The following is a 141475-nucleotide window of genomic DNA, read 5'->3' on the forward strand; positions in this document are numbered from 1 at the left end:
TTATTCTTTTCTTTCCGTGTTTAGAACTCCTTTAAGGATCTCTTCTAAGGCTGGTCTAGTGGCCTTGAATTCCCTTTGCATTTGCTCATCTGTAAAGATTTTATTTCTCCTTCATTTATGAAGCTTTGTTTGGCAGGATATGAAATTATTGGTTGGAATTTCTTCTCTTAAATTTAAAGATGCTGAAAATAGGTCCCTAATCTCATCTGGCTTGTAAGTTTTCTGCTGAAAAGTCTGCTTTTAGCCTAATGGAGTCCCTTTGTAAGTGACCTGACCTCTTTCTCTAGCAGCCTTTAAGATTTTTTTCTTTCACATTGACCTTGGAAAGTCTGATGACTATGTGTCTTGGGGATGGTCCTCTTGCACAGTATCTCACAGGGATTCTCTGAACTTCTTGAATTTGCATGTCAACTTCTTTAGTGAGGTTGGAGAAATTTGGGGGGACTAGGTCCACAAATACATTTTTCAAAGTTGCTTGCTCTTTTTCCTTCTCTCTTAGAAATGCCAGTGGGTCATAGGTTTTATCTTTTTACATAATCCGATATTTTTCAGAGGTTTTATTCATTTTTTAAAAAATTCTTTTTTCTTTTTTTTTTTTCTGACTGGGTTGATTTAAAAGACTGGTCTTTGAGCTCTGAGATTTTTTTCTCATCTTGCTGTAGTCTATTGTTAATGCTTCCAACTGTATTTTGAAATTCTTGTAGTGAATTTTTCAATTTCAGAAGTTCTGTTTCATTCTTTTGTAAAATAGGTATATCATCTTTCAACTCTTGTGTCATTTACTAGTTTCCTTGGATTGGGTTTCACCTCTTTCCTGAAGTTTGTTGAACTTCCTTGCCATCTAGATTGTGAATTCTATTTCTGTCATTCTAGCCACTTCAATCTTGTTAGGATCCATTGCTGGGGAGCTAGTGCAATCATTTGGAGGCAAACACTTTGAATTTTTGAATTCCTAGAGTTCTTGTGCTGCTCTTTCTCATCTGAGAGGGCTGGTGTTTCTTTTTTTTTTTTTTTTTTTGAGACGGAGTCTTGCTCTGTGCCCCAGGCTGGAGTGCAGTGGCGCGATCTCGGCTCACTGCAAGCTCCGCGTGCCCCGGGTTCACGCCATTCTGCGTCAGCTTCCCGAGTAGCTGGGACTACAGGCGCCCGCCACCTCGCCCGGCTAATTTTCTTGTATTTTTAGTAGAGACGGGGTTTCACCGTGTTAGCCAGGATGGTCTCGATCTCCTGACCTCGTGATCCGCCCGTCTCGGCCTCCCAAAGTGCTGGGATTACAGGCTTGAGCCACCGCGCCCGGCCAGGGCTGGTGTTTCTTTAGCTTTTGAAGTTGCTGTTGTTTTGGTGGAGTTTTTTGTTTTTATACATATTTTTTCCCTTGAGAATTTGTGGTGTATGTTTTATGTAGCCAACTGGCTTCATTTATGGGTGATTTCAGAGGTCCAGGGCTTGTATGGGTTATTTTGCTGTTCTATTCTTTTTTTTTTTTTTTTTAATGGAGTCTCGCTCTGTCACCTAGGCTGGAGTGCAGTGGCACAATCTCAGCTCACTGCAGCCTCCACTTCCCAGGTTCAAGAGATTCTCCTGCCTTAGCCTCCCGAGTAACTGGGATTGCAGGCTCATGCCACCACGCCCGACTAATTTCTGTATTTTTAGTAGAGATGTGGTTTCACCATGTTGGCCAGGATGGTCTTGAACTCTTGACCTCTGGTGATCTACCCACCTCGGCCTCCCAAAGTGTTGGGATTACAGGCGTGAGCCACCATGCTCAGCCTAACATGGATTCTTTAGTTGTAGCTAGATTCCTGCATTGGGTTTCACATATGAAGTGTGCTGAAGAAATTTTTGTTTGGTGGTCTAATTCAGACTGAGATCCAGTAAATGGCACTTAAGAGTAAGGGCCAGCAGGTAGGCTCTTCCTCATCTTAGCACCTCTTTTGTATTCTCAGCAATGTTCTGGGGAGCACATTTGGGGAGATAGGAGGTCAAGAGATGACCCTCTTGTCAAGTTCATTCCAACAAGGCCTTGAAGAGCCCCCTCGAATGACTGGTGCCACACCCACATTTCCTTAGCCCCAAGGGTGTGGGGCTCTGGTAGGCTGTGTTGCCTCCTCCATTAGGGGCAACCCAAACCAAAGGTTAGGTCACTAGCAGACCTGCAGTTCCCCAGGGAGCTGGTCCTCTGTGATTGGCATAGGCAGGGTGGGTAGCAGGGTATGTATGGGGGTTGTCTGTTGATGCAGTGCGTCAAGGGCAGAGGATCCCTAGACAAGGCAGTGTTGTCAGGGATATGCAGCTGGTGTGACACCCAAGGCCCTGGGTTTTGTGCTCAGCAGACAGCTATGGGGACAGTACAGCATGTGCTTCCCCAACCAAGTTTCTTCCTGGTGTCTGCCTCCGTAGCAGGCCTGACCAGTTAATTTTGTCCTAAGTCTTCTGTGCCCAGATTGCTGGTATTCTGGGATGTGGGACTTCACTGGGCAGATGCTGCAGCTGGCAAACAGGGTACATCCTTCCTGGACTGCACTTGTGGAAGGAGGCATGCCCAGCTCCCATGCCAGCATATGAACCCATACTTTATTCTTTTCAGTGTTGTGAGAGTGGGGGCTCCTCCCTCACTTGATCTCAGATCTCAGCTCAATACCCTTGAGCTGTGTGCTCAAACTCTGGGGGGTTGGGTCTGGGCCCATGACTTTGTCCTCTGGCCCCACGGGGTGGTGTACTGTCTCCCAGGCTGCAGGCAAAGCACTCGGGCAAGGCAACGAAGGCTGTGCTGTTTGCATGCTCTTGAAGGGGCAGCCAGGCAGGGGCCTTGGGAAGGGCGAATGGACAGACACACCCCCGTCTTGTGGGAAAGACAGCCCTTCTCCATCCCAGCCGCAAAGTCAACAGAAGCTAGAGTCACTCAGAGCAAGATGGAGAGCTCTGGGGGATGGGCACCTAGGGTTGCCTTTTGCTACAGCTGCTTTTTGAAAACAGAATCATACTCTTTGGAGTTTTCTGCACTTCAGTACTGTGTTTCTGGAATTCACCCATGTGTGATTTCTACAGCTGTGATTTATTGGTTTTTGCTGTATGTTACTTATCCAGTGTCCTGTTGATTGGGTTGTACTTATCTCTGTTATTATAAATAACACTCCTACAAACATTTTGCTCGTGATTCCTAGGGCATTATATGCAAAATCTCTGTAGGGTATATACCTAGGAGTGGAATTGCTGGTTCATAGAAGATGTGTATATTCAGCTTTTCAAGATAATATGTAACTCCTCTTTAAATTGGTTGTATCAGTTTATATTCCTGCCAGCAGTGGATGAGTATTCCCATTGTTTCACATTTTTCTTTTCTTTTTTTTTTTTTTTTGAGACAGAGTCTCACTCTGTTGCCCAGGCTGGAGTGCAGTGGCGTGATCTCAGCTCACTGCAACCTCCATCTCAGGTTCAAGCCATTCTTGTGCCTCAGCCTCCCAAATATCTGGGATTACAGGTGAGTGCCACCATGCCTGGCTAATTTCTTTTTGTATTTCTAGTGGAGATAGGGTTTTGCCATGTTGGCCAGGCTGGTCTTGAACTCCTGGCCTCAAGTGATCCTCCTGCCTTGGCCTCCCAAAGTGCTGGGATTACAGGCATGAGCCATGGTGCCCCGCCCACATTTTTCTAATATTTGGTACTATGGTAAGGTGGCTGGCAAGTGGTATTTCATAATGGTTTGAATTTGCATTTATCTTATTACTAACTTAGGAGGTTGAATATCCTTTCAAATGATTGTTGCTATTTATCTTTCCACTTTCTTTTTTTGGCGGGGGCAGAGTCTCGCTATGTCAGCCAGGCTAGAGTGCAATGGTGTGATCTCAGCTCATTGCTACCTCTGCCTCCTGGGTTCAAGCAATTCTCCTGCCTCAGCCTTCCAAGTAGCTGGGATTACAGGCGCCTGCCACCACACCCAGCTAATTTTTGTATTTTTAGTAGAGACAAGGTTTTGCCATGTTGGCCAGGCTGGTCTCGAACTCCCGACCTCGAGGGGGGTGATCCACCCCTCCTCGGCCTCCTGAAGTGCTGGGATTATAGGCGTGAGCCATCGCGCCCGGCCTTCTCTTTCTTTATAAGGAGTAATAACCAGCATTAACACAATCATTTATTGGGTACTACTTTCTGTGTGCCAGTCTCTGCATATCACATGTTATTCCCTTATCAGTCTTATGAAATAGTTACCATGATATTTTGGGGCCCCAGAAAAATTATTATTAGAGTATACGTTATAAACTGTATTTCTCCAAATCATGGCCTTCACATCTTTATGACATGTGACTTGAGAACCCAAGCCTAGCCTGTAATACTGCAATTTGACTGTAGGTATCTAATTTCTAAAGTCTATCTTAAGGCTTTTCAGGGATCCAAAAAAATCCCTAGTGGTTATATGAAAGAAACATTTCTAGACTTCATCTCCAAAGCCTTTTCTTTGTTAACTTAGCAGAAAGGCTAAGACCACTGGCATTTTTGCTTGTTTCTAGAGTGATATAAGAAATCACTTACGTGTGAAAACACCAACCTAGAGCAAGGTATAAGCTTCTTTTCAGAAGGACTGTCTCTTAGAGGAACTATACATTTTTTTTTTCTCAATGAATGATTTTTTTTTTTTTTTTTTTTTTCTGTTTGACTTCCAAAAAGGAGTTGGCTGGTGATATGAGTCTGGAATTTTAGAAAAGAGGAATGTACTTATTGGTTCTTTTGAATGAATCAATCCAATAAGCATTTATTTTGAGTCTACTTTCTACAACACCCTGAGATATAGAGAGAGATGACAGAACAAGGGGACTTCATGCCCATCTCCTCTATGTTTCCTATTTAGTTGAAAAGTTTCAAACTCTCAAAGATGGGGGGGGGGGATTCATTCCTTTTTACTTGTTACAAGTAATTTTTTTCCTCATTTGTGTGTACCCCTGGCATATGGGGGTTACACAAAGTTTAGGATAGGGTTCCTGGTTGATTCTCAAATACACAGAAAGTTATCATTTTTAAGAAACATTTTTGACAATGTTCATAGTATATCAGAGCAAAACAAACATCCCAGAGCTTCCTTTCAGCCTTCCTGAGAGAATACCCATAGGGAATATTGTGGGATGGCTCCAAAGAGATATGGAAAGGCAATATGATTCTGCTATGGGCAGCTGGAGCCTCCCTCACCCAATGGAGGAGACCCAGCAAGCCTGGCTGAGAGCTGCATCTTGGGCAGTGGAGAGGTGTAATGTGTTCTGATGCCACTGTTCTGTGTGATGTGTTGTGTTGGGCCAAGTTAGGCTCAGCGAGTCCACTGGGCCACAGGACCCCTAGGTGTCCAGGCTGCAGGTCAAGGGAGGATGAGCAGAAAGTTAATGAAAGGGATGCACAAAAGGATGACTTGTGAGCCACGGAGGTTGGAGCTAAAACTTACCTTTCTTTGTATACCCCTGGGCAGGTCCTCTCCTCAACTGTGCTTGTCTTCCAGCCCAAAACCATGCTATGTCTGATGATTTGCTTTATTAGTAGAATTGAAAATATAACAAAATTTTAGATTTGACTAAAGCACATACATACACACTGCACACTCGTATCCTCTCTTCAACCTTTGCATCACTCACTTACCCTTAGCATATATGGTCTTAGGCTATCATTCACTTAAAAAAAAACTTTATTGAGATATAATTTGCATACCATGAAAACCTCCCATGTTAGGTATAGATTTCAATGATTTTTAGTAAGTCTGCTGAATGATGAAATCATCACCAAAATCTAATTCTGAAACATTTCCATTATCCCCAGATAGATCCCTGATGCTCATTTGCAGTCATTCCCTGCTCCCTCTGCCTCTCCAGCCCCGGGCAACCACCAATCTACTTTCTGTCTCTATAGATTTGCCTTTTCTGCGCATTTTATAAAAATGGAATCATACAAAGTGTGGTCTTTGTGTCTGACTTCTTTCACTTAGCATGAAATTTATCCACGTTGTAGCATGTATCAGCATCTCATTCCTTTTTATTGCTGAACAGTGTTCCATTCCTTGGATATACCATACTGTGTTCATCCAGTCACCAGCTGATGGATATTTGGGTTGTTTCTACCTTTTGGCTATTATCAATAATGCTGCTATGAACATTCATATGCAAGTCTTTGTGTGTACATATGCCTTGATTTCTCTTGAGTATAAACCTAGGAGTGGAATTGCTGGTTCTTATGGTAAATCTATCTTCTCAAGATCTTATTCACAAATATCCAGTTTCTTAACTTGTTAAGAAGCTGACAAGCTATTTTCCAAAGTGGCTGCATCAGTTTGTATTCCCTGTGATTGACTTAATGGTGTGAGTTCTGTCTCCCTCTGTATGTTGTAGGTTTCTTGAGGACAGCAATGCTACTCAAGTCCTAAATCACCGCATAGGTTTTGGGTCATTGATGATGATGACTGTAGTGGGCTGAATGTGGCTCCAAAGATACATTTGTCCTAATTACTAGGATGTGAGAATATTACATAGCAAAGGATGTAAGTGATTAAAGATCTTGAGAAGAGAGGCTCATCCCAGAATATCCAGGTGGGCCCTAAATGCCTATTGTGTATTTCTTGGACACCATGATATAATGTTTCCTTTATATAAACACAATAGTTGTAAATAACCTCACGTAACAGTAAAATAATTAGGAAGAAGTTCATTTTCAGTATTTTTATTCTTTTTAAAATAAGTAATATAATTTAGTTTTTATTCACTTATTCACAATTTAATTTTTATTCATTTGTAATTTATTGATTTTATAATTTGTATTCACATAATTTAATTTTTAATAATTGCTGAGTTTAACAACTGGCTTATTAGTTTCTTAAAAATTTAACAAGATTCTCTCTCACGAACTGATATAAACTAATTCCAGCTCATTTAGATTTATGCATATAAAGAGCATTCAACAAAACCTTGCATACACAAATGGCATGTATTAGCTAATTACTACTGCTACTACTATTAATTATTTTCACTGGTGAGCTCTACAAAGGCTGAAAGTAGACCTATTCTCTTATTATCCTAGCACTAACACTGAGCTAGGGCCATCCTGTTTTGTGCCCAGGGAAGATTAATTACTGTTTGAAGAGACTCAAATTTAAGGGCATGGTCACCCAAGAACAGCACAGATTTGGTAGCAAAATGAAGGCAATGTTAGTTACTCCATCTCTATCAGAGTGCTTGATGTGTTCAGATCATGTTAAGAGCCAATTGTTAGGAATAAAGAGAGGGCCCAGAGAGGGGACAGGTAAGGCAAATCTTGTTTAAGGTGCATCATTTTGGGGATCTAGAGTAAGAACCATCAGCTTGTGAGAGGAAGTGTTTGTGGTTTGTCTCTTTATTCCCATCTGCTGTTCTTACTGGTATGTGTGCTCCCTGTTGTCTTTAGTTGGTGACCTTTTGTTCTCTGATCACCACGTCCATCCCTGATTTAAAAGTTGAGTAATATTTAAGAGGCAACCGGAGATCAGGAATTGACAAAATCACCATAAAAGCATACCAAAGGCAACTGACTTTTAAAAAGTACTTGCCAGGTAATTCACACATGGGCTCCTTAGATGTTGGATGTTACTTAAATGTCTCAAAAATAAAATCATTATAAGGATCCATTTATTCTTTTGTTTAATTCCATAAATTGTAAACTTATACCTAAGTTTGCAGAAATTGTGGTGTTTTCTAATACTCCTATGTGTAAGTAAAGCTAGAATAAAACAGATCAATTCATTTAGGGGAAAGATAAGCAAATTATGTAAAAACAGCTGATTTACTTTATACCAGAAATTCTTTGTGTTATAAGCGACAAGTTTCACTCATCCTTGAATTAGCTTCAAAGAGACAGTGTAAATTCTGGAGAGAAAAAAAGAGTGCATTAAAGACCCAACTTGAGGGACTTCAAACTACTTATCTAGGAGTGTGCTTCCCAAAGCATGCCGTATGGAATTTTATTTCTGGGAAATGCTTCAGGAATAAAATTTCCTAAATTATTCTTTTTAAAATAATTTATTTGTATTCATATAATTTAATTTTTAATAATTGCTGAGTTTAACAACTGGCTCATTAGTTTCCTGAAAATTTAACAAGATTCTCTCTCATGGGCTGATATAAATGAACTCCAGCTCATTTAAATTCATGCATATAAAGAGCATTCAAATAAATTCAGGGTGAACAGTTTCTTTGATGAAGTAAATTTGAGGGTGCTGCAGACCAGTCCCCTCTGACAGATGATGGCACACAGTCACACAGTAAAGGCTCTAAGAAGTGCTGCTGTAAAGACACCCCTCAACTTAGTGTAATTCCTCATTTTCTAGACATATTTGATCCCAGATTCCTGTTTTCACCTAACTCCTATTAATATTCTGAGCAACTAGTTTTTCCAGGACACAATTTTGGAATCTTCACACGAGGATTGTTACTGCTTCTAAGTGGTTTTGTGATCTTCAGCAAACCCTAGCCCTCAGTTTCTCTGTAGATTTACTGAATCCTTTCACAGAGATGCTGTGAATCGAAATTTCCACAGAGAGTTTCTCTAAAAAGTTTCAAAAACTACTTTTGTGCTGGGCTAACATTCCTTAGCAGAAAGCCAGCTTATGAGTTCTCCTATTACTCCATTCTGCGGAGACTCTCAATAAGGCACATCTGTGGAATGTTGACCTCAGATTGACACACACTTAAAAGCATTGGTGGACACTTGGCAAAGCCAAGGAAGCTACAACTTGCTTCAGTTTTCACCCTGATGGTCTGTTTCAAAGGTCCTTTTCTTTCTCTTCCTCATCCTCTTCTTCTTCTTCTTCTTTTTTTTTTTTTTTTTTGAGATGTAGTCTCTCTGTCACCCAGGCTGGAGTGCAATGGTGTGATCTCAGCTCACTGCAAAATCTGCTTCCTGGGTACAAGCAATTCTCCTGCCTCAGCCTCCTGAGTAGCTGGGGTTACAGGCACACGCCACCACGCCCAGCTAATTTTTGTACTTGTAGTAGAGACAGGGTTTCATCATGTTGGTCAGGTTGGTCTCTAACTCCTGACCTCATAATCTGCCTGCCTTGGCCTCCCAAAGTGCTGGGATTACAGACGTGAGCCACTGCACCCATCCCTTCTTTTTCTTCTAAAGGCACAATTGCTGCAGTAATTTTCTGTAGTACATCCTTAGTTGCATCAGTGTAGGTTGTCATGGCATAACCTATGTTCACGTCCTCATTTCAAGGTTGGCTTAAATGTGGAGCCAGACGACTGCAACCTTAAGGCTCACCTCGGCTCATTAACCTGAAGCACCTCCTCGGCCTGGTTTTGGATTAGAAACAAGGTAGTACAGAATCCAAATAAACAAGCCTGGGTGGAATATCCAACCGACAGAAAAGCAAAAACTTGTTCTTTACAATTCCAGTAGAATACTTAGGTTTAGCTCGTGTGACACAGCCAAGGATTCATTTTTCGACAAGATGCCCAGTAGACTTGGTGCCATGGGTGGCTTTGCTTCTGCAGAGGATGCCTTTGTTCTTTCCTCAAAGCATGTTATGTTTTAGGCTCAAATGCAAACTTTGAGCAAATGGTCATCTTCACAGAGTAAAAAAAACAATCACAGATTTTCTTTTTGGTTTTGGGTGTTTTCTTGAAATGAGGCAAGACTAATTTAGGTCTTTGGGACATTTGTTTTGGGGGTTTTTGGAAAATGTCATATGGCTTCTCATTGAATTAAGCTTCCATGTTTGGGGATGAATTTATTTTTTGTCACAAGGCTTAACATCCCAACTCAGCCAGGTTTCTGTGTGTTTCTTCTAATAAAGAACAGCAACTATGACTTGGAATATCCCCAAATTATCTTTTGGATTAAAATAGCTTGTTCACAGAATTCTGAAAAATATCTTTCCCTTGTGAGCTATAAACTTAAAGCTACTAACTCCTTTCCTAAGCAGGAACTGATGTTCAAACAATTTGGACTAAAACACAAAGCAAATAAATACTTGTCCCCTCAATTTGCCATCTACTCTCTTCCCTAATTTTGTGTTTGCAATATTAATTCAGAAGAAATTCAGTAAATGGTCATTGACATAACCGATTCGTTGGCTAATAATTATTTCTTTCTTAAGGCTTGAGTTCTTACAGTCAGCCATGGGGCTGAAGCCAAGAGAAAGGCAAGGGAGGAGGCCAGTGTCTAAGGAGGGGAGGATGTTTTCTATTTTACCCAAACTTCCTCATGCATGGACCTAAGAACTTGCTCCCTGACAGGGCCAGCTTCATGGTGTGGTAACTGTGCAGCTGCACAGATCACTGCTTTGAGAAGGGCCTCATGCTTGTTGCGTGCTCTGTCACCATCTTGAAAATTTTAATACTTTTTGAACAAGGAGCTCTACATTTTCATTTTTACTCTTGGCCCCTCAAATTATGTAGCCTGTTCTTCTCCTGAGTTTTGACGGCTTGGGCTCTCTGCTTTCTTCTCACTCTTCTCTCCCAGTCTCCATTGCCATGTCGTCTGGAGCAGGAAACTGAGTACTCACCCTACGGGGAGTCAACTTTCAGTGATCCTTCTGTGGATTTTGTGGATTATTTGTCATCTCATTAGTGTTTTTTTTTTTTTTTTTTTTTTTTTTTTTTTGCCATCCCATGGACCTCTAGCTGGTTTGGACTTTCAAGAAAAGTCAGGTAATTTCAAGTCATGCAAACTGAACATGAGGAGAGAGGCAAATATGTTTCCCAGGAAAACTCCTGCAATGCCAAAGCTTGATGAAAATTACATTTCATTTGTAATTTTTATACTCATCAATGATAAACCAGTAAACAGGTGCAAAATCAATTTACATTTGGAGTTTACATTAGAATTCTAAAAAATCTTGCTGAACACCTGAATACTTTGGTTTATGATGTCTGTTTCCTGTATACAGTTTCTATTTTTTATGTTGAACCATATGGAGGCTCATTTATTCAGTGTGCTTATTAAATTTTTATATTTGCACCACTTGTATAAGCTGCCTAAGAATTTTTGCCACAAAACTCCTTTCTTTAAATAGTCATGTGTGTCTTTTTTAAAATTTTATTTCTTTATTTTTATTGCCTTAGGAAATTCTTTTGAAATGGCAATATTTCTTCTTTACCCGATTTAAACATTGCTCACCTTACTATATTCCCTTCTCTTCTGCTACCTTGGTAGAAATGCTTTTGTGAAACCATACTTTATAGTGAAGATTTGTGCCTTCTTGAAGAATACGAAAAGAAATAGTCCTCTCTGTTATTACTCTGTCCATAATACTGAAAGCATTGTGTATTACATGACACTCTGACTTCTTTATGAGAACCATAGAAGACATTTCTCTGTTCTCAGTGAGATCTGGCTTAAGGCCTACGTTATCTGGGGCCATAACAAGCATATAAATCTAAAATTGTGCCAAAGAGAATAAAATGGCAGATGCCAGAGACTGCGAAATGTGGGTGAGGGGAGAGGGGGAGTGAAGAGAGGTTGGTTATGGGTACAAACATACAGTTAGATAGAAGAAATAAATTCCAATGCTTGACAGCAGACTAGGGTGACTGTATTTAGCAACAATATTGTGTATATTTCAAAGCAACTAGAAGAGAAGACTTGAAATGGTACCAACACATAAAAATAATAAATAATCCAATTATCCTGACTTGATCATTACACATTCTTTGCATGTAACAAACACTCACATGTGGCCCATAAATATGTAAATTTTGTGTCTGTCTATCAATCTATCTAGCTATATCTCAATATGGCAATAAGAACAGAAAGAATTTTAGGCCTGGAGACATATAGTCTGGAATAGTGGATGAGAAGCTGAACTCTGTCAGCATTTTCTTCCTCACCTCGTTTTCATGCAGTTCCTCTATAAATAAATTTGAAAGAAATATTTTAAAGATTATCAGCCTGAAGAGATGCCAAAAAAGTAGCATTCCCACAGACCTACACCTCTTGATCTAGCCCGAATAGAAGTACCTCATGCAGTCTAACTTCTCCTGACAACTAGTTTGTTTTCATATTTATGGTCTTTGGGCCTCCTAACCAACCATGGTTTCCTCTTTGAGAAATGAGGTTAGGACAAAAAGTGCATATGAGCTTCTGCACACTTGTGAGAGATAAGCATATGGTCCATCGCTCACAAGTGTGCAGGAACTCATGTATGCCTTTTGTCCAATCCTCCTTCTTCCACCAATTTTATTGTCTACACTATTTCCTTTTGCCTCATTTTTCCTACTTCTTTATCTTGCCAATGGTATACGTCTGACTTAACTCCTTACGACCTTAACTTTTAAATTCTTGTTTAGAGGCGTTTTATGCAGATGCTATCCTCCTTTTCATTCTTTGTCTTCTTCTTCCTTCCCCTCCACGTTCTGTTGTATGGTAACTTCACAACAGAAATGACAATGATTTCATATACCATAAAGTCACAATTATTGGCCTTTCTATTTTTCTATATTTTTCTATATAATATATATTTCTATATATATTTCTATTTTTCTATATTTCTAATTTTTTCTATTCCCTTTAACATTTCTGGCTTTATAATGCATATATTGGTGCAGTTATCCATGTTAATAAATAGTGGTCATATATAGGACAGTGTGCTCAAAAATGTCTAATGAAATGTGCAATTCAAATGGTTCAGAGATGACCAACCAAGATTACTGCAGTTAGCCCCTTTGTTTCAGACTAACTTCCCTACCATTCTATTATTAATCTGTTAGTTAATATAACTAAAGTGCTTAGAACAAAGTAAGTACTATATACCTTAGCTATGATTATTATCCTCTCACCAAACTTGACTTTCTGCCACCATCTTAATCTTCATTATCACAGATTTGGATTTTTACTTACTTAATAGCTTTAGACAAATGATTTGTTCCCATAGTGGGATCCCAATGTTGGTCCCCTGGTTCCTAGCCTGCTTTGCCAAGTCTGTGTGATCACAGGCTGACAGGCCAGGCTCTCCCAGTTAGAGGAGAGGTTGCTGTGGTCCTGCACTGCATCAAAAGATGCATTCCCTCAGCCAAAGCCTTTCCCTTTATCCCTTCTGGTCATCAAGTCACCTCTCTACATCACACAACTGATAATGCCACACCCTAGTGGAAGAGAATCTGTAGACATTAGACTGTCTATGAAGTTAAGTCCACATTCCCTTGGGAGAATCAGAATAACATAGGCTGGAAAGCTGCTCTCTAGGATTTGTGGAGCTTTGTGTTCTATTGTGTCTGCTGAGAAAAAGGAAGGAGGGAGAGCAGCATAGTGTTACACTCTGGAGTCAGATGACACAGATTCAAACCCCGTCCCTGTCACGTGAGATCTTACTGTCTCCAAGCCTCAGTTTCTGGTCTGTAAAAGGGCATAATGATAACTTGCCTCATAGAATTGTAAGATAACCCATGTACTAAACTTGGGAACTAATAGGGCTGTTTGTTTTTTTGCTAGGTTCTCTCAAATCATGGTGCCAATAGGCTTTTTAATACATTGGAGCACTTTTCATTTATAACATTCTGACCCTTGAGAAAGTCTTCCACTCAAGGGATATTTAACACATTCTACTTAGTGAGAATGTGAAATATTCTTGAAAGAAATAACAAGCTGAGACCTGACATAAATAGCGTTGCAGGTGGTGACAACAGAGAGCAGTATGGCGTGGCTGGAGTACAGTTAGAGAGCTGGGAGGGAGGGCTGACACTGAAGAGCTAAGGCAGGGGTAGACAAAGGAATAGCTTTGTTTCTTTATGATACTGGAAATATTAACTACCACTAAATTGCAACCAACTTTATTTTCATAAGACAGCATGTGCAAAGATCACCTCCGTGCAACACTCAGAAAACTAAAGCAGCACCTTTATTTTATACATACAAACAGTATAAAATGTTTATTATGTAAGAGCTGTGTTTTGTTTACAATATATTACATTGCTTCAAGCCAATGCAAAAAGTTCATACATTATATTCCCTATTTCATTGTGTTTAGAATATATTATATTGTTTAAATGCCACTACCACAGTGTAATTTTTTTTTTTTAATACTGAATCTCTGGAATAATGGTAAGGTCAAAATATACTGTATTGAGAGTTTAAAAGTTAAGAGCGATTTTTTAAAAATGTGACAAACATCTAAATATCTGACAATAAAATCTGAAATGCTGTAACTTCAACATTATTAATGGCTCCATCCAAATTCTTGTGACTTACACATTTTTGCCCAATTTAACCTTTCGAATGTTCCCCTGCCCCCAGACACCATAAATGCATTGTGATTTTGAAAATATCTGCCAACTACACACTGAAAATCTTAACCCGATCAAATGACATAATATAAAATCTGTCCCAAAGCACTGAAACAAGAAAATCTATACCATCATGCTACAGACGTACTTAGAAAACTTAAAAGGAAGAGTAAATATCAGCTCAGTGATTTATAATGAAGCTAATAAAATTCAGGCCAGTATTCCTAAGTGTAATGAACATTATTTGAACATTCAACACATGAAAGGTTAACAAAGGCTATGAACTTGGTGTAACTTAAAACGTTTCAGATGTCGGAGTTCACCAGATGTAATTGGATTCAGGTGGATCCCGCCGCTCCTCGGCCTTTTTAAGTGAAGGCGTGTGCTGCCTGAGCTGGGCGCCTGCTGGCCTCAGGGCATGTATGAGGCTGGCTCCATACCCTGCAAAATTATTCACAGCTTAAAAGGAAAGAAACTACAAAACCAGGCTCTTCAGATTCATTACTAACCATTCAAATGAAATCCATTTTTGCCTTTTCAACCCAGAGTGAAAAACCACAATGACCACAAAAAGCTACCTGACTGAAGAGATCTCTGTTAAGAGCAACCCATTTTACTAACTCCATGAAACCAGGTTTCTGTTGGATTTCTCATTCTCTATATATTCTCGCCATGCAGAAACTCTTGATGCAAGATCTGGGTGAATGTGACTGGAAGGATAGTCTCCATCCAAGGGCTGGTAAGGATCTAGCACTGAAATTTTGAATGCGGCTACAGATTTGGTCATTGATCCTTTTCACTGCACTGCAAACCTAACCTAGCTGATATTGATCCAGTTCAATATGACGACCCTACTCTTCATAAAGATCACATGATTGGGTGTGGCTATTGCACTTATAAGACAGGAATTTTGTAAAAATTAAGGACTTCCATTATACGTGTTAAGGAAAAGGTTAAGATTTGAACTGACTCTTCCTTATCAATGGAGATTTGTGTTTTGGTCAAGGTGGTCATCTAACTGTTTCCACCTGGGTTGTAAATGGAATGTACTGAGTTACACAACTTCAGACCTCCCTTCTTCCTACTTGGGGTGATGCTCGGGGGTAGTGACTCATTTCTCATTTCCTAAAACTGATCCAAGGCAGCAAATTACATTGTAAAAATCTGCCTCCATCTTCTTGTGCATCAAAGTTAAATCAGCATTTATTTGTTCCTTGTGTTTTTATATGCAAACATGCCGTTACGCAGCTACCGAGAACAGAATACTTTTTTCCTGAATGTGTTTCTTTGAATTGTCAATATGTAGTCTAGTAGCTCTTGGAGTGGTCAAAACCTGAGCCACCAATGAACTGGAGTAAATCCCTACCATGCTGCTTGGCCTGTGACCCATGAAGCCCAAACTTCCCTGTTGGTGAGGGTGAGCCTATGCAGGGACGTCTGTCTCCAGTATCCTCCTCCTCACCATGATGCCTGGGTCCCTGGACCTCCCAACGTGTCATCCCACTGGAAGTATGTTCTTAGCAGAACTCTATGCCTCAGAGCTTCCTTGTCACCTCCCTCTAATCAAAATAAACCCCCTTCTTTCAGTTCAATTATTTTAGCTAATGTACAAAATGGCTGGGTGACTTCTCCTGGAAAACACATTTGCATTTGAATCAAGCACCAGGTCATCTTCTTGGCATGCAATGCTTGGATTTGAAGGAGGCACACTGATGGCAGAAGCTTTCAGCAGCATAATCTCCAAGTGGGGGTGCTATTTGGAGGCTGGCAGACCTGCCAGGAGGGCTCATCTACTACACGAGGGCCCCTAACTTGCCTTCCCTTTAGAAGAATGACTGGGTACATCAGAAGTAACAGTGCCCTTGTTCTCCCCTCTTCATCACTTGTGGGGATCACTGGGACCTGGAAGTGAGTCTTAGAAGACCTTTGTAACTAAGTCCTGGGATGTGTGGTCTGATCTAGGTGTGAGGATTTTTGAAAGTTATTTTGATTCTGAGACAAGCCTCAGGGTTTGTCTCCAGTTGAGGGTGGCATAAGGGCTTCGGTTTACTCTTTTCCAAAATGGCGCTAGAAATATTGAGTCTCCTACAGGTCTTTTAGTCCAAAGAAGATCTCCTTATCAGTATGTCCTAACAGGGATACCATTCAACCATTCCCACTGTGTGAGAAGCGATTTTCCTGAGGAGCTGCACTGCTTATTAAACTGTGTCCACCTGAAGCCAATTTAATCAACCATCCAGTTAATTCAATGGAGAAAAAGCATCAAATCAATGGCTTAGTGTAGTGATATGGTTCAGCTGTGCCCCCACCCAAATCTCATCTTGAATTGTAATCCCCATAATCCCCATGTGTCAAGGGAGACACCAGGTGGAGGCAATTGAATCATGGGGATGGTTCCCCTATGCTGTTCTCCTGATAGTGAGTGAGTTTTCATGAGATCTGATAGTTTTATAAGTGTTTGGCAAGTTCCTTCTATGGTCATTCTCTCTCCTTCCACCTTATGAAGAAGGTACCTGTCTCCCTTTGCCTTCTGCCATGATTGTAAGTTTCCTGAGGCCTCCCTAGCCATATGGAAGTGTGAGTCAAACCTCTTTCCTTTATAGGTTACTCAGTGTCTGGAAGTTCTTCATAGCAGTGCAAGAACAGACTAATACATGTAACCTAGACCAGATACCAACCTACCTTAAAGTAAACAGATGTACAACTACATCTGTTATAGATACATTATCTATACATTATATTATAGCTACATTAAACTAATACAATATGAACATTGTAAAATATAAGCAAAACTTAGAAAGATGACCATAAGTATATTAAATGTATATTTATATATATAAATCAAATTTAAAATATAAAAAATATTTAAAAACTAGTATATTCTTTTAGCACCCCAGTGGATAATTTCAACACTCACTGGGTTGCATTCACCAACCTTTGGAGACTACTGGTCTAGGAAAACATCTGACATGTGAGTGATTTGTTCAACTTGTATCCATTACTTTGGTGACATAATATGGTAGACACAACCTGGAATTTTGTGAATTTGCTTTTTTTAATTAATTAATTAATTTATTTATTTAATTTTAGAGACAGGGTCTTGCTATGTTGCCCAGGCTGATCTCAAACTCCTGGATTCAAGAAATCCTTTTGCCTCAGTCTCCCAAGTAGCTGGGACTACAGGCATGCGCCACCACTCCCAGCTAGGAATCATGTTTTTGAAGAGTATGGTGTGTGACTGATGTCTTCCTTTTTTCAAACTAAAGTGGACAGTGGGCCCAAGCTTAGGAGACTGAGTTCTAGCTGCCAGAAATGCTGAAACTGTGTTGTTTTGGTAATTTGCTAATTGACTGTCCCTCCACTCCACAAGGCAGGGCCTTTTCTGTCTGTGTACTGGTGTGTCCCCAGTGCTCGGATTCATGCTTAGCACAGGAGAGACCACAATCAATACTGAACGCATTTAGCAAGTTTCATTGTGTGTCTAAAAGAGGCCAGCTGTTTATCTACATAGCTAGCTCATTTTTGGTAGTAAATTTTGAAAAAATGTAACTCCATTATAACATCTCTCCCACAGACAACTTTATAAACCTTTTCTTTCCCTCAAAAGAACTCATTTACTTACTATTACCAATACGATTTAAATATTTTAAGAAGGAAAATGCTTCATGTTTTATAATGATACTTGACAAATCATGAATTATAAAATCAGAGGCAAGGAGATACTGATTCCACATTTGATTTAAAAATCTTAATTTCATATGTCATTTCTTTCATAGTTAACATACTGTATTACCCCAAATCAATCTGTATTACTAATTTAGCCTAGAAAATATTTATGATATTTTACAGATGTGATATTTTACAAAGATGCATTACTCTTTACACACTAAAGCTTAGACTCTAAAGTTTAAAGAGGTGGAGAAGTGTGGAGGAGAAGAGGCAGAGAAGCTGCTTTTAATGAAATGGAAAGCAGGGCTGAGTTATAGGTTGACTGTTAGCCTTTGAAGTCAAGAAACAGAAGTGAAAAGGCTGGCTCTTCTTCTGGTCTCCCACTCACTTTTATTTTTATTTTTTCCTTGTTTACAACTTTTTATTTCTCCCACTCACTTTTATTGCAGTGTCTTCCATGCCAACCTTCTTGACACTGGCATTTGTTGGGTTCATGGCAGGTTCCATGTGCACCACAGCCAGGCTCGCAGACAGCTAGAATCAAAGGAAATAAAAAGAGTATTTCCTGAGCTTTCCTTTTTCAACAGAATTACATAGTTGCTTTCCTTGCAATTCTTTAGAACGTGTTAGTTTTGGCTTCATCCTCTAATTTTTTTTCCTAAGTCAATCTCCAGCCATAAGTTGGTTTTGGACTTTTTGTAAAGTCCTGAGAATGATCTTTAAGCATGATATTTTTCATTTGCAAAAGACGTTCAGTAGGATTTTAAAACTGCTGGATCATGGAAGTTTATTTTCCTTAAGAAAACACCTGGCTGGGCGCTGTGGCTCACGCCTGTAATCCTAACACTTCGGGAGGCCGAGGCAGGTGGATCACGAGGTCAGGAGTTCAGGACCAACCTGGCCAAGATGGTGAAACCCCATCTCTGCTGAAAAAATACAAAGATTGGCTGGGTGTGGTGGCAGGCACCTGTAGTCCCAGCTATTCAGGAGGCTGAGGCAGGAGAATCAATTAAATCTGGGAGGCGGAGGTTGCAATGGTCCTAGATTGCGCCACTGCACTCCAGCCTGGGTGACAGAGTGAGACTCCGTCTCAAAAAACAAAACAAAACAAAACAAAGAAACCACCTTATAGTTAAAACATTCAGTTGCATGTGTGAGTATCCATTTTTTTACACGCACAGATTTCATACAACGCCTCTGGTCTACATAAGGAAGCATATATGTCAGTGAAGAAAGGTTAACTGTGATGCCCGGGCAACATGCAGTAGGCACAGAAGTATGCAGTGAGAGACTCCTGCTAGTTTAATGACCCCGTAGCCCAGATTGGCAATGTGTATGGGGTACTTACGCTTTGAACAGAGGTCTCCCTGGTAACCTTTGGAACACTTACATTTGCTTTTACCAATGCATTTACCTCCATTTCGACAGGGTTGTGGGCATTTGCCTGAAAAAGAGAAGAATGCAACTAAACAAGGAACCTGGTGCTTCATTCAGAGGTAATTACCTTTTTCAGAGGAATTACAAGGCTTTGAGAGGATAAATGCTTTTAAATGGCAATTTTCATTGATTTCAGATCTACTCTGGCTTTTATTTTGTTTGAGTTTTGTTTTTGGAACAGATAGGATAATAGTTTTAACTTACGCTTTGGATTATAAATGTGTTGCCAAAATGCTGTATATATATGTGTGTGTGTGTGTATATATATATTTTTAAGTAAAGACGGGGTTTCATCCTGTTGGTCAGGTTAGTCTCCATCTCCTGACCTCAAGTGATCTGCCCGCCTTGGCCTCCCAAAGTGCTGGGATTATAAGCATAAGCCACCATGCTCAATCCAATTACTTTTTAATAAACAGAATAATCTTTTAACTGACTCATAAATACTTGCTAAGATATACTTTACTAAAAGTTATGACATAAAGGGCCCTTTAAATAATCTTTTCTCTGGGTATTGGTTTTTGTTTTTTGGTTCTTTTTGAGATGGAATCTTGCTATTTTGCCCAGGCTGGAGTATAGTGGCGGGACCTTGGCTCACTGCATCCTCCGCCTCCTAGGTTCAAGTGATTCTCCTGCCTCATCCTCCAGGGTTGCTGGGAACACAGACACGTGGCACCATGCCCGGCTAATTTTTGTATTTTTAATAGAGACGGGGTTTCACCTTGTTGGCCAAGCTGGTCTCGAACTCCTGACCTCAAGTGATCCTCCTACCTCAACCTCCCAAAATGATGGGATTACAGGCATGAGCCACCATGCGTGGCCGAGTTTTGATTTTTGAATGTCACTTTTTTTGAAAGTGACTCTATACCTGTACCTGATGACAGTCTTTGCCTAGGATTCCCCAGAAAGCAGGACCTGCATGCAGCTAGTTTATTTGGGGAAGTGATTGTAGGAAACAGGAATGGGGGAATGGGAGGGGTGAAACGGGAGGAGGGAAAGGCAACACAAAAGTGTGTTTGTGGGTGGAAAGCAGGAGTATGGGGCCGCTAAGTCGAGGTGCAGTGGCAATGGCTGGCGTGCAAGGCTGGCCAAGAGGCTGTGAGATGTGACACAAAAGGTGCCCAATATCACAGCAGTGCATTTTCCTGGAACGTCCTAGGTCCATAATGATACTTCGTAATTTCTTTTTTCTCTTTGCCCAATGAGTATTACGAATGCTTTTCACAGATCTTTGAATCACAGAATTTTAGAGCTGGAGTAAGGCCCTAGGTGTAAAAATCATGTAATAAATTTCTCACTTCTTTCTCCAGAGGCTATTCTCCCTCTGCAATCTATTTTTTTTTATTATTTATTTATTTTATTTATTTATTTTATTATTATTATTATTGAATGCAATCTATTATTTGCTATCCTAAGTCCTAGCTTTTGAAGAAGTGGAAGATAAGGTACTTTTTACCTAGAGCTGAAACCACATCCTATGCCTGGCATAAGATGTTTTGAAGACAGCAAGTAGCCCATAGATTTTGGTAGTGGAGGAGTTTGGATTGCTTTTGTTGTTCTTTTTCTTTTCTTTTTATTCACTTCAGCAGAACACTCATTACAAAGGCTTCTGGGTACATAAGGAGAACTAATGAAAATTGATCCTAAACCAACCCGCCTTTCACTCTCTAAGCCCTTCTTTTTATTGCCAAAGAAAGCTGTGAAGGAAGTCAACCCCTATATATTTTACTGACAAGTACTATTCATGACAAGCAAGAAGTAAATTCTTTATGAAAATCATTCTACTAAAAACATTTTATCTTTTTATTTACCTAAAAGGACTTTCTTCATATATGAGTAGACCAAAGCAGTATTTAGTCATTGTAGAGACAATATAGACATAACAATATTGGGATGTTAGGGTCTCTCACAAACCTGGAATGCTGTTAGACATTGAGGTTTTTCTGCATAGAGGTGTTCCAGAAACAGTTATTAAAACAAACTTAATAACAGAATATCACCTCTTCATTGACTAAAAGAGGATCCTCTTTTTTTTTTGGCCAGGTTTGAATACAAGAATACCATTTACTGTTTAGTTAAGATCTCAACTCTCACCCAGAAGAAGGAATATCTAACTCCAAATTTCCATTTGCATCAAAGAAATACCTGACTCCAACATATACACAAAATTGGGTCATATCACAGTACTCTGCAATGCACCAGGTTTTTTCAAGCGAGCAAGGTATGGGATGATAATTATATGGCAGAAAACACAGAGTACTCATATGTGAACTACTTGGTGGGCCCGAATTTTCTCCTCCTCTATGAGGGGTGAAGTTGGTAACTGGGATAACACAGAAAATGATTGGTGGAGAGAATCCTTTCATTGACTTCAAGAGGTTTTTTGTTTTCATGGCAACAGGGAAGTGAGGACCCTTAGATTCACCGCAGTCAGGAAGGAGGACATTCTCTCCTGGCTATCACACAACAGAAACGTGACTGCAGGAGATGTTAGACATTTGAAAGCCATTACTAGTTCAAAGACTGTAAGAGCCAAAATTCATGAAGATCTGATTGTTTTAAAATTCAGAATACTGGAAACATCTTTAATATGAACTTCTTTTTCCTGAAAATATTTTGCAACCAAATTCTACCCATTAAATAGTGGAAAACTGATTCAGCTTGAGAGATGGCACATTTTTACTTAAGAGACTAAGCCCTAGCTGGGCATGGTGGCTCACGCCTGTAATCTCAGAACTTTGGAAGGCTGAGGTGAGCAGATCACTGGAGGCCAGGAGTTCAAGACCAGCCTGGCCAATATGGTGAAATCCTGTCTCTGCTAAAAACATAAAAAAATTAGTCAGGCGTGGTGGCAGGCACCTGTAATCCCAGCTACTCGGGAGGCTGTGGCAGGAGAATCGCTTGAACCTGGAAGGCGGAGGTTGCAGAGAGCCAAGATGGTGCCACTGCACTCCAGCCTGGGTGACAGAGCTAGACTCCATCGAGAGAAAGAGAGAGAGAGAGAGAGAGAGAGACACAGACTAAGCCCTGCCTGAAGACAAACAGATTTGACTAAGTTTAGGCTGTTGGCATTTTTACTGTAACCAATGGATGAGTCCTTGTAAGAACAATGAAATAAGGTATTGACAAAATAAAGACATTAGATTTCCTCCACCTATGCAATTGTAGGATAACTTAAATTCATGACAGTTTAATGAAGAAAAAAGATAAAAGGGTTTTTAAGTGCCAACAATTGTTAACTCTGGGTTTTAGGATGGTAGGTGATTTTTAACTGTTTCCTCCAATATTCTAAAAATTTTTAACAGAGGACATTTTATATTGAGAACTTTTATAAGAAGAACCCACTCAGTTATTTTTAAAATCCTTTTCTAATCTTTGCATTAGAAAAGGATTATAAATAATTTGGGTACTCTTTTTAACTGAAGGTTCATTAAAGATTCTTGGGAAATCCATGAGTCTTAGATAACAAGATGAATGTACATATCATCCATCCAGATACCTCTAACCATAGTTTTGTTAACCTACAAGCACATCTCACAATCAACTCAGAATGAAGTTTGAGATGGTATCATTCTTCTTCTTTTTTTTTTTTTTAAGATAGAGTTTTGCTCTTGTCTCCTAGGCTAGAGTGCAGTGGCTCAGCCTTGGCTCACTGCAACCTCTGCCTCCACAGTTCAAGCGATTCTTTTGCTTCAGTCTCCTGAGTAGCTAGGACTACAGGCGCCTGTCACCACACCTGGCTAATTGTTGTGTTTTTAGTAGAGATGGGGTTTTGTCATGTTGGCCAGACTGGTCTCTAACTCCTGACCTCAGGTGATCCGCCTGCCTCAGCCTCTCAAAGTGCTGAGATTATAGGCATGAGCAACTGTGCCCAGGTGAGATGGTATCATTCTTGATAGAGGTCAGGAGAAATGAAAATAAAGATGACATCAGAATATACATTTCATTAAAAAACAAAACAAACAAACAAACAAAAAAATACAGCCAGCAATGAGTGCTGGTGAGGATGTGGAGAAACTGGAACCCTCATACACTGCTGGTGGGAATGTAAAATGACGCAACATTTTGGAAATGTTTGGAAAACAGTTTGGTAGTTCCTCAAAAAAGTTGTTACCATGTGACTCAGCAATTCCACCCCCAGGTAAATATTCCGAAGAAATGGAAACGTCCACACAAACATCTCACACACAGATTTTCATAGCAATATTATTCATAATAGCCCCAAAGTGGAAACAACCCAAATGTCCAACAACTGATAAATAAACAAAATGTAGTAAATTCATAAAATGGAATATTATTTGGCAATAAAAAGGAATAATGCACTGATATATGCTACACCATGAATGAGCATTGAAAACATTAGAATGAACCCAGGTGAAAGAAGCCATACAAGAAATGCCACATCTTGTATGATTCCATTTATGTGAAATGTTAAGAATAAGCAAGTCTAGAGACAGAAAGTAGCTTATTGGTTGCCAGGGTCTGGTGGGAGAGGGGAGAGGGAGTGACTGCTAATAGGTACAGACTTTCTTTTGGGGATGATAACATGTTCTGGAATTTGATAGAGGTGATGGCTACATAATCTTGTGAACAACCTGAATGGTACATTTTAAAATGTTGAATTTTATATGATTGTGACTTATATCTTAATTAAAAATAAGAATACAGGGATCGGGCGCGGTGGCTCAAGCCTATAATCCCAGCACTTTGGGAGGCCAAGACGGGCGGATCACGAGGTCAGGAGATGGAGACCATCCTGGCTAACAAGGTGAAACCCCGTCTCTACTAAAAAATACAAAAAACTAGCCGGGCAAGGTGGTGGGTGCCTGTAGTCCCAGCTACTCAGGAGGCTAAGGCAGGAGAATGGTGTAAACCTGGGAGGTGGAGCTTGCAGTGAGCTGAGATCTGGCCACTGCACTCCAGCCTGGGCGACAGAGCGAGACTCCGTCTCAAAAAAAAAAAAAAAAAAGAGAATACGTAATTCAACTATACTTTTTTGTTTCTATACCTTTAGAGGCACTTTTCAACTCAAGACCCATTTCCATATTTTCCTGGTAATGTGGTTGCCATGATAGAAACAGGAAACTTCCGCAGAGGTTTTGGATAAAACTTGCAGTAGGATGAATCAGGAGCTTTCAAAGACCCACATTTTTTGATGCAGTTAGAAAAAAACAAAACCAAAAACCAAGAATACAGAACATTGTCTCTGCCAACAGAAGATTCATAAACCTAAGGACATGAAAGGGCATATTTACATGAAGGAAAATGAGTTTATGAACAAAGATTCATAACCATGAACCAAGTAAGTGTGCAGAGTCTGAAGTAAGTACAGGGGAAAATTGAGGGGAGTTAGTTCAGAGATATTTTTATCTGGGAAGGGTAATTAATAAGAATAGAAACCACACCCAGACAATTAATTGCATGCTCTATGGAAACTTTAGAGGTATTTCATTTGGACCCTATAAAAAATGGTTACTTCATCCACTACTCATTAAAGTACAAAAACCCACAAATAAATTAGAGGTTGAAAGTTCAAACAGGAACTTAGTCTTATTCAACTTTCAATCTACAATACACTACTATATACACTACTGTATACACTGTTTGGCTATACCAAACAGTGGTGTTTTACAGATACAGCTGGAAGTGAAATACAGACCAAGTTTCCCTCAACCAACACATCAAGAAAGGCAGAGACACAGGACCCTTAGTGGACAGGCTGACCTTCCTTTTGCTCTTTCTTGATCATGTGCTTTGGTGCTATCTGTTCTTCTGGATTGTAAGGCAATCTAGGAGGGAGTTATCTCATTTCTGGGTTAAAGCGAAGCTTACATGACTTGCTGAGAGCTACATGGCTGGTCAGTGGCAGAGCCTGGACAAGCAATTGGAATACTGGAATATTGATTCTGAAAACAATGATAAGCTACCACATTTCAACCCTTATGTTTTTAACTTTTGCGTATTGAAGTATGACAAATATATAGTAAAGGCATAATGTGCACCAATCTTAAGTTTACAGTTCAGATATTTTTATTTACATAAACAGATGTGTGACACTTCACCAATCAAGATACTTAGCATTCCATGAAGTTCCTTTTACTCCAGCTGTGATTCTTGTTTCCACCGTCATCCATTAGTTTCACCTATTAGCTTGAACTTCAAAAAGATGGGATCATGCAGGAGGTAATTTTTTGTGTCTGGTTACTTTCACTTAGTATCTGTGTGGTTCATTCATGTTGCCGTGTGTGCTATTATTTCATTCTTTTATTATTGCTATGCGCCTTTTTTCCCTCCTTTTTCTTGAGTCTACCTTTTTCTCTTAGATGGGTTGTTAGGCTCAGTCTAGGACATCTGGCAGTGAGCGGCAGGGGAAACAGGTAGGTAGGTAAACAGATCCCAGCTGTCCCAGAGCTCTGATCTACATTTCCAGTCTGAACCTCTGGGTTCCACATAATGAGGAGAGGACAAAATGACTAGCAGAGAACAATGCAACATGCTGAATAATCCAAACCCAGATATAACCGAGTCAGAGATAATTTCTTCTGAGTCCTGTGAGGTGAGCTGTGTCACTCTGCCCCACCTTCAGCCAAATGCATGGCAGCTGAATCTAGCAAAAAGAAACCACTGGCCTAAGACCTTAGACAATCTATTCATTCTCTCTGGGCTTCCGACTCCTTCTTGATAAAATGAAGGGGTTATAAGCTCTCCCTAAGTCAAAAGAAGGTAGAAAGTTAATACTCACTTATTTCACATTGCTCTCCCTCTAGTCCTGGAGGGCAAATACATTTTCCAGGGTAGAAACAGGTCCCTCCGTTAAAGCAGGTGGTTGAGCAATTTGCTGTTAGAATGAGCAACAGGGGTGTTGCATTAGACGGTAGGTTAAGTCTAACACAAATTTCACTTAAAGTGAGGTACTATTTTTAGGCATCTGCTGCCTGTCCATTTCCTGACTTAAAGAAATAAGCTGCTTTACAAATATAAAAATTGTAACCAATTGCTTGCCTATGTGCAGACTCCAGAACATAATAGGAGACCACACACATCATATACTACCCACCCATAGCAGTTTCCATCTCAGTGAAGAAAGGCACAGTAAAAAATTAGCTTTTTAAATTTTTTTATACACATCTATGCCCTTAAAAGAAGAAAAATGGTATAAACCTAAGGATGTTTTTTTGTAAACATCATATTGGAGGATAAAGGAAGAGTAAAAAGGAGAAGACTTACTTTGGAATAGATAAAAGAGAAGTCATAAATATCAGGACCTGACAAAGAAAAAAAGCTACTTTCTTTCAGGATAAGATGAACAAAGGTTTATCTTAATGGGATTGTTTAAAAAAATAGACTTTTATGACTTTTGGAGAAAAGAGTAACTGTATTCAGAAAAAGAATGTGGGCCCAGGTGAGATGCCATAGGTAGGAGTGTGGCCACAGCATGGACCAGACGACAATGAAGTTGGCTGTATCATAGTGGGAGCCCAATAACCAGATTATCCAGGTAGTAATCACACTTTGTGATTCATCCTAAACCTTCTCTCACAGTGTCAATTTCTGGAATTTCACTGCTCACTAGCACCTAAAATAGAGGGAGGATGGATAAATGGGGAGAGGAGGAGAGGAAATATCTAAAAATAGACAAGTTGGCTCATTCTATAAAGGAAATTAAAATGAGAGCTTGGATTTTTAGCAATTCCAGTTATATGACCTATTTGTTCTTGTCCCATATAAACTTGGCCAAAATTCGCTATAGATGAACAAAAGCTAAAGTAAGCTTCCAGTAGGAAAATCAGAAAAGAAATCCAAAAGTTCTTAGTGTATGTTTTCTTTGTGGAAAAAAAGTCCACAAAGTAAAATGTTCTATGAATATCATGCTTCTTAGATGATAAATTGTGTTTAAAATCACAAAGATCTCCCAGTTGAAGGCAGTGCTGTACTCACTTTGGAAAATCAAAACTCTTTTTTTTTTTTTTTTTCGGTTTGTTTGTTTTTTGAAAGAGACAGGGTCTTGCTCTGTCTCCCAGGCTGGAGTCCAGTGGCACAATCATAGCTCACTGCAGCCTTAAACCCCTGGGCTTAAGGGATCTTCCTGCCTCAGCCTCCCAGATGACTGGGAGTAAAGGTGTACACTACCATGCCTACTTAAGTTTTGAAATTTTTTTGTACAGATGGAGTCTCGCTACATTGCCCACACAGGTCACAAAAAAATCAAGCCTCTTAACGTGGAAGGGAGCTGTAGTATTTTGGTATGGGATTTAGGATTTAGGAGAACCAGCTCTTGGGGCCTCCTCTTTGCTGCAGTATTGCTAAGGCTGGACAGTTGTTTTTGTAAATGTGCCCTGTCTCCTCACTTCTGTTTCTCTTGGAGATAAAAGGGAACGATGAGATCAGTGCCCTGAAAAACTTTGGGATCAGTGCCCACTTGTCCCGTGTCCCATCGGCACTGCCCAATTACTGATGTGTAGAATGCAATGGTAGAATTCGGCAAAGTTGTTATATAACTTGGCCACACTCTTAGTACTTGTATGCTATTGTATTGTCATGAGCAAGTTTCTCTACATTTCTGTTGTTCAATGATTCTTGATTAGAAAAACAAGCAGCTAGAGACATGAAGTATGTTTCTCTGGGGCTCAGGCCCCACTGGCCAATGCTAAACTCCTTAGGTCCTAAAGGTTGTGATGTCCCGAGGGCCAATGAAAGTTATTCTTTAATATTTGTTCAAATAGATAGTACTGAGGTCTAGCTCCACAGTAGTAATTAAATCATTTTTCCAGAGCCTCCACACATTCCTTCCTGGAGAATAAAAGCACCTTTTGTTGAGGCAGAAAAAAATTTTTTTAGTATTCCCAGATCTCCAGTGAGACCAAGTGGAATTTCAACAGACTTTATAAAAGAATAAAGAAGTTACTGGAGTCTGATGAGTAGGAAAATCTTTCATTTGAAAGATAAAATATTATAAAATATAATATGTACTGGAATATAGATAGATATATTACTTTAACAGTGACCATGTGGTGTTTGTGACACCACAGCACTAGAAAAACACTGCAATTGACACTCCATTATGCAAACCACATCAACAATGGCCACACCTACATAAGAAGGTCTCTTGTGAATATATGAGTTTTTCAACTAAATCTCTGGAGGATTTGTGTTATTTATTAATAGTTTTGAGGCCATAAGAGTTTAATTCTGCTCTAGAATGCCCAGTTTTAAAATAGCAGAGATACTGAATGCTAAATTTAGACAAAAAGATTCACGGTAATGAATTTTACTCACTGGCTGTTAATTCTTATTAGAGTAAATAGTGCTTAATCTTTATGAAAACACATTAAAAAAGGTTTTTTAATCCAATACTATAGTTTTAAAAGACCACTTTAAAAAAGGCAGAAATGCTTTCACATATTATCTCAATATAGTTATTATATATAGCTCAGGGGTGAGGGACAGGAGGGTCAGTGGCTTAATTCCAAGTCTAGAGATAGAAAAAGCATGGTCCACACAGAGATCAAGTTGCCTGCCCAGGTTCAGAGTCACTTGTGGAAGAATCGAGGGCTGAATTAGGTAGCCTGGGTGGCAACATGGTACAGTGCAGGATATGAATTTGGGTCAACCGACTCAAGTTCCATAAACCTCACTTTGCTTATCTAGGATGAGATGGATAATACTTTACATATCTCAAAAGATGTTCAGAGTAAAATCACATAACTGTATCATCATAAAAGAGTAAACAACCATAAGTTATTCTGACTCATACTGAAGGCTCTTTCCTTTAAAACAACAACAACAACAACAAAAAACTGCTCATGGCAATCTTATTTGGTACTAACTGAGTGATCACTAAAGAGATACTTTTCAAGAATAAAATTTATTATTCCATCTTAACTTATATGTTTATTGACAAAAAACAATGCTCTATTCATACAATTAGCATTTTTAACACAAAGATAACTTCATTAAATATACAAATTTCACAGCATAGTCTTTATCTTTTTCCACTTAAAAGATGTGAACTGGGCAAAATAAACAAGTATCTTGTAAAGAGTATGAATCATTCAGCAATTTTAGGGCCAAGTTTGAATATACTTACTAAGAGTAAAATCTGGCTGTGTGGCTGCAGTGTTGAGAAGGAAGAGCCCAATCTCTCTGGGATGTGATTTGTGAGTGGAGTATTGAATCAGGAGTCAGTAAACTTCTAGGTTAGGCAATGTATAGCAGGTTGTTTAATTTTAGCCTTGGAAGTTCACCCACAAAACCGATTTAGGACATACCAAAATTCCATGTGGCACAGACCAGCTAATTGTTCACAAAAATTTGCACTCCGCTCACATAATATGAGATGTCAGTGAGAGACAGCTGTCCGGCCAGGGGCAACATTTCTTCTGCCTGAATCCAGGTAGGGCCATGAGGCTAATTCCTACCTATGGAATAGGTGTGGAAGTTTCGTGGGTAACTTCTGGGCCAGGGCTTTAAATTTTTTAATTAATTAATTTATTTTTAGCAGTGCTTACTTCAATCCTTCTCTGCCTATTGGCTGGATCTAGAGAGTTCCAAAGCTCTAGGCAGGACCACAGATAGATGGTGCCTGGGCTCCTGAGTCACTTCATGAAGAAGAGCTGCCCTGCCCACTGACCAGGCAAAATGCACTGGAGCATTCTGTGAATGAAAATAAACTTTTGCTATTACGCTACACTAAAATTGGGATTTCAGTTACTATAGCAGCCATCTTTACCCTAAGCCATACACTCTATTTACAGAGCTGCTATGAAGAGTGAGGACATATAAAGTAACTCATTCTAATCAAACATTTTTAAAGTAAAAATAACTTTGTTCTTACAAAGAAACTGTTACCTTTGTCACAGTTCACTCCATAGAATCCAGGTGGGCAGATGCAGAAACCAGGAGTCACACAAAGTCCACCATTCATACACCGTGGGGTGCAAAGGGCTTATAGGGAGAGAGAACCCTGATTAAAGCCAAATGGTATTTTGGAGCAGGACCATTTTGAAATGTCAATAATACAACAGGTCTACATTTTCAAGCTTTGTGGTTGACTCTAAAATGATTACTCTTCAGAGATACAAGTTTGCTATATTAATATTATTTTTGTGGTATAAATTAGGCTATTTTTCAATTTCTCAGCCAATTTCTTAGAGATGACTTTTGGATTGGTTCCATTTGAATACCTGAATAAATTTTCCCCAGAATCATTTTGACTAAGATGTAGTCTTCTTAAAACTGTTAAATATTTTCAGTCTGCCCCATTTCCTTAATCTTCTAATTCCAAGATAAATGCAAAGAAGAAAAATAAGAAAATATTCTTCTTTCTTACTTATTTTAAAATTATTTTTTAACTGTCTCTCACAGGATATTCTTATTTCTTGAAGATGAAAAATATTTTGCTTACTCTAGTCAGATAAGCTCTTAGTATTTAAACATCTTATGATTAATATTCGTTTCCATGCTTATCTTTTTGCATATATTTTTAAAAATTAATTTCCCTGAAATTGATGTACTTACTACACAAATTCTTTTCCCCCACTTTTTTGCCTTGTAACATCATAAGTCAGATATATTATTCGTTGTGAATCAAGCTACTTTTAATTGGAATAATTTCAGATCAGTGGTGATACTAGCTTTTTAAACCCAACTTAAGTGGAGAAAAAAACCCTCAAAATTATCATAAGATTATGCCAAAGTACAGTGGCTGTATTTGTGAAGTGGTACGAGTTGGGGGAGATGGCCAGGAATGGCCACAAAAAGTGGAGGCATTGTGCCAAAGTTTTCTGCCCCTGTGACCCGAAAAATAATTTCAGGTGTTAAACATCCACATGGGGCTCCTGCATGACATTCATGTTCATTAGGAAGGGAGCAAGGGAAGTCGGCTCTGTGTCTTACCTTTCTCACAATGAGGTCCGTGGAACCCATCAGGACACTCGCAGATACGTCTTTCATTACAAAAGCCTCCATTTCGGCACCCGCCTGGGCACTCAGCTTCACCAGAGAGAAACAAAGCTTATATGGACACCCTTGAAATCATGTTGGGTGAATCACAGCCAGCATGAGACAGTAGTGTTCATTTCTGTTCTAGCCCACCAATTAATCATAATTGATCAAATACCAGTACTTCCAACTCATTCCCTCGATATCACTTGGATTTCACTAAAGCTGCTGCAGAGTAAGATTTTGCCTCTCTTACTTCCAATAGTAGGGGGCTCATGGAAGAAGGTAAAGCAAATTTTATTCTGCCTTCATCTCCTCCTATGGATCTACTGTACCTTGTTAAATTCACACTGCAATTGAATGAATGGTATTGCCTTTCCCCTTTCAGAGGGTAAGATGACTTATAGGCGCATCTTTAGAGCACTGAAAGGCTCCAGAGCTTAAATTCTGAGCTAGAAAAGCTTGTATGCAGATGCGAGAGGAGCCTGGGCCTTTATGTTTAAATGGGCCTCTGGGGTGTGGTGGGGAGGTACTGAGTGAAGCCTTGACCTGGTAGGGATCACTGGCATGAGGTGGCACCCTGTCCTCCATGGATGTGAGCAGCATCAGGCTTTCGTTAAGGGTTATATTACTGTTGCCTTTGACAAGTGGGAAGTGATGGTAATGACAAGCCACCTTGCCGTGAGCAAACAGAGCAAGAAAGGGGGGGGAAATTCATGACAACAGGTAAGATATACTGGGACTCCCAACAACTGTGTTGGAGGAGTGGAGAGGGAGGAAGAAAAGGTGTTTTGAAAAGGTTCCTATTCCTAATATTAAAAGTGGGGTCAAAGTTAGAGAAAGTCTATCTTAGTACTGTTGCTAAATCCTGTGCTTATCATCTCCTCCTTCCGTTGCTGTAGTTACACAGCCATCATCCAAAAAACCATGTGTGTGTGTGTGTGTATAGATATAAATATTTGGCCCAAGTCACACCTAAAGCCCTTACAACATGTCTTCTCTTGAATCACCATCAGTGCTTACCTTGCTGACATGTTTTAAAGAAGATAGCATTTTGAGGTGTCTGGAGAATGGTGTTGCCTTCAGAATTCATAACAATCACATTCACTTCAAATGCTGCCACCCCATCCTGTTTTCCAAGACATGGGAAACCAACTTGAACAACTAAAAGAAAAAAAGAGAAAGTATGGGGAAACAGTTAATCTAGTTGATTCTAGTTATACAGAAATCTTGGGAAGAGAGTCAAAGGACAAAGCAAAAATGTTCACATGTTGTGGATTTCCTTGTATCTCCACTGGAGTAGGAACTGTATTTTGAGCATCTGGGCTCCACAGAAGTTGGGCATCATGTGAGGTGAAGAAAGAGTGAATGACTCTCATTAATTTTTACCTCATTAATATGGAATTGGGGATATTCTGTTCATAGTCTAAACTTGTACTATCTTAAATATTTTCCCTGGAAATTAAAGATGGAAAGAAGAATCATAAAGTGGCTAATTATACATCAGTGTAGCATGGGAAGAACAAGAAGATAAACAAAAATAAATAAAAAGTGGTTGATTGGGGGAAGAAACTTTGTGGCATCTTCGTCAACCTCCATATAATCCAAAAAGGGCTAGAAATAAGCATTTCATAATCTCTTAAATAAAGCCCGATGAGCAATACCCCACTGGTTTATGTTTACTATGTGTATGTGACAGTGACAAAATATCTTCTTTGAAAATATTTTATGACTCAGACTAGAGGCCAATCATTGGACTGAGTTAATGAAGTTAATATTTTATCAGGCTGTTTGTTAATAAGAAGTGTCCATATCTCAGGCATCTAGAAGAGAGTTTGATGTGGTGAAATAATCTCATGAATAGGGTTATATCTAATAGTTTATGTTCCTAAAGAGAAGTTTCTCTTTCTTGTGAGTCTACACTCGGCTTGTGCAAGTGTTGACAATGAAGTCACAAAGCAGGGATTGGGAACTGAAGACATTGCTGTACAAAGAGGGAAGGAGGACACCCATTGTGGGATACCCACAAGTCACTGGGCGAAAATGGGGCAAATCAGACACAACCATTTGCTGAGAAGCTGATTATGTATATTTCCAACATCCACTAGGTTATGATAACATATCCACTGGGTAAGACTGATCTAGGAGATCCACCATACTTGTTCTTCCTTGTGAATATAAAGAAATATTGCTAATGGGTATATTTTTTGCTTCATTTTATTTCTGCATGGCAGGTTATGGTTTCTGCCAAGCTTGTGCAGAAACCATATCAAGCTAAGACGAATCTTTTCCTTTTAGAGTGTCAATAAACTTTCTCCCTAGGTTTATAGGAATAAATGGGCTGGAAACTGGTCTGCCCTTTTCTGTAAAGCATTGCACACAAGCTGGTCATACAGTTTCCTAGTGTGCTTTTGGCAACCCAAAACTCTTCTTACAGCTCTGGCATTGTCAGTGTTCATTGCTATGCCATACTCAAAATTACATGGACTTCCATTTCCAGCTCCCCTGAAACTTGAGATTTTAACATTGCAAATCATTACGATGAAAAAGGAACATGGATATTTTAACAGAAATAAAAAGAAAAAACAAAAAATTTGTGTCTAAAGTTCTAAAGTAAAATTGTCCCTATTGAAAACCTTGGCTTAAGAAAATCCCATATATAAAAATGCCAATTTACAAAACATTTATGAATGGAGATTTCTACTTCAGAAAGTAGCAAAGGAATTGACAGGTAAGTTCCTTAAATTGTTTGTACTTATACTTTGTTCAATTATAAAACTTTACTCTTCTTATGACTCTTTTACATGGACAGGTAGGCCAATAATTGCTTTGAGGCATAAAAAGAGAAAAACCTGAACGGAGACTTAAAGATAGAACTTTTAGAATCTTCCTCACTGCACGCCATCATCCAAACTTTATTCTTTTCCAGGTATATCTTTTATCTGAACCACATTCAGCCTCTCTTTGCAGCCCACCTGATTCTTTTAAAAAGGCCCTTCAGTTGTATTTTGGCTTCCAGAATCTTGGTATGGAAGAGAAGATGCTTACCAGTAAACTCATTTTCATTTCTGCTTGCCAGCATTATCAAATTTCAAAACATACCTTGGATATTAAATATCAAAAACTGTCTTATTAAGTTTGTAGGAAATTTAGTTAAGAACAATTATTAGTTCTTCCACATCTTCAGATGTGCTAAAAGACCGTTTACAAATCTGGTTAAATTATGACTACATGTTCACAAGCTCCCATTGTCAGTTGTCAGGGATGCTTCTAGAGGGTTTGGAGTGCTCATATAAAAGTGTGTGGTTTGCGGCCGGGTGCAGTGGCTCACCCCTGTAATCCCAGCACTTTGGGAGGCCAAGGTGGGGTGCATCACTTGAGATCAGGAGTTGGAGACCAGCCTGGCCAACATGGTGAAACCTGTGTCTACTAAAAATAAAAAAATCGCCGGTATGTTGGTATATATCCATAATCCCAGCTATTGGGAGGCTGAGGCATGAGAATCACTTGAACCCAGGAGACAGAGGTTGCAGCGAGCCAAGATAGAGCCACTGCACTTCAGCCTGGGCAACAGAGCAAGATTCCATAAAAAAAAAAAAAAAAAAAAAAAAAGGAAAGAAAGAACAGTGTGTGGTTTGCTAACATAACCTTTAAGTCAATTAAAGTAAGGACATGTTCACAGAGTTCCCAGGCCTGTGGTGATGCTAGAAGATACGGCTTTCCACTATCGCAGGGAACAAAAACGAAGTTGCAAAAGCTAATGAAAGTTTTAAAATAGAAAAACTGCAAGCAATTTTGGCAGATAACTAAAGATGCAGTATCTTCATTTTCTTAGTAAACTAAAAGAAATGATATCCCTAAAAATTATTTTACTAAAGTTATATTCAATTACTGTTATAACTGATATGAAATATTTTCCTTCTTACATTTTTTTAAAGACCTAGTATACTCTAGGCTTACAATTTTTGCTAATTTTATTTGTGCATAATAATTCCAGCCCTCAAATTCAGCTTCAAGTTAAAAATGAACACATTAAAAATCCCATCAGCCCAGGTAGATAAGTTTTACCTGCACATTTCTACCTCTTTGGAAATAGAAGGCATGTAAGCACAGTTATGATCTGAACCCTACGGCAGAATGATTTGTAAAGAAGTAGGAAATAAAGTTTAGAAATTAGGAGGTGCCTAGCTTATAATTTCAATGAATTACTATTTTTTTCACTGAGGATATCTTGTGCCAGATCAACAATTAACTTTTAATGTAAAAGAATAAATTACAGAAAGATGTGATAAACCAAACCATTACACTTGCCCACTCTTCAATTTTAAAATACAAAGTAAAAATTTTATTTCTTCTTGTGCAAACCCATTTGTCTTCCTTTCTGTTTATATAAACTTTACCTATAAGACCATTTAGGTAATAATATTTATAATTGAACACCTTTTTAAAGTTTTCAAAGAATTTTGCTTTAAAAAACCAAAATCTGACTGTAGTTAGCTGCATCTCCAGTAATTGCCTTTTGTCAACCCTGTGCTCTGCCCAAACTATTTCTCTCAGTTCCCCAAATGTGTGGTACACGTCCACAATTTCCTGACTGCACACCCAGGTGCTTGGAATGTTCTTGTGTTTTCTGTCCTACTGTCCTCCCACTCAACTTTCAAGGCCAAAATTAAATAGTACTTGCTTTCTTTAGCCTTTCCTAACACCCCTTGCCTGTATAATTACATTTATATATTTTACAAACACCTATATATATTATTTCATTGTGGTGTAATGATTTAATTACAGTTTGCATTCTTTGCTAAGGATGAGAATTCTCAAAAACAAGAACTATATCTTGTTATTGTAATCTCGGCATCTAGCATATTATCTGTAACAAACTAGGTACCAACAGATGTGATATATGTTCTGGTAGACACAACCATATATCTCATGTGCACAGGCACACACTTGCACTTCCACACATGCACATACCTGCACAAATACACAGAAACAGAAATTCACCATATACAGTGGGAGTTGTAGAGAATAAAATACTAGCAACAGCACTCAGAAAAACAGATGCACAGAGAAAAAGAGACATCAAAGGCAGAAAAAGCAGAGACTCTTTGCTTCCAAGGAATAACAGGAATGTGAAAGTCATGTACTTTTGCAACAATAGGCATATGAGTAAAGAGCCACTGTTCCCAAACGCTAGATGAAGTTAGGCTGGTTGTGAATTCCAGTGCAGAATAGGTTGTATAATCTAAACGAGGTGAATTAAAACAACTCAGAAAAACTAAAGCAGATTGAATATAACTCACAGCATTGAAGTACAGACTGATATGCCATTGATTGCACATCAACTAACTCTTCCACAGAAGACAGCAGCAAATTTGTTCTGATTGCATACTGCTCCCACATACAGATGGGCATGGTGCTCAGATAGCCTCAGCCTCCAGTCAGTTGAGTCCCTGTCCTTACAACAAGGCAAGAGATGAGAAAGGCAGGCAAGAGCCCATCCTCCACACCATATGATCATGAACCGCTACATCACTAGAAATATACAACGTAAATATTCATCAGTCCTTCAAGCTGCCCTGCCAGCCATTCATTCTCTTACCAAATACTTAGCACAAACTCTGGGCTTCACATTCTGCTAAGAACTGGGGTCACCTATAAGAAGATGGTCTCTCCAGCATGGGCATCTATTTAATACAGCGTAGACATTGGATTCCTAAAAGTCCTAGTTGAGAAACACCACTGCTCTGTTGGTTTCATGGTCAGACAAAGAGAGTGTTCAAAGAGGCAAAGTCTTGGCTTCATGAAACTGTTTTTTGTTATACAACTCAGTAATTTTACTGAACCACCCTGCAGTTTGTATTTCCTGTTTTTGTTCTCTTCTGATGCCAGAAGGCAGGCACTTCATAACTGTTAAAGATCAAGAGTTTTCTTTTTTCATGTAGTGTTTAGGCATATAGGAGTCTGTGGGATAAAAGAACAGTTTAGCAGCTTGGGGGTATAAAATAGCCCTGTAGAATAATGAATGCTACCTGGATGCTTAAGAGCAAAGACACACTGATTTGGTTACTTTTTAATAATGCAAGGTACCTTCACTTCTCCTACTGGAGGGACTGAGCTAATGAGGCTAATGAGTAACTGCCCTGCAATGGTCTAAGGTTCCCATAAACTTCTTGCACCTGCATTTCTACAAACAAATCCTACATCTGCTTCTAAAAGACTGTGTGTGTAAGGGGGTGGTGGGGTGAGGGAGTTGTATATGCAGAGGATGTGTGTGTGTGTGCAAGTCCGTGTGCACACAGGGACACATGTGCACATATCTCCTGGTTCCCAAAGAAGGCTTGTTGTTTTTAGTTTCAGGTTGACCAAAGTGTTACCCACTTTTCCCTCTACGTTTATTATTTATAAAGAACCCAAAGTATTAGAAAATTATGTTCTATCTAAACATGATCTATTAAAATATCCTCACATCATATGTTCAAAATCTTATGTGTCAATTTCCTAAGAAGTAGAATTTCAGTAAGATTTTTTTTTTTTAACTAGACACAAAAAGTGAAAAAAGCACTTAGGATACAAGCATTAAATTAGAAATTCAAAGACGCAAGATTTACCAGAAGCTGAGCAGGTAGGTATAACTGGTAATTAATGTATTTTTAATGGGCCATGATAAGCTTATATTCCTTTATTAATCAGAAAAAATATATAAAATAGAAATTGAGAGATGTTATGTACTTATTTTATTCTGACTGCTTCTAAAACAAAACAAAAGAGCAAGAAGAATTTTATAGAAAATTATCTTTAGCCAGGTGCTGGCTCATGCCTGTAATCCCAACACTTTGGGAGGCCAAGGCAGGCAGATCACTTGAGGTCAGGAGTTCGAGACAGACCCTGGCAACATGGTGAAACCCAGTCTCTACTAAAAATACAAAAATCAGCCAGGCATGGTGGCGTGTTCCTGTAATCCCAGCTACTCAGGAGGCTGAGGCAGAAGAATCACTTGAACTCAGGAGGTGGGGGTTGCGGTGAGCTAAGACCCACACCACTGCACTCAAGCCTGGGTGACAGAGGGGCACTCTGTCTCAAAAAAAAAAAAGAAAAAAGAAAATTATTTTCGACTAAAAAGGAACACCATGTGACATGACATGAGATTGAGTGATGACCGTATGCCAAGAATTTGGTGGCTGGAGTGCCTTTGTTTTCTCCACAAAGTAATAAAGCCCTACCAATGCCATCTGAGTGGAATCAGCGTATCCAGATCTCTGGAATAGATACTCCTGTCCTTGGGGCTACACATCTCAGGTGAATAAATCTTCACCCAGAACCCAAACACATCTAGGTCAGAAACAGATCCTCTAGGGGGGCTGTTGGTCACACCTGCAGCACTGTGATGATCAAAGAGAAACTGAAGTTATACTCCTCCTGTCTACACCCATGATGGCACTTAGATTGGGAAATTAGAGAAACTCTGTTTATTTAGTCTCCCACTCTTATGGCAGTGGAATGCAACAAGGAAGATCCACTGGAAGTGGCAGATAACTGTAATCTGAAAATGCCCTTTGTAAAAGTACCTGATCTTCTGATTACTTTAGAGACTTAAATTAGTTCTGAAGGGGATTTGTATTAGTCATCTGACAAAATTTATTTTCATGTTCCTCTAGAAGAATAAGACTAAATTTTTTTTAAAAAGAGAGAGTATGCCATTGATGATTTTAAAACACTATAAACTACAACTATCACAATAGTAAAATAAAGAGTAATCTCTAAACATACCCTATGTGTAGAAAAACTTAACGTGAAGTAAACAGTATATCTTGAATCAATTCAACTTCTCATGTCAGAAAAGTTAATGACTCAAAAATAATTCAGTTTAGAGCCTTATTTCATAATCCAAAAATAAATTTTTATAAAATGCTAGATGCATATGTAAGTTATCACTTAACTGCTTTCTGAAATAGGAATTAGTACCAAAACATACATGCAGTGCAAAAAATTGCAAGGGAAAAGATAGGTTTGACCACATAGGATTTTAAAGCCTCTGCATATTCTCCTCCAAAATAACATAAAATATAAATGTTAAATTGAAAAATATGCAATAAGTGGTAAATATACCTACTATACAACAAGCTTTGCAGATCAGTAGGAAGAACACTATTATCTCAATATAAAAATGAGCATGGTACACATTTTTCATGCTTTAATAGATACAAGAAAAATTTTTTTTCCTTAATAGGAATAAAAAATACCAAAAGAAGACTGTGATAAATGACTTTTTACTTTTTCTTTCTTTTATCTTTTTTGAGACTGACTTTTTTTTTTTTTTTGCTCTGTTGCCCGGGCTGGAGTGCCTTGGTATGATCATATCTCACTCCCCAGCTCAAACAACCCTCCTGCCTCAGCCTCTTGAGTGTCTGGGACTATGGGCATGTGCCATCATACCTGGCTAATTTTTAAAATTTTTTGTAGAGACAGAGTCTCACTATGTTGCCCAGGCTGGTCTTGAATTCCTGGGCACAAGCAAGCCTCCTCCCTTAGCCCCCGAAAGTGTTGGGATTATAGGTGTGAGTCACCACACCCGGCCCGACTTTTTACTTTATTAGCCACTGAAGTAGTTAATGTGATCAATAACCTATGTTGATGAGATTACAGTAAGCCAAGCATTCTCCCTATTGTTTAACCAAGGTAAAAACGGTTATGATAACCTTTATGGAAAGTAATTTGGCATTTTGGCAATTTGTTTTAAGAATCTTTAAAAAGCTCATAGTTCCTATCCTTTGACACAATAATTCAACTTTTAGGAATCAATTTTAACAAAATAATGAGATAAGCACCAGGATTTTGGTATGCACATTAACCCAACAATTACTTTCTGAATACCTGCTCTGTGCTGGGCCCTGGGGTGGAGCCACAGTGAACAAAAATTAGGGCTCCTATGTGCATGGAAGTTACCATCCATTAGTTTAAAAAAATTGTGATATTTCTATATTCAAACTCTAAAAACAATGTCATTAACAAGTAATAAGGGAATGGGTATACAAATTATGGTATATCCATAAAATAGAATATTGTAAGATCATTAAAAACAACTTTTGAAAAAATCCATAATGACATAGGAAATGGTTATGTTAAAAGGTTAAAAGCAAAAACAAAAAATCATGATGCAAAACCAAATATGTATTACCGCAAGTATGTAAAAATTCAGAGAAAAAAGATTAGAAGGAAATACATTAGGATGTTAACACAAGGTGACTTGTGATCTCTACATATTTCTAAAAGTCAGAAATTCTGGGCTCTAGTCTCAACTCTACTGCTTATTACTATCCTAATATTTGACTTTGGGCAAGCCAGTCAAATCTCCTAAGTCTTAATTTTTTAATTTAGAAAATGGAGCTGCAATTCTGGATTTGACTCACTGCTAGTATTCAAATTAGATAGCGCAAGAGTGGGTCTCCTGTAAGCTGAAAAGTTTGAAACAAATATCACATACTATTATTTTCTTAGCAAAGAAGGATGATTAGACTAGAAATGTTGAACCCCTTTCTCCCATTTTTCCACATCTCCTCTCTCCTTCAAATTCTAATTGAATACAATGCTAACTTTTGGGGAATTTTCTTGACTTACCCCATCTGCCCTCCAATCACTTACTTTGTATCTTTGCCACATTTTTGTGTATCTCATTAATCCATACATTGGCCAAATATATCTCACTAGATGTGTTTATTTCTTCTTTTTTTTTTCTTTAAAAATGTCTTGAATCATTTATGAACTTAGTGTGGGCTGGGCTGGGGCTAGTCTGAATTTTTAGAAAATTATATAACCATAATTTCTTCACTCCCATCTTAATCCTTTGCCCACAGAATAACAACTGAACTGTCCTAAAATCAACAGATCTCTTTAGGAAAACATCTCATAACTTCTCTGATGGTAGGACATTTGCATCTTAAATATTCTCATCATCATTACATTTTAAGTGTAAACCTTGCTTCAGGCAAAGACCACCCACCTGATGCCTTGTGAGGCACTGTTCCCAGCAGAGGGACATTGACGGTTGGATCTGCCATGATGCCTTTATCCAGGGAGCGCAAGGACAGGAATTCATAGAAGTATTCTGCCTACAGAAAAAGGCACTGACAGTTAGTAACATGGAAACCACAGAGAGGGAGAAGGCACCACTGAATTCATTGTCCATCTGATGGGGCAGAGATAATTTTCATTACAGGAACTCTGGAGCACACGGCATCCAAGACACTGGGTAGGCACAACGCACCCTTCTGTGTTAGACTCTGGAGAGAAGTGATCTTTAAAAACATTAAAAATAGTCACAATAGTCAGTCTGTTTTTTGGGGTTTTTGTTTGTTTGTTTGTTTTTTGAGACAGAGTCTTGCTCTGTTGCCCAGGCTGGAGTGCAGTGGTGCAGTCTCAGCTCACTGCAACCTCTGCCTCCCAGGTTCAAGCGAGTCTCCTGCCTCAGCCTCCTGAGTAGCTGGGATTACAGGCATACGCCACCACGCCCGGCTAATTTTTGCATTTTTAGTAGAGATTGGTTTTCACCATGTTGCCAGGGTCTGTCTCGAACTCCTGACCTCAAGTGCTCTGCCTGCCTTGGCCTCCCAAAGTGCTGAGATTACAGGTGTTAGCTACTATGTCCGCCCAGTAAACTTTTAACTTAAATGATATTAATCGCTGTCTTTATAAAAGAATGAGAAAACAAATTCTCTTAGGGAAATAAGTGATGTCAAACCAGTTATTGACTAAAATCCATCTCAGCTATTTTAGCCATTCTTTAATACTCCTAATTCTAAGTTATAAAGTGAGTCTTTTGATCAGAATTTGGAGAGTTGTAATGAAGTCCCAAATTTCATGATCTTGCTGTTAACATTTATTTTTTACTCTCATTCCCTTTGAAAGATTTGTATTTAATGTCTCAATTTATTATGGAGAGAAAAGCCAAAAAATGCAAAAACCACCATCACAATAAGATAACAAGCCATAAACCTTTACATTGTAAACATGTTCATTTACCCACTAAGTCTAGTTGAGAAAATGATTCCTGCTACTCAAATGGCCATGAATATTGAAAGTAATGATGCATAATCTCACTATAGAGCTTTAATGCTTAATGGATTCCCAACTGGATTATTAAAAGGGTTTGTGAAGGCCAGGCTTGGCAGCTCACGCCTATAATCCCAGCACTTTGGGAGGCTGAGGCAGGTGGATCACTTGAGGTCAGGAGTTCGAGATCAGCCTGGTCAACATGGTGAAACCCCATCTCTACTAAAAATACAAAAATTAGCTGGACGTGGTGGTGGGTGCCTGTAGTCCCAGCTACTTGGGAGGCTGAGGCAGGAGAATTGCTTGAACCCAGGAGGTGGAGGCTGCAGTGGGCCAAGATAGCACCACTGCACTCCAGCCTGGGCAACAAAGCAAGACTCTGTCTCAAAAAAAAAAAAAAAAAAAAAAAAAAAAGTGAAAGAGAGGCATCACTAGAGATGCTATAGACATTTAAGCAAGAAAACATATTACTGTCAATGTTACACCAATAAATTCAATGACTTTGATAAAATGAACTCCTTGAGAAACACAAATGAACAAATCTGACAAGAAATAGAAAGTTTGAATAGCCTTATGTCTGTTAAGGAAATTATATTCAAAATTGTAAACCCCTCCAACAAGAAAAATTCCAGGGTCAAATGGCTTCCCTGGTAAATTCTCACAAACATTAAGGAAGAAATAATGCCAACATTACACAAATTTATAAGCATTAGAGATTGTTATTATTATTATCAATATTGTTTTCATAAGTCTCCTCCCTCAGTTATCAGCTTCCAGCTTGAACCTGGGAGGCAGAGGTTGTCACGAGCTGAGAACATGCCACTGCACTCCAGCCTGGGTGACAGAGTAAGACTCTGTCTCAAAAAAAAAGAGGGGGGCGGGTTGTGATGGTAACAATATGTTCTTGCTTGGAAATAAAGAACAATCAATAAATAGCACCAATGCTAACATGAGAGTTAGGTAAGTTGAATGGTTCTGCAGTTACTTGTAGAGACATCCAGAATTACATTAATTTAATGTAATGAATTTAATTAATTAATTAATTTTTTGCATTCTATCCATTCAGTTCCACACCCAGGACTACATTAATGTAATTAATTAAATATATTAATTTTTGCAGTCTATCCATTAATTAAAGAAATTACATTAACATGAACCAGAAGGAGGTTAAAAAAGAATATGACACTATAAGCAATATAAAATTTACTTTACAACATGAAGATATTAAGAGATACATGGTAGACATTCAAACAATTTGCTCTTTTAAATCACAGTATCACATGCAGCAGGCATTAAGGACTTCATATGAGGATAATAATGCCAAGGGGTAGTCTCAGATCCTGTGGGAACTTGCCTATACTTGAAGTGAATTGAGAAATACTTCCTGGTTTCACTAGGCCGAAAGGAGCACCTTCATGGACCAAATTCCCACTGCATCCCCTCCTGTGAGTTGTGGTCAAGGTTCCAGAACACCACTGTGAACAGTTCCCTAGGTGGGTAACAACATTGTGTAAATTAATTTATAAAATTGATTCACTAGGATGGCCCTCAGAATAAAGGGTCATAAGGCAGAAAATTCTTCCCCTGTTTAAGGGAAGGCAGAGGTTTATAAGAAGTCTGATGAAAGGAGTGTTGTCACGAAAGGTGATTCAATTTGGAATGAATTCCTTTGAAAGAGAGAACAGTATGCCTCTCCCTGCAGGAAAAACCAATGACTATTAAAAGTGGATTCGTTTTCATGAATCCAGGTGTTTTAAATGACTTCTACCACCTGCACTTCCCTCTACACTTTACTAGATAATAAGTATCATTTAACACATTGTTCTAAAATGTATTTTATTTGGCACTATGAAAGGATTAGTGATAGATGCCTTTATAATGAATAACATTTGAATTATTTATATTACTAAGTACAGTAACAACAATCACACAATAAACATGGGTGTAACGCACACCATGTGCCAAAACATTCTAAACACTTTATTAACAGTACATATAATGTTGGAAAAGAACTGAATGGATAGAATGCAAAAACTTTGAAATGAAAAGGTCAAATACCATATAAGTTATCATTTACTACCCCATAATTATATCTTTGAGCTTTGTCACATTATAAATTAAATAAACCTTCCTATGTGTGATATATTTTAAAATTACATTTGTAAAACTATAATACTTTTAATAAATATAATTTAACTAAAAATAAACTTTTAATAGAAACTAGACACCCAGATTAAAACAATGATTGTGTAGAATTGATGGTGATTTTTTTCCTTTTCTCTCTTTTTCAGATTTTCTATATGTGAATTTATATCTTTTAGTGAAATAAGTGCATTTATTTTAAAAAACAGCATTAATCATGTACCCTCCTTTCAGTTATGTGGCTGATGATTCTTTTTCCATAATTCTCTGATCATAGATAAAATATTCTTCTTGAACATCTATTTAACATGGCTGTGTTTATACAACAATTTTATTTAAATCTCTTGCACGTCTCCTTGAAAGTGTGCTTCAAGGAAACAGCAATTCGCATAAAATAGCTTCTGAATGTCTCCTTCTTTCAAAAAATGTTGATGATGTTCAAAGAATATGGAACTGAAAAAATTTCATTCGGAGGCCAGAAACATAACTTTACAGAACCTTCAGGTATGGCCACAGAAGGTAGGCTGAGAAGCATGGAATCTGTTATACGTAGCATCAGAGAGTTGATAATGAGCAGTGGCACGACTGCTCCACATGATGCAGCTAGGCTTAATAGATTTCCCTGGACACCCAATACTCTGATCTAATCAATAACAAACTTTACACAAAGGTGTCCCTTTTATTTCTTTGAGAATCAGTAAACATTTGTCTTATTCTAATAAGACTATCATAAGGCAGGAACTGGTTTCTTTCCTGGATCTTATCAGCAAAAGGCAGTTACTAGAGTAAATCGTTTTCTTTCTTGCTGATGATGATAACTAACGGTGCATGAATCTGTGAAACATATAATTTCCTGGATACTTGGTACATTTCTTAAAAAAGATTTTGTCTGTGGTTTTCACTGCCTCTTTAAAAATTCTAACTTTACACTGGAAAGTTTTAAGATCAAAAAAAGAAAAGAAAAAAGAAAAATTTGAACTTGAAAACCATTTAGAAATTAACCTTTTATCTCTGATGTTGACACTAACTTCTTTCAAAGTTTTACTTTGCCATTGTAAAGAAATCTGAAACCATCAATACTGTAAAAATATTTCTACAAATATAGTATTATGAACTACACAGTAAATATATCCTTCATTTAACCTAAGGGCTTAAATTAAAAGCCACAATAAATGGCTGATGAACAATATATTTATGCCGTACTCTAACTTCTAGACAGGACTTTCTGTTTCTACTTTATTTATAATATAAATATTCTTAGACCCAAATCTCTGCATTGGAAAAACCTGAGAGCAAATAAAATCCAAATTCTATGCCAAAGAGAACAGAGAACTAGCTTTAAAGTTCGGGAACAATTTCCACAAATTGTAGATTTATTATTTAGATAAAAGGAACTCAGAGCATGAACAGTAATAGAGAATTGGTATATTGGAGAGTCTAAAACCTCTATTAGGAAAAAATACATTTTGTTCTATTAAATGACACTAGAGTAAACTCAGGTAAAGGCAAACAGAGTGATTATCTGGGAAACACATGAAAAGATTGCTTTGTATTCAAACAAAGAATGGGTCTATTCAGGAGAATAATTCACTGGCCTGGTTTGCCATGCAGTAAATTTTCTTTTCATGGAGAAGCATAAAAGACATCCAAATATTATCAAGAGAGGAGTGCTGGAGGTCATTTAACTTGCTTCCAATTGACTTGGCTGAATATGAGGATTGTTCCTTCCAGATGAGATGAAGACATCATTTAAACAGCAAAATGGGACAACTCATAAGGCCTTTGCTCTGGCACTTCTTTTGGGGTAGACATAGAGAAAGGAAGCAGAGAATTGCATTAACCATTGCGAGGAATGAAGAGAATCCAATATTTCTCTTCTACCTTTGAAGTTCTATGTTTATAGCATGTACTTAATCTAATAAGCACAATAATTGTAGGAGCCTCTGAGTTAAGAATCAAAGATCTTTCATAAAACATAGGTCTTCAAACCTCTTTTAACCCATATATCATGATGCTGGCCTAAGTGCTCATGGAAGAACATTAAAACAATGAAGTTATCATCTTTGTTCTAAAGAAGGCTTCAGGCATTTATAGATACAAAACACACAGAAGCCGTAAGGTTTGAAAATTTTCAAATAATTTTTGTTGAATGTTTATTATACTGCAGTTACTTTATTTAATTATCACAACAGCCTATTATTATTATAGCATACAAGTGAATTCAGATTAGCAGATTCACTGGGTATGAGAGGTACTAAAGAGATACAAAATAGATCCTACACTGTATGTGAAGGGCCAGAAAAAATCTAAAATCAGCATGGAAGGAAAACAGTTCAATGTTAAAGACCCAAACAAAACGAATAAGCATGCCCAATGATTAAAATAATCTGAACATCTAGAGCAAAAATTGCCAGATCTCACATTCTTCCTCAGAATTATTCTTGTTACCTCTGCAAAATTTCATCCTTCAAACTCAAAGTTCACTATCCTTGGACTCTGTGACACTCTTCTGATTCTCAAACCACTTCTTGATTTTCCTGCGTTTCCTCATTGACTCTCCTCTCAGCTCATAAGCATATACAATCACTAAGACTCTTTTTATATTGTTATGAAACTCAGGTATTTTCATAGATTGAACCATTTCCCTATAGACAGTGATGCTCAACATGAACCATTCACATCCTCCTTCCAAAGCGCAGACTCTTCTTGCCATCTGCCTCGTGCCCATGCTCACGTTCTTGGAGCCTGGTTCATTATCTTCCAAAATCAGCTTCCCCACTTGATTTCTCTTTTCTTTTTCCTTTTCCCTTTTCCCTTTCCTCTTTTCCCTTTCCCCTTTTGCTTCTCCTCTCCTCTCCTTTCCTTTTCTTCTTTTTTTTTGCATCTCACTCACTCTGTTGCCCAGGCTGGGATGCAGTAGCACAATCATGGCTCACTGTAGCCTCAACCTCCTGGGCTCAAGCCATCCTCCTACCTCACCCTTCCAAGTAGCTGGGATTACAGGTATGAGTCACTGTGCCCAGCCCCACTTGATTTCTTTCTAGCTGCCAACAGTCTTGTTATTGTTTCAATTAACAGATACTGAATCTCAGGGTTATTGCTGTTTCTTACACTATCTCATGTCCCCATAGAAATACACCAAAATCTTATCTTTTCTTCTTTTATATCTTATGATTCTGTACCTTCCTTTCATCCCCACGACTTCCACCTGAATCCAGCATTTATTTCCTCATATTGGCATTATTATAACATTCTTTGAAATATTCTTTTTGCCTTTCTATTTAAAAGTGGCCAATACATCAAATTAAACCACCACTTTTGCCATGTTACAATCCTTTCCTGTCCCTGCTTATGGCTGGGATAAGGCCTTCAGCCTGTTACATGTCTCCACAGCCTGGTTCCTTTGTCTTTTTATCTCTCACTACTCCCCAACAGGGATCATCTTCTGGAGCTCACTGGCCTGAAGTGATACCATAGCCATGCCTATATTACAGTGATTTAACCTCTACTGACCTTCAACAGGACTTAAACCAGCTTGGCCCTTAAACATCTACCACTATGCATTATTATTAAACTTTTCATATGTTTATATCTTGTATTCTCATCTAAATGTTGGATTCCTTGTGGCTAAGAATGGGACTACATATTTTTTCCAATGGTCTACTGGAGACTCACTCAACATTGCGCACAGCAAGGCATTTGAAAAATATTTGCTGAATAAGTGAATGAATGGCCTACTGAGAAGCATCCAGAAGTGTAAACCCGGTGCGTTCCAGAACACATTGTTGTGGTAAAATGGCATTAGCCTCTGATTCTAGCAACAGGCAGCAGCTTTTCTGTTTTGGCAATTGCTTAGTTACTTTTATGGGCCAAAAACTTCTCTCTTACTTTTCTGTGTGGTCAGTCATTGCAGCCCACAATTGAGAATACAGAACACTTTTGAAAAAAGAATAATCAAACACTGACATTTGTTATCTACCTGATCTGTGTATAGTTTATAACTGTTTTATGCTGGTTCTGGCACAAAGCTTTGGCAATGAGGCTCCCAGAAAGAATGTAAGGAGACAATGTAAATGAGGTCCTGTTCTGACACAAGACTTTGCCCAAGGCTCTTCTGGTTTATATTTCCCTCTTGGGTTTCCAGTCATTTTGCCTTCTATAAATTACAGGATGTAATTGCGCTATCACCGGGAAACTGTGAAATACAGATTGAATATCCCTTTTCCAAAATGCTTGGGACCGGAAGTGTTTTGGATTTTAGATTTTTTTTCAAATTTTGGAATATTTGAATATATATAATAAGATATCTTGGGGATGAGACCCAAGTCTAAACACAGAATTCATCAACTTTCATATACACCTTACAGGCTGAAGGTAGTTGTATATAATACTTTAAATAAATTTGCGATTAGTCACACAAAGTCAGGTGTGGAATTTTCCACTTGTGGTGTCATCATGGCCATCAAAAAGTTTCAGATTTTGGAGAATTTCAGATTTTGGATTAGGAATGCTCAACCTGTATCAACAATGACTATTTTTCCCTGCCTCCTTTTGAAACTAGCGCTTAGAAGAACTTGTTTCAGAAAGGAAAAGGGAAAGCGCCTTCTCATGCAGAGCTGCTATTTATTTTACCGATCGTGGCTTAAACAGGCAATGGAAGAAACATTGCTTAAAGAGAAAATCTCGGTTAGCCAACTTCTTCTGTTCTAGTCATTGTTTTTATATACACTAGACTAGACCCCAGCCAGTCGGCTGGACTGACGGAGTGAAGTTATTGGAATATAATGGTGATATTAAAACTTGAAGTTCAAATAAACATATCCAGGACTATGAGAGTTTTGTAAACTAAAACTGGCAGAAGATCACAGTTTGGCTTCACATGAATCTGAAATTTCTAAGACATTTTCCATTTTTTCCTCCTAGGGTTTGGAATCACCACTGCTCATGAAAACCACAAACAGACCTGGCTATCTGACAAATCGTTGGCTAGTCACTCTCTTTCAAGATGTCTAAAGATAGAGAAGCAACAGAGGGCTATACTGCTATTTTGTATTAAATAAAACCAATAGTTAAGGTTTTTTATTTATATTTTTTGAGGAAGGGATGACAGAAAAGTAGAAAAGCAAAGCACTGGGAAATGGAAAACACTTTTTTCAGCTCATCTAAAAATTGAAAAAAAAAAAAGGTATTAGTATAAATATGAAGTAGAATTTAAACCAAATTTTGCCCTGTTCAGCACACTGCTTTCACTGGTTTGCCAAAATTTATAATGGAAAGGGTTGTGTAGGCAGCAGTGGGGCTTCTGAAAACTTCTGTTCCCCTGAAACTTCCAGGACAAGTGCCTCCTCCTCACAGTAAGCCTGCTCCAACTCAAGCAGTAGCAAAATCCTGGGTCGATGCCAACCTAAAAATTGGGCATGGGGAGGAAGGAAGCATTAGGCAACTAAGGGGGGCAAGATAAGGGACTGAGGAAAGAAAATGTCATTACAAGTGGTGTGGCTGACACAGTGGAGACCAGGGACAGTCTAAACAGGAGGTGTGGAAAAAGAAACAGTGTGGAGAAACTTGAGAACAAAACGACACATTTCTGTTAGATGCTAAGGCAAGATGATGATTCCAGAGCATGGAGGTGCCCAGAAAGCAGCAGTGTGTGTGCAGGTACTTGGAAGAAGAAGGGAGAGGGAGACAGTTCTGGAAAGGGAAAAATAATCTCTTTCCTTGTGGTTTTTTTTTTTTTTTTTTTTTCCCATCTCATCTCAAGGCTTACATTTGAATATTTCTTTTCTTAAAGCTTCAGAAGCAGTCATTGGGTATTCATCTGTATGAAGGGAAAAGAGAACTGTGCTAAGAGCTATTTCTTTACTAATAATTTTTAAAAATCTGAGCAATTGTCTGGGCGTGGTGGCTCACACCTGTAATCCCAGTGCTTTAGGAGGCCAAGGTGGTGGATCATGAGGTCAAGAGTTCAAGACCAGCCTGCCCAACATAATGAAACCTCATCTCTACTAAAAATAATAATTAAAAAAAATTAGCTGGGCATGGTGGTGCACACCTGTAATCGCAGCTACTCTGGAGGCTGAGGCAGGAGAATTGCTTAAACCTGGGAGGCAGAGGTTTCTGTGAGCCAAAATTGTGCCACTGCACCCCAGCCTGGGTGACAGAGCGAGACTCCATCTTGGGGGGATAAAACAAAACAAAACAAAACAAAAAACCCTGAGCAATTACCTTCACACCTCATGCAGTACATTTGTTCTTCATCAATATCTCATTCCCTTGTTCTCTCCTTCATGCATTTCACATGGTGATATATTTCAGCAAATCAAAATTTTTAGGACAGAATGATATTTACAAAGTGTACATAAAAACTTGAGTAGCACATATAAGTAGCTCAAAGAGGCAAAATTAATGTTCCATTTCTTTCACAGTTCTTTAAAATGCATAGTTACCTCAAGGGGTGTATATTTACTTCATTCTGTTGGTAAAAAGTAAAAGTCAAAATTTTAAAACTGAAATATCAGGAGATATATTCAGTAGTGACTTCCAAAATATTTAAAATTAGGTCATATTTTTCTTAGTTTAGCTCTAGGTAGTTTTCTTAAATTCTTTACTATTTTTTCATTGAATCCACATGGACAGTATTAACTTATTTGATTTTAAAAAAAGGAGGAAAAAAAACCACAGACTTTCCCCCTTAGCTTAATGTTTTGAAAAAATGCATTAGATATTTTCATAAAGGTTATGAGAAGTGCCTTAATTTGACATTTTTGTTCAAGTAATTGCAATTGCATATTTCAGAATACTATGTTACAAGATATCCTAATGAGTTCCTACCTAAGAGTCAAACAGAAAAAAAAAGTCTGTAACCTCTTGGTTACTGATTTTCAAGGTCCAAAACTAGTCTTACGAAAGAAGATTTTAAGAACAGTCATGTATTCGATAAATTTTATTTTACACTTTAGAAAAAGTCATTGCCTAGAAGGTAGAACATACTTGGCTCTTTTAATCTTCTTTTAAGCTCTTCTAGTCATTTGCTATTTAAAAGTTGTTACTCATACATGCATTATTCATTCTGTTTAAGAAAAAGAGAAACTAAGGCAGAATTGAAAATTTCCTGAGGAGTACTGATGATGACAAGCCATAATCCAAGGACTAACTAAATCTATGTGGCCAACTTCAATTGTCCTCCTAATCCCCAAGAAATTCTTGTAAACATCACTAGTCTTTCCCTTCTCGTACACACGACAGTTTCATAGTTTCCCCTCAGGTATGCTGTCCCATTCCTGCTATCTTCTCTCAACTGATGTCAATATCCACAAAGAAAACAGAGATTACTATATACGAATCCTCTCAACATTCCCCCCATCTATCTACAAATAGTCTATCCATATCCAATCCTGGTTCCTTTCCATATCCTCTGGCCCCATTATTTATGCCATTTGTGCTCATGTAGGTGATGAAAAGATTAAAAACCCTGTTTCCACCATCATTATCATGCTTTTAAAAGTCAATAACCACGGCCTCAGTTTTCTTGCCCATCAGTCTTTACTACAGTATGGTTTTTGCCCCAGTCACTATTAACATTTCTCATAAAAGGTTACTGATGACCTCCAAGCTGTTGTCCAATGAGCCCTTTCCCATCTTTCTCTCTCCTGTCATCTATGAAAATTTTTAATGACAATTAACTTCTCCTTCTCTTCTTTTTTGATGTATACATAACAACTCTCTCTGAGTTTTCCTTCTTCTCCAGTCACTTTCTCTAGTCACCTTCTCATGCTCTTCTCTCTATAATTGCACCTCAAAAAAAAGAAAGTTCTGAATGTGGGTCTATGCATCCTTAAAGAACCCATAGCTTTGATGTTCATATGCATATGAATATTTTTCTGGGGGGGGCCGACTGTAGCCTTCATCACATTCTCAAAAGAATCTATGACTCAAAAAAGTTAAGAACCATTGTCTTAAATGTTGATGTTCCCAGGAAACAACTACTTGTCTGCTCTTCTGGCTTATGCTCTCTTCTTGGGGGCATCTTATCTCCTTCTATGACTTCAAATTACACCTACATTTCATTAGCCTCCAAGTTTTTATCTCCAGTTTTCACCCTTCTCCTAATCTCTAGATTCATACTGACAACTGTCTACCAGACATCTCCTTTCGGACTTAACATTGGAAAGATAATGGACTAACTCATTATCTTCCCAATGAGGCTGTTCATTAGTATTCCTTAAGAAAGCATAATATACCTATTACCCAAGACATAAACTTGGCGGTTTTTCTAGACTCCAAACTTCTTTCTTACCACCTACCTCCACAAATTTTCATTGATTTCTCAGCTTTATTCCTGTCTTTTCCTTTCCAATGTTACAACCAAAATTCAGACATTTCTCCCTCATGGTCCTGTGCCCTAACCTACCTCCCTGGTAACTCATGCTCTCCAGATTTATTCCCTCAATCCCCTCAATCGGCACCATCATCCAATTTTTCTTCTTAAATGCCAACTGGAATATATCACTGCTCCTACTTAACACCCTTAATGGTTTCTTATTACAATGAAGACTTTGGCTACAACTTTCTCTCCAGCTCTGCCCACCAGCCTCTTCTCCCACATCCTGCCTCACAAGTCTTTGATCTGGCCATAGCAAACTTCAAGTTAACTGAGCCACTAGCCTCTGTCACGAATCTTATTTCATACTCTATGCCTGGAGTGTCCACTCCCTGCACTTGTCCACAAAACAAATTTTGACTTACCTCTCCAAGCTGGAATGAGATGTCATCTCTTTGGTAAAACTTCCCTTGCTACAGATGCTTCTTTCCTGTCCCCTTTTCTTCATCCTTACTATTGTACTTATAGTAAAAATCTATTTTCTTGTCTCTTCTCCTTGGCCCCTATCCCAATTAAACTCTCCTCATTGGAAGGGAATTTTTCTCTTCTTATTTGAATCCACAGTGACTAATCTATTTTTTGTGGCTCAAAAACTGTTTCTAAAAAATGAATGCGAACATTGGGTTAAGTTAGTCACTTTTTACCATGTCCATTCAAGTCACGAAATTTCTGCCAAGGCATTGGGTCCCAGTCAGCAGTCAGCGAGAAATGGGAAAAGGAGTCAACAAGGGAGACTAAGTTGGTCCAGAGCTGACTCTTGAAGGGAGAAAGTCAACAGTCCAAATAACAATGGCCACGAGCCTGCGGAGAATGTGGGTGAAATCTGGGCTAGAGTGAGACCAGCTTGGCTTGAATTCTAACTCTACTATTTACTAGCTGGCCTTGCATACAGGCTTAGCCTCACATTCATTCAACACATATGTATGGCATGTGCCAGGCGTAAGGCATTATGTGTGCCTGAGATGCCAAGCTGAGTCAAAACAGACCTAGTATTTGTCCTTATGGAGCTTGCAGGCTGGAAGGGAGCTGATCATTAATCAAGTAAGTAAAAAATTAAGACTGTGATAAAGGGCTTCAGAGAAGTACACGGGGTTCTTTGAGAATGTGTACTTTGGCTTAACTTGGGGGTCAGGAACAGCTTGCTTGAGAAAGGATGGCAGAACTGAGATCTGCTCAGTGAGCAGATTTTAAACAGGTGAAGGAGGGGCAGCTTTTTAAGCAGAGGAAAGATCAGTTGCATAAGCTCTGGGAGGACTCTGGCAAGCTTGAGGAACCCAAGGAAACCAGTGGCTACTTTGCAGTGCTGTTGTGAGGATCAAATAATGCATGTAAAGTAGGTGCAAATGTTGGCACATTGTAAGCAGTCAACAAATGCTAGTTAGTATACACAGGATCAATATAAAGTCCCTTATTGGTGCAGTGTGGTAGCAGGAGTCCCTAGACAGTGGCAATACCCATAGGAAAAAGCAGCTTGGAGATTCCTGGGTGATGGGAGCTGGAGGGGTGTGATCAAGGGAGGGTCTCTGTAATGCATTGTGGGTATAGGGAGTAAGGTTCAGAATGAAAGAAGGGACGGTAAAAATAGTCCCAAACAACCTTCCTTTTCTAGTTCAAGTTAGCACATACAGGCAAAGTTGGAATTATCTTATTTCTTTAACTTTAAAATAAATTAGAAATGTCTTATCAAATTATTAATTTGCAGGAAATTTAAAGGGTAGAGAAACAAGTTAAACTACACCATAAAGATGTAATCAGTAAAATCCAGACTATGGAAAACTCTATGGGGCAAAAACCTAGTTTCTTTAATACAAATTTGAAGGAATGAAAAAAAGAAATACATGGAGAGGAAATCTCCATGTATTTTCCAGAATTATGCAAGACAAGTATTTTATATATTGTGTATATATTCCATATATAATATATATTATACATTACATATATTATTCCCAGTATTATACAAGGAAATCTCCATGTATTTCCCAGTATTATACAAGGCGAAACTACAGAAGAAGTCTTATTCCCTACCTTTGAGAATCTCTGATAATAATGCTATTTGCCTGAACTTAGCTAATAAGAGTATCTGCTTCTGTTTAAATTAAATTCAATATTGTATCCTATATAACCAATTTCCTGTATTACAGTTTGAATAAGGAGAAATCACAGACTAGGTGAAATGGTATTGTGATTAAATTCTACTGTGTTTATATTTCCAAAAGTAAGTTTGATTTTCATAAGTCTTGCCTTTTACCCTAGGAATCCATTTCAACCAATAGCTCTGATCAAAGGTTTAAAAGTGAATTATTTCCAATCAATTAAGAACAAAATCTTTTCCAAATTGAGATACACACAGAAGAGCAAATCATTATATCTGGCTGATCTTTCCATGTTCATGCCTTCTTTCATTCATTCACCCAGTAAATAGTTACTGAGTTTACACCACGTGCCAGGTTCTGCTCTAGGCACTGGGGATGCAGCAGTCAACAAAAGAAGTAAAAACCCTTGGCCCTCATGGAGCCTACTTCTGATGTGATAAAGAAGAGGAGACACATAATTTTTAAATAAATATTTAAATGAACATATAATATATCAAGTAATGACAGGCACTATGTGGAAGACTTCAGTAGAGAAAGATGATAGAGAATAAAATGTGGCACATATACACCATGGAATACTATACAGCTATAAAAAAGAATGAGTTCATGTCCTTTGCAGGAACATGGATGAAGCTGGAAACCATCATTCTCAGCAAACTAACACAGGAACAGGAAACCAAACACCACATGTTCTCACTTATAAGTGGGAGTTGAACAACGAGAACACAGGGAGGGGAACATCACACACTGGGGCTTGTTGTGGGGTGGGGGGCTAGAGGAGGGATAGCATTAGGAGAAATCTAATGTAGACGACGGGTTGATGGGTGCAGCAAATCACCATGGCACGTGTATACCTATGTAACAAACCTGCAAGTTCTGCACGTGTATCCCAGAACATATATATACATGGTAGGGGATTGCTGTTTCAGAGAGGACAGACTCAGAAGACTGCTGGGCTGGGATGTTTTACTAGAGACTGGAATCAAGTGAGAGGGCAAGCTATGCAGATATCTGGGGGAAGAGCAGAGGGAATGCTTAGTGCCAAGTCCTTCAGGTAGCAGCGTACCTGGCACATTCATGAAAATAGCGAAGAGGCCAGTGTGACTGTACCAGAGCAGATGGGTACCATGGTTACGAGCATGCAGCTCAAGGGGAAGCAACGCCTTAACCCACGCAAAGCTGTCTGGAAATCCCAGAGGAGGAACCCAGGAAAGCGCCCATAATAACAAGATCAGTTTTAAACATCATCTGGGGCCAGAGGAAACTCTGTAGGTGACGTCGACTCCTGTCTGCCTCTTACCTCTGATCTCTCTTGTCTATGATCCCGCTCCTGGAGGAACTAGACCCTACTGAGAAGGGTCTACCATGTTGCAAACAACCACGCTGCAGCTAAGGGAGAGGAGAATCTTAACTTTAAATAAAGGTCAGAATTTTAACTACCACACAGGAGATTTTAATTACTGCCATGAGAATAATCTTAGCACTAAAGTAATCAGAGGACATTTTATTATCTCAGGCTGACTACAGAAATCCCGGGATCTGCCTGAGCATATCCAAAGACCCAGAGAGAAAGTAGCCTAGTGATAGGTTTGCAGGAGCCGCTGTGAGAGAGAGTAAAGATCGCTCTGTCTGATTACACATGATGGCATTTTGCTGCTTTGGTGTAATAATTTATGTAAGGATGTTAAGAGTAAAAGAGGGGCAGCAGATCTGCCATTTGTAACGTTAGCCAAACTCACAGTCTGTTTTTTTTGTTTGTTTTTTGCCTGCTTAACACATGTCAGAATATTAGGACACACCTGAACCCTCCTTCATTGCTTTTTACCTATATTAAGTTACACCTTAGCTTTTCAACTTCTAAGAGTTGTTTTCTGCAAATTTTGAGTACTTGCAATTCCTGTTCCTAGATGCATACCTATTTAATGGTAATCACTCTCTTCTGAAAGCACAGCATATGACAGTATTTTACAGTCAAAATAAATGATTATATGACAAATGAGAGCAGACACTATAGTTAGTCAAGTTGATTCATTAAAAATATACATACACACACATAGACACATTAAAGTTGAATCAACTGTCATCTTTTAGTGATGACTGTTGATCTGATGTGATGAGAGTTCCCACACGTGGATAGGTGGATTCGGCTCCTGGATGGTCTGGAACATCGTTAACTCATACAGACTGATTCTGGCCCCGGTTCAAACTTCTAAGCCTTTGTTCTTGAGGCTCAGAGGATGGCTTTGAAGTTCAGGATAAAGCTCTTCTAACACACCATTACCAAAGAATAACCTTTTGATTATGATCTCATGAAAGTATAATCAATAACTTACATAAGTTAAAACCATGGCAAACAGTGATGGTTCTGTAATTGGACCTTTATGAATTCCATATGTTACAATCTCTGCATTAGCTAACAGTTCTGCATAATATACATATCTCTTTCCCAAACATAGTCGCTAAACTTTCTTAAAAGACTATGAAACTTTTCACAGCTACTGTCAGCCTTGAACTCTTCAAACCCCTAAGCGTGGGTGTAGTACCTAAAGGGCAGGATTTTTGGAAAGTCTGAAAGGACAAATATTTCTCCCAGATCCAATAAACAGTCATTTGCGGAAAGCAATTTAATCAAAGACAGTAACTTTTTAACCTAATCGCAAGGCTTGTGTGCTTTGAAAAATATATCGGGGGAAAAAGAAAGACTTTTCCGACAAATCATTGTTAAAATATAAGTGAAAATATATTCATTTAGCAAAGACATGCTCTCATGTGAAGATCCCAAATGCCTGGGAAGCCATTATGTCATTAATCACATTATCTAGGGTTTATATTTGCTTTCTCTTTCTCATTAAGTGAAATTGCATTATTAGCAAATTAGAAAGGTGGGTGTTTAGCGTAGCTAGATTGCCTTCACTTTGGGAGGAAGGGCAGTAAGCATGAAAAAAACAAAACCAACAGAATTTTCTGATCTATCTAAGGGGGCAACAAAGAAGTGTGAATTGAAGGAGCACTTAATGACAGAATAAAAGATATCCAAGGAAAGATTAGTCCCATCTTTTTGTACTAAACATGAGATCTTTAAAGAGAGATGAATATGTAAAGCCAAATGCAATAAATGAAGAGGGCACACATCAAAGGAGTTATTTTTGTGTCTTGGCTTCTTCCTTCTCAATAACTATTACTAACTTCCCTCCCATTCCCCACTCTATCATCACCTTAGTCAATTTTGTTACCTGTTATCATGGATTCTCCTCCTCCTCCTCCTCCTCCTTCTTCTTCTTCTTCTTCTTTTTTTTTAACAAGGTCTTTCTCTGTCACCTGGGCTAAAATGCAGTGGTGCAATTTTGACTCACTGCAGCCTCCATCTCCTGGGCTCAATCCATCCTCCCACCTCAACCTCTGCAGTAGCTGGGACTACAGGTGCATGCCACCACATCAGGCTAATTTTTGTATTTTTTTTGTTTTGTTTCTTGGTAGAGGCAGGGTCTTACTATGTTGCCTAGGCTGGCCTTGAACTCCTAGGCTAAAGCAATCCTCCTGCCTCGGGTCTCCCAAACTACTAGGATTACAGGTGTGAGCCATAGTGCCCAGCTTGAATTTTTCTTTATTTTGGAGCATATTTGAAAGTTGCCAAAGCCAGGTCTGAGCAAATTTGTAGGTCTCTAGATTCTCTAGTTCAAAATAGCATGCTCAAGCAATCCTTGTGGCTCTACTGCCACTATAGAGAACTTTTCCTCTTGTAACTATGTTAGTAGCTTTCAAATTAGAAATACTGACTCACAATGCATTCGTTGTACTCATTTGTATTAAAAATATGATATTTGGCCCCATATCTCCTCTATTTGATTATAATTCCTAGAGGCAGAGATGATAACGATCTATCAGTCTATTTTCAATAGTCCAGTTTATTTTGTAAAGGTAATTTCAAATGTCTTGCACACAAAAAAAGGATGATCAAAGACCAGTAACAGCAAAGGGGAAAGAGATCAGGTTTTTGAATATCTTCAGTATAACTAAAGAAAATATCAGTGAGCTTATTCGGACTCCAGTTGTAATAGAAGGAAATAGGCTACATAAAGAAGAAAAGAAAAGAAACAGATTTTGCTCACTTCGGCAGCACATATACTAAAATTGAAATGATACAGAGAAGGTTAGCAAGGCCCCTGTGCCAGGATGACACGCAAATTCGTGAAACATTCCATATTTTTCAAAACTTAATTCAAGATGGATTAAATACTTAAATGTAAAACCCAAAATCATAAAAACCCTGGAAGAAAACCTAAGCATACCATTCAGGACATAGGCATGGGCAAAGACTTCATGACTAAAACACCAAAAGCAATTTCAACAAAAGCCAAAATTGACAAATGGGATCTAAATAAACTAAAGAGCTTCTGCACAGCAAAAGAATCTATCATCAGAATGAACAAGCGACCTACAGAATGGGAGAAAATGTTTGCAATCTACCCAACTGACAAAGGTCTAATATCCAGAATCTACAAGGAACTTAAACAAATTTACAAGAAACAAACAATCCCATCAAAAAGTGGGCAAAGGATATGAACAGACACTTCTCAAAAGAAGACATAAGTGCGGCCAACAAATACATAAAAATAAGCTCATTATCACTGATCATTAGAGAAATGCAAATCAAAACCACAAGGAGATACTATCTCATGCCAGTTAGAATGGCAATCATTAAAAAGTCTAGAAACAACAGATGCTGGTGAGGATGTGGAGAAATAGGAATGCTTTTACACTGTTGGTAGGAGTGTAAATTAGTTCAACCATTGTGGAAGACAGTGCGGCAATTTCTCAAGGATCTAGAACCAGAAATACCATTTGACCCAGCAATCCCATTACTGGGTATATATCCAAAGTATAATAAATCATTCTATTATAAAGACACACACACACACGTGTGTTTATTGCAGCACTGTTTACAATAGCAAAGACTTGTAGCCAACTCAAATGCCCATCAATGATAGACTGGATAAAGAAAATGTGGCATGTATACACCATAGAATGCTATGCAGCCATAAAAAAGAATGAGATCATGTCCTTTGCAGGGACATGGATGAAGCTGGAATCCATCATTCTTAGCAAACTAACACAGGAACAGAAACCCAAACAACGCATGTTCTCATTCATAAATGGCAGTTGAACAATGAGAACACAAGGACACAGGGAGGGGAACAACAGACACTGGGGCCTGTCAGTGGTGGAGGGCAAGGGGAGGGAGAACATTAGGAGAAACACCTAATGCATGTGGGACTTAAAACCTAGATGACAGGTTCATAGGTGCAGCAAACCACCATGGCACACATATACCTATGTAACAAACCTGCACATTCTGCACATGTATCCCAGAACTTAAAAAAAAAAAAAAAGAAAGAAAGAAACAGATCAATAGAAAAAAACTCGAGGTATCCAAATCAGCAAGGCTGATGTAATCTGATTCATGATTTGTGTGGATGTATGGACACTAAGAGCTCTGAAAACTGGGCCTCTTTTATTCACCTTAAAAAAAAAAAAAAAAAAAAAAAAAGAACAGCTCTGAGAATTATACACCAGTCAGTATCAATATTTGTTTTCATGGCTTTATTAATGGCTAAATGAACAACCTAGATACCAACATAGAGTCACAAGATGCAAGCCATGCCATATTAAATTGATGTCTTTGCTCAAAAGGGAGGACAGGAAACAACAGAGATATCTACCTCCATAGTTACAAAATGGGAAATCTAGCCTCTACCATTCTAGGGGATGGCTAAACAATAGACTTAAGAGCCACACCCAAAGCAAAAACCTGTATCAGCCTGGTGGACACATTGCGTGGTATTTTATTCAGGTTAGTCTCAGAAACCAATCTATTAGATACTCTTGTTAGTGACTTTGACAAAAGATATGATAGAGACATATCTTTGCCTTTATCAATTCCTGATGTTTTCAAAATGTATAGAAATGTATACAAAATGTATACAAATATGAAGGTGCTCACATTGCCTACTTCTTTTTCCTACTTTTCCCACTCCCAGGTCTTATCATTGATTCATACTAGTCTATGTTACTTTTCCTGATCCCTCCAAAATCACTTTGTTTCAAAAAATCAAGTCCTTCCTCAACATTTATTTCTAAATTATCTCCTGCCCAGAGAGTAAATCTTTCCACAGAACTCTTTCTGTTGCCATTTTTATAATTACCTTAGCATTGTCTTTTATGTACTTCTGTCTTTGGTGTTTTCCCTTAATTTTCTTTGATTGTATCATATCACTTGTGTGATATGATTAGAGGAAATTAAAATTCAAAATGTTATAGTATCATAGAGGAAAAACATGTTTACTAAATGGAAGAAGTGAGGAAGAGAGGAGTTGTAATTCTAGGATTGGCAGATTCTGGTGAAAAGAACTCATCTCCAAGAAGGAGCCAAAGTTATAAAACAAATTAAAAGAAGGACAACAGCACATCAGGGTTAGTACATGTTGTGCTAGCATAATGTCTTTCCTGCTCCAGAGGCAGTGGATAAAGTAAGTCAATTTATGGACACAGACTTTTAGAAATAGGTTAACATAGGGTCAGGCCAATTTTTCAAAGTCATGTAAAAATAGTACTTTTTTAAACATATATATTATCTGACTGTTAAACACTTTTCAACTCTGTTTGAAAAATCTGTATCTGTATTTCCTTTTGATGCTGTTGGAATGTCCATAATAAGGAATCTCAGAGAGCTTTGTAAACAGGCCAGTCTTCACAAAGCCCTTCTAAGGGAAAATAGCAGATCACAACACTTATACTACTTTAGAGCTGGAAAAATTCTAAGAGATCATATGGGGAAGTGGAGGACCAGGTAGGTTAATTTACATTTCCAAAGCCCAACCAGTCAGGACTGGCTCAGCATGCTTTCCATGATACCATATGGCCCCCACACAAACTACTTCCATTTTGCTATTGTTCAATACCTACCATGTCCTGGGCACTGTGCTGGGCAAAATGGATCATGGCCAGAACTGAGTCACCAAGTAAGCCTGCAACTAGCCCTCTCAGCTACTGCCTCAGAATTGAACATTAAAGTCTGTGTGTGTGTGTGTGTGTGTGTGTGTGTGCTGGACAACACAAAAACAGATCAATGGCCTTCCCCATACTCCATTCCAGAGAAAAACTGTAGGCAACTTTTTCTCTGCACATTTTATAGGAGTGTGATATGGTGATATTGTATCCTAAGACTGAAGTACAGTGAAAAACTCTGCCCTGGTTGTCAAAAAACATGTGCCCTTTAGCTAGCTCTGTTGCTAACTCCTTCTGAGAAGTCGGTCATCATTTCTAGTCGTTGGTTTCCTCATCTGAAAAGTGAGGTGGTTGAACTAATCTTTAATATTCCCTCCCTTCTAAAAGTGCAGAATTCTAAGGAAGCCCTTAGCAATTTCTTCTAAGATTATATTAATATAGAGTCCTGAGCATTTGGGAAGAGAATATAGCTCATTCTGCGTACATACCTAGGTAGAGAATTGATGAGCTCAAAATAGACTTAGGTCTTAAAGTCCCAGCATAATTGTTCTGTGCTCTCAGTGACCTAAGATCTAATAAGCAATCTTCTTGGAAACACATGCAAACCTAGAAATTTGGTGCATACATCTCTTTGGAGACATATCTTTGCCTTTATCAATTCCTGATGTTTTCAAAATGTATAGACATCTTTTGATAGCCAATTTATGAGATTACTTAGAGTGAGCCAATGGGAATGGTTCAGAATGATTTCCCTCCATCAGATCTGCCCATTTCCCTCCATCAGATCTGCCCATTTCCCTCCTGTTTGCCGCATGTTCACCGCAGCAGATTTTGCTCAAATAAGCCACGTGATGCTCCTGCCTTTGAAGTGGCTACAGAAGATGCTCTGCAGCAGAGGGGCCAGCAGTCTATAAACAATAATTTGTGTATGACTACCAGGCTCCCCTTCTCCCCTACCCGCCACCTTGAACTGTTTTATTGCATAGAGAGCAAATTTAGCAGAAGTTAACAGACACTTCAAAGCCTGAAACAGAGTATTTACTCAGATATCAAGACTGCTGGTTCAAGTGAAGCCAGCTCTTTGGCTGCCTGGGTACTTTCTCCAAAGACTCTCCTGTATCTACTCTTTCCTCTTCTTCCACTTTGATATACAGCTCTGGGAGCACTGATTAGCAAGTTAATTTGCCTTTTCTTTTACAAGCACCCATAAGAATGTATTTGTTAGCTCAGTTTCCTCATTTTTATACAATGTAGTATACACATTCTTTCTCTTAAAAAGTCCTATTTTCCAGCCAGTAATGACAATAACTCTTTGTTTTGACGTTGATCCACTTGTTAATCCCACTCTATTTTGTCCTTAAGAAAATTGAGGAAATAACACCTCTGAGCATTGGGAGAATAAATTGCTTAATATTAAAAAAGAATTTTAAAGCATTTCTACAAAAATAAATGTTCCAAACTCTGTCATTTTAAAATATTTATGAATAAACGCATGTGTACATGTATATGAAGCATACAAAGAAACTCATAAAAATATTTTACTCCTTCATTTAAAAGTAGTAGAAAATATGCTTCCTTATTATGTTCAAAAGGAATTACTTGGTTTATTTTTTAGGAATTACCTACTAGTTTTGTATTTGTAGGCTAGAAGTACAATTTATAATGTAGTATCCATCTGATGGGTCCTGTGTTCACAATTATAGTCATCCCCATGCAAAGCCTCTAAACTTGAGGGATCTTAACAGCCCTGATGAAAAGGGAGGAGGATCACTCACCTACCACTTACTGATCCCCCACTGCCCCCTACAGTATAAAATTCCCACTAAGAAAAACTCGTCCTAACTGAACAAAAATGTAGGCACAAATCAGCAATTATTATTACTACTTGGAAAGCTTCATTTGGAGGATTTTTAAAAAGCAACAAAAGCATACTGAAAAAGAGATTCTTGAATAATTCTGCTGGAAGTATGGAGTAGTCATTACGAGCCATTCAGCAATAATGTATGTGCCAAGAGCCCATAGAATAATTGGCAATTTGACTCAGAAATTCCACTTCTGGAACTCAGTCTTATGGCAGACATCCTAAAACAGAAAAAGTTTTATGCATCAAGTTGTTCCTCACAGTGTTAATTGTAATAGTAAAATATATATACATATATATATATGTAAAATTTAAATAGAATGTTTAAATAAACCACAGAATAGGGCCAGGCATGGTGGCTCACACCTGTAATGCCAGCGCTTTGGGAGGCTGAGGTGGAAGGATCACTTGAGCCCAGGAGTTCAAGACTAGCTTGGGCAACATAGTGAGATCCCATCTCTACAAAAACGAAATAATAAAATACCACAAAATATTGTGTAGCCACTTAAAAAAACCATGTTTACAGAGTATGTAATAACATGGGAAACCACCCTACTGCCCTTAAGCAAAAAACAAACAAAAAGGACACAAATCTTCTTAGGCGAATTAACGATATATGAATGCTCTTTTCCCATTCTTCTTTCTCCTTTTCGGTATTTTCCAAATATTTTTAAGGGTGTGCTAATTTATGATGGAAAAATGTAATGAACTTAAAACTCAGTCAGGATTCATATAAAGAAATAGTTATATCCAGGAAATTAAGTACTACAAACTTTAATGAAGTCCAGTTTATGTTCTTGATGAGTAAAATGTTTTGCAAGTTATAATTACTACAAAGACAACTAGCAATATAAAAACCTCAATTTGTAATAGAGAGACTAAATCTCAGAGTCAATTTCTCAGTTGTTTGTAAAGAGCCAAGCCAGGAATAAATGTCATGAATATCTAGAAAGAAGCTACCATTTGAGGAGGTCTTACAGTATAAGCACTAGTAATACAGTAGTAGTAATTAGTAATTAATTCTGTCTACCGGCCTCAGAGTATAACTCCTAAAGTCTGTTTATTAGTCAAACTGAAGACACTGAAATCAAGCTAATAGAGAAACCAGACAAAAACTGCCTAAAATGAATTTAAGAAATTTTATTAACATTAATCTGGCAAACAGTATTTTGAAAAGTTAATTCTCTCAAAATTTGCTCTATTTTTGTTACAAGTAATTGTATTGTCTATTTTTCTTACTGTGATTTAAATTCAAATGCAAAACTAAGAACAATGCAGAAATGATAGTGACCAATCATAAATCACAGACATTTTAGAACTGGAAAAAAAAAAAAACCCTATAATTTACCAATGAGGACAAAAGTGAAATACTTGTCTGAGGACTCAGATAGCTGGTGTGGGAGCTGGTCTGGGACAGGTCTCCTGAGGTCAGCTCAGTGTGACACTCTTGAGTCCAGAGAGTGGGACACCATTCACTTAGAGGGGCATTTGGGCATCTTGCCAGCATATCCCCCAGCTTGGGATCAGGCAGACCAGCTTTCTTTGACCAAAGTCATTCATTTGACCGAATGACTTTCACCTAGCACTAACAGCTCATTATTACAAAGGGAAGAAAAGACCCTACTTTTTCATTGTCTACCATGTGTCAAGAATTTTGTACACATTATGCAACTGCATTTTGCTGCCATTGTAACGAGTAATTTAATTATTTCCTTTAGTACTTGAAGAAACTGAGGCCCTTAAGAGTTTAGTTGATCAAGATTTAACCTGTGCTGCCTTTTGCTTCTCTTTGATAGTAACTTCTCTCACTGGTGGGCAGTTAAGACAGAATACATGGTATACTGGTCAAAGTTCTCCAGAGAAACAGAACCAATAGGAGTTATATACAGAGATTTCTTATAAGGAAATAGGCTCACATAATTATGGAGGCTGACAAGTCTCATGATCTTCATTTGGCAAGCTGGAGTCCCAGGAAAGCCCATGGTGTAGTTCCAGTCTGATGGTCCTTAAAAGTCAGTGTTTCAGCTGGAAGGCAGTCAAACAGGAGGAGTTCTCTCCCCACAGGAGGGGCAGCCTTTTAGTTCTACTCAGGCCTTCAACTGATTGTTGGAGGCCCACCCACATTAGGGGAGGGCAATCTACTTTATTCAGTCTATGGATTCAAATGTTAACCTCATCCAGAAACAGAAACTCCCTCAAAGACACACACAGAATAATGTATGTGACCAAATTGGGCATCCCAAGGCCCAGTCAAGTTGACACATAAAATTAACATCACATGTGATGTTTTGCCAGTATGTTCAGTTCAGGGCCTTGGACTAGGCAGGCAAGGTCCCCAGGTGTGAATTTATGGAGGCACTCATTCCTAGGCTCATACAAGCACCCTGAGTGCCTTGCTTGCTGTGCCCTAGTCCTGGCCCTCTGTCCTACCCAAAAGGGTAGTTTCAATCACATCTCTTAGCTTGCAGTGTTTCATATTGGGTGGACAACTATCTACAACCAAGTAAATACCATTTGAGAAAAGCCTTGAATATACAGAGTTTCTGAAAGAATGGATGGCAAAAAATATCTAAAATATCGAGTACAAAAATAGATGATGGGTAAGTATGTCTATGCTTACTATGTAATGAAATGGAAATCCACTTATATTTTCCACTCAAAATGTTTCCTTATAATTCGAATAGTATTTATTGACTGGGCCCTTATATATTTCTATTGAAAGGCAAAAGCCTTTCTCTAAATCACAAACACACAAATCTTTTGTGCATTATAGAAAAATGCACAAATATTAAAGATCAGGTTTCAATTATTTTACTTTTGGCTAAAGGCCACTTACTGTAAATTATCAGTTATTCCTCATATTTAGTTATCTAAAGTTTCAGTAATGTATGATTTTTCCTGTTTTTAGGAGGACTGAATGAACTTAACGAGATAAAATAAATGAAAGCTTTTTTTTTTTTTTTTTTTTTTGAGACGGAGTCTCACTCAGTTGCCCAGGCTGGAGTGCAGTGGTGCCATCTCTGCTTACTGCAAGCTCTGCTTCCTGGGTTCACACCATTCTCCTGCCTCGGCCTCCCGAGTAGCTGGGACTACAGGTGCCTGCCACCCCGCCTGGCTAATTTTTTGCATTTTTAGTAGAGACAGGGTTTCACCATGTTAGCCAGGATGGTCTTGATCTCCTGACCTTGTGATCCGCCTGCCTTGGCCTCCCAAAGTGCTGGGATTACAGGCATGAGCCACCGTGTGTGGCCAAAAGCATGTTTTAAATGATTAAGTACATGAAAGGTATCATTACTGTTAGCAGAATAATAGAACAACGTCTTACTTCAATTCAGGAGAGCTGTACCAATTTACACTTCATCTCTCAGTTTATGAGTGAATGCTTCCTCAAATTCTAGACAATATTGGACATGCAATAAACTCTAAACTCAAGCCTGCAGATAACTGAGAAACCAGATAAATGTTCAAACTTTGGGAATCAAAAATATTCAGCCAGTCTGGATTTTGCTCTATTTGGCTTCTGAACTAGATCTTGGATATGATGATTTGATATATATAGGACTCTATAAATGAAACTACGTTTTTAAAAATTGATTTGAGTGGACAGGTAGGCCTACCCCTGTGTAATACAGAGGTAAAATAATATACACGTATGTACATGTATCTTGGCATTTGAGTGCTAGAGTTCAAACCCAAGCTCTGCAGGTGACTAAGGTGTGACCTTGGGAAAGTTGCTTAATTTCCTTGTGGCTCTAACTTCTCACATGTTTAATGGAAATAAAAATAGTAGCTTCAAGCCCAGGTGACTTGGTGGCACCCTGTCTCTACACAAAAGTTTTTAAAAACTGGGCATGGTGGTGCATACCTGTAGTCCCAGCTACCTGGGAGGCTGAGGTGGAAGGATCGCTTGAGCCCAGGAGGTTGAGGCTGCAGTAAGCCATGTTCATGCCACTGTAATCCAGCCTGGGTGACACAGCAAGACTCCACCCCACCACCAAAAAAATGAGTGCCTTTAGTTCATAGAATTGGTCCCAGTGATAAATGAGATAATCCATGTAAATTACCTTAGAAGAGTAGCTGACAGACAGTAAATGTCCAATATACGCCGGTTCTTATTATTAGGTTAAATCACATAAAATTCAAGCATTTTGACCTATTAAAAAAGACAATTTCAAGCAAGTGCAACCAATACTTACTAAAGTCACTCTATTTTAACTTCCTCTAAAAGTATAAACTCTTCTTGGTCAGGGTCTTTATTTAAACTCACCCTCCACAGCACACAGCAGGATACCCTTCATATGTACACAACAGAATGTCTAAATAATACAGATGAAGATTCAGAAATATTCTGATTTCAAAGAGCTCAAATTGCAATTCATCATGGATTCTGCAGTCAGACTACCTGAGTGTACACCTCGGCTCTACTGCCTACTAGCTGTGTGACCTCAGGCAAGTTATTTAACCTTTTTGTGATCAAGTTGTCATTTTTGTAAAATGAGAATATCAGTAGTGCTTATCTCATAGGGCTGTGAGAATTAAATTAGATAATGATAAAAAGTGATAAGCACAATGACTGGCACATGAGCAATACCTAATAAGCATTAACCATTTTCCTCTATTTTCTTCTGCTACTCCTCCTCCTTCCACCCCACCACCCCTTCTTCTTGTTTGGTTCATAATACAAGGTTTACAGACCAAAATATGATTTTAACATTCTGTAAGTAAGTAAATTTCTCATTCTAGCGATCAACTCTTTTCTCATTAGAGCATAAAGAGTAAAAGACCAGTAAAGTCCATCTGTGACAATTTTATACTTTTGATAAGTATTTAGGAGTCAGGGCGTAAGAAACGCAAAGCTGAATATATGAAGTAGCTGAAGAAATTGGGGGTGTTTATCATAAAGAAAAGATGGTTTGAAGGGGATGGGAGTGGTCTCAAATGCCTATGGTCTGATTTCAAATAAGAAAGGGGTTAAAACATACTCCAGTGACTCCAGAGGACAAGGAGAGGACCAAGACCAGGAATTGCTGATGTGACCAGGATAATAGAGGTAGAGCTCCAATTGGGATTTTGGGTTCAGCTGTGTCTCTGGTAGTCTGTGGCACCCACTGGCATGCATGAGATGCCAAGGACCCACTAATGGGGAGTTTGTTTATGCAGTTGCCTAGGAAATAAGGGGGAAGGAAGTTAGAGGTACACATTTGTACTAAAAGATTCTAAGGCCTAGCCCTAAGGACCAGGCCTGATTTCTACAGGGACATGGGCTGAAGAAAATTAACATTGGTGTATTTCACTGGGATCAGGGTATTAAGCCATGTTGCCTGTATTGGTCTGTTTTGTGTTGCTATAACAGAATAGGCTGGGTAATTTTAAAAGAGTTTATTTAGCTCCTGATTGTGGTAGCTGGAAAGTCCAAGAGCATGGCACTAGCATCTGCTTGACTTCTGGTGAAGGCCTTGTGTTGTGTCACAACATGGCGGAGAAGCAGAAAGCAAGCGGGTACGTGCCGACTAAGGGAAATGAGGGATTTTGTGGGGGCTTGGACTAGTGCACCAGGGTGTAGCTGAGAACGCTTGACCCACTTTCTAAGAACCCACTTTCATGGAAACTAATCCAGTCTCACAAGAGCAAGCACTCACCCACTACTGTGACGCTGGTACCAATAGATTCATGAGGGATCTGCCCCCATGACCCAAACACCTCCCACCGGGCCCCACCTCCCAACACCACCACACTGGCAATTAAACTTCAAGAGGGGTTTTTGCAGGGACAAACTACACCTAAACCATTGCACTGCTTTAGGTAACAAGTGACAAAGTTCAATGCCAAATGAAGGAAAGGGGTAGACTCTTCTCCATTTCTGCACAGGACACCAAGCTGTTCTGAGGCCATAAGTCCTATAGAGAATACAGGCCAGCTTGACCCTTGCGTGTTTACAGCTTAAGAAGGATGGACAGATTGCACTCAGATCTGAGAAGCAGACTTCTCACCAGTGGCACCATGGGTCAGGATATCTCCATTCAGGATGGTGTGTGTGGAACTCTTCCAAGGACTCACAGAATTAGCTGGTCTTTGCAAGGGAAAAAGTATGAGTAAATGAAACAGAACTCCTACACGAGCAATAAGGACAGGTCAGCACTTCAGAGTACAAATGCAAGGTAGGAATCTCCAAAAGTAAGCCCACAGACTGGTAGAGTCCAGGGATATTCAAGTTATACTGGGAAGACAGATTTGGACTCATTACAAAAACAACTTTCTAAGATTAACAGAATCATATATATACACATATATATGATTATATAACTCATGATTAGTTAACTCATGTGATTTAACATATATATTTAACTCATGTGATTTAACACACACACACACACACATACACACACACACACACACACACATATATATATTATTATTATTTTTTTTGAGATGGAGTTTCACTCTTGTTACCCAGGCTGGAATGCAGTGATGTGCCTCGGCTCATTGCAACCTCTGCCCCCTAGTTTCACATGATTATCCTGCCTCAGTCTCCCAAGTAGCTGGGATTACAGGTGCTCGCTACCACGCCTGGCTAATTTTTGTATTTTTAGTAGAGATGGGGTTTCACCATGTTGTCCAGGCTGGTCTTGAACTCTTGACCTCAGGTGATCCACCTGTCTCGGCTTCCCAAAGTGTTGGGATTATAGGCATGAGCCATTGCGCCCATCCCAAAAATATTTTTTAAAGCCCACCTTAATGAGCTCCCTGCCACTGGGCATGTTCAACTAGAGGCTGAGAGACCACAATTCATTGATACTTTGGAGAAAGATTGAGCTCACTGAGTTAGATGAGCTCTGGAATCTCTTCCAATTCTGCTCTTCTATGTCTTCTAAAGATACAGCCAGAGAAGGCAAAGAAGAAATTGGATGAACATGGAGAGATAACTCAAAACTTGATTTCTGCCTAAATTTAAGCAATTACTTAAAAGAAAAAGAATATGTAATCAGTATGTAATGAATCATTCACATTTTTAATGAGGGTAAGTTCTAACTTTTGATGAGTTTTAAGTGTATCAGTGGCAATAAATTTGGGAAACTTTATTTTCCAACCTACTGAATATAGTAATGGTCTATTGAAATGAGTGAGATAAAGATCACAAATGGGCTTCTGTTATACAGAGAGCACCTGCGGGCTTAAAAAAAAATGTTGAGATGAAAAATTCCATAAAGTAACTTTTACATTGCCATCTGCTGGTTACTGCTGTAAGTGACAGCAATATAAATACAACCTCAAATCCTAATTGAGTTCTAACTGCGAATAAAAATATTGATTGCTTCAACGTGCTTCAAACATGCAGGAATCAAAGTAATTCTACATGTCTATTGGGATCCATCTGGTTATTGTCTAAAGTAGGAGATGTCCTGGCCTGGCACAGTGGCTCATGCCTGTAATCCCAGCACTTTGGGAGGCCAAGGTGGACTAATTACTGAGGTCAGGAGTTCAAGACCAGCCTGGTCAACATGCTGAAACCCTGTCTCTACTAAAAATACAAAAATTAGCTGCGCATGGTGGCTCCTGTAAACCCAGCTACTCAGGAGGCTGAAGTGAAAGAATCGCTTGAACCCAGGAGACAGAGGTTGCACTGAGCTGAGACAGCGCCATTGCATCCCAGCTTGGGCAACAGAGCGAGACTCCATCTAAAAAATAAAAAAATAAAAAAATAAAGTAGGAGATTTCCTACCTGGACTTGGCTTCAGATGTGAATTCTCCCAGTGGTGCATCCATTATTGATACTGAAATAGCCCTTGGAAACAAGCATCCTAATAAGCCCTAAAATATACGTTTATTTGGGCCTGTCTTCAGCTCCCACAAACAAGTTTCCTCAAGGGTTGTTCCAGATGTTTCATGTGGAAGAGCTGACTTGCTCTGTCACCTGGTGGTATAGTGACATTTGTCATATTCATCTCCAAAGAATTAATGGCAAGTGGAAGACAGACTATATTAGGCCCAATTATCTCAAATACATAAAAGCCATGAAGTTAAGCAGAGCAAAAGTTGTTCCACTTGTTAGTATCTTAGTTTGACAGTCTCAGGGTATGCTCTGAAGAACACCAGGAAGCCTATGCAGATAATGCACTCCTCCCCCAGCTGAGTTAACGCTCCTTTCTCAGTACTTTCATTGCACCTTGTTCATACTGCAATTATAATACGTTTAATATTGTATTGTTAGATGGGTAATATCTGTTTCCACATTAGATTGTGATCCCTTTGAGGGCAAGCATCATATCCAATTTACATTAGTCTTGTTCGTGTTCAACCTAAGCTTTGGTATTAGATAGGACCTGAATAAATATTTACTGAGTGGAGGTCAGAAGAAGGAAGGGTGATAGGGAGGATGAGAAGGAGAAGGAGGATTCACTCTTCAAAATCAATGTTTCTATTCTCTACTTCATGTCTTAGCTTCAGAGTCAATTTTTTTTCAATTGTCTACTACACTTTGCAATCTGAATGTTCAGTAGGAAATATGTATCCAGGAATTTCCAAATGGATCCCCGGGTGTTTGCAGCCCAAACTGTTCTGCCTTTGCTGTAGTAATTGATTTCTTAGTTACGACATCATTATCCATCCAACAGTCTCAGAGCCATCCTCTATTCCCTCATTTCCATTAACACCTATGCTCAATAAGTCCTGTTGATTGCACTTTCCCTCCCTCTCCACTGCCTGCCTTAGTTCAGGTGCTCCTCACCTTTCGTGGTATCTCAGATAATTTCCTAATTGGCTCCTTGTCCTTAGTCAAGCATCCCATCATCTACCTCCATCTGTCACCAAAGTTACCACTCATAGACAGAACTGTTGAATATCCCTGGACTTTACCAGTCAATAGGCTTACATTTAGAGAGTCCTACCTTACATTTATACTCTGAAGTGCTAACTTGTCCCTTCTATTGCTCCTGTAGTAACTCTGTTTCATTTACTCTTACTTTTTCCCTTGCAAAGACCAGCTAATTCTGTGAATTCAGATACAACATTATTATCTACTTTTAAGCATTCAATGACTCTAATTATCTATAAGACAAAGTCAACTGTGGCATACCTAAGTTGTCATAATCTTTCCCAAACTTATTTCTTAGACCCATATTCCTCAGTTCTGTTCCATAAAACCTACTGTTCTAAATAATTGTCATTTTCCAATTACACCAATGATTCTCAGTTATATGTACTTCCCTATGGGTTATTCATTATACTTAAAGTGCTCACCTCAACCCCACCTGCCTTGGCCACTCTGCCTACTAAACATCTTTCACGACTCAGGTCTGCTGTTACCTCCTTGGTGATGTCTTCTCCAGCAGGTAAGTAATTGCAAATTTACCTAATCAGGAGCAAAATCCTCAGCTTTATATTCCCATAGCATCTTTCTTAGGGCATTATGACCTATATGAAGTCTCTCTACAAATTAGGTGGAAGTTCCCCCTCTGGACAGAGGCAGCTCTGTATCCAAACTTGAGAAGTGAGGTGTGGGCTGGATTTCAGCTCCCACTTGCCCCTTTGGTTGGGTTCCCATATACATACATAATATCACAGTTACTATGATTGCCTTAATGATGCCACAGTCTTCTCTCCAGCTGGTGACTTCCTGAAGCCAGTTAGATCAGTTAAAACTCGTATTCTTAGGACCAAGGACATAGTAAGCACTGAAAAATGTTCTTTGAATTGTTGTTTTTTGGAATGAGAAGATATTCCAAAAGTTGTCAGAGCAGATCTGAGGAAAGTCTCTGAAATATATAAATATGTAGTGTATATAAATAGGTAAGTGTTCTTACCTATGTGATCTTGGGCAAGTAACTTAATTTCCTTCTTCTCTTGTTTCCTGGTCTACAAATTGGGAATAAGAAATGCCTGTCTCAGGTTACTATGAAGATTCACTGAGAGGTGATCTGTAAAGCACTCAGAAGAGTGCCTGGCCCAGAGTATATACCATGTAACTAATGACAGTAATAGGATAGACAAAGGGTATTCGGAGGTGAATCTTTTAAAATTTGGCAACAAATAATACAATTTTGGAGAAGAGAATCTTTATGCTTCGATTTCTGAAAATCTGAAGACAGATCGTGCATTTGTAGAAATATATTACTATTAATGTTAAATGACTGCAGATGTTTTAGTTCAGAGATAGAATCATAACATTTTAGAATTTGAAAGTTTAGAGATAATCCAAATTGCTTTTCTTATACATAAAAGTGTTGGGGCCCAAATGGGTTAAGTGACCTTTCCACAGTGTTTCTCCATCTGGCCCTGACCACATGTCCAGCCTCATGTCATCATCTCTCCCCTACCCCCAGCCCCCAGTGTTCTCCTTTCCACACACCAAGTCCCAGCCTCATTAACATTTCCCAGAGTGCACTTTCACAACTCTGTTGCCCCTGCTTGTGATAGCCTTTCTCCCTGTGCCTTCCTCCCATCTCAGCTCATTAAACAACTTCACGAACATCCTTTGAGCTCCAGTTCCACTGTTACATGTCTCCTCGGTGAAGCCTTCCTCTACTCCCCCAGCCCAAACTAGGTGCATTAAACCCCCAGCCCAAACTAGGTGCATTAAACCTAAAACTAGAAGCTCTGTGTTCATACATTTATTTCGCACTTGTCAGAGCAAGGGCTCTGGATCCTGGCTGCCCAGGTTTAAATCCCAGCTCTGACACTTACTAGTTGTGTGACCCTGGTCCTCTGTGCCTCAGTTGCCTTATCTGTCCAATGGGAATCATAATGAGACCTACCACGCTTATTCATTCAGTCAACAAATAATTATCAGCTGCCTACTATGTGCCAGGAGCTGTTCCAGGACCTGGAGATATATGATGAACAGGACCAAGCCCTTGTCCTTACATTGAATGGATGAGTTAATCAATTAAAACCTATTATAATCAAGTATTACCATTATTCTAAGAGCCATGAAGAAATATACAGTAGAGTAGGAGACTCAGAGTGATGGAAGGAATGGTGGCTGTTTTATTAGAGAGGGGAGTCAGGGGAAGCCTCTCAGAGGAGTGACATTTAATCAGAGACATAGGGGAAGCCAGGGAGCAAGCCCTGCAGAAATCTGAAGGGAGTGCATTCTAGGCAGAGGAAACTTCACGTGCAAAGGCCCTGAGGCAGGAAAGGTGAGCTTGGGGTTGGGAGACAGGATAGCTAACAGGGCTATTGCCAAGTCAGTGAACCAGAGCAGAGGAAATGAGGCACTCCTTATTCCTGGCACCAAGATTTTCAGATTTTTATCTTCTAAATATTTCTCCAACCTGTTTTTTCCTCCTCTTCAACCCTGATCTCCTCTCAATCCCAGATTTCTCTCCTCACAGTTGAGCTACCCTCAAAACTACCCTCCACTCTGTGACGGGATAATCTAAACATGTATCTCCAACCCCATTTTCCACTGCTTTCTAATTTTTCATTATCTGACCTGCCACTGCTTATAGACTAAAGTCCCAGATGCCTTCACATGATGGACAAACCCCTCTAGAAGATAGCCCTGATTACCTCTCCACTTCCTACCTGGTACTGGACACTCCAACCACACCAAAGTACCAGTTCCCCCAGAAAACTCTATTTCTGGTCTTTATGCCTTGCCTCAAGCTGTTTCCTTTCCCTAAAAACCATCCCCTCTTCCACATTTTTGCTTGGCTAACTCAATAGTGAGACTCAGCTCTGGAGTTACTTCTCCTCTATGCCCACATCATCCCCTGGGAGTACTTCAGTACTTCCACAACATCACTTTGCAGGAATCGTTAAGAGGATATGCTTATATATCTGTCTCTCCAGTTAGCTTCTAATTTTCTCAAGAGCAGAGAACTAGTTCTTAATCATGTTTTACCCCCAGGGCATGATTTGTGTTCTGGCCCAGGGCAGCTAAGCAAACTACATTCATCTCCTTTCTCATGCTGCCAGCTTAGGAACTTACCCTCCTGCCACTGTCCCTTTGTCCCAGACCTACAACACACAGCTGCCCTGTGAGATTTTATTCAGGTGAATGGGTTTCAAAAGATGCCTAACAATTTCCAAGATTCTTTCATCACATTCATCTAAAAAATCCAAAAAGAAGAAAAAATGTACAGTTCAGAAGGACAGACATCCATATGTCTAGCTGAGAAAAACAGGGAAGGACAGTAATTGTCCTGTGACTTTAGAGTTTGTGCTAATAGTAAGTTTTAAAAGGAAATCAAATATTTGAAGATGCAGGCTTATTTTAAATAAATCCGTTTCCAGTGTTCAGCTTCTCATTTTGTAAACTTAAGGATCACTTGCCAACTTTAATTTCTATACTTCTCTTGTACTTTTCCTGGTACTTAAAAAGGTAGTGTAGAAGTTGAGAATAGATGCTAAGTCAATTCTTTTTCCAATTAACATATTATTTTCCTTATTTAAGCTCCCTTTTATGTTATGTTCAAAGTTCTAGACTCCATTAAAAAATGAAATTAGTTTTAGTTCTATGTACACACAAAAATAATTTTTTTATAGTTCCAGGCTCTAATCTCACACATGCGCGCACACACACACACACACACACACCCCATCCTGGAGCTGAGAGGTGAGACTAATCATTGCAACTCTTTTGAAAGTTTATTAAGAAAGAAGAGCTAAATGAGGGTTGTGGAAAAACTGTTGCCGACCCAACACACACTCAACAATTTACTCAATACAAATTTGCAAGATGTTGCGTCTACTCTATCCATAGCCAAGAAGAGAGAAACTTCCCTGAGTTGTTTCTATCTTCTACTTCTCTTCCCCGAGACTCTCTCTCCATTATTTGGCCCTGACCTCCCTTCACTGGGCTTCCATTACTTTTCAGATGAGATACAAAGCCCCTTAGGATCACCTAGAATATGTTTTCCCCTCTAAGACCTCTAAGCATTAGGACAGCCTGAGATCTCCCCTGGGAAGGCATTTTCCTCCCTTGTTGATGGGACTCATCCTTTGGGATTAATTCAAACATCACCTGCTCAGTGAGCTCAGCGAAGTGGCCCCGGCTCCCTTCCTTCCCCTGGCAGGAAGAAGAGTGGCTTCCTTTGGCCCTCCAGCCAATCCTGTACTTCCTAACCTCATTTGGATGAGTGAGATTAATATTTGTTTTCTAGAGTACAAGCTCCTAGAGGGCAGGTACTGGGTTTATTTCTCTTTGTATGCTCTGCACCTAGCTCTGTATTTGTTGATTAAGTGCTTGAGTCGGAGAGAAAGGCTGCACGGGAGAACAACTTGCCATCCACCAAGGTTCTATAGGAATGTAAGCAAGTTACTCACATGTAACTTTACGGAATTGGCTAAATTACTGCAGTAAAAGAATCCCTGAACTGACAAGGCCTCCTCCAGAGGTCCGGCAACAGGATAAGGGATATTTTCGCTGAACTAAGTCCTCAAAGTTTTTCCCTAACCACACCCATCTTATTCATCAGGGACAATTAAGTTAAATCAGTTCGATCCAAAACAAAATGCTTTATTGGATATCATACCTTTCTGCTTCACCACAACAATTTCAAAGATTTTATTTGTGCAAGCCATTTAGAATCAGGAATAAATAGGGAGGGTGCCAGCGGAGGGTTTGTTTACATGCTTTTACACCACCGTGAAAGGAAGACATAGCAGAGTTTACATATATGCCATGTAAATTGCCATCGAACCAGATGTGGCTTACAAGGTACCTTGTAACTCATCTCCTCTAAGCAATAAAGGCCTTTTTTCCTTCTGGCAAAAGTTTGAGAAACTTACTGCTGTTTTCTATCAGCAGATACAACAGATGGCTGGCACATGCCTGCTTTGCTAAATGAAATGGGCTTTCTGCAGAATTACTCTTTGATCCCTAGTGGCATGTCTACAACACCACAATGCAAAATACCACAGCATAGCAGAATCTAAACATTAAAGGTTTAAAGTTGTGCTTTTGATATGAGTACCTCCTGAAAAAAATCATGCCCACAGTATGTAAACATATTTACATTCCCACTTTGAAACCATGGAACAGGGGTCAGAAAATGAGGCATTTCCTCCATTTGGTGACATAAAACCACTATTAAGGTATGACGGCAAACCCCTGGAGTGCAAAGGTATGAAACCACTTGGGTCGTAACTACCAAAACAATCATAACTCTATTAGGAAAAAATGTAGACAGTACACATTAAGGGAGTTCCGTAATAATAAGTGTTACCATAACTGCAGGGTTGGAAAGAAGTGTTTAAGGGTGTTTGACAGTTCCTTTGAAGTTGGAGGGGGAATTCTTGAATTAAAATTTACCCTATTTTTTATTTTTTTGGTTTATGTCAAAGGGAGAAAGAAAGAGGAAAAAAATACTTTTAATATAAGTCTCTAACTCCAGTCCAATGGGAAACTTGAGATTGCAAACTGTAGCCAATGTAATGGGACCAGTGTTACATCATATCAAACACTATATTACAGAAACAGATCAGTAGGATGATTCTGTTTTTTATAAAATTAGCAATTATGTGAGTCCATTGTCAGATAAATGGCCTGTTTCTGTTTTCCCTTTTTTCCAATGGTGCTTTTCTCACTTTAAAGCTGAATTTGGATGATACTGACTGGAATCATTCACAAAGATACCAGTATCCAGACAAAGTTCTTAAGCCTTTGTTGTATTTGATTTTTAAATTATTATTGTTGTTACTTCTGACAGTTCTCAATAATTCAAGAAGTTTTTTTAAATTGATAGGGAGCTAGGCTAGTGTCACTAACTCATTTGTAACAAACCTTACCTGTAGGAAAATGTTTCACTTGATACGCTGTCTCTTCAGCATATCTAATATTTTCTATTTTCAGTGGTTATACATAAAAACAAACACATTCCTGCAGTTTAACTCCATAAAGCCAGTTATTATACAATATACACATGACCTCCCACATCCCCAGGGCAGCAGACAAAATTCTCCTGTTCTTCTCCTGTATCCACAGCAACACTTCAGTTTTGTTTTTAAACATCTGTAGATTCAGAAAAATGAAGCTACCCCACTGACTTTTAGTGGTTACAAGAATTCTGCACACTATACACTAGAAAAAGCTCACTTTAAGATCTGGACCTGTTGGTACAGATGTCTAGAGCTTGCCTAGCAATCCAGGTGGTAGGTTTGAAATTAATATTGGTTGATTATCATCACTCAGAGAATTTCTATTCCATAGACACCAATTTCACTCCAACCCTTGCCATCCATCTTAGAAATCCAGGCCCTTGGTCACAAGGAGGTTGGAAAGCTAGTACAGATGGCTCAGCATAAATCCACTGTCACTGCTAAAACAAAATGAAACAAAAGAAAACAAAACAAAAGCAACATCAAAAGGGATGCCCTGTTGTTAACTAAGTACTAGATTCATAGTACCTTAGCATATTTAGGCAGGTGATAGAACATATTATAGTTATCAAGATCAAGTCTATGAGACCCTTGTAAGTAAAGATCTATTTATATAACCTACCTAAATAAAAACATTTTGGTCTTACACCAAATTGGTTCATATGGAAATCAGCAGTGGTATCCTAATGTTTGATTCTGATTTGTCTAACAAAACTTCTCATTAAATTTTTACTTGAAAGTCATTGGGCTTAGAAAGGGTTATTTTCCAAATAAAATGTTTAATTAGTGCCTTACTTAGAAAAACTAAAATTATTGCTCATGGCCCCTGCCTGTCTCAAATTTAGAGAAAAAGAATAAAGCATGCCTCATTGAAAAATATCATCTATTGAAAAGCTTTATACAAGGATAAAGAGTATTTTCCCTTAATTACTAAAAATCCATTAAGGCTAAGCTTTTGCAGTAGAAATTCTTCTCTCATCTAAAAGCCTTGAGAAGAGGCATGTCAGAAAATGAGTATCAGGTTAAATGGAGACAAAGTTGTCCATGAAAAATGGGAATTGCAGGGAGAGGGAGAATTCAGGAAAAATGATTTCAGGCAAGAAAGATTTGGGCAGACCTCAAAAGAAATTGATGAGAATCTGATGAGCATTAATAAATTCTTTGGTCTCCATAGTTACGATGACCCATGACAGTCATTGGTGTTATCATTTTGTTGAGTGATAAGCAGTGTAAAAATGATACCAGATAATAAATTATTTATAATACAAAATATCATACAATTTTAAACTCACACACTTTTTATACACATTTGATGTAAAATAGTTTTTAAAATTATAAATGAATTCATTGTAGAAAAACCAAAACATAATAGATGAAGATGTAACTGGTATTTACATCTTGGAAGATCAGATGTTGAGCGAATGATTTTTTCTATGTCTGCCAACTTATTTTGTAATGGAATCAAACAGAATACACTATATTATAGACCAGGGGTCCCCAACCCTTGGGCCACATATCAGTGCTGGTCCATGGCCTGTTAGGAACCAGGCCGCAAAGCAGGAGGTGAGCAGTGGGTGACTATTCCCCATCGCTTGCATTACCTCCTGAGCTCTGCCTCCTGTTAGATCGGCAGTGGCATTAGGTTCCCATAGAACTGTGAACCCTGTTGTGAACTGCACATGTAAGGGATCTAGGTTATGCACCTTTTATGAGAATCTAATGCCTGATCATCTGTCACTGTTTCTCATCACCCTCAGATGGAACCATCTAGTTGCAGGAAAACAACTCAGGGCTCCCACTGATCCCACATTATGGTGAGTTGTATAATTATTTCATTATATATTACAATGTAGTAATAAAAGAAATAAAGTGCACTATCAATGTGATGCACTTGAATCATCCTGAAACCATCACCCTTCCCTGGTTCATAGAAAAATTGTCTTCTACCAGGCGTGGTGGCTCACGCCTGTAATTCCAGCACTTTGGGAAGCCGAGGTGGGTGGATCACAAGGTCAGGAGTTCGAGACCAGCCTGGCCAACATGGTGAAACCCCGTTTCTACTAAAAATACAAAAATCAGCTGGGCGTGGTGGCACGTACCTGTAATCCCAGCTACTCAGGAGGCTGAGGCAGGAGAATCGCTTGAACCTGGGAGGCAGAGGTTGCAGTGAGCCAAGATCACCCCACTGCACTCCAGCCTGGGCGACACAGCGAGACTCTGTCTCAAAAAAAGAAATAAAAAAATAAAAAAATAAAATTGTCTTCCGTGAAACCAGACTTTGGTGCCAAAACGGTTGGGGACCACTTTTATAAACTACTTATTTTGCATGAGAATCTTCCCATGGCCCCAAATGGATGTCTAGAATATCCTTATAACTGCTTCATTTTATTCTTCTGCCACTATTGCTGGACCCTAAGTTGTATCTATTTTTTAATTTTTATAAACATCATGATGAGGAACACTCTTGGACCTAAATTTTTATTTATGTCTGTGCTTATTTCCTTGGCATGAATCTCTGGATGTAAAATTGTCCAGTCAAAAAGTCTATATCCTGCCTTTTGCCATCAGAGTCTAACAGCCCTGCAAAAAAGTTTACATGCACATCAGCAGCATATGATAATGCACTGTTATCCACATACTAAAACCACTTCTAAAAGATCTGACCAAGTTGATGTGGGGAAATGAATTTCACTGTAATTTTTATTTGCATTTGTTGGAAGTGGAACATGAGATGCATTTTAAGTGGCCCAAGAACACTTTGGGTTACTGTAATGGTCCCCCATCTTTTGGGCCCCAGGGGCTGGTTTTGCGGAAGACATTTTTTCCATGGACCAGGAGGTGGAGGAATAATTTCTGGATGCTTCAAGCACGTCATATTTATCATGCACTTTATTTCTTTTATTATTACATTGTAATATGTAATAAAATAAGCATACAACTCACCATCATGTATAATCAGTGGGAGCCCTAAGCTTGTTTTCCTGCAACTAGACGGTCCCATCTGGAGGTGATGGGAGACAGTGACAGATCATCAGGCATGAGATTCTTACAAGGAGTGTGCAGCCTAGATCCCTCGCATGTGCAGTTCACAATGGGGTTCACAATCCTTTGAGAATCTTATGCTGCTGCGGATCTGACAGGAGGCGGAGCTTAGTCAGTAAGGCGAGTGATGGGGATCATCTGTCAATACAGACAAAGCTTCAGTCACTTGCCTGCCACTCACCTCCTGCTGTGTAGCCCAGTTCCCAACAGGCCATGGACCAGCACTGGTCTGTGGCCCAGAGGTTGGAGACCCTTCGTTACTGGACCAATAATTTATTGGAAGTAAGTAACACCTTACTGCTTCTGTAAGGTCTTCAATCCTGAGGTTATTTTAATGTTGTCCACATGTTGCTAAAACACTTAAATATAAAATTTAAAACTTCATTAATCAGCTATGTGTTTTGTTTATGTATTGCTGAAATGCCTAAACATTTGATATCATTTGGATGAAATAATCAGATAATGAAATGAAATTTTCATTTTCCATGTAAATGTTTTGATGTGGTTTGGCTTTAGCCATAGATGTTTCAAAATACTTAATTGGTATTGAAGTCATTTTTCCCATCTTCAGAATTTCTGTGCATTTCAAAAATGATGGTGCTGGGATCACATAACTTTAGTGAGCAAAATTAGCCATACTTAAATGATATTAAAAATAAAAAAATAATATTTTAAAGCATCTTGCTGCTTGGTATTGTGTAGATTATTCCCCCTTCCCACATTTTCCTCAGAAAGCAGATTTTATGTAGTAAGTTGTGGTAACCTATTCAAAGCCGAATGAGTAGAGAGAGAAAGGTAGTAATTGAGGTGCTAACATTGTCCTGCATCATAAGATCATCCACATAGGTGAGCAACACTCAAGCAGGAGAAAAAAATATTACAAACTTCATCTTCATGCCAGTTCCACTCTCCTCCCTAATCCCCTACAGGACATATTCCCAAGATTGTATGACATGTCAGTCCATTTTGTACTCACCAATATGCCAATATTTGCACACAAGCATTATACTATTAAGCAATAGGGGAGGCAACATGGAATTTAAGCCTTTGCTTCAAATTCTATTCCTCAGCAAACATAAGTGAGAAAGAGATAGAGAGAGGAGGGAGGGAGGGAGAGAGGGACAGGGGAGGAGAGAGAGAGAGAGAGCGCGCGAGAGAGAGCTATTGGCACTTTCTGCTTCTCCTACAGTTAACCAGTTACCAAATCCTTTCAGCTGGAGGGGTGCAGTTCAAGCTACCTTTTAGTAGTTCTTATGAACCCATAAAGGTATAGGTTAAAAAATGTCTTTTCAGAAATATAGAATTAATTGGCCATTTAGTTAATGACCATCTGATGAGTGGTCGGCCACAAGTAAACAGATTCAGCTGAAAAGGAGATAATGAAAGGCCATTCATTGGTTTATTACTGATTTCACAATATTCCCCACTTAATTGTTTATAAAGTATCTATGAAGAGGGACTTGTAGGGAGAAAAGGAATAATTTCCCTACAGAGCAATAAAAACCTCAATGACCCTATCTGCAAAATGGGGGTATTAACAGCAGATGACTTTCCTGTTATAAACCTCAATGAATCCAAAACCTCAATTTTTTTTTTTTAACCACATAGCAATGGAAGTGTTGAAGGGCCTAGATTTGATCTATTTCAGAAGAAGAAGAAAAAGAGAACAGACTCGAGGGGAAAAAGACAGCTAAAATGGTCATGTCTATACCATAACAGGTAATTAGAGGGAAACACAGTGGTTTCTCAATTCAAAATAGTTATTTTTTTATAAAGTGTTTTCTGTATCACATTCTTCTTGAAAATAATCATTTAAGGAACTTTAGAATAAAAAGACCTCAAAATGTGGTTTTAATTATAATTATAATGATTTTCATAGTAGACACATTTTACCAACTAATAAGCTAAAGAATTTATTACTTACCATTTGTCCTCTAAAGTAAATTCTCCAATTGTACAAAAGAAATTAAATTCACATAAGCATTTTATTCTTTCTTTCTAAAATTAGAAGCCATAAAATGAACAAAAGGTAACATATAAAAGATGCTAATGTGCTAAGGAATAAAAGGAATGCTTCTTCATAAAAAATAGATTGCAGTTTTCTTTTCCATATGAAAGCATTTAAAATGGTAACTTGAAAACATAGGCTGCAACATTTTATAACTTTCTTACATGACACCTTATGGATCTAACTTCTACCAGAAATATGCAACATTCATATTCCAGTGAATAACATTCAACATACTGGCTTTTTAAAAGTGCACAGTGTCAGAAATACTTATAGACTTTAAAATTTGTTGTAAAGTATAAAGAATGTCACAAATGATTAGAAACTACTATGGGAAAAGAGTCTTTTAAGTATGTTAAATTTTAATGTCAATGATTACAGAAACACAGTGATGTTGGTATTGGAGATCTTTATATTTCCAGCAGCCTCAGGACACTGAGTCTTATCAGAATAGTGGGCTTAGGCACATGGCTTACTCTTTTTTTTTGAAAATCATTAATTTATATGGCAACTTGAAATAAATGGAAATTAATTCTTTATTTGCTTTGGCAATCAGATGAGAAATTTCTCTTAATAACTGTAAAATGTGCCAGGCTACATACTGTACAGTACTATTTCCACCTGCCATAAGGCAGTGGAAATATTAAAGGGTAATTTTCTCAGAACTTACCTGCCCTGCAGCTTGCCAGGTAAAATTCATGGAATGGATATTGACAGGAATAGCTGGCATTCTCTGTTGCGCTTTTCTGAAATCATGTGTAAAAGGTGCCATTTTCCCCTCTGAAACAATCAGGATATCTTCTTCAAATCCTGGTTTTTAAAATAATACAACGATCAAACCAGGTAGACTTGAAATCATCTAAATCAGAAGTTTCAAGCAAAAAGAAAACTAAATAATTAGTATGGGTCATTTCTGTTCACAAGGCATCTGCCTTCGGTACCATCAGCGCTACTAAGATTAATTGTCCTCCGTGGACGATGAGAATGATGTCAACAGACCCATGCTTTCAGGGAAAAGGGATGGACATGGAGTTAACCGATGCAAACAAATGCTGGGTGCATCTAAAAACGCAGGGCTATAAAAATTAACAACAGCACGATCAGAACACTAGATCAGCTTTGGTTTCTTAAAAGAGAAGTTTATAAGCTTTCAAATGGAAAATCTCTAATTAAAAGGTGGGAACACTCTTTTATGGAAATTAAGTTTTAAAATACACGAAATGCAGGTATCCCTCCTTCTTGAAGAGTGGAGAGAGGAGGACACAGGCAGGGGAAGGCGCTGGACGCGGGGGCCTTACCTATGAGTACTCTCGCCTGGTGAGCATCGATCCACAGGTACAGGCTCTCCTCCCGCGGCTGCCCGGCCTCCGCCCGCAGTGCCAGCAGGCACAGGAGGATGCTCCAGAGCCAGAGAGCGGCGGCAGCGAAGGCGCTCCTCCGAGCCATGCTGCTCAGGACCTCCTTGCTGCGGGGGAAACTCCTTGTGCCGCACCTACGCAACCTGGGGCCGTCAGATCCTCAGCTGCGCTGCAGCTCCCTCAGCCAGAGCTGTTCCCGCTTAGACGGCTGGGAGCGTCGCTTCCCAGCCTGGGTGCCAAGGAGCCTGCGAGAGCAGGAGGAGGAGGGGGCAGGCAGGACGGGGGAGGCGGGGGGGAACCAGCGGGCGTGAGCCGTGCAAGAAGATGGGGCGCGGGCGGGAGTGGGGGTGGCAGAGACGTAAGACTGGCAAAGCTGGCGAGGCCAGCAGTCAGCGGGGCAAATAGAGCGAGAACAGAAGAGCGGGAAGGGCTGGCGCAAGCGAGGTGCGAGCGAGTGGTGCCTGCAAAGCCCGGGCAGCCGCCACTTGGGGGCGCTGTGGGGTCCCCCGGGGGCGGGGCCGCGCGGGACCCCCGAGTTAGCGTTCACAGCGCGGTGAGCCCAGTGGAGCGCACGCGAAGTGGGCGTGTAGGGCTGGCGAACCCGGAGAAGGGCACTCAGAGACCCCTGGGACGTCACTCGCCTCGGGCCAAGGGAGGCTTCGGGGGAGGGAAATGGGGAGAGCAGACAATGCTGGGCTTGACTGAGCGCTGATGATGGTGATGGTGAACAGGGTGATGACTCCTGTTCCTCCTCCGGCGCTGACTGAAGGCGCAAATTGCCCATCGTCTCCCTTTCAGCCGGCAGGATTCCTCTCTCCGCCAACCCTGTGCGCTCTGTTCTGCGATTGGCTGACACTTTGCGCGTTCCCAAGCAGCTAAAACTCGAGGCTCCACTGTCCCGTGGTCTGATCGCAGGCGCTGGCCTTGGCTCGAGGGGCAGGGCGTTCAGCTGCTACTTGCCCAGCAGTTGGGGAGGCCCGTCTGTCTCCCTGATAACGCGGCAGTGCCCGGAAGAGTGCCCTGGGCCCTGGATGATAGCTGTACCCGACCCTCCGGGGTAGGGCTCCACTAACGTCGTGGATATCTTCACGTTTGCTGATATTTTTTAGAAGTTGCTGAATTCGGCCCGGCTCACGCCTGTAATCCCAGCACTTTGGGAGGCCAAGGCGGGCGGATCACCGGAGGTCAGGAGTTCGAGACCAGCCTGGCCAAAGTGGTGAAACCCCGTCTCTACTAAAAATGCAAAAATTAGGTGGGCGTGGTGGCGGTGACCTGTAATCCCAGCTACTCGGGAGGCTGAGGCAGGAGAATCGCTTGAACCAGGAGGTGGAGGTTGCAGTGAGCCAAGATCGTGCCCTGCACTCCAGCCTGGGCGACAGAGCTAGACTCCGTCTCAAAAAAAAATCAATCAATCAATAAAATAATATATTTTTTAAAAATTGCCGAATTCACAGGTGCATGGGGGCAAAACCAAGGCTCTGGCCTCGTCTGTGAGAAGCATGCTTGGCCGGCAGTGGTCTGCAGCATAACCTATCCACCTGGCCCAACAGAAAGAACTTATTTTTGCCTCCTGCCTAATTCCTTGGATGTGCAAAGAAAACGGAAGCAAAAGGGTTTTTGTTTGTTTGTTTGTTTTGTTTTTAATTAAAAAAAACTTAGAAAGTCTTCGGACTCAGAAAAGGTTCATTTACTCGTCTTTGTTCTTTAGTACCCGATGCTGTGACAAATGCCTCAAGGATCAAATGTCTGGGGCTGGGCGTGGTGTTTCAATCAGTCCTTTGTAGAGTAGCAGATGCCTCAAGAGGGAAAAACAAACAGAAACAACAGAAGAGAAGCCGGACATGTGCAGGCATCAAGTTAAATCAGTGTTAGGTTCTAAGAATATAGATTTCCAATAAGGAAATATTTACAGCTATACAACCAACTAATAGAAAAAAAAGGAAAAAGGAATTAGATAAGAAGTCTATGACTGATTTGAACTTGCAGTGTATTAATTTTTAAAGTACTTTTATTTTAAGTGCTTGCTTACTCCTCACAACTCTTAAGTAGGTACTACTATTATTCTCATTTTACTGATGAGGAAAGAGGGCTCAAAAAGTCCAGTAAGTTGACTGTGGATATCCAGCTGGTAAATGAGAGTAAGGGTTCAAATCCCAGACACTCTGACTTCAAAGCCCATTCTCTTAGTAACTTATACTTCATAATGATAAATAAATCATAATTAAGTCTGTTTGCATTCAAAGCTTTGCAGTCATTCTTCCTTTAAAATAAAAATATTTACCTGTTTTCCAACATTTCATTATTTTTTATTTCTGTGAACATTCATGTATATAATGTATGAACATTAGGCTACTTTTAAAACACTTTAACGTTGTAATGCCAGTGTCACCCAGGTAAAGATAATAATTTCACAGCACAATAGGCATTTTCTTTGACTTGGAGCGTGTGGTTTTAATTTAACATTTTTTTCCTAGTTCTGCGCAAACCTCTATGGCTCTTGGTGCAAGGACGCCCTCTACAGGTTTTCCTAATCAAATACTAATTGAGAAGTACTCATACAATTTATTTTTTGGTGCAAGAAAAAGAGGAACTCAATTCTCTCCTAATTTGGTTTCCTCTAAGTGAAATTCTTCTGCAGCAGTTGAATTTGGTGTTGATAACAATGGCAATCTATCTTGCTATAAGCACATTTTTTTCCTTCCAGAATGGTTATTTTCTGTTTACTTCCCTCCAGCAGAGGACACTTAGAAAAACAATATTCTATTAGAGATAGATAAAGAAAAATGTTATTTAAAAATTTTTTGATATAAGCTCATTTGGTTATTAAAGGAGAGGAAGGAACATATGTTGTGTTATACAACAGCAATTTTTAAGAGTAGCAGCATGGATCTTTTTGTCGGGAGGTCCATCTCTAAGAGATGAATCAGGCTTGACTCTCCTTTCTGTTGTTAAGGAGCAGTTAATATAGCTATTTCATTAAGAATTAAGTTTTTAAATTTCTTTAAACAAACACGTGACAATATTTACTAGCATATGATAAAAACTTGGAAATAATGTGCTTGGCAAGTCAACTTCATTTCATTTGAAAATTGTGCCATTTATTTTCCAGTTCATTATGCTTCCTTTCCTTGTGCGATTCCCTCTCACCAATTATGTGTGCAGGCAGCTTCATTTATTTGTTCGTTAACTCATTTGCTTATTCAACAAAGATTTATTAAACACCTATTATGTGTAAGACATTGACCTGGAAATTATAGTACAAATAAAACATGATCATAGCCTTCAAAGTGCAATAGAGCTACTAAAATAAGTAAGACAAGCACCTAAACAGATGCAATACAAAGCAGAATGTGGTGATTGTTGATAAGGCAGAAAGACTGGAAATTCATAGAAGAAATCTTGTATCTAGAATTCTGTACATTTGTTCATTCATTCATTCATTCAAAATATATTTACCCAGTGTCTGATGTATGCCCTATATAAGCACAGGGGATAGAAAGGTAAGTGAGAAGACAGTCCTGCTCTCAAAGAACTCTCAATCTAACAAGAGAGTGTGTTGAGAATAAACAATAGGGAGGAATGAATGTCATGGTGGGAAAATGCACAGGGTATTTTGGGACTGAGGAAAATCCCTCGAGGCAGACTGAGTTCTGGGAACACTTTCTAGAGTAGAGCATACTTGAGCAGTCTTGAAGGTCAAAGGGTCAAAGGGGAGTTGATCATGCAAGGGGGAAAGATAAGGAACACCCATGCATAGACAATGGCAATAGTGAGAGCAAGAGACATGAGAAAGAATGGCACCATGCAGGATCTGCAGGTGCTGACCCTGTAGTATGATGAGCCTGGAATGGGAGGGGGAGGGAGCACCTGGGGATAAAGCCCAAAATGTAGGTAGGACCTGGTTATGGAAGATTGTGCTGAGGACAATTCTAAATAATTTGTTTAGGGTTGCTGTCCTCAAAGAGGCGAGGCGTAACTCCTCACTCCTGAAGTGTGGGATGTGCAGAGTGACTTCCTTTTATAGCGTGCAGTGTGGAAAGTGGGGAAAGTAACAAAGCTGACAAACACTACTTCAACTAGGTGATCAAGAGCATCAACAGTGATGAGTCATGTGGATAGTATGTGCCCTTGATACAATGTGATGAGAATGGTACTTTATCTCTGTGATCTTGCTCCTGAAAACCCATAACCCCAGTCTAGTCACAACAAAAATATCAGAAAAACCCAACTGAGGGACATTCTACAAAATTCTGATCAGTATGCCTCAAAACTGTCAGTGAATAAAAAAGGGAAGTATGAGAAACTCGTAGCTAAGAGGAACCTAAAGACACATGACTACCAAATGTAATGTGCTATCCTGTACAGGATCCAGGAATAGAAAAAGGACATTAGGTAAAGCTAAGGAAATGTCAGTCAACTACTACTAACACTGTATCAATATTGGCTCATTAATTGTGACAAATGTACCATTCTAATGTAGAATGTTAGTAACAGGGAAAGTTGGGTGTGGGGTATATGGAAACTCTCTGTACTATCTTTGCCATTTTTGCTGTAAATCTAAAACTGTTCTAAAATATAAAGCTTATTTTAAAAATTAAAAATCAAGACTTGAGTATGTTTAAAAAATCTTAGCTGCTGACATTTGAAAAGCAGATTTTTTAATTAAAAATTTGATTTCTGGCTTCTCTTGAAAATGTAGAGATCTGACAATATTCCCTTCTGACAAAGAATCAGATGGTGTGAGTAGTGGCTGCCCTTCAAACAGGGCTAGTGCACCCAGTCCTTACAGTTGCACTACTTTTCCACCTAGCATGCTTTGCTCTTTTACCTGACCATCTAGGCTTCTATAGGCTCCTGAGTTTGCCATGTGTGTCCTGGAGACCTGGAGGAACAGGGAAGACGATGGTATCTGAGGGGGCTGAAGCCAGTGCTCATCTTGGAAGTGCAGTTGTGTGGGAACCAGGGCAAACACTGCTCTAGGGGTAGGTCTTGTCAGTGTCCAGCCATTCACTCACCCAGGCAAGTTGCCAGAACTATCTTGGTGATTGCAGGCATTGGGACTGAGACTGGGGCATATCAGCTGCACCCTGAGCTGTGTCTTGGAGAAGGAAGGAGCAGATACCCCTCTACTACACTGCTGTGGAGAGGGAGACACAAGATAGTAAATGAAAAGGGCAAGTTGGCGAGGATTATGCTTTAAAAACTCTCTTCTTATACAACTATATATAATAGCTATACATAACTATGGATAGACTATAACTGTCTGTCTATTCTATAATGTCTGAAAGTTTATATAACAAAATATTTCCAGTGGTTACCTATAGGAAGTAGGAACACGGATAGGGAATTATTTTCCATTTATGCACAAATATTTTTCTGATTCATAATAAAATGAGCCGATGCTTTTGTAATTGAAAACCATTTTTAAGAAGAGAAAAAGGTTGTTTTATGCCTGTTTCAGTCGGTTTCTCCTGAAGTAGGCAACTGTCAACACCTAGGTTAGCACCTCTTGCTATGCAGCTTGCACACTTTACCACTTAAGAACTGCACATCACAACACATGACAGCTCATTACTGAAGCACAGCATGACTGGAGCATTCCTCATCATCCTATGTGACATTCTTGCCCTTCTTTCTTCACATGATGGCATTGCCAAGCAACCTAGTATATCTTGTCTTCCAAAAACCATATCCGTTCTTTTTTGTTCATCCATGCTGTTTTATCCTTATGACATTTAATGAAGGTTTTTTTTTATATATGATAAGGAAGAAAGGGAAAACAATTTCATTGCCCAATAGTGGAGGAATGAGAAAGTAAATTAGAGTATCTCCATAGGAAGAAGTATTATTGAACTATTAAAATTGATGTTCTGACAGATATTCAACCATGAATCTATCACCACAATAAAGATAATAGATACTACCTATCACTCCCAAAAGTTTAACAAAATATACACTTTAAATATGTGCAGTTTATTGGATGTCCACTATATTTAATTAAACCCGTTTCAAAGAAATTTTTTAAAATAGTGTTTCATCAGGAAGAAAAAATGGTAAATTGAACTGTATTAAAATTAAGAACCTGTTATCAAAAGACAGTATTGAGAGTGAAAAGACAAGCCATAGAATGGGAGAAGATATGTGGATGTATGAGACTCTTATCCAGATCATATAAAGAATTTCCACAAATCTACAAGAGAAAAGAGAGTCCAGTAGAAAAATGGTCAAAGGCTTGAACAAAGAACATACCTAAATACGAATTAATACATTAAAAATGGCAACTTCATTAGCCATCAGAGAAATGTGAATTAAAACTACAGTGAGAAACCTCTTCAGACCCATCAGAATGGTTAAAATGAAATAGAAAGAATATATGAGGTTAATGAGGATATGAAGGTTAGTGAGCGTATGAAGCAAACAAAACTTATATACTGCTGGTAGTAATGTAAATTGGTACAACCATTTTGGAAAACTGAAAAGAAGTACTAAAACTGAACCCAGCAATTATACTCTCAGGTATAAGCCCAACAAAAAAAGATGTCTCTCTCTCTCTCTCTCTATATATATATATATATATAGTCATCCAAAGTCATGCATAAATATGTGTGTGTGTGTGTGTATATATATATATATATATATATATATAGTCATCCAAACACATGTTTATAAAATCCCTGTTTATAATGGCACTAAAATGGACACAATCCAAATATCTATTGACAGTGGAATGGATAAAGAAATTATTACATACTTATAAATGAAATATTACATAGCAATAAGAATAACAAATTGTATTAGTTTTTGTGATTAAAAGCAATGGTAAAAAGTCGCAATTACTTTTGCCCCATCCTAATAATTACAACATTAATGACTCTTGAAAACATCATGTTGAGTTAAAAAAGCCAAAATGTACATACTTTGGTTTTAAATATGATTCCATATTTTAAAAATTCAAAAATATGAGAAACTAACTTATGATATTAGAAATCAAGATAGTAATAACCTTTGAAGAGTGGTAATGATTGGAAAGGACATAAAGGAGGCTTCAGTGGTACTAATAATGTTTTGTTTCTTGATTTGAATCTTGGCTACATCAGAATGTTTCCTTTGTGAAAATTCAGTAAGTTGTCCACTTACGATTGATGTACTTTTCTATATGCATGTTATACTTTAATAAAACATTTATTAAAATTAGAAAAAATCATGAATGGGCTAGAAGAAAACATGGGCAAATGTACTTGTAAGTTTAGAATGTGGAAGGCCATTCTAAGGAAGACAAAAACTATTTTTTAAAGATATATAAATTTGGCCAGGCGCAGGGGCTCATGCCTGTAATCCCAGCACTTTAGGAGGCTGAAGTGGGAGTATTGCTTGAGCTCAGGAGTTTGGGACCAGCCTGGGCAACATAGTGAGACCCCCATCTCCACAAAAAAGTTTTAAAAATAGCCAGCTGCGGTGGCATGGGCATGTAGTTCTAGCTCTTGGGAGGCTGGGGTGGGAGGATCTCTTGAGCCCAGAAATTTAAGGCTGCAGTGAGCTATGATCACTTGCTACACTCCAGCCTGGGCAACAGAGCAAGATTATGTCTAAAAAAAAAAAAAAAAAAAGATGTATAAATTTGACCTGAAAAAGTTTTAAAAAGCTATGTAGGAAAACCCACCATAAACAAAATACTAGGGAAAATATCTGCAAAAACATGACAAAGGGAAAAGTATGCCATCCAGTAGAACAATGGACAAGGATATAGATGATTAACAGAAACAGAAAGACAAAAAGATACTTCATTCATAATGAAAGAGAAATGTTGTTTTGTTTTACTGATTGCCCAAATATAAAATACTGATAAATATAAAATTAAACAAATTAAAAAGTAAATACACATAAATATTATCAAGAATATAGGAATCAGATAATCTAATATATTATTGGTGAGAGTGTAAATTGATTCATCGTTTTTGGAGAACAATGCTCTATTTCCCAATATCCATAAAAATTCAACATCCATATATCCTTTGACTCAATAATTCCACCGCTAGGAATATGAATATACTTGAAATATACTGACTTCTTTCTATTCTAAGTTCTAGCCTTCTACCCATTCCTACAATCAGAAAGTTATCACAGACACAGACATCTTAGAACACAGACACTTGAAGCACTAAAAAATTCCATGAGTAATAGAAGTCCTCTATAAAGGAGCTTAATTCAGAATAAGCCTCAAATAATGAAATGAGACAATTCTGACATATTGCTTTGATGAGGCCATTTTGCCTGGAGTGGGAGTGGGCACACCATATTCACCCATCCTTTTGACAGAGTTGTTTTGGTGTCAATAGGAATGTGACTGCCACTGCCACAAAGGAACCCTCATTTCTTCTTTCCTGAGATTTTCTGTGTCTGATGAGGCTAAGGAATGGCAAAAAGCTGAGGGGTGTGGTGAAAACATCTAGTTCGTATATTATGTGGGAAAAAATATTGAAAATGTGGTCTATAAACATTCTAGAAACAAATTTAGGTAAGCATTTGGCAATCTTTCTAAACAAAAATATTAAAGCCAGAAGCCACATAAAAGATAGTCTGTCATCTATCTTTGCCTTTTATGTGGCTTCTGTATATGTGCATATCTATATATCTATATCTATTGACCTGGATATAGTACATATCTATATAGATACCTCTATTTACATAGATACAGTTATATAAATATAGTTATTGGTGTAGGTATAGATATACTCAGTGATTCCAGCAGGAAAACGTTAAAGGATTAATTAAACAACATTAAAGAATTAAAGAAACAACATAAATGGATACATGATGTCCTCAGGGGAAAATGTTGGGTTAAAATCCCTAATATAAGGCAATTCTTGCCAAATTTTTTAAAAAGAGATAATTTTTAAAGAAAATGATTATCTTTAAAAATCTTCAATATATAGGCACTTGCTTTATTTTAAAATTAAGCTTCAAAAGTAATTAACAGTAAATTATTAGTAGATGAAAAATGCTTTAAACTTTATCATACAATTTAGATAAGGTCTCATCAGATGAGTCTTTTGGTTACAGCTCTCTTGGTCCTGTGGGGACCTCAATGAGGAATGTTGTCTGACACTGGAAATAGGAGACTTGAGAATATTTTTTAACAAATTTTGACAAAAGAATTTTTTTTTAAAAAGCTTTATTTATGAGACATTATTATCATCAAGAAAGGAGAAATTGTCTTTCTAATTGCCAGGAATTAAGATTTAAACCAAGTCCCTTGATTTAGCTCATAATAGAACAAACGACAAATAAACAAATTGCCTACCAAAGTACTCTTATACCCTGAGCAGCATTGGAAAATTAGCCCGATAAGGAAGGAAGGAAGATAGGTAGTATTCTTATCAAGATCTGGGCAGATCTTTCACGAATAAATCTAACTGCAAGGCCAAGCTGGATATTTCTTGATTCACTTTAGGAAGGTAGATATTAATATTTTGTAGTTAGCTGATGAATGTTTTGACCAACGTGAGTTACTAAGTTAGACTCCCCTCCCTAACTTTTCTTCCAAATTATCCAGATTCAAGTACAAATTATCTGGGTAATGTAGACAAAATAAGAGGTTTGGTCTTACTTATACAACCAGCAAAATCAGACAGACCTTCCAGGAGGATCTCATCCATCTACTCCTCCATTTTGACTATATCTTACTTCTCTAGTGCCTTTGTTAATAGCACATGTGCTTCATGATAAAGAACCATAGTTCTGGATAAAAGGTTGAATACTGCATGTGATGAATTTTTTTTATTTGTATGTTGAGTACTTGAGTATGTAAAAATAAAACTGATCTATATGTGACTTTAAATAAATTTTTAAAATTTGTAAAAGAAACAATGTTCATCAAAATTAAGTAAGATATACAATGAAATGCAATATTGCAGGTTAAAATGGTGTTTAATTAAATTTGTTGACACACAGAAAACAATAGATGTTAGTGTGAATGCATGAAAAAGGAATGCTTATAACATTGTTGGTGACAACGTAAATTAGTGCAACCTCTACGGAAAACAGTGTGGAGATTTCTCAAAGAACTAAAAGTAGATCTACCATTTGATCCAGGAATCCCACTATTGGGTATTTACCCAAAGGAAAATAATTTTCTTTTAAAAATAGCTTTATTGAGAAATAATTGATATACAAAAAGCTGTACATATTTAATGTATACAATTTAAAGTGTTTGGACATATGGAAACACTTGTGATATTATCACCACAATTAAGGCAATGGACATATACAGCATCTCCCAAAGTTTCCTTCTGTTCCTTTGTTTTCGTTTCTGTTTTTGTTTTGTGTATGTATATGTGTGGTAAGGACACTTAATATAATTGTTAAGATACACCCTCAACAAATTTAGAAGCGCACAATACTGTACAGGCACTATGTTGTACAGCAGAGCTCTAGAACGTATTCATCTAGCATAACTGGAACTTTATACCCATTGAACAACTCCCCATTTTCCCCATTCCCCTGCCCCAGAAACCACTATTGTATTTTTTGCTTCTGTGAGTTTGACTATCATAGATACCTCATGTAAGTGGAATCACATGGTATTTGTCCTTCTGTGATTGGGTGATTTTACTTGGCATAAATGTCCTCCACGTTTATTCACGTTATCACAAATGATAGGATTTTCTTCCTTTTTAAGGCGGAATAATATTCTACTGTATATATTAAATATATACAACATTTTCTTTATCCATTCATCTGTTAATGGGCACTAGTGTTGTTTCCATATCTTGGCTATTGTGAATAATGCCACAAAGAACAAGGAAGTGCAGGTATCTTTTAAAAACAACAACAGTAGGCCAGGCGCGGTGGCTCATACCTGAAATTCCAGCACTTTGGGAGGCTGAGGTGGGTGGATCACGAGGTCAGGAGATCGAGACCATCCTGGCTAACATGGTGAAACCCCGTCTCTACTAAAAATACAAAAAATCGTCCAGGCATGATGGCGGGTGCCTGTAGTCCCAGCTACTCGGGAGGCAGAGGCAGGAGAATGGCGTGAACCCGGGAGGCGGAGCTTGCAGTGAGCCGGGATCTCGCCACTGCACTCCAGCCTGGGCGACAGAGCGAGACTCCGCCTCAAAAAATTAATAAATAAAATAAAATAAAAACAACAACGGCAACAACAACAAACCCAGAAGTCCTGTTTTCAACTCTTTTAGATATATACTCAGAAGCAGAAGTGCTGAATCACATGGTAGTTCTATTTTTAATTTCTAAAGGAACTTTCGTACTGTTTTCCAGAATGACTGCACCATTTTACATTCCCACCTACAGTGTACATGGTTTCCAATTTCTCCACTTCCCTGACAATACTTGTTATCCTTTGTGTGTGTGTGTTTTTTAAATAACAGTCATTCTAAGAGGTATGAGGTTATATCTCATTGTGGTTTTGATTTGCATTTCCTTGATGATTAATGATGTTGAACATCTTTCATATACCTGCTGACCATTTGTATGTCTTCTTTGGAGAAATGTCTGTTCAAGTCCTTTGCTCATTTTTAAATTGGGTTATAGGTATTTTTGTTACTGAATTGTATGAGTTCCTTATGTATTTTAGATATTAACCTCTAATCAGATTTATGGTTTTCAAATATTTTCCCTCATTCCATAGGTTTTCTTTTCACTCTGTTGGTTGTTTCCTTCACTGTACAGAAGATTTTTAGTTTGATGAAATCCCACATGTCTATTTTTAATTTTGTTGTCTGTGCTTTTGGGGTCAGATCCAAGAAATCATTACCAAGACTAATATAAAGAAGGCTTTTTCTTATGTTTTCTCCTAAGAGTTTTACAGTTTCTCATCTTATGTTTAAGTCTATTTTCTATGTTTTACGTTTTTAGGTTTCATATTTAAGTTTTATATATATATTATTTCATTTTATTTTTTATTTTTATTTATTTATTTTTTTGAGATGGAGTCTCGCTCTGTTGCCTGGGCTGGAGAGCAGTGGTGTGACCTCGGTTCACTGCAACCTCCACCTCCCAGGTTCAAGTGATTCTCCTGCCTCAGCCTCCTGAGTAGAAGTTTTATATTTAATCCATTTTGAGTTGATGTTTGTGTATAACATAAAGTAAGAGTCCAATTTCATTTTTTTAATGTGGATATACAGCTTTGCCAGCATCATTTGTTGAAGAGATTACTCTTTCCCCATAGTGTTTTCTTGACATTTTGTTGAAGATCATTGGCAGTATAGGCATGGGTTTATTTCTGGCCTCTATATTAAGTTCCATTGGTCAATATGTCTGTCCTTATGACAGTACCATACTGTTTTAATTACTGTAGCTTTAGCATATATTTTAAAATAAGAAAGTGTGATAACTCCAGCTTTGTTCTTCTTTCTCAAGATCTCTTTAACTGTTTGGGTTCCTTGTGGATGAGTATGAGTTTTATAATTTAAAACAATTTTTGTAAAAAAATGACAGCAAGATTTCGGTAGAAGTAGCATTGAATCTGTAGATCACTTTGGGTAGTATGTACATTTTTAACAAGATTATGTCTTTTAATCCATGAACATAGGATGTTCAATTATTTGTGTCTGCTTTAATTTCTTTCATCAATGCTTTGTAGTTTTCAGTGCACAAGTCTTTCATCCCCTTTATTAAGTGTATTTCTAAGTATTTTTTTCCATTTGATGCTATTGTCATTGGGATTGTCTTCTTGATTTCCTTTTTGGGTGGTTTGTGATTAATGTATAGAAATGGACCTGACTTTTGTTTGTTGAATTTGTATCCTGCAATTTTACAGCTTCATTTATTAGCTTCAAGAGTTTTTTTTGTTTGTTTGTTGTTTTTTATTTTTCCCATGTGTGGTGTCATTAGGGTTTTTATGTATAAGATTATGTCATCTGTAAACAGGGAAATTTTATTCCTTTTTTTCCAATTTGGATTCTATTTATTTATTTTTGCCTAATTGCTCTGGCTAAGACTTCTATGTTAAATAAAAGTGGCAAGAGTGAGCATCCTTGTCATGTTTCTGATCTTAGAGGAAAAGCTTTCACTTTGTCACCCCTGTGTATGATGTTAGCTGTGGGCTTGTCATATATGGCCTTTACTATGTTGAAGTATATGGCTTCTATTCATAGTTTGTCACTCATCTTTATGAAAGCATGTTGAATTTTATCAAATGCTTTCTCTAAATCAACTGAGTTAATCATGCAACTGTTATCCTTCATTCTGTGTATGTGGTGTATTACATGTATTGATTTGAATATGTTAAACCATCCTTGCATCCAGGGAAACAACTCATTTGATTATGGTATATGATCCTGTCAGTGTGCTATTACATTTTGTTTGTTAGTATTTTGTTGAGGAGTTTTGCATCTATATTCTTCAGAAACATTGGCATGTATTTTTTTTTCTTGTATGTCTTTGGCTTTGGAATCAAGAGAACACTGACCCCATAAAATAATTTTGGAAGTGTTTTCTTCAATTTTTTGAAAGGGTTTGAGAAGGATTGGGATTAATGTTTCTTTAAAGGTTTGGGAGAATTCACTAGTGATGCCATCTGATTCCAGGCTTTTCTTCACTGGAAGGTTTTTAATTACCCATTTAATCCTCTTAGTCATTATTGGTCTGTTCAGATTTTCCAATCTTCACGATTACATTTTTATAGGTTGTACGTATCTAGGAATTTATTCATTTCTTCTAGGTTATCTAATTTGTTGACAAACAGTGATTAACTTTGAATAGTTACGTTACTTGAGATTTTCACTTGTTTCTTTATGTTGTTTAATTGTAATATCTAAATCTTTTACATTCAGCATGTATAAAGAAGAGAAAGGAAAACAACTTCACTTTGTTTAAAAAATATTTAATTTTTTTCAGAGAGAGGGAATCTAAATTTCATGTTTCCCCACAAATGATGATTGTTTTGGAGTCTGCCAGAGCATTATTAAAGGTCAGCTATCAATAAATTTGATAAAGTCAAGGCTTACAAAGGCCTCTCTCATTTTTCCAAGAATACCAAGGAACTGAATCCTCTCTGGAGCCTTGTTTACAACATATTATAGTCTACAGAATTTCACCTTCTCTTTGGGCTCTTAATACCATTTGGGAGTCAATGTAGTGTCATTGAAAGAACACAAACTGTGTAATCAAGACTTCTTCCACTTCCCCTCTCACCTCCTAACCTTCAGTTGAGTATGTATTTGAGGACTCATTATTTGATTATTTACTTCAGCTCAGATTCACTTCTGGCTTCAAAGTACCCTGAAATATAATACACTCTTCATGAGTGTCTGTTAAATATATATTGAGAAAGTTAATTCAGTGTTTGGTTGGTGCCGTCTTGAAAGTTACTAGTTTCTTTCAAATTACTATAGGCAGTCTGTGAAAATTTACTCTAACTCAGGTTGTTCTGATAATATAAATGCCTGCGACATTCATCACTCATTTGTATGGACCCACATAACTTATTCCCAAGAGGTGTTTGTTCTGCCTTTTGGAGATTGCAATAGAAAGTTTTGTATATTGCAAATAGAAAGGCATTTGCTCTGCCTTTGTGATAGACAATGGGGGCACAGGTCTAGGTTCATCAACCTTAGCAGCACCAACTAGAATCTTAAATAAAGCAATGTAACTCTAAAAACCCTTTCCATACGCTAAAAGAAAAATCTTTATAATTAAAAAACTTTTTACCAAAGACCTTATATATTGTGAAAGTTGCCTTATTGATTACTGACAATCCCACTTTATCATGGCATATGAGTCTTTTAATGTGCTGTCAAAATCAGTTTGCTAATATTTTGTCTAGGATTTTTGCATTTATACTATTCAGAGTATTGACCTGTAATTTTATTTTTAAATAAGAGTTGAATTCAGCCAGGTGTGGTGGCTCACTAATCCCAGCACTTTGGGAAACCAAGGCAGGCGGATCACTTGAGGTCGGGAGTTCGAGACCAGCCTGACCAACAAGGAAAACCCCCCTCTCTACTAAAAATACAAAATTAGCCAGGTATGGTGGCACATGCCTGTAATCTCGGCTACTCGGGAGGCTGAGGCAGAAGAATTGCTTGAACCCGGGAGGCGGAGGTTGCAGTGAACCGAGATCACACCATTGCACTCCAGCCCTGGGCAAGAGTGAAACTCTGTCTCAAGAAAAGAAAAAAAAAAAGGTGTTGAATTCTGTGTCTTGCACTCATTCTTGAGAATACTCAAGTTTGCTGAGGCATTTTGCCCTGGACCATCTGAACATGATACATTTCCTTTCCATGTATGGGAAATCAAACAATAACCAGATTGTGTGACTGGCTTCATTCAGATAAATACTGAAGAGCATTTGTGCCAGTGATAACCTTCTTCTTAGAAAATATGTAATTACAGAATTTTAAAAGGAAATCTTCAACATTTCAAGGGAGATCAGCTAATTATGAAAGGAAGACCTAATGAGGGGACAATACCTTGGCAGAGTTAACACTAAGAAGTTAGTTTTGTGCAGATGAATCTAGTCTTATTAACTTCCAAGTTGATCAGGACGACAGAGATTGTTTCAGGCTAAAAAATACTCAGAACTGGTATAAACAAAAATGATTATTTATTAATCTCTATTTTGTGTCTTTATGTGTGGTCAGTCAGTGGCAGTTACAAGATGAGACACAAGAGAAGCTCAGGAAAACAAAATTTATTGTACTCACAGGACTCAGAAACAGGAGGCTCAGCAAGCCACACAAGGTCACATGTGAGGGAGAGCCTAGGCTATGGCCTTTATTGGAGCTTCCATGGGAGAGGCAAGGCAGGGCAAACAGCCTAGGATTGGCTGTTTGAATAATTTCAGGAGGCTCCAAACTTTAAGGATAGTCCTTAGCTGCCTGGTACCTAGCCCTGCAATGATTAAAGGAAAAGAATATTTCTTCCTAGGATGTAAGGGTAACAAAGATGAGGTGTGGCTCTGAAATGGTTGGTTTGCATATCAAAGGCATGTTCTTTTTGCTATTTCTATGAATTATCTTGGCCCCAGGAGGAGCAGTCTCTCTACAATAAGAAACATTTTTAAGCTGTCAAAACATTATAGTTTAGAGAAAATAAATAAATATAAACAATACAATATGCAATATGGGAAATCTATTTCTAGAGACTAGAACACGAAAGTAGCACTTCAAGGCATTCCTTTCCTAGTGTGAACTTATCTGAGAAATTCAACTGGTAATCAGGAGATTGGCGAACATTAATCCAGGATGATTATCCGGCATGAGATTACTAGATGGCAAAAGAGATACTTCATCTTGGCCAGTGGGTCTCAACTGTAGCCCACCAGGAAGAATTTTAGAAATTTTTTGGTTGTTGAGACTGGAGAGTACTTTGGGCTCTTACAGGTATAAGCCAGGGATGGTAGATGTCTTGCTATGCTTGAGATAAAACCATACTGGAATTGTCCCAAGTCTACACGTTTTTTGATTGCCCCAGTGGAGATTCGTGTAGATGAAAAACCTATTCATACATAGCCGAACGCTAGAAACCTAACTGCATTTTGCATTAAAAAACACACCTTTTTTTTTTTTTTTTTTTTCCTGAGACAGAGTTTCTCTATGATGCCCAAGCTGGAGTGCAATGGTGCCATCTCACTGCAACCTCCGCCTCCTGGATTCAAGCAATTCTCCTGCTTCAGCAAAGAAGCTGGGATTACAGACATGTACACTAAATTTTCCAGAACTACAACTCTTGTGGATAATAAGATTCTCTGAAAAGTAAGAAAGTAAAATCCTACTTGGTTTTGTTCTGATCCTTACCAAGAATTGTTCATATTTCATAAAAATCACATCATCACACCTCCGTTTTTTTCTTTTTATTTTCCTGTATTTTTTAATGCAGAACAGCTTCTGATCTTGTTACGTCCCTTAAAATGAAAACTTTTCCATCAAAGTAGATGTAAGCATTTCATTCCTTCACTTGTGCTCAACCATTTTCATTGTGAATACCTGTTATTTTATTAATTGAATTTTTGCTTCTTTTATTTATGTTAGAGTAGTATATTGATTTTTTGTATTTATATTTGTCAAAGTAGATAAATATTATTTACGGATTCTATTTGAAGATTATAAAGAGATAAGAGCAGAATATCTGTTATAAAAAGGCAGCTTTGGCTCATCCTGTAAAGTCTATATACTCTATGATTCCATTTATGTGACATTCTAGAAAATCAACAGAATGGGGAAGACATCAATGGTTATCAGGGACTAAAGGTTTGGGGGAGGGTTTGATTACATAGGAGTAGCATGAAGGAATTTTTGGGGGGGAAGTCAATGTTAACTGCTGTGAATCTTGACTATTGTGGTAATTACATGACTACTTGCAGTTGTCAAACATTATAGACATATACACCAATAAAAAAGTGAGTTTTATTGTATATAAATTTTAAAATAAATTTAAATAATTTTAAAAACTGGAGGATAAACAGAAATAAAATCCAGAAAATAAAAAAACCAAAATGGTGGCATTGAGTCTCATGTTAAAAACCACTGAATTATGCCTTTGAAACCCATGATGACATTCCTGCCTCCAGAAACAGTTCACATCTCTAGTGAATGAACTACTTTATTCCCGTCAGGGCCAATTTCATTCTCCTGTGACTAGTGTCAGCTATGTGGAGAAAAAAATCTTTTTTTATTGAATTCGTAGTAATGAATGAACTATATTTCAACCAAAGCCATCAACGTATTGGCAGTTAGAATGAAAAATTCTAGTGATCTTTTTATTATACTATATTGCCATACTAGTTTTGTGCTAAAGTGGAAGAATACTGTGAGTTCTTAAGTTTTTCCATTCATTGCCAGCATTACCCCTCTAAAGTAAAATAAAATACCATTACTCATATTATAGTGCCACCTGAGTTTACTAAGAAAGTAGGAAAAAAAAAAAAAAGAAAAAGCGATTTTCTTAATAACATTAGCATTCACATTCCTAGAAGAAAAGTGTACTGTAATGTCACTTCTATTGACAGAATATACAAGTCTCTTGTGTTTTTATCAGGTGTTTACAATAGGTCAGTGTTTTGGCTAGGGTGTTTAATGCTTTTTGCCATTTATAGTATATTCTGTAGCCTTCTAAAACTGCTTTGGGAAATTTTAACATGTAGAAATGTTTAGTTCACTTATTGCAGGCAATTAAAATAGTTAAGGGAGGAACATTAGCTAATAAAATGTCTTAATTTGGATAATATCCAAATAATAGGTGTCACAATGATGAATTAATAGCTCTTTAAATTGACTTGCCAAACAGCTATTCAACCAATTAAGCCACATGAGTAACTAGCAAGAATATAACATTTAGATGACTATTAATTGGTACCTATGCTAAGAACCTGTAATTCAAATTCAGTATGTTTGGCTTTCTAAAAGAAGAACCAAATAAATATTCATTTAATAAATTTGCTTCATAGCAATTGACACTGGAATTGAGTGTGAATTCAAATATTTTAGAAATAATAAACAAAATGTATCTTTATGGATTGTAAACTGAATCATGGATTTGAAGGCAGGATCAGAGTTCTTCATGCCCACATTGCACATTGCAGTATCTGTGGCACATAGCCTTCAGGAGGTATCCTACTTCAGCTACTCATGACTGAGTTTGCAATCATCCTGTCCACCATCAATTTAAAATTGGTAGTTTCCATCTAGCAGGGGAGTGAGTGGGGTAGAAGTATAGATGAAATAAGATTGTCCGTGAATACTCAGTAAGATAAATATAAACTGAAACTTCTCCTGCTAGTTATGATGGAATAACTGGTACTGGACTTGTCCTCCTATTGCAAACAACTAGAAAATTGGACTATCTGAGGGGACGGGGAGTGGGGAGGCTGAGGCAATTGTAATTTGTAGAGCAAAGAACTTAGAGAATAGAGCTGTGGAAGGAAGGAATGAAGGAAGGAAGGAAAGAAAGAAAAGAAAGAGAGAGAGAAAGGAAGGAATGGAGAAGAAAGAAAGGAAGGGAGGAAGGGAATAAGGGAAGAAGGAAGGAAGGGAATAAGGAAGGAAGGGAAGAAGGAGAGAAAGAAGAAAAGATAGAAAAATAAAGGAAGGGAGGAAGGAAGCAAGAAGGGAGAAAGGAAGTAAGAAAGGATGAGAGGAAGGGAGGTAAGAAGGAAGAGAGGGAGGGAGGAAGGAAGGAAAAGAGGAGGGGAGGAAGGAAGGGAGGAAGGAAGATAGGAAGGGAGGAGAAAGACGGGGGAAGGAAGCGAGAGAGAAAGGGAGGAAGGAAAGGAAGGAAGCGAGGAAGGAATGAAAGAAGAGCTCAAGGAGTCTGTGTAGGACTCACAGACTTCTGAACATTTTTAAGGGGAAACTTCACAATGCTTTTTAAAGAACCACTGGAAAGCTATAAACTGAAAAATTCCCAGAGCACCCACAGAAGTCGGAGACATTTGGGCCGGGCACGGTGGCTCAAGCCTGTAATCCCAGCACTTTGGGAGGCCAAGGCAAGCGGATTATGAGGTCAGGAGATCGGGACCATCCTGGCTAACACGGCAAAACCCCGTCTCAACTAAAAATACAAAAATTAGCTGGGTGTGGTGGCGGGCACCTGTAGTCCCAGCTACTTGGGAGGCTGAGGCAGGAGAATGGCGTGAACCCGGGGGGCGGAGCTTGCAGTGAGCTGAGATCGCGCCACTGCACTCCAGCCCGGGCAACAGAGCGAGACTCTGCCTCAAAAAAAAAAAAAAAAAAAAGAAAAAAAGAAAAAGAACCAGGAGACATTTGAGTTCCAACCAATCAAAGTGAAAAAACCTTATTGAACACCTGGGGCACTTGTTAGAGACTCCAGAAGGATAATCCTTTAATGGTAGGGTTAAACTAGCTCTAGAGTAAAGGGTTCCCTAGACCCACCCTGACGAAGCTTTCCAAAAAGATTTAAAAGAATAAAGATAATCTACAGGTAAACTAACTCCCTTCAAAACAAAATTCAAACACTTTAAAGAAAAATTTTCTTCTGGAGCCATTGCTGCCAAAAACATGCCCAAGGTCAATTCCATGGGGCCAGCTAGCCTGAGCTTGCTCACCTTCAAAGTCTATGCAGCTCCAAAAAAGGACTTACCTCCCAAAAATCCCATGAAGGCTGATGAGCTTTCATTCTACTTAGTTCCCAAGGGTCAATATAAATATGTGGAGGAGTTAAGAACCCAGCTGGAAGAAAGCATCTCTCAGCTCCGACATTATCGTGAGCCACATACAAGTTGGTGTCAGGAAACATACTCCCAGACTAAGCCCAAGATGCAAAGTTTGGTTTTGTGGGGATTAGACAGCTATGAATATCCCCAAAATGTATCCTCTGGGTTTTTTTCCAAGACTTGGTGCTATAATTTTGCTGGCCTTGTTGGACTCCTTTTGGCTACAGGTTCAAACATAAAGAAGCTGGTGTATCCACCTGGTTTCACAGCATTAGCTGCCTCTATCTATCATCCACAACAAGCCATTGTGTTTGCCCAGGTCAGCGGGGAGAGATTATATGATTGGGGTTTACAAAGATACATAGTCATAGAAGATACATGGAAGGAGCACTTTCAAAAGCTAGGAAATGAGAATTCACCTATAAATAAGAAGAAAATGCCATGCTTTGCCCATTTTAATCAGTTACAGGTAAGCATTGGAATCTCCTTACAATAAACCAGGGCTTCTACAGAAAAATGGCAGAGAAGTCAGTATTGAATGTATTAAATTTGCATTCTTCTTCAGGAAAATCTATATCAGGCCTCTGTTATCTTGAGTGATGCTGTCCTACAAGCAAACTAATCTGAAATCCTTTCACCTAGAGATAATGAACAAGCCTTAGAACTCCTCATTCTCATGTTGCTATTTATTTACATAATTAAAATCCAAGTAAAAGAAAAGAAAATTTTAAATGCAGACATTTAAAGCCTAAAATTTGCATACTAAAATCAATATACAAAAAAGTATTAATAGGCATGTGAAGAAGCAGGAAAAAGTACAGGACAAATGAATCAATAGAAAAACACCAAGAAATGACAGCAATAATGAAATTCACAGATAAGGACTTTAAAACACCTATTTAAAATATACTCAAAAATTTAAAGGAGGCCGGGCACGGTGGCTCACACCTGTAATCCCAGCACTTTGGGAGGCTGAGGCAGGCGGATCACCTGAGGTCAGGAGTTCAAGACCAGCCTGGTCAATATGGCAAAACCCCGTCTCCACTAAAAATACAAAAATTATCTGGGCATGGCGGTGCACACCTTACATCCCAGCTACTTGGGAGGCTGAGAATCGCTTGAACCCAGGAGGCAGAGGTTGTAGTGAGCCGAGATTGCACCACTGCACTCCAGCCTGGGTGACAGAGCAAGACTCCATCTGAAAAAAAGAAAAAAAAATGTAAAGGAAAATATGAATATAATGAGGAGAGAGATGACACATATAAAAATAATACAATTGGAACTTTTACACTGAAAAATGCAATATCTGAAATGAAAAAATTAATCGGACGGGTTTAAGAGTAGATTAGATACTATAGAAGAAAAGATCAATAAACTTGAAGGCATAGCATTAGAAATTATCCAAACTGAAGCATATAGAAGGAAAAAAGAAAAAATAGGGCCTCAGCGATATGTGGAATAATATTATGCAGACTTTCACAAATGTATTTGAATTTCTGAGAAAAGGGAGGGCAGGAAGGCAGAAAAAGTATATTTGGAAAGATAATTTCTGAAATATCTCCAAATTAGATGAAAACTATAAACTCATAGATCCAAGAAGCTCAACAAATTGCAAGCAAGATAACTCCCCAAAAAACTATACCAAAGCACATCTTAAACTGCTAAAAACAAGTGATAAAAAGAGAAAAATCTCAAAAGCAGGCAGAGAATAAAAGACACATTACTTACAGGGAAATAAACTTAAAAATATCTGCTAGAAAAGAATGAATTTTACAGTGCCAAAAGAACAAAAAGAAGTCAATCTAGAATTCTACATTCAATGATAATGTCCTTTGATAAATTAATATGAAATAAAAAATTTTCAAACAGACATTGAAAAAAATTATCACCAGAAGAACTTCATTTCAAGAAATACAAAACGACGTCTCAGGCTGAAGGAAAATTAAAACCAGAGAGAAATCAGAAGTGCTAAATATGTGGATAAATATAAAATAATATTTTCTCTTTTTAAAATTTCCTTGAAAAAGAATTGACTTTTTAAAGCAAAGATAATAACAATGTATTGTGAAATTCATAATACATAAAAATAAAGACTATGACAACAAGAGCACAAAGAATGAGAGGGTGGAAATAGAAATATCTATTGGAAGGTTATTATATTTGAAGTAGTACAATATTATTTGAAGGTGAATGTGTTAAGTTAAAGTTGAAGATTATAAATTCTGGAAAAGACCAGGCTTGGTGGCTCATACCTGTAATCCCAGTACTTTGGGAGGCCAAGGCAGGTGGATCACCTGAGGTTAGGAGTTCAAGACCAGCCTGGCCAACATGGTGAAAGCCCATCTCTACTAAAAATATAAAAAATTAGCTGGGCATGGGGGCGAGCACCTGTAATCCCAGCTACCCAGGAGGCTAAGGCAGGACAATCGCTTGTACCCGGGAGGCAGAGATTGCAGTGAGCTGAGATCGCGCCATTGCACTCCAGGCTGGGCAACAGAGTGAAACTCCATTAAAAAAAAAATCCTAGGTAAAATATCAAAAATAAATAAGTAAATAAATAACCAAAGAAGTGTAGCCAATAAGCTACTCTTACAGATTAAATGGAATACTAAAACATAGTCAATTAGTCTAAAACAAGGAAAAAAGGGACATAGAACAGATGTGGCAAACAGAAAACAAATAGCCAAATAGTAGATTTAAAGGTAACCATGTTATTAATTACAGGAACTATAAATGTCCAAACACCCCCATTTAAAAAGCAGAGATTGTCAGGATTTTTAAAAGGAAGACTCAATGATGCTGTCTACAAAAAAACAGTATTTTAAATATGAAGACTAACATAAGTTAAAAGTAAAAGGATAGAAAAAAACATATAACAAGAAAACACTATTTATAAGAAAATTGGAGTGGATTTCTTAATATCAGACAAAATCAACTTCAGGACTACAAATATTAGTGGAAAAATTGTTGAAGCTGGGTGACTGATAAAGGACAGTTCATGATACTGTTCTATCTACTTTTGTTTATTGTTGAGATTTTTTATAATATAATAATAAAATTGAGAAGTGAGAAATGTGTTAAGACAATCAAACAAGACTCTTTTGTGCGTGTGTGTGTGTGTGTGTGTGTGTGTGTGTGTGTATGTCTGTTTGCACTGAATATACTCATCACTTATTTTGGTCACCCATTTTGAGACAAAAATAGCTTTACTGTTTGTGCATTAGCAGCCTTATATTATAGAGACCAACCTTTTTTTCCTTTATTACTCTAATTTCTCTTATAATGATTACAATACACACATTTTTGAAATAATGACACCTAGGGGCATTGGGGGGGTTAATAATTCTCCTGGTGAATGTGGGTATTAAGTTCTGGAAAACAGTGGTGGATTTTAGTTTTATAGAGTTCCTAGAATTACTACTTATTGAAACACTGTTTGGAACTCATATTTTATAGCTATTTTTTCAAATAATACAGAACAGAAAAGAATGCTTTTTGTTATTAACAGAATGTTTTTCTTTTTTCTTTTTTCACAAAAAAGAAAAGCAATTTGATAAAAAGGCATATAATTTGCATGACAATAAAACACATCACAAGTGTTATAAATAACATTTAGCCCAGTATTGAAAGGATTTTATCATTTAACTTCCTTTCTATTATTTTTTATTCTTACAATAATTTCATACAGTTTATCACAGATAGGTATTATTTTATTTTCAATCTCAGCAAGGTTTTGTAGATAAGCACCTAAGCTCTTTTCATATTCAGAAGTCAGAAACAAAATATGTCTATATGTATTTTCTTTTCTAATTCACTAGTTTTCACTCAAATTTCCATCAGAAACTGAAGGATAATATTAAACACAATTTTAGCAAATATACTGCCTCAGACACACAGCATTTTTTGTTACACAGTAATTTTAACATTGTATATTTTCATGAAACCATACAAAGCCCTTTGATATGGTAATTCATTAACATTTATTTAGCAAATATCATGTGCCAAGCACTTTCATGAACAGGAACATAGCTTTGTTTTAATTTATTCCCTGATTTGTTTTGACAAGGATTTTTAAAATGTTTTAAAAGATACATTGGATATAACTTGATTGCATACATTTTCCAGCCAGGGATCATCTTAATGTCTAAGTCAGAACACATCATTGCACACCTCTGCTCAAAACTTTCCAAGAGCTTCCTTTCCCTCCCAGGAAAGAGCCTGTCAGTTGCTTACATTACTCACATTCGTGGTTCTCAATCCTGGCTGCATATTAGAATTACCTAGGGCCCTTTTAAAACCTGCCGAAGTTTAGGTCCTATTTCAACCCAGTGAAGTCAGGATTGGTTGCATCAAGTTGGGGGTTCTCCAGGTGGATTCAAATGTGCAGTCAGGGTTCAGAACCTCTATCCTGTACCCATCAAGCTTTATCCAACACATACAATCTTACCCCATCCCTCCATCTCCCAAAACCTCTTCTCCTACAACTTTCCCCACAACCCATTTCTCTCTAGCCACACTGGCTCCTCAAGGATCTTCCAATATGCTGGGCATACTCCCAGATCAAGGCCTTGGCCTCAACTAATCCCTCTACCTACAATTCTCCCAATCACAAGTCTTGCTCCCTCATTTCTTTCAGGTCTTTGCTCAAATTCATCTTTGCATTGAGGGTTCCCTGTCTCTGCTTTTTAAACCATACCCTCCTCCCACCATGCTCTGATACTCCCTAATCTCTCTGTCCTGTTTTATTTTGATTGGCAGCACTTGTCACCATCTGATTTATTATACCTTTTATTTATGCATTTGTTTACTATTTCTCTCTGTGTGTCTGTAATTGCCACATCTTCCCACTCCCCAAAACTAAGTGGTCTAAGCGGGGCTTTGTCTGTTCTGTTCACAACTATATTCTCAGGACCTAGGACAATGCCTGCCACTTATTTCGCACACAATTGCCTATTTGTTGAATGAATTTAGAGCAAACAAAAAAACACAACACCCTCTATAGGAAAATAGCATGAGCCATTTCACAGCAATCTTTACCACAACACTAGGAAGTAGATATTTGTAATTTTGTTCTCAGTCTTTGTCCTTCTCCAGTCACCTCCCGTTACTATAGAAGAGATACTTTTTGGACCACCATGCATTTCGCTGCTCATTGCCATCTGCAGTTCCAAATCTATTGTTATTTTCATATGATGCTCTTGGCTCCACACAACCATCAGGAGGAAGTGAATGTGGGGTAGACCACACATTCAAGCTTGGATTCACCACTCACCCCCTTACATATGAGTACAGATGTATCACACTTTGGTGAAGTCTTGGGGAAGAAGAGAAAGATGTTTACATTAAGGAAGTGCAAAAATAGACTTGAATATTAGACTTCTTTTTCCTAAACGTTCTCTATTGGTTCACCTTAATTAAAACTGGCTTTCTTTTGACACAGGCTCCAGGCTTCAGTTGTGGTCATTTGCTTCTCGTTTCTTCTCTTCTCTCTCCCGTCTTCTCCCTTATCCCTAATTTCTGTTTACTTCTTCATTGAGTACAGTTTAGCCTTCTCTTTAGTTAAAATTTTTCCTTCCGATACATACTGTTAGGCACTACTTGCACTTACAACTCTTTGTTAAGATAATTTCCTAAATAAAAATAGCTCTCCTCCACTTTAAGAAGAATTATGGTAGCCAAACATAGAATTAATTTTCCTCTGTTAAAAATGGTTATGCATAAAGGCTGGGTGCAGTGGATCACGCCTGCAATCCTCACACTTTGGGAGGCCAAGATAGGAGGATCACTTGAGCCTAGGAGTTCAAAACCAGCCTGGACAATATAGCAAGACCCCATGGCTCAAAAACACTGCCTTAAAAAAAATTAGCCAGGCGTAGTGGTGTGTGCCTTAGTCCTAGCTACTCAGGAGGCTGAGGCAGGAAAATCACTTGAACCCAAGGGTTCAAAGTTACAGTGCATGATTGTGCCACTACACTCTAGCCTGGGTAAAAAAGCAAGATCCTGTCTCTATTTTTTTAAACTATATACAAAGAAGAGAAAGAAAGAGGTTAAGTGACTTCCCCAAGGTAAAATATCTAGTAATTAGAGTTCAAACCTAGATAGTCTGTGATACCTGTATTTCTTAATTTGCTGATGATAAGAAAAAAAAAAGCCCTGGGTTCGGTAGACGTTAGTGTTGCCATTTCACAGGAAAAGATACCAGCTCATCTTATTCAGCTTTGTTTATAAATAAAAAGACACTGATCTTTTCATTATATCACACTGTAACAGAAGCTGAAATGCCTTATGCTGAGAAATTGTAAGTTTGGTTTATATAACAAATATAACTGTAATGCTCTATTTTGAGGAACTATAAATTTAGGGAGATATATAATTATAGCCTACAGTTATATAGCGTTTGCCAGGTGACAGGCACTCTTTTAAGCGTTCTACATGTGTTAAGTATATAAGTCATATAACCTATATGACAACCCCATGAGGTGGGAGTTATTATTATTATTATTATCCTCATTTTATAGTCACACAGCTAGTAAATGGTAGAGCTGAGATTTTAAACCAGGTACTTTGATTCCAGAGTATGTGTTCTTTATCACTGTGTAATATGAAGAAACAACTCCTACTTTAAATTCCAACCCTGCCCACACATTTGAGGATTTACTATATGCCAGGCTATTCTAAGTGCTTTACATATTGTGTTAATCCATTTAATCTGCCATTACAAAATACCTGAGACTGGGTGATTTATAAAGAACAGGAATTTATTTCTCACAGTTCCGGAGGCTGGCAATTCTAAGGTCAAGGTGCCAGCGGATTTGGTGTCTGGTGAGGGCAGCTCCCTGCTTCCAAGTAGGTGCCCTGAACACTGTGTCTTATGGTAGAGAACAAAATGGACAAAAGGGAGCTAGCTAGTTCCCTCGGGCCCTTTCATAAGGGCACTAATCCATTCATGAAGGCAGTGCTATCAGGACCTAATCACCTCCTAAAAGTCCCACCACTTAATGCTATCACACTGGCAATTCAGTTTCAACACATGAATTTTAAGGGGCATTCGGACATATGTTGTGTCATTTAATTCTTACAAAGTCCTGGTGAGGTAGGCATTATCACCCACATTTTACAAATATGGAAACTAAGGCTCAAAGAGCTAAATTACTCATATATGCTAATGGAGCAAATAGATGGTGAGCCAACACCTGAATCCATGTCTTACTATATTATAATATACTCTCTTTTCAGAATACATAGTGCATCTAGAAACGTACACATACAAATACATACAAAATACTTGGAATCCAAGTTCTCAGTGAACTTACATATTAAAAAAGAAATGTGTGAACTTTTGATTTTGTTTTCAATTTTTAAAAATACAATAAAAATGATTGGAACCCTGTTTTTCTCTTGACCTTAAGGGAAAAGATGATGTCCTGTTTTTTGTATCTCAATACTAAGCACAGTGCTGGTGAATGAAAGAGCAAATATTCATTCCCATGAATAGGGATTTACTTCTTAAATCCTGAATTTTGGATACGATGGACTCCTAAAAATGAGGTTTGCGCTTTAAATGTAATAGATATTGGAAGTTATCATATAAGCAGAAGAGATACTGTAATATTTGGAAGGTATTTAGCTTCACAAATAAATTAGCTGTAGACATTTGGCTAAATGAGATCTAGCCGAATAATATGTCTGAAATAAAATGGGCTATTAATATGGTGAATTTGGTCAAAGAAACTGCTTTTTGGGCTAGGGAGAAAATGATCATAGTCAACAAGAGAGTTTAAGATTGTGTGCGTATTTTTAAAAAGAAAGGGGATGATAAAAGGGTTCTGAACACAGGGTGATGTCAACCTGGAAAGAGTGCTTGGAAAATAGGACCTGATGGAGAGTAAGAGTAGTGTTTCTATGTGGGTTTCTACAATGAACTATGCTGGGCAGGAGGCTAGGATGGGGTTGTGGGAGCTGTGGTCCCCAAATATGTCAACATCCTAATCTGAAACCTGTGGATGTGTTACTTCATATGGCAAAAGGGTCTGCAGATGTGATTAAGTTAAGTATATTGATGGTGAGATTATCCTTGTGTGCCCAATATCATTACAAGGGTACTTGTAACTGGAAAATGGCAGCAACAGAGTTAGAGAAGGAGATGTGACATCAGAAGCAGAGATTGAGGTGATGAACTTTAAAGATAAAGGAAAGGATCACAAGCCAGGGAATGCAGACAGCCTCTAGAAACTGGAAAGGGCAAGGAAACAGTTTCTTCTCTAGAGCCTCCAGATGGAATGCAGTTCTGCCTACACTTTAATTATGGACCTATTTAATTTAATTTAATTGTGAGACCCATTTTGGACTTCTGAGTTCCAGAACCATAAAACAATAAATGTGTTATTTTAAGACACCAATTGTGTGGCAATTTGTTACAAGAGCAATAGGAAACTAATTCAGAAGCCAAGTTATCAATCATCATCATAGTCAAAGAAGCGGTTTTTAAAGAAGACAAGGCTGAGCAAGCAAAAGAATATATCACTAAGAATAAAATTAATAAGTAGCACTAGGTAAAATTTCCATATATTCAAAATAAAAGACAAATGATGACATACTGTGAAAAATGCCTGCAATAAACATGGCAGAAAAGAAATGCCATTATTATTGATAAAGAGCTTTTCCAAATTTAAAAAAAAAGGCATCCTTATGGCAAAATAAGCAAAGGACAACAATACATAATACCCAGGAAGAGTACAAATGGTAATAAGTATATGTTTAAAAAGTAATCTCATTTCTTTTTTTTTTTTTTTTATTATACTTTAAGTTCTAGGGTACATGTGCACAATGTGCAAGTTTGTTACATATGTATACATGTGCCATGTTGGTGTGCTGCACCCATTAACTTGTCATTAACATTAGGTATATCTCCTAATGCTATCCCTCCCCACTCCCCCCTCCCCACAATAGGCCCCAGTGTGTGATGTTCTCCTTTCTGTGTCCAAGTGATCTCATTGTTCAATTCCCACCTATAAGTGAGAACATGTGGTGTTTAGTTTTCGTTCTTGTGATAGTTTGCTGAGAGTGATGGTTTCCATCTGCATCCATGTCCCTACAAAGGACACGAACTCATCCTTTTTTATGGCTGCATACTATTCCACGGTGCATATGTGCCACATTTTCTTAATCCAGTCTGTCACTGATGGACATTTGGGTTGATTCCAATTCTTTGCTATTGTGAATAGTGCTGCAATAAACATATGTTGCATGTGTTTTTATAGCAGCATGATTTATAATCCTTTGGGTATATCCCCAGTGATGGGATGGCTGGGTCAAATGGTATTTCTAGTTCTAGATCCTTGAGGAATCACCACACTGTTTTCCACAATGGTTGAACTAGTTTACAGTCCCACCAACAGTGTAAAAGTGTTCCTATTTCTCCACATCCTCTCCAGTACGTGTTGCTTCCTAATTTTTTAATGATTGCCATCCTCACTGGTGTGAGATGGTATCTCATTGTGGTTTTGATTTGCATTTCTCTGATGGCGAGTAATGATGAGCATTTTTTCATGTGTCTGTTGGCTGTATGAATGTCTTCTTTTGAGAAGTGTCTGTTCATATCCTTTGCCCACTTTTTGATGGTGTTGTTTGTTTTTTTCTTGTAAATTTGTTTGAGTTCTTTGTAGGATCTGGATATTAGTCCCTTGTCAGATGAGTAGATTGCAAAAATTTTCTCCCATTCTGTAGGTTGCTTGTTCACTCTGATGGTAGTTTCTTTTTGCTGTGCAGAAGCTCTTTAGTTTAATTAGATTCCATTTGTCAATTTTGGCTTTTGTTGCCATTGCTTTTGGTGTTTTAGACATGAAGTCCTTGCCCATGCCTATGTCCTGAATGGTATTACCTAGGTTTGCTTCTAGGGTTTTTATGGTTTTAGGGCTAACATTTAAGTCTCTTGTCCATCTTGAATTAATTTTTGTATAAGGAGTAAGGAAAGGATCCAGTTTCAGCTTTATACTTATGGCTAGCCAATTTTCCCAGCACCATTTATTAAATAGGGAATCCTTTCCCCATTTCTTGTTTTTGTCAGGTTTGTCAAAGATCAGATGGCTGTAGATGTGTGGTATTATTTTCTGAGGGCTCTGTTCTGTTCCATTGGTCTATATCTCTGTTTTGGTACTAGTACCATGCTGTTTTGGTTACTGTAGCCTTGTAGTATAGTTTGAAGTCAGGTAGCGTGATGCCTCCAGCTTTGTTCTTTTGGCTTAGGATTGTCTTGGCATTGTGGGCTCTTTTTTGGTTCCATGTGAACTTTAAAGCAGTTTTTTCCAATTCTGTGAAGAAAGTCATTGGTAGCTTAATGGGAATGGCATTGAATCTATAAATTACCTTGGGCAGTATGGCCATTTTCACAGTATTGATTCTTCCTATCCATGAGCATGGTATGTTCTTCCATTTGTTGTGTCCTCTTTTATTTCACTGAGCAGTGGTTTGTAGTTCTCCTTGAAGAGGTCCTTTACATCCATTGTAAGCTGGATTCCAAGGTATTTTATTCTCTTTGAAGCTATTGTGAATGGGAGTTCATTCATGATTTGACTCTTGGTCTGTTACTGGTGTATAAGAATGCTTGTGATTTTTGCACATTGATTTTGTATCCTGAGACTTCGCTGAAGTTGCTTATCAGCTTAAGGAGATTTTGGGCTGAGACAATGGGGTTTTCTAAATATACAATCATGTCATCTGCATACAGGCACAATCTGACTTCTTCTTTTCCTAACTGAATACCCTTTATTTCTTTCTCTTGCCTGACTGCCCTAGCCAGAACTTCCAACGATATGTTGAATAGGAGTGGTGAGAGAGGGCATCCCTGTCTTGTGCCAGTTTTCAAAGGGAATGCTTCCAGTTTTTGCCCATTCAGTATGATATTGGCTGTGAGTTTGTCATAAATAGCTCTTATTATTTTGAGATACATTCCATCAGTACCAAATTTGTTGAGAGTTTTTAGCATGAAGGGCTGTTGAATTTCATAAAAGGCCTTTTCTGCATCTATTGAGATAATCATGTGGTTTTTGTCTTTGGTTGTGTTTATTTGCTAGATTACATTTATTGCTTTGCATATGTTGAACCAGCCTTGCATCCCAGGGATGAAGCCCATTTGATCATGGTGGATGAGCTTTTTGATGTGCTGCTGGATTCGGTTTGCCAGTATTTTATCGAGGATTTTTGCATCGATGTTCATTAGGGACATTGGTCTAAAATTCTCTTTTTTTGTTGTATCTCTGTCAGGCTTTGGTATCAGGATGATGTTGGCCTTGTAAAATGGGTTAGGGAGGATTTCCTCTTTTTCTATTGATTGGAATAGTTTCAGAAGGAATGGTACCAGCTCCTCCTTGTACCTCTGGTAGAATTCGGCTGTGAATTCGTGTGGTCCTGGACTTTTTTTTGGTTGGTAGGCTATTAATTATTGCCTCAATTTCAGAGCCTGCTATTGGTCTATTCAGGGATTCAATTTCTTCCTGGTTTAGTCTTGGGAGAGTGTAAATGTCCAGGAAATTATCCTTCTCTTCTAGGTTTTCTAGTTTATTTGTGTAGCGGTGTTTATAGTATTATCTGATGGTAGTTTGTATTTCTGTGGGGTCGGTGGTGATATCCCCTTTATCATTTTTTATTGCATCTATTTGATTCTTCTCTCTTTTCTTCTTCATTAGTGTTGCTAGCAGTCTATCAATTTTGTTGATCTTTTCAAAAAACCAGCTCCTGGATTCATTGATTTTTTAGAGGGTTTTTTGTGTCTCTATCTCCTTCAATTCTGCTCTGGTCTTAGTTATTTCTTGCCTTCTGCTAGCTTTTGAATGTGTTTGCTCTTGCTTCTCTAGTTCTTTTAATTGTGATGTTAGGGTGTCAATTTTAGATCTTTCCTGTTTTCTCTTGTGGGCATTTAGTGCTATAAATTTCCCTCTACACACTGCTTTAAATGTGTCCCAGAGATTCTGGTACGTCGTACCTTTGTTCTCATTGGTTTCAAAGAACATCTTTATTTCTGCCTTCATTTTGTTATGTACCCAGTAGCCATTCAGGAGCAGGTTGTTCAGTTTCCATGTAGTTGAGTGGTTTTGATTAAGTTTCTTAGTCCTGAGTTCTAGTTTGATTGCACTGTGGTCTGAGAGACAGTTTGTTATAATTTCTGTTCTTTTACATTTGCTGAGGAGTGTTTTACTTCCAATTATGTGGTCAATTTTGGAATAAGTGTGATGTGGTGCTGAGAAGAATGTATATTCTGTTGATTTGGGGTGGAGAGTTCTGTAGATGTCTATTAGGTCCTCTTGGTGCAGAGTTGAGTTCAATTCCTGGATATCCTTGCTAACTTTCTGTCTCTTTGATCTGTCAAATGTTGACAGTGGGGTGTTAAAGTCTCCCATTATTATTGTATGGGAGTCTAAGTCTCTTTGTAGGTCTCTAAGGACTTGCTTTATGAATCTGGGTGCTCCTGTATTGCGTGCATACATATTTAGGATAGTTAGCTCTTCCTGATGAATTGATCCCTTTACCATTATGTAATGGCCTTCTTTGTCTCTTTTGATCTTTGATGGTTTAAAGTCTGTTTTATCAGAGACTAGGATTGCAATCCCTGCTTTTTTTTGTTTTCCATTTGCTTGGTAGATCTTCCTCCATTGCTTTATTTTGAGCCTGTGTGTGTCTCTTCATGTGAGATGGGTCTCCTGAATGCAGCAAACTGATGGGTCTTGACTCTTTATCCAATTTGCCAGTCTGTGTCTTTTAATTGGAGCATTTAGTCCATTTACATTTAAGGTTAATATTGTTATATGTGAACTTGATCCTGTCATTATGATATTAGCTGGTTATTTTGCTCATTAGTTGATGCAGTTTCTTCCCAGCATCGATGGACTTTACATTTTGGCATGCTTTTGCAATGGCTGGTACCGGTTATTCCTTTCTATATTTAGTGCTTCCTTCAGGATCTCTTGTAGGGCAGGCCTGGTGGTGACAAAATCTCTAAGCATTTGCTTATCTGTAAAGGATTTTATTTCTCCTTCACTTATGAAATTTAGTTTGGCTGGATATGAAATTCTGGGTTGAAAATTCTTTTCTTTGAGTATATTGAATATTGGCCCCCACTCTCTTCTGGCTTGTAGAGTTTCTGCTGAGAGATCTGCTGTTAGTCTGATGGGCTTCCCTTTGTGAGTAACCCAACCTTTCTCTCTGGCTGCCCTTAACATTTTTTCCTTCCTTTCAACTTTGGTAAACCTGACAATATGTGTCTTGGAGTTGCTCTTCTCGAGGAGCCTCTTTGTGGCATTCTCTGTATTTCCTGGATTTGAATGTTGTCCTGCCTTACTTGGTGGGGGAAGTTCTCCTGGACGATATCCTGCAGAGTGTTTTCCATCTTGGTTCCATTTTCCTTGTCACTTTCAGGCACACCAGTCAGACGTTGATTTGGTCTTTTCACATAATCCCATATTTCTTGGGGGCTTTGTTCATTTCTTTTTACTCTTTCTTCTCTACACTTCTCTTCTCACTTCATTTCATTCATTTGATCTTCAATCACTGATAGTCTTTCTTCCAGTTGATCAAGTCAGTTACTAAAGCTTGTGCATTTGTCACGTAGTTCTTGTGTCATGATTTTCATCTCTATCAGTTCTTTTAAGGTCTTCTCTGCATTGATTATTCTAGTTATCCATTCAGCCATTCTTTTTTCAAGGTTTTTAGTTTCTTTACACTGGGTCTGTAGTTCCTCCTTTAGCTCTGAGAAGTTTAATCGACTGAAGCCTTCTTCTCTCAACTCATCAAAGTAATTCTCCGTCCAGCTTTGTTCCATTGCTGGCGATGAGCTGCATTCCTTTGGAGGGGGATATGTGCTCTGATTTTTTGAATTTCCAGCTTTTCTGCACTGCTTTTTCCCCATCTTTGTGGTTTTATCTGCCTTTGGTCTTTGATGATGGCGACGTACTGATAAGGTTTGGTGTGGGTGTCCTTTCTGTTTGTTAATTTTCCTTCTAACAGATAGGACCCTCGGCTGCAGGTCTGTTGGAGTTTGCTTGAGGTCCACTCCAGACCCTGTTTGCCTGAGTATCAGTAGCGGAGGTTGCAGAAGATAGAATATTGCTGAACAGTGAGTGTTGCTGTCTGATTCTTGCTCTGGAAGCTTCGTCTCAGGGGTGTACCCAGCTGTGTGAGGTGTGAGGTGTTGGTCTGCACCTAGTGGGGATGTCTTCCAGTTAGGCTACTCAGGGGTCAGGCAGTCTGTCCGTTCTCAGATCTCAACCTCCGTGCTGGGAGAACCACTTCTCTCTTCAAAGCTGTCAGACAGGGACTTTTACATCTGCAGAAGTTTCTGCTGGTTTTTGTTTAGCTATGCCCGTCCCCAGAGGTGGAGTCTACAGAGGCAGGCAGGCCTCCTTGAGCTGTGCTGGGCTCCACCCAATTCGAGCTTCCCGGTGGCTTTGTTTACCTACTTAAGCCTCAGCAATGGCGGGCGCCCCTCTCCTAGCTTTGCTGCCACCTTGCAGTTAGATCTCAGACTGCTGTGCTAGCAATGAGGGAGGCTCTGTGGGCGTGGAACCCTCTGGGCCAGGTGTGGGATATAATCTCCTGGTGTGCCATTTGCTAAGACCCTTGGTAAAGAGCAGTATTAGGGTGGGAATTACCCGATTTTCCAGGTGTTGTGTGTCTCAATTTCCCTTGGCTAGGAAAAGGAATTCCCTTCCCCCTTGCGCTTCCCAGGTGAGGTGATGCCTCGCCCTGCTTCAGCTCTAGCTGGTCGGGCTGCACCAGCTGACCAGCACTGATTGTCTGGCACTCCCCAGTGAGATGAACCCAGTACCTCAGTTGAAAATGCAGGAATCACCTGTCTTCTGTGTCACTCACGCTGGGAGCTGGAAGCTGGAGCTGTTCCTATTCAGCCATCTTGGGCGCCGCCCCCCCCCCCCCGAAAAGTAATCTCATTTCAAATGAAGAAATGCAAATTGAAACAAGACTGTGATATCATTTTTAATTTACAAAACTGGAGCAGGCTTTTAAAAAAAATCATATTCAAAGTTAGCAAGAATTCCAATAGATTGGTAGTCTTAGCCACTGCTGATGAAAGTGTTTAGTCATGAGCTCTTTTTGAAAAATGATTTACTAATATTTATTAAAAGGTTTTCAAATGTTTACATTGTTTGATCCAGTAATTCTGCATTTAGGGATTGGGCTGGTAATTGTTTTGCCTCATCCATGTCTCTATTCCACCACCTCTTTGTCCTACTCTATGTCTTGTATAGATTAGCTTCACAAGCTTCCTTGCTCTCTAGCTTCTAGTAGGGTTTAGCCAATAAAAACACTTAAAGGAGCTCAGAGGGAAGAAAGAAGATTTGGGAGTATTTATTCCCCCCAACTGCTCCCTCCTTGCAGCTGTAGTTTTGTGAGTGGCATCATTCCTCTAAGCCAGGCCTTCTCAAACTTGAGTGCATTGGAATCATCTTGGGGCTTTTTTCCTAACTCAGTAGGATGGAGACAGGGCCCAGGAATTTGCATTTTCAACAGGTTCCAGATATTTCTGATGCTGCTGATCACAACACTACATTTGGAGAAGCACAGCAGTAAAGCCATAGTTCTCCTGGGACAGTCTCTATTCCTCAGCTGAGATTTTCTCTGTGTTCCAGTGACCCTATAGCCTCCCCTTTCTCCTTCAGATCTAGGTGCAGATAAGGACTTCTTTGACAATCCCTGAATGTTTCACCATTCTTTGTTGATTCCCTTATAATCCTGTCCACACCTCTTGCAATCAGTCCCTTCATTTAATTCTCTTGAATTGAACACTTTGAACATTGCCATTAGTTTCCTGCTAAAACCCTGGCTTTCAGAGAAATTTGTCCTGGGGAAATAATCAAAGATGAAGACACAGACTTAAGTGTAAGGATTTTTTTTTCAGCATAATTTGCAATAGCAAAAATATTAGAAACAAGGTGTACGTTCAACAACAGGGGAAACTTAGAATATTATACACTTATGAGTGACTAATTACATAACCATACTGACTAACGTGTGGAATACTCATGATGAAATGTTTAAATGAGAATAAGATATAAAACTACACTTAGAGAACATTCCCAATTTTGTAATTATGTGTGGATATGCTTGTATAAGGTTTAAATTGAGGTGAAATTGGAAAGAAAGTGTAGTTTATTTGACAATGACTACAGACACAGTTTATTGAAGGAAGATTTGCTTTGCTGGTATATTTGTATTTTTCTGATTGAATATTTTGAACCAAAAGTGTAATTCCTACTTAAATTTTTTTATCTTTTATTTCCAACTGGTATCAGCATGAATACCACATTTTACATAAACTATAAATATGCTTAAATAGAAAAGAGTCAGAATTCTATTCTAGCAATGGAATTAATTCCTTATGTCACAACCATTTTCTATATGACCCTTTTTAACACATGGATTCAGACAAATGTAATCCACAAATATTTACTGAGAGCCTGCCCTCAAAAAATTGACACTCTAGGAAGAAACATAAGACACAAGGATGCAATGTGGAATAGTAGGAAAAATGCAACTTGGAATGAAAACACCAGAGTTGGAGTCTGGGCTATGTCATAATAACAATTAAGCAGTTCATAAAATCTTTTGCAGAGGATATAGTAGAATGTAAATTATAAAGCTCAATTATGTAATCAAGGAATCATGAAAAGCTTTTTAATTAGAGTCTAAATCTCTGTGGCATGCATAATGGCAAGTATGTGTTTACTAAGTCAGAGTTAACATTAGTCTGTCCTTTAAATTCTTCTCCAATTCAGAACAGATATACACATTGTTCTCACTGCATAGGCATAATTACAAAAGTTTTGGAATATTGGTTACATTGAAAATGAATATTCAAAAACCAGAGCTGATGGTTAAAACAGAGGTGGCATTATTCTTAGAAGGGAAACTCAGAATACCCTGACTCTTAATTATGGTGAGTTTTCATAAAGAAGACTGGAAAGGCTGCTTAGGAATCTAGCTTATGAAAAGAAAATGTGCAGTACAACATTGGTGTGGGCCAGAGATAAAATGATAAAGAAAAATTGTACAGCAGAAAGATGATACAATAGTGGACTAATGGCATCAAGCTGATATTGACTGAAGGGTTCAGATAAAATTTGAATGTAGGAAAAAATGGAATATCAAATTGAGGGATATGAGCAACTAAAATGTGACGATAGTTCCAATTCTGATATTTTCTGTCTTCATTACAGCATCCTGATATTCTAATTATCCCATTCTTTCATGCCCACCAAACCTACTATTTGTATAAATAATAAACTCCAATTCTCTACTTTTCTCTGTTCTTTCAGAACACCTACCTACCCACTGCAACCCATTTGCCTTCCTACCCAGTATGACCCTATGGCAAGCCTTGCTAGTAGAACACTTGTTTGAACATTGACTTGGACTCTGTGGCATAGCCTGTTTGCCAGTCTTCAAGCATAGGAAATCTCCACTGAATATTTTCTTTGCTCATACTCAAAAGCTGCCAGGCCTGGCTATAGAATCACAGAACTTTTGCCTAAAATGGTGATAAATGGTGATAAATTCTCTTCTGAATTCCCACCAAACTAACCAGGAGAGAGAAATTGTCCATGAACATAAGGCAAAATAAAAGATAGAGTAAGATTCTGTTAAGAAACAAAATTATCCTTCTTACCTACCTGTGAAGTAGGATTGAAATATGACAACCTTTCTTCCTGAACATTACTCATGGCCACAGTGACCATGACTCAGTAACTAAAGTTATCAAAGTTCTACTTATTCTTAGTTACCTAGGTCATTTATTATCACACAGGGAAGTAATAGGGTGGCATTTTCAGGTATCCAAGGACTCAGAAACCAGATTGTCTTCCCAAATAAATATCCTGAATGCCTACTGTAGGACCCCAGGATATTAATCAAAATTTAGATTTAAGAAAAAAAAAGTGGCCTAAATGAATTGGAGTGATCAATAAGATTAGGTAAATATACAGAGATAAATTGAATTTATACAAATGGTCTATAAATGTGAAATAAAGCTACTTGGAACATATTATTTATACTATTTAGTACAAAGACGATTATGCAGTTTATGCCTACATTTTAAATGAAAGAGAAAAACAAAAACACAGGAGAGAAAGGAGGAACTTCACAAAGGGAGACAAAGCTCTGGGTGAAATGTTTCTCAGAAAACTCAAGTTCTTACATTGTCCTTGATTTTAATGATTAGATGCTAATGGCCTAAGAATGGTTTAATGGAAAGAGGATGCTTCTTTCTCAATTATTGCAGAGAAAAAGAGCAAATTAATAGTCCATACCTAAGAAGAGGAAAGAGATTAGAACTTAAGAAGTATAAAATAAGACATTTTATTTCTGTAACAATTAAAATGGCCGTTTACTGATTTTTCTGCCCTGCACCTCTGCATTTTTCTGGGAAAGGCACTCCATTCCCCCATTCCCACTGGAATCATAGACTCCAAATGGAGATAATGTGGTTTTTAGATGATCTTATTTCCCCAGTCTAGATAATCTAGAAGTGACCCTCTAACTTAAGCTGAGTCAATCATAGAACCTCATCTTCCTCACCCACTCGCCATCTGGCCCTATAAACTGGTACAGCACAGAGGCATATAGACACCTGGCACAAACTGTGACCATCACTCTCCTTCTTCAGGGTTTGTTCAACTGGGTCTGCGGGGAGGCAGGAGATAAAGCCGAGAGATGTCTGACGTAGTGTATGTGGAGAAAACTAATCAGAGAGAAGCAAAGAAGGGAGGCCGAGTAAGAGAATACTGGTGGTATTAAGTGTCTGGTTCAATGGGTCTCTAGCTGCACTCATGTAGGAGCCAGTGAATTTCCATTTTGCCTAAGCTAATTTGAGATAAGTGTCTACATCTTGCAACCACATACTACGCAAACAGAAGAATTATGATTGTAAATGTAAATGAGCTTAATTCTTTTAGCAAAAAGTCAAAGACTCAGATTGGAATGGAAAATGAAATCTAGTTATTTAAAGAAAGGCATCTAAAATAAAAGATTACAAAAAGATTAAAATAAAATAATTTGTAAATACAAACCAGATATAGAAGGCAAATATAATTCAAAGCTGAAAGCATTCAATAGAAAAAGTATTGTCCCTTAGTATGAATTAATAGCGCGCTCCATGCAAAAGACATAGTAGGGCTGATGTAGCAGCTTAAGAATGTCTTCAGGGTACTTTTCTATTTCTGTTTCACCATCCTTGGCATGTGGCTCTCATTCTGGTTACAAGATGGATGCTTTAGCTTCAGACATCACTTCTGTGTTCCAGGCAGAAAAAAGAAGGGAGAAACAAAGCAGAAGGGATGGCATCTTAATTAAGAAAGTAAAACTTTCTAGGAATCACTGGCAGGCTTCTGTTTTACATTTCATTGTTAAGAAGTACATCATACAGCCACCCATAGTCGCAGTGGAGGCCAAGCAGAGCACACTGACACCCCCAAGTTATAATTCTGTTACCAAAAAAAAAGGAGAGAATGGAAACTACAAAGGCAACTTGTAGTGGCTGGCACATCTGTCAATGGTAACATAAATTATACACTCTTGCATCTTCAACAGTCCTCTGGTTTTTATGAGAAAGATTTTTCCTAAACACTCCTCAGCCTGTTTGTACAGCTCCTGGCCTCAAACTTCCCCAGGGAAGATGGAGTGACTTCTCTGCTTAGTGAGTTTAGGGTAAGAAACAGAAGAAACAGGCATACGCAGTTCAGTTGTCTCTTTTTTTCTTTTTACAGGAAATACATTTTGGTCTGCTGCATTATGACATTGGCATTTTATAGCACCAGGATCGTTGTGAGGAGAACTTGGTTTTCCAGATGTGCCTGGGATGCTGGGGGTGGGTGGGTAAGCACGCCTTGTTCTGAGTCTCAGTTACCGTACACATAAGCCACTTCCTTCAACCTGGCCTTTATCAATACTTAAAAGGATATTTAGAATTAGCTTGTCAAGTTCTTTTTTATTTTTCTGTTCTTTTCTTTTTTTGAGAAGGAGTCTTGCTTAGTCACCCAGGCTGGAGTACAGTTGTGCGATCTCCGCTCACTGCAACCTCCGCCTCCTGGGTTCAAGCGATTCTCTCACCTCAGCCTCCCGAGTAGCTGGGATTACAGGCGTCCACCACCACGCCCGGCTAATTTTTATGTTTTAATAGAGACAGGGTTTCACCATGTTGGCCAGGCTGGTCTGGAACTCCTGACCTCAAGTGATCCACCCTCCTCAGCCTCCCAAAGTGCTGTGATTACAGGCATGAGCCCCCGCGCCCGACCGGTTTGTCAAGTTCTATAAATAAATGTTGTGATTTTGAGTGATTGCACTGGTATCCTATGTTTAATTTTCTGAAGACTTGCCAAACTATTTTCAAAAACGACTCTACCATTTTCCATTTCCACAAGCATTATGTGTGTGCGTACATACACAGTATGTGCATATATATGTGTATATGTATATATATCATATATGTATTCTCATCAGACATATAATTTGCAGATATTTTCTCTCATTCTGTGGGTTTTTTTACTTCCTTGGTAGTATCCTTCAAAACACAAAGATTTTAATTTTTATTAAGTCCAATTTATTTCTTTCTCTTATTTGTGTTTTTGATGTAATGTATAAGGACATACTGTCTAAAGTCATGAAGATTTATACTTTTGGTTTTGTACAGGAGTTTTACAGTTTTAGATCTTACGTTTAGGTCTTTGATCCATTTGGAGTTAACTTTTTTGGTATATATTGTGCAACAGGAATTCAACTTCATTCTCTTGCATGTGGATATTCAGTCATCCAAACCCCATTCATTGAAGAGATTATTTTTTCCTCACAGAATGATTTTGGCACCGTGTCGAAGATTAATTGGCCATACAACTTTAGGTTTATTTCTGGGCTCATGATTCCACTGCATTGGCCTATGTGTCTATCCTTATGCCAGCACTGCAGTCTTGATTACTGTAGCATTGTAGTGAGCTTTGAAATTGGGAAGTGTGAGTCCTCCACTTTTGGCTTTTTCAATGTTGTTTTAGCTATTCTGAGTCCCTTGCATTTCCATAGGGTTAGCTTGTCAATTTTTGCACAAAAGCCACTGGAATTTTCACAAAGATTGCAATAAATCTATACAGCAATTTGGGCAGTGTTACCTATAATTTCAGCTTAAATTCCCTCTTTAATCAAGAGTTATTTAAAAATTTTGTCTATCCTTTTGTTGCATTCTTTTTATTACATGATTAGAAAATGTGACATTGTGAGTTCTGTTGCTTAGATTTTGTTGAAATCATCTTAGTTAGTTCTTCTAATCCAAAATCCATTTATTTGATAATGTCCCATAGACATTTGAAAACAATACTCATCTATAATCATCTATGTGTTTGTGTCTATATATGTTCACACTTTTAAATCATGTTATTTAAATCCTTGTTTATTTTTATTTACTTGATATATAAGTTTATGAGGGTTTATTGATAGTTTCCACCGTGATTGTGGATTTGTGATTATTTCTGTATTTCTAACAGTTAAAAAACCTGTTAGACCATAAAGAATGCTAACTATTACATCTTCATGGTCACTTATTTTTTTACTCCATTTTTTTGCAGTGATTAGAGGACAAAGTATATCCCCTCCAAATTTTTGATACATATTGAATTTCTATTTTAATAATCAATAGTTGAAGTGAATGAACATGCTCTAAAGAAGACATTACACTTTAGTGCTCTTTCCATATTCCTTCTATAGCCCCCTCCTCAGGACTTCTCATCTTGAAATCATTTAGGCTTTTGTTTCTACAAAATTTATCTTTTACGTTCTATATTAGTAATGAATTAGTCATAATGATAGCTTCCAATGTATTTATGGCAATAATTAATGCATTTAAACTGTTTGGTATGGTGCCCGGCACATACTAATCACTCAGTAATGTCTGCAATGATGATGAAGAGTATCAATATTACTGTCATTCTGCACAGCGCCATTCTTCTCTCTCGACAAGGTCTCTTAGAGTGACCTAAGCTTCAGCTTTTACTATCACTACTGCCTGGATGAAAAATCTACCTTGACTCTGCTCAGGAGCTCCCTTGTTTTATTTTCCATTTCCACTACAGATTACTACTTAAATGTTCCACCAGAACATCAAGATCAACATATCCAAACTAGACTATCTCCTAACTTCCCAATTTCCATTCACAAAACAAGCATTCTTTCCTTTTACTCATCTGAAATGTTGGAGACATCTTTGCTGCCCCTTTCAACTTGCCCTCAGCATGGCAGTTGAGCCCAGTGTCTATATTAAGCAGTTGCTGATTTAATGTTTGCCTTCTTCCCTCTCCTTCAATATATTGCTAAGCCCTGCAAAAACTTACAAAAATGCCACTTCTATTCATCTTCCCCTTTATGGCTGCCTCCTCTCAATGTATTTTTTTAGTCTAATATCAAGTAAGACTCCCAAATTTCCTCCTTATTTTTTGATTTCTTCTCCCTTTTACTATTTTTGCATGTTAATCCTCCTCAAACATAGTGCTAATCATACATTTGCTATATACTACCAAACTGGCTCCTTGCTTTGAATGTAAGTCCAAACCACTCAGGCCACCACTCCAGGCTTTTTACTGACATGGGTCTAAACTACATCATCCACTTCCTGCTTTATGGACAACATGCATCAGTCAAAATGACACGCTGCTGCTTTCCTGAAAACACCAAACACTTTCTTAATGGCATGATATTTATCCTTGATATTCCTTCTGCCCAGAAAGCTTTCTTGAAGCATCTTTGCCTATTAAAATCCTACCCACCCTTCCAGGACCTTCTGAAAAACCACTCTTGTCAAAAAGCCTTGGTTCACACACCACATATGATTTGCCTCTTCTATGAGTCACTATAGCATTTTGTGTGTCTCTTGTAGTGATGAAAATATTTTTGCTTTAAATTACAATTTTCAGGATTTTTAAAAATCTTAATCATGTACCTAATTATAAGATTTATAAAGGGCTTTGCCCTACCTATACTTTAAATTTTTGTAGGCCATTCTTAGAGTAGCATATTTCACAAATTAGCACTCAATAAATATTTGTCGAGTCTAACAGAGACTGTATCATTTAAGGCAAAGCAAAGATAAATGATTGTCTCTCCAATACACGGTGTGGGAAAAACTAGATATCCATATGCAGAAGAATGAAATTGGACCCTTATCTCATACTGTGAACAACAATCAACTCAAAATGAATTACATATTTAAACATAAGACCTGAAACTACACAACTGCTAAATAAAACATACGGGAAAATCTTCTTGATAATAGTCTGGGCAATTATTTTTTGGATATAACACCAAAAACACAGGCAGCACAAGCAACAATAGACAAGATTGCATCAAACAAAAAGCTTCCGCACTGCAAAAGAAACAATCAAAACAGTAAAAAGACAATCTATGAAATGGGAGAAAATATTTGCAAACCATATATCTGATAAAAGGCCAATATCTAAAATATAGAATGAACTTAAAGAACTTAATAGCAAAAGCAACAAATAACCTGATTTTAAAATGGGCAAAAGACTTGAATAGACATTCCCACAAGAAGACACAAAAATGGCAAACATGTATATGAAAAAATACTCAACATCATTAATTATCAAAGAAATACAAATCAAAACCACAATGAGATATCACCTTACACCTGTTAGAATGACTATTACCAGAAAGACAAAAGATATGTGTGGGCAAGAATGTGGAGAAAAGGAAACCCTCGTATGCTGTTGGTGGAAAGTAAATTGGTACAACAATTACTGAAAACAGTATGGTGACATTTTTGCTGATATATATATATTCAGCAAAATATATATACACATCAGATTACAGATATATATATATATATATATATATCACATAAACGCAAAATGGGGGTATTATTTAGCCTTTTAAAAAAGGAAATGCTGCTATTTTAGAAAATGTGAATAAACCTGGAGGAGATTATGCTAAGTGAAATAAGCCAGGTACAGCAAGACTAATAGTTCATGATCTCACTCATGTGAAATCTAGAAAATCTGAACTCATAGAAGCAGAGAGTAGAGTGGTGGTTACCATGGGCTGGAAAATGGGAGAAATGGGGAGATGCCTGTCAAATGGTACAAAGGTTCAATTATGCAAGATGAATAAGTTCTGGAGACCTAATTCACAACAATGTGACTCCAGTTAACAGTACCACATTGTATAATTGAATTTTCTGAGGGTAGATCTTACGTGTTCTCAATCCACAGAAAAAAAAGGAAAGAAAATGATAACTATGTGAGGTGATGGATATGTTAATTTGCTTGATTGTGGTAATCATTTCACTGCATATATCTCTTTCAAAACCTCAAGTTTTATATCCTAAATATGTACAATTTTTACTTGTCAAGGATACCTCAATAAATCTGAAAAAAGGAATGATTCCGAAAGCATAAACAAGGTCTCTGAAACAGACTATATAAAATACAGACTTGTTTAAGTAAAGAAAGGCTATTTCTATAAGTGAATCTTTGCTTGGAGAATGAACTAGCTAAATATGTCTCTGAATAACACAAGAGAAGCATACACCATTTTTATGGTGGTAGACCTGAAGGAAACATGTACTTTGCAAGAAAACCAGACCACAGAAACAGCTGTGGCATATGAATAGAAGTCTTTCTGAACATTTGATGAAGTGCCAGAGGTTGCCTGTTGCATACAGTTATTTAGAAATACTTTGCTATTGCATATGGTTACTTAGAAATGTTGCCTTTGGAGAAAAAAAAAAAGAAATGTTGCCTTTATTAATACAGACACAATAATAACAACTGTCAACTACCATACCGTACAGTCTGAGTAGATATAAGAAAATAATGGAATATAAATCTAGGAAAGCAGATTGCATCTTAATTTTAAAGTACTTTGAATACTGGTATGCTTTCAGTCTCTTTCCTGTCTCTGCATCAAAACTTTCGGAGCTATTTTTGGTATCTCCTTTATTTTGACCATCATAATCGTTTACGGATCCTTTAATAGTTTTTTCATCAGCATCATTTCCCTCCTTTCCATTACTTATGCCACGTTAGTTCATTTGATCTCTTCCTACTCTAAGTAGGCTAACTAAGTCATTACCACTAGGGTCTCTTTCCAATCTATCCTACTCCCTGCTGCATGGTTAATTTTCTCTATGATGGTGTTCACAGGATCAAAACCAAACAAACAAGAAACAACAACAACATATTACAATGAACTACTTACTAAATAAAATCCCAATACTGTAAGGCTAGAGAGAGAGAGAGACAAAGAGAATAAGACCCAAGAGGAGTTAGAAAGGTTACTCCCTTTACTCCTGTGGGTACCTCTCTTGTTGTTCCTTGTTAGTCTAATGTATCAGATTCTCTTCGTTTGCTTCCTCCTTTAAAAGTTAGTACTTCAGGCAATTCACTGATATTTAGGTAATGTGTCCATTACAAAACTCTTTTTGCATACCAAATGGAAAAAATATCTAAATGATTTATCATCTCCAGGGTTGTTACTCCTTTGGCCCTTCTATGATTTCATTGAACTTTAAAACAACCCTATTCAATAGTAGATGCAAGTTATCAACATTCTTATTTTATACAGGTGATGAAAATGATAAATAGAGTTTAATTTACTTCTGCAACATCACAAAGCTGGTAGATGGGATAGTACTCAGACATTCTGAATCCTATTTATGTTTTCTTTCCACAATTAATTATATTAGGAGAAATATTTAAGTGATCTATCAAATAACCTGGCCAGCCATGGTGGTTCATGACTGTAAATCCAGCACTTTGGGAGGCCAAGCAATTGTTATCAGTGTAGAAAAAACAAGATATGGTTATATGCTCCTGGGGAAAATATAAAATGGAATTGGTTTCATGATCAGAGGCACATGTACTATGGAGTTTGAGTTTTACAGTTTAAATAAACTTTATTAGAATGTCATTTACATATAAGATACAGCCACTGAGGTGTACTGTTAGGTGATTATTTTTCAAAAGCATGTAAACACTACCCCGATTAAGATAAATTTCATCAACCCAAAGAGTTCACTCACATCCCTTTACTGTCAATTTCTCCACCCTTCACCAAAGGCAACATTCTGCCTTCTTTTGCTATGGATTAATTTTTTCTGTTTCAAAATTTTATGTGAATAGAGTCATATAGTGTGTATTCTTTTGTTTTGAGCTTCTTTACCTAAACAATGCTTCTGAAATGTGTCCAGATTGGTATGTATCAGTACTTTATTCCTTATCATTACTGAGTAGTTCATATGTAGTTCCACTAAAATTTGTTTATATATGCACTTGTTGATATTTTTTCAATTTTTGCTATTATGAATAAAGCTGCTATTAAAATTCATATGTAAGTCTTTGTGTGGACATGTGGTTTCATTTGTCTTGGGCAAATACCCAGGAGTGGAATTGCTAGGTTTATAAGGTAAGTATATGTTTAGCTTTATAAGAAACTTCCAAAATGTTATCCAAAGGGGATGTACCATTTTACAATCCTACCAGTGATGGATGAAAGTACTGACTTCTCCACATCTTGGCCAACACTGGATATCATCACTTCTTAAAATTTTAGACATTTTTGTAGGTGTGTAGTTTTATTGTGTTTTAATTTGCTTTATTCTAATAACTAGTGGTTAAGCATACTACCATATGCTTATTGACCATTTGTATATCTTCTCATGAGAAAAGTCTGTCCAAATATTACAAATTAAAATTTTTAATTTTTTGCCTGCCTTTTAGTTATAAGAGTGTAATATATTAGTTCTTTATCAGTTGTGTTACAAATATTTTCTCCATCTGTGGTTTGCTTTTTCATTTTATTAAAGATGGTTTTCCAAGAGCAGAAGTTTTTAGCTTTACATGTAACTTAAAGAGCAGGCATCATCTGAAGCAAAAGAACAGAGGTGATGCCAATTTTGAAGAGCAGAAGTTTTTAGTTTTACATACAAATTACATGCAACTTCTCACTTTTTCTTTGATGACCAAAGTTTTAAGGACTCCAGCCTTAAGAAAATGCAAGCCTCAGCTTTAGCTTTCTACCTATCCATTATTCACTTGGGATGCTAGAAAATTGTAAAATTGGGCTAGAATCCAGGAAAATCTTACCAAAGTCCAAGAATGTGACAGCCATTTTTGTTTATATTAATAGCTATATTTAGTGGGTATATAATATGCAATGAGTAGTGTGCTAAACACTGTACATATAATATTTCATTTAATCTTTACAAAAAGCCTTACTAAAGAAACTGGGTGTGTTAGTCTCTTCTAGCACTGCTATAAAGAAATACCTGGCTGGGCACAGTGGCTCACTCAGGTAACCCCAACACTTTGGGAGACCGAGGTGGATGGATCACCTGAAGTCAGGAGTTCGAGACCAGTCTGACCAACATGGCCAAACCTTGTCTCTACTAAAAATACAAAAAAATTAGCCAGTCGTGGTTTCATGTGCCTGTAGTCCCAGCTACTTGGGAGGCTGATTCAGGAGAATTGCTTGAACCTGGGAGACGGAGGTTGCAGTGAGCCAAGATCACATCACTGCACTCCAGCTTGGGCAACAGAGTGAGACTCCATCAAAACAAAATCAAAAACAAAACAAACAAACAAAACCTGAGACTGGGTAATTTATAAAGAAAAGTGGTTTAATTGGCTCATGGTTCTGCTGTCTGTACAAGCAGCATGGTGGCTTCTGCTTTTGAGGAGGTCTCAGGAAACTCACAATCATGTGGAAGATGAAGGCAAAGTCAGCACGTTTTACATAGTTGGAGCAGGAGCAAGACAGTGAGCAGGGAAGTGCCACACACTTTAAAACAACCAGATCTCATGAGAACTCACTCACTAGAGCAGCACCAAGGGGGATGGTGCTAAACTATTCCTGAGAAATCCCCCTCATGATCCAATCACTTCCCACTAGGCCACACCTCTAACAGTGGGGATTACATTTCCACATGAGATTTGGGCAGGAACACAGATCCAAACCGTATCACTGTGATTTAGAGTAAAAAAGTTATTATACTAAAAGCATACACATCATCAGTGGCAGAGATAAAGTCTACCTGACTCCAAAGCCCTTTGAATCTTTGAAAATACGCAGGATCTAAGAAATCTTTTGCTAGGCACAGTGGCTTAGGCCTATAATCCCAGCACATTGGGAGGCCAAGGCAGGAGGATCACTTGAGCTCAGACTAACCTGGGTAGCGTAGTGAGACCTCATCCCTGTAAGAGATTAAAAATAAAAATTAGCTGTGTGTGGTGGTGAGCACCTCTGGTCCCAGTCACTTATGAGGTTGAGATGGGAGGATTGCTTGAGGCCGAATCTTCTTTTCATTTTTCTTTCTCTTTTCATTCCTATTTTACAAATGACTTGGTATTTATTTTCACTTTCTTTGAGTGTGACTTTCTGTACTGAAGTAGATGGAAAGCAAAATAGCAAATTTCCTTGACTTCCTTGCCACCGGGGTCCACATTTGGTTAGATTACACCAATTCAATACACCTACACACATTTGGAAAAGTGGTCCTAAACACGAAGTCTCCTTACTTCTGCTTTTGACTATTTACTAATGGTACATGGTTATAGAAATGTGGGGGTTTTATGCAGTGTCTGATCTCCAGTTTCAGAGCTATTAAGAGGAAGTCGCAGTGGCAGTGGCATCAGCTTCTTGAGCTCTGAATTACAGCTACAGTGTTTTGTTTTGTTTCAACTTTAATAGCTCTATGGCAGATTCTCGAATACCAACCTTCCCGAATTATGGCAGAGCAGGTAACTCCTCTAGGAGGTCAGTTTCATGGTGTTCAGTGAATCACTCCTGGAGCTCAGCTTGAAACCCACTCTTTCAGCCCTTCCAGGGATTTTATAATGACTTAACACCCTGTATTAAATCTGTTTTAAATACTTCAGATGGTTTCTCTTTCCAACATTGAACCCTGCCTGATACACATGGTAGGGACAGACATTCGACAATGGCCTCAGTAGACAGTAATCAGCAGATCAGCAGAGGCAGAGATAAACAGTTAGTTTAGGGAGAAGAAATTAAGCTTTGGGGAGTCAGGTGTGCCAGAGTCTCCATTACAAGAAAAGAAAGCACTATCCTAGTTAGCAGGAACCAGAACAACAGCTTCAGAACAGGCTGTGCTGCAACACAACCTGTGGGTTGAGTTGGCAAACATCGATCTTGGGAAATGGCTCCCAGACTTCCATTCTGGTCATCCTCATCTATATGAATTTTAGTTTTTGAGTGTCTTTAAAATGTGGCAACAAGATGGGAACATAGTACTTTTATTTTTTTGGTTGGAGGACAGGGTTTTGCTCTGTCACCCAGGCTAGAGTGCAGTGGTGCAATCATGGCTCACTACAACCTCAACCTCCTAGGCTCAATGCGATCCTCCCACTTCAGCCTTCCAAGTAGCTGGGCACAAGGTTTGTGTCACCACACCCAACTAATTATTTTGTTAATTTTTAAAAATTGTTTGTAGAGACAGGGTTTCACCATGTTGCCTAGGGTGGTCTTGAACTCCTGGGCTCAAGCAATCCTCCTGCCTCAGCCTCCCCAAATGCACTTGGGATTACAAGTGTGAGCCACCCTGCCTGGCCTCAACTTTTGTATAACCAGCAAAGTTTACTCCAAACATACCTCTATCACTGCAGTCTAGGATTGCATTAGCTTTTTTGGAAGCTGTGTCATAACATTGGATCACATTCTGTTTCTAGTTAATGAAAATTCCTGCATCTTCACTCAGCAACTGATGTTAATTCAAATCTACTTACCCTTGCAATTAGGCAGTTGGTGTTTTGAAATTATGGAAGGACTGACCAAAAAATTATCTTCTTTCATGGAATTCAATTATTTTTGTTCACAGAAATTTGCATCAATGCCTTTAATTGCTCAGTTTTGCTACTATGGCAACACTGTTAGTTGTTACTATTTTTTCAGCCATTACATTTTCTCATCAACTTTTCCTTCCTATCTTCCAACTGTCATGTAACACGAAAGTTTGTTGTTGTTGTTGTTGTTCTTATTTTATAGCCGAGGTTATCTTTTTTTTGAGACGGAGTTTCGCTCTTGTTGCCCAGGCTGGAGTGCAATGGCGCAATCTCTGCTCACTGTAACCTCTGCTTCCCAGGTTCAAGTGATTCTCCTGCCTCAGCCTCCCAAGTAGCTGGCATTACAGGCATGTGCCACCACGCCTGGCTAATTTTGTATTTTTGGTAGAGATGGGGTTTCATCATGTTGGTCAGGCTGGTCTCGAACTTCTGACCTCAGGTGATCCACCCGCCTCGGCCTCCCAAAGTGTTGAAAATTGAAAAATATTGTAATTGTAGAAAGAAAAGTTAAATAGGATTCAGAAGGCCTGAGTACTATCCCATCTACTAGCTTTGTGATGTTGCAGAAGGAAATTAAACTCTATTTTTCAATTTCATCACCTGTATAAAATAAGAATGTTGATAACTTGCATCTACTATTGAATAGGGTTATTTTAAAGTTCAGCGACATCATAGAAGTGCCAAAGGAGTATTGATATAAAACAAGAAAAATGACCAGAGACCCTAAATTGAGTTATAATCAGACTACCTCCTCTTATTCTGCTACTTTTTTTCATTAAAGCATAGTTCAACAGTATAGAGAAACGGTCTGGAATTTAGGATACCTGGGTTCTAACCCCAATTTTCTCACTAACTAGTTGAGTAATGTTGGACAAATAACACAACCTGATAGGCTTTATTTCCTTAACCTAAAAAATAATGGGATTTATCTACATACTTTTTAAGATGCCTCTCAGCTCCCTGAATTTTTAAAAATCTGTCATGCTGGCCCACACTCAAGAATCACATAAATCTTATTTGCCCATTTAACTTTATCAAGGTACATCTCTAGTGATGTTTATGATTATTTTATTTATGATATAATATTTAGGCTGCATTTCAAATAGGAGCAGTGGTGCCATCCTTATATGAGCAAAAGGGTTTTCAAGGAGTCCTAAAATACCAAAATGAAACCAACAAGGTTTAGTTCAAGTAATTCAAACAACCACTTGTGCTAAACTAGAAAGAATTTTTTACTCACTGAATATAAGTTTTATAGCTCAGGTCACCACCTATGGTACTAAAGACTTTAATAACAATAATACATCCTGCTTGAATAAAAACAGCCTTTTAATATGAAATTTAAAAGATGTAGACAGTAGCAATCAATTATTTTTCTTTCCTTTAGAAAAAAATATACCACTTGAACTTTTATGCAAACAAATCCAAATGCTAAGAAAAGAACCTAAGTTAATATGAGCAATAGAAAAGAATGACAACTTGGGATATTAATTCCAGTTTTATGAAGCATATTTTTATTGAAAACAAGACATGATTAAATATTTGACAATTAAAATAAATATTTATAACCCCACTATGGTAATGCAGCTATTTTTAAAATTTTGTTTATTACTTCTTATAGACATATATTTGTGTTCCTTAACTTGTTGAGAATCACCACCCTTAGGTCTTTGTACAGAGTGTCCATTATCCATAAGGAGAGCATATGATTGAGGAGAGTCTTCGGGAACTTAGCTTAGCAGCTTCTAGGTATCACTCTCTTGCTTTTCCTCCATCTCACTGCCATCTTGTTCTCAGCCTCCTGTGCAGGCTCTTTCTCATCTCCTCCATCTCTAAATGTTGGAGTACTTCTGGGATCAGTTATCAGACTTTTTTTTTTTTTCTATCCTGCTAATTTCCATGGCTTTAAATTTCATCTCTCTGCTGCTGACACACATTTATGACTTTAGCCCAGAGGTTCCCTCTTGAACTCCAAGTTCATGTATACATTTTTCCCAAATTCCTTTTCTTGAAAGCCCCAAAAATCATATTCAAATGAATCCCCTGAGTTCTCTAAAGACTTACTGTACACCAGGCTGCTACATCTCAGTAAATAGCAACTTCGTTCTTCTGGATGCTCAGCCCAAAAGCCTTGGAATCATTCTTGATTCCTTTCTCTCACATTCACAATCTAATTTGTAAGGAAGTCCTTTAAAATACACTCAGAATCCCAATACTTCTCACTTCCTCTCACTACCATCCTGCTGCAAATCATAATATTTTCAACCTAGATTGTTGCAATAGCTTTCTAACTTGTCTCTTTGCTTTTCTCTTTCCTTTTCTAAAGTCTACTTTGGAAACAACAGGTCTTAATATGTAAACTATATCACATTGCTCCAGTCCTCAACCCCTACCCACCCCTACAAAGGCTTGCCATCTTATTCAGAGTGAAACTCAAAGTCCTTATCATGGCTTAAAAGGCCCTACAAGATCTACACTTCTCCTCCACCACTGATCTGATCTTATCTCCTATGGCTAGTGCCCCATTTCCCATCCTATACCAGTGATATTGCCCTCCTTTCTGTTCTAAGAATAATCCCATCTTGCATATTCCCACACTGGGGTTTTGCCCCTGCCATTCCCTTCTCCCTTAGATATCCACCTGGCTTACTTCCTCACTCTCTTCAGATGACTGCTCAAATATCACCTGATCAGAAGGGTCTTCCTAATCACCCAAATAAAATAGCATCATTTGCCTGAAGCCTTCACTCTGTATCCTATTTTACCTTCCCTCATTTTTCACCTTAGCACCTATTTCTGACATATTACATATTATTTACTTAATATCTATCTTCTTCAGCTAAAGTGTAAGATCTAGGATGTCTATTTTGTTCATTGTTGTATCCCCATCACCTAGAACAATGTTTGGCACAAAGTAAGTACTCAGTAGATATTTGTTGAACAAATGAATAAATGAACCAGATAGTCTTAACCAAATACTTAGACAAAATATACAGGGGAAGGTAAAAGTAAACATGCTATTCATTGATTTAATACAGTGAAAACAACTGAACTAGAGTTATATATGGCTAAATCTCACAAAATATTGAGCAACAATATAAGTTGCAGAAAACTGTATATATAAAATGTGATATCAAAACATTTTATATACATATTGTGTGTGTGTGTGTGTGTGTGCACGAGACAGAGAGACAGAGAGAAAGAAAGAAAGAGAGAGAGAGAGAGAGACTGAAAGGGGGAAAGAGAGAGAGAGGAAAGAGATGATCCTTATTAATGATAAATACCAAAATCATACTACAAAATGAATGGTTTTTAACCGAGGGGGTGGTAATGAAGACATATAATGATATTACTCTTAATGTTTTGAAAGTCAAAACAAAAAAATTAGTTATATAGACCATACTGTAGACTTCTTAGGGGGTCACAAAAGAGAATTTATATCTCACATAATAGAACCAAATAAAATTCCCATTACACACCTTTGTTTTGCTTCAAAAACCTTCTGCACTACCAGGCATCTTGTTTCTACCTTTTTTTTACAGCTTATTTTGGGAAATCTCAAACACGTAAAAAAGTAGAGAGATTAGTACATTAAACCCCCATGTACTGGGATTTCTGCTTCCTGTCAAAATGGAATAAGAGGGATTGGATTTACTCTGTAGCCTGAAACAAGTTTCAAGACAATGGGCAACAAAGGATAGTAACTCCGAGAGAGGGGAAACAAATAAGGTGAGGCTAAGATTGCCCCCATTTATTGTTAGGAGAGAAGTTCCAGGCTGTGTACCAGAAAGGAGGAGCCCAGTGACCACTGCCATTTATTGTAAACCTGTTCTTTAGGGCCAAATGAACAATGAAAGGATACATGACACTCAGAAACATTCCTCTTGTATGGATGAGTAGAAAATTCTCTTATTTAGGGTCAAGCAGCAGAGGTCAGGAGCAGGTTTCAGCCACGGGCAATGGAAAAGGATGCTTTCTAGTCCATCAACAAAAACTAACATCGGCCCTCTCCCCTTCTGTCCCCTTTCTCCTTTAAGAAGGCTTAAGCTTCTGGGAAGAACAGACAAGAAACATCAAGGGATAAATAAATCAAAGCTTAAAAGTCTTATTAAACCAAAACCTGGTGATTCTTGATGCCTGTTTCATATGAACTTCTCTTATAACAAATAAGATGACATTTAAAGAAAGGTTTCTGTTAACAAGAATGCATAATCATAAATGGAGGTGCTCAGACCTCTTTGTTTACACCACTGCTCATATGATGTGGGACAGGAAAACATTGGTATTAAAATGCTTTCTGCTGCTTAATGAAGCCAAACCTCTAGAGAACCCTGGACCATGATCCTCTTTGCAGGTGTATTCCTTAAATTTCACGCTTAATTTGTAGACTCATATCTTTCTCTTATTTTTAGATACTCCTACAGGAGGCCTACTCCAAATGTATTTCTTGGTGTGTAACTCAAAGTCTTCCTAATGCCATTTTGTTACATGTAGCATCTCTTTACTATTCAGGCAACACATTTGTACAGAATACCGTGCATAAGACAATAAGCTAGGAGACGGGAGGGATGCAAATTTCAAAAAGGTATAGACCCTTATCTCAAGGAATGTAGAGTCTAAGGGGCAAGATAAAGCAAGTGTATAACTATAATAAAAAGTACAATAATAAGTACTATAAGAAAGTACTCTCAGAAAGTTTTGGATTTGGAAGGGATCTAAATGGTACAGTAGCTTTACTCATTTTAGACATGAAGAAACTGAAAGCCAAAAGATTAAATGACTCATTTCATGCAGTGTACGGGACAGCATGGTGGGTTAGAAAGAACAGTGGACTTACGGGTCAGAGAACCTAGAGTAATTTTGAATTTCAGTCCGTGCTAGCTTTCACAAAGGACAAATGATAGAGGCTTCTATCCTGGTTAAAGATCAAATGAGACAATAAAAGAATCTTATAGACTATGAGGCAAAATAAAAATGTAAAATATTACTACAATTGTAGAACTGGGAATAGAACCCAAACCTCCAAATTTTCAGACCCTTGTCCATCATGTATTAAAGTGAAATGTTTTTCCATGACTTTTAGTTAGCAATTTAGGCAATTCACTCACTTGCATAGTTAGAGTAGAATATAATTATCAATCATCGCATACATATGTTGTTTACTTGAATCCTATGACAATTCCCCACCTGTCTGAGTTATATATAGAAAAATAAAGCAGATGCTCTCACTGCAAAACTTCCTTGGCTAATTCTTACAGTAACATAGGATAAAAATTTTATCCAACATTTCTCAATACCGTGTTGTATTTTCAGCCTGTTTGTTCTGGTTTCTTCCTTATAAGCAGTGTTAGTGTTGAGCAATTAAAAAGAAAAATAAATATCAGGAACTTTGTAGATCAAAACTAGTGAACACATCCTAGAGGCATTTTAACAGAAGTGATAGCATTGGCCGGGCACGGTGGCTCTCGCCTGTAATCCCAGCACTTTGGGAGGCCGGGGTGGGTGGATCACAAGGTCAGGAGATCAAGACCATCCTGGCTAATACGGTGAAATCCCGTCTCTACTAAAAATACAAAAAAATTAGCCAGGCGTGGTGATGGGCGTCTATAGTCCCCAGCCACTCAGGAGGCTGAGGCAGGAGAATAGCGTGAACCTGGGAGGCAGAGCTTGCAGTGAGCTGAGATTGTGCCACTGCACTCCAACCGGGGCAACAGAGTGAAGTTATAACATCAATATAATATTGTGTTACTTATTTGATCTGCTAAAATGGTAAGTGATATAATCAGTTTTGTATTTTTTTCTTTCCAGTTGTTACATGTAGCAACAAAACAAAGAAACAGATTAATTGTAAAAGCCTTTGTCCTCTCCTTCACCCCATTACAGACACCTTCCTCTTTAGGGTAGATAAGAAAAGAGGGAACTAAGTTTATTTTTACCACCATATAACTGTATGACTCAATTAAGGTATTCAATGTTGGTATGGTATAGTAGAAAGAACAAGGAATTTGGACTCAGAGGTCCTGGGTTTCAGTTTCTCATTTGTCTATGGAGACTTGAGTCAAGTAACTTTGCTAGCAATCAGTTTTTTCATCTGTAGAAGATAAAGACTAAGAAAACCTACCCATTGGGTTGTCAGATGAATTATATAAAATTATATAAATTAAATGATTTCAGGCAGCTAAAAAGGTGCATATTAGGAAGATAACATAAACATTAAAAACATCTTAAAGTTTTTTTTTTGTTTTTCTTTTCTTTCTTTCTTTTATCTCAGAGACAGCTCTTGCTCTCTCGCCCAGGATGGAGTGTAGTGGTGAAACCACAGCTCCCTGCAGCCTTGAATTCCGGGGCTCAAGCGATCCTCCTGCTTCAGCCTCCCAAGTAGCTGGGACTCTGGTGCACACAACCATGCCTGACTAAGTTTTATTTTATTTAACTTTTTGTGGAGATGGGGTCTTGCTAC

The 141475-nt window shown here is 38.2% G+C and overlaps 1 protein-coding gene, 1 non-coding gene and 1 pseudogene across 2 annotated transcripts; 2 read left to right on the top strand and 1 right to left on the bottom strand.

The window, feature by feature from the left end:
* Positions 1-13815: 13815 nt before the first annotated feature.
* Positions 13816-85478, bottom strand: WIF1 (WNT inhibitory factor 1). Its single transcript, XM_003906726.3, has 10 exons — positions 84964-85478; positions 84336-84475; positions 41266-41374; positions 32289-32429; positions 31221-31316; positions 30174-30269; positions 26068-26163; positions 19240-19335; positions 18330-18425; positions 13816-14663 (listed from the first exon to the last, which is right to left on the bottom strand). The coding sequence occupies exons 1-10, from the start codon at positions 85109-85111 to the stop codon at positions 14542-14544; spliced, it is 1140 nt and encodes a 379-aa protein (XP_003906775.1). The 5' UTR covers positions 85112-85478; the 3' UTR covers positions 13816-14541.
* Positions 59031-59137, top strand: LOC116269117. Its single transcript, XR_004176422.1, has one exon. It is a non-coding gene; the product is annotated as a U6 spliceosomal RNA (small nuclear RNA).
* Positions 85479-104707: 19229 nt separating the features above from the next.
* Positions 104708-106123, top strand: LOC101005996 (annotated as a pseudogene).
* Positions 106124-141475: the final 35352 nt, after the last annotated feature.

The sequence above is a fragment of the Papio anubis genome, chromosome 9 (assembly GCF_008728515.1).
Source record: "Papio anubis isolate 15944 chromosome 9, Panubis1.0, whole genome shotgun sequence".
Lineage (NCBI taxonomy): Eukaryota > Metazoa > Chordata > Mammalia > Primates > Cercopithecidae > Papio > Papio anubis.

What these genes read in the sequence shown, in the direction of transcription:
- WIF1 (XM_003906726.3), bottom strand. Translation starts at nt 85,111, where the DNA reads ATGGCTCGGAGGAGCGCCTTCGCTGCCGCCGCTCTCTGGCTCTGGAGC. An exon ending in CTTTAAAACATGTCAGCAAG is followed by an intron (nt 31,317 to 32,288) that starts GTAAGCACTGAT and finishes TCTCTGGTGAAG; the next exon opens with CTGAGTGCCCAGGCGGGTGC. An exon ending in CGGACCTCATTGTGAGAAAG is followed by an intron (nt 30,270 to 31,220) that starts GTAAGACACAGA and finishes TCTCCCTATAAG; the next exon opens with CCCTTTGCACCCCACGGTGT.